Source organism: Mustela nigripes, chromosome 4 (assembly GCF_022355385.1).
Source record: "Mustela nigripes isolate SB6536 chromosome 4, MUSNIG.SB6536, whole genome shotgun sequence".
NCBI classification, from domain to species: Eukaryota; Metazoa; Chordata; class Mammalia; order Carnivora; family Mustelidae; genus Mustela; species Mustela nigripes.
The window spans coordinates 179,164,375-179,308,553 of record NC_081560.1 but is presented as its reverse complement, the minus strand read 5'-3'; the positions used below and the strand labels follow the sequence as shown (position 1 = coordinate 179,308,553).

At 45.9% G+C, this 144,179-nt stretch overlaps 4 long non-coding RNA genes and 1 pseudogene across 9 annotated transcripts; 2 read left to right on the top strand and 3 right to left on the bottom strand.

Moving 5' to 3' along the window:
* Positions 1-62,089: 62,089 nt before the first annotated feature.
* Positions 62,090-73,358, bottom strand: LOC132015416 (uncharacterized). Its single transcript, XR_009403668.1, has 4 exons — positions 73,004-73,358; positions 72,042-72,159; positions 71,250-71,396; positions 62,090-62,950 (listed from the first exon to the last, which is right to left on the bottom strand). It is a non-coding gene; the product is annotated as an uncharacterized LOC132015416 (long non-coding RNA).
* Positions 73,359-75,005: 1,647 nt separating this feature from the next.
* LOC132015415 (uncharacterized) lies at positions 75,006-77,643 on the bottom strand. Its single transcript, XR_009403667.1, has 3 exons — positions 77,343-77,643; positions 76,235-76,390; positions 75,006-75,359 (listed from the first exon to the last, which is right to left on the bottom strand). It is a non-coding gene; the product is annotated as an uncharacterized LOC132015415 (long non-coding RNA).
* Positions 77,644-102,103: 24,460 nt separating this feature from the next.
* Positions 102,104-126,594, bottom strand: LOC132016813 (uncharacterized). 5 transcript variants are annotated; one of them, XR_009404009.1, is made up of 6 exons: positions 126,283-126,594; positions 121,077-121,272; positions 108,154-108,296; positions 106,812-106,961; positions 106,074-106,247; positions 102,104-105,257 (listed from the first exon to the last, which is right to left on the bottom strand). It is a non-coding gene; the product is annotated as an uncharacterized LOC132016813 (long non-coding RNA). The 5 variants fall into 5 exon arrangements; XR_009404011.1 differs by having other exon boundaries at positions 106,074-106,433; positions 106,826-106,961; XR_009404012.1 differs by having other exon boundaries at positions 106,826-106,961.
* LOC132017027 (U6 spliceosomal RNA) lies at positions 105,363-105,459 on the top strand (annotated as a pseudogene).
* Positions 121,595-130,285, top strand: LOC132016812 (uncharacterized). 2 transcript variants are annotated; one of them, XR_009404007.1, is made up of 3 exons: positions 121,666-121,937; positions 129,412-129,567; positions 129,981-130,285. It is a non-coding gene; the product is annotated as an uncharacterized LOC132016812 (long non-coding RNA). The 2 variants fall into 2 exon arrangements; XR_009404006.1 differs by lacking the exon at positions 129,412-129,567 and having other exon boundaries at positions 121,595-121,937.
* Positions 130,286-144,179: the final 13,894 nt, after the last annotated feature.

Below are 144,179 nucleotides of genomic sequence, written 5' to 3'. Positions count from 1 at the left end.
CTCTTCTCCCCTTGCTCGTACCCACAGGAACTGTATAATGCTTACTTCTTGGGAGAGAGTTACTTTCTTTTTTCTTTTCTAAATAAAGCTATATTTTATTTAAAAATGTTTAAACTGATTCTCAGAGATCAATGACTCTGTTTCTTTTACTGCTTTTTTGGGTCCATAGAGAAAACTGTCTGTTTTCTAGTGAAATCCAGATCTTTCCTATGGAGCCTGGATCGATCCAATTACATACTTCCATTCATCAGCTGCTCTCCAAACCATATAACACCTTCAGAGGTTTCTAAACCACCCTCCAATGTCTCTCTCGAATTTTCCCTCCCATTTGAGAAGGCATCGTGCCCACAGCACCCTGGCTGGTCGTTAGAGCAGAGCTCCATGTGGCCTTGCTAGAACCCTAATCCCAGCTGTGGGGTCTGAGGGCACCAAAGGCCTTCTGTCCTAGAAGATCACACCTGCTTTGTAATTTTGTGCCTCACTGGGCCGGTGACCCCCAAAACCCATTTTTGGGGTCAGACAAGTAATTACTGTAAGAGCAGCTCTCAGTAAACCAGCCATATTTTTTACATATGGTGTCCCAACCACTGTGCTTTGTAAGTTTTGCCCTAGTGGAGATGGGACCTTAGTGCTGGGATGTGACACTGACTTCCTATCCCAGGTGAGTCCTCACTAGCGTAGTTGGATTAAGTCCAACTTGGCAGCCCAGTGATGTCCACCCACACTGGGCCAAATGTCTGGGAAGAAAGCCCCAGTGTCTCTTTGTCCCTAGTGATACCCTGTAGTCCTACTTAATAGGACTGTAATAGTCATCAGACTCTCTCACAGCTCTCTTACCTAAGATCTCTGATTTAGCTTCTTACCCAGCTGCTCTGGGCCTCAGCTCTCCCACCTGCTTGGACGGGAAACATGGAGTTCTGCACAGTCTCATCATAGGGTTATTGCAAAGATCAAATGAGATCCCATGGGGGAGAAGCACCAACACCTACATTGGTTACTGAGATTACCTTTTTGCTGAGAAAGATACCCTATCAGCCTTGTATGTGAGCAACTCTCTATTGGAAACTTTTACACTAGAAAAGATAGCAGCTAATTTTAGACTGTTGCTTGAATTCTAATTCTGGATTTCTCGCCCTCGTCTTGCTCTGAAGCTCCAGACCCAAGCATCCAACTACAGGCTGGAAGGGCCCTTGGAGGAAGCCAATGACACCGGCCGTGAAGACTCCTTTTGGAGGAGCAGTGACTGAAGAGGCCACTGGGGGAGCAAGCGTGGGTCACCACAGCTCTGGCCTTCCCCTCCTCCGGATCCAGACGAGGACTGGACCGAGGTTACTTCTCTGAAGATGGTAACCTCTTGCTATTACCACTTGGAGGTCCTAGTCAAATGAGAGTTCTAGGTGATTCCAAAATGAGGGCTATGATCACATTATAGAACAGCGTTTCTTGGTAAATTGTCTGCCACCTACATCAGAATGTCTGGGGTCACTTGATCCTGGAACAGATTCCTAAGTCCACTGACCCACACTCTGAGCGTGGGCCTGGGGATTTGCATTTAATAAGCCTCTTAGATGATTTCTCCATTTTAAAGTTTGAGAGTCACAGCTTTAGTTACCTTTCTCTGCTCATCTGTACTGTTTTCATGATGAACACGGCGGGCATTTCTACTAAACATTTAAGACAGAATGTAAATGGTTTCCCTGGACTTTTGCAGGTTGCAGCATAAATTGTGGGGCTCTCTGAAGATCTTAAAAAATCTAAGGGCTTTGGAAAGGAAGCCCATTATACAAAATGAAGTATTCCTATCTCATCATCCTTCCATTGCCTTTGCACCTAAGAGGACTTGTCCTTGAACGAGCCCATCACATGCACATTCATTCATTCACTTAGTGCTTTGCTGTATCACACAGTGATGAGTAGATGAACAAGACACAATCCTGGTCTCAAAAAAATAAAAAGTTCTATCTAGTAGAGAAGATAGATGGTTACATCAAGAAAGGCAACGCGTTATCCTGAGTACTACCTCAGATTTCCTCTAGGAACATCCCGCCACTGAGCCAACCCATTCTGGCTTCGACATGCAACGGTGGGAGTGGGACTGATTTTTGGCAATAAAGGCTCAAAATAGATTCCATCCATTTGTCTGATTCAACATAATGCTACGAACATGGTCTGTACCTTATCCAAATAGTTGAGTTGAATTATTCAATATTGTGCGTGCCAACCATCTTGGCACCGGGTGCTCCATTTTAAAGAAGGCCCTGTGTTTTGGAAACTTCGATTATGACAACAAAGCAGTGAGAAGACTATGTGAATGGGGTATTGGGCATGTGGCTGGATTAAGAATGGGAAATTAAGAATCTTCTAGGAATTCAGAGAGAACAGGGAAGAGGGAGAAGTAGTGGGTGGCAGAATGAAAGATAGTGGCAGATAAAAGGGAGGGGGGAGTGTAGAGATAGCTAGTGAGAGACATAGACGGTGGTCCCTAAAGGTGGGCCAAGTTGGTGACCCATGGGTGGGTCTCTCTTGCCACCCCTCCCCCATTCCTCATTAAGGTCCATCCCCAGGCTCCAGAAGTAGAGTGGGCCCACGACAATGACAGCATTCCCCACCGAGGAAGTCGGAGTGGGAATGTGCTCATTCTCCCTTCCCTCTCCCTGTGACATCCATCAGAAAGGGGTAGCTTGCGAGCTCTGAGAGAGGGGGGAAAATAAGCAGAAGTAATTTATTCGGGATCTTTGAGAGGATAATAGCCAATTATTTGTTTATAACACTGGTTAAATTTTCATTAGGCAGATTAATGGAATATCATGTACTGTCAACATTGGACTGAGGGGTGGTCTGTAAGAGATAAACGGGCAAACAGGCTCTGTGTCTCTCTGAGTAAATTAGTTTTTGCTTTCCTGTTTTTCATATGAAAATGGGCAAGGTGGTCAAGGTGGTGCATTTTAAAACAGGTCTCGAGATGGGCCAAATTGGTTAAATATGAAAGCAATCCTGGTAATAAATACATTATAATAACTTAGCATCATGGCCATAATTTGGATTTCATGAAAGTCTGGGATAATGTCGATTTTTAACCTGCTCTCTTAATACACATTTCCTCTCCCTGAACTCAAACGCTGGTTGCTGTGAGGTGAAAACACATTACTTTGGGGGCCTGATTTGTCTGTATAATGCGCTCAGTATTACAGCTGGTAAATGCAAGAGACAGCTCAGCTTTCTTGTGAGCTCTGGCATTGTCATCCTGGATGGCAGGAGTGGGTCCCGCGTGCTGCTATCAGGATCAGAATCCCCGGGGCTCATCGAGCAGGGAGAGTTGCTTATCGTTCTGGAAGTAGACTGAGAGGTGTACCTTCAACAATTTGTTTGATGCCATGTCTTCAGTTAGGGTTGAAGCCCTAAATGGGTGGGCTTCTGAATCTTGACACTATTTCATGTAAGAATCAATGGATTAAACTCTAGAATAAAAAAAAAATAAACTATTCTACTAGCAATTTGGAAATCTCTCTCTCTCTCTCTCTCTCTCACACACACACACACATACACACACACACGCTGAAATGGGCCATTTTCTAACAACTGGCAGGTTGCAGCTTTTAAAAAAGTAACTGGCAAGTTAATTGTTTTAGTCTAATAACCCTTGTAAAGACATCCAAGTTCTCAAATACACAATGAAAATAAGACTTTTCATTTGCCCATCCACTCTGGATTTTTAAAAATGTTATTACTTGGAAGAAATGTAATTTGTTGGAATGATAGAATGTAATTTTTTTCTTTAAAAAAAAAGAGGGAGGGAAGGAGAATTATAGGGAAGAGTTGAAAAGAAGGCAGAGCAGAGGGAAAGAAGGCGGGAAGGAAAAAGGGAGCACTGGTTGCAGTGCTGTGGAAAATCAACTAAATGAGACCTGTTGTTCTTTTCATAAAATGCCAAAATATGCAGCAAGTATGTCTCCTAAAATCTCTTTCAAAAAGATAAGGCACTACCGTCAGTTTCTGCAAACCATTTTACTGGTCTGTATACTGACTTCTCTTCAAAACAATTCTAGGCCCCAAAGTAATTCCTAGCAAGAATTGGTTATACAGGTACATTTGTTTTCTAAAAAGAAAATAAACATAGCTTTCCCTACTAAAGACACGTCTGAGAGGCCCAGGTCCGGGGTCCCGTGCCTGGGATAGCCCTTACTGCGCATGACAGCGCGCCTGCGGTGTGGTGGGGGGTGAGGAAGATGGAGGACCCGTCTTCCTGCTCTACTTTCTCTTCGTGCTCGTCTCCTCCATGTCTTCACAACGGTGATGGAAGGGGGACTGGGTGAGCAGTAATCAGGCTGAACAGAGAGCTGAGCTAGTTGGTATGCTTGGGTAACCAGGGGCTTACAGGGAAAGTGGGGGTTCCCAGCCTCCCTTCTGAGTGGTCTAAATCCTTCCTCAGTCAAAGATTCCAAGTCCGGGAACAGCAAATGGGCAGGTGTTGTTGGCACCTGTTCTGAATGGGGAGATACGTGGCTCGAAGGCCACATCTGTCTGCAGACTGTGAAGTGAGGAGGGCCCTTTTATGGTCATTGGCTAGGATAATGAGCCTTCAGAGCTTCTAGGGAGATTCATTTCTTCAATATCCCACATTTGTGTGTTGTATAGGAACCCCCTCGGACACAGAGGCCTCACAGTTGTGCAGACTTTGGCAGAAATATTACAAACTTCACGAGGAGTTCAGTTGGAAGGGAAGGTGGGTAGGAATCCTTTCAAAGTCTCTTGAAATCAGCACAGGACCACTTCCTTTGAAACAGCATCCTGAACCACAGTTCCCAGGGTCTGGGCTGCAAGGTGTCCGTGTAGGAAGGTCATTCTGGTTATCCTCCAATGAAAGCTCTGCTGGCTGGAGGGTCCAGATAGGCCCACTGAATGCAGAGCTTTGTACCGCCTTGACCAGCAATAATGGCAGCCACAGGGAAGAAGGCAAGGTTGGGTTTTCCTAATTTGAAATATGAAAGATATTCTCTGGGCTATTACATCCCTTTAGTGAAGGCAATTCACATTCTTTTAGTGGTTTATCCTGCTTATAATGATCAAATCCTAGAGTCAGAACTTCTAATGCAAACCACTTTTACAGCTGTAATTGGATCTAAGGCAAATGAAACCACCAAGTGGTCTAAGACTCCCTGGCAATGTTCAATCAGGATATGATATCATTTATGAAAGTGATATCTTACTATTGATACTTCTCCCAAGAGCAGCGCAAATTAGAGACATACTTGAGTGATTCTTGGGCCTCGCCAACAGACAGCATGAGAGGAGGCCACTGGTACAGTGGGGATTCACAAAAGTAGCATGATGCACATTTCATTGTGGTCATTTAATGCAAACCCTATGAAAGTCTTCTGCTGGGTCTCAGGGTAAAAGAAGTTCTAACATTTTGGGAACCACATGAAATGTGGTTCTTAAGAAAATTCAAGAACTGATAATGCTAACAACATCTGAAAGCAGACTTTGGGGGACTATGAAATACATGGTCATAAAGTAAAAACACATGAAAATCCCCATTGCTTCTACCCGGACAAGACCCTGCTCTAAGCCCATGTGTGCATACACACACACACACACACACACACACACACACACGCACTCTAAATCCAGGGGTTTGCAGATGCCCACCAATGATGCAGAGCTCTGAGTCCTATGAGGAGATGGCTTCAGTTCCTAAACGCCGATATAAGTAACAGGTATATATCTCAGTCCATAAATTCAAGTAAGCAAAGACATATAATTGCTATATTGACTATATTTTATATATTTAGAAATGTATCTAATGGTTTCTATTTTCAGTGTAATTCTGACTATAGCATACCCTTAATTGACCTTCCCCCTCCCACCCTGGGTTAAGGTACAATTTCAGGATCATATGCAGTTATATGGGAGATGAAGAGCATCTGGTCTACCTGCCATCAGCCCACAAAGGTTACAACTCCTGAGGGAGGAGTCATCCTCCCTCGGTGACTCCTGAAGGCCTGAACTCTTTATTGGTTCTGTACCATACTTGAGATATGGGAAATTTTCCCAAATTGCCTTTGGCCCTCTGCCTAGACACACCCTATGGCTACTTCTCTCTGAGGTCTTGTGGTCAAGAGGTTTTGCTAGTAAGTTGGAGCTTGTCTCCCTTTGGCACAAAAAGAATCCTTGTCTGTTACTTAACCATTAAACCTCAGTTTTTCCATCTGTACAATGAGAAGAATAATAGCTATAGTAAACAATAAATAATAGTGCTTTAATAAATATATTACAGATAGGTTTGAATGGCCATAGATGGAAACAAAAACACCCAGACTCACAAGGCTCCCTGACTCATTGATGCTATGGTGGTCTCATCCTTTTCTATTCAAAGTACATCATTGGTATTTCTAGAAACTATGATGCCTACTTGCTACAAATTCCTGGATGCTGCTTTGGTCTTCCTTCATGACTCTTTATATTTTAGCTTTCCACTGAATTATACTATATATTATAAAATACAAAAAAATACAAGTAAATAATGTAATCAGCATCAAGAACAAGAAACAAGATAACCAACCTCCCAGAAATTCCCCTCATGCTCTCATCCCATCACTACCCACCCTCCAAGGGTAGCCATGATTTTGACTACAAACAACATGGGTTAGTTTCATCTTCTTTATATAAGTGGAATCATATATTATTACCTTTGGGGATCTGGCATCTTTTACTCTATGTTTGTGAGATTTAACCAAATGTTGTGCATAGTTGTATATCACTCAGTGTCACTGGGGTATAGTTGTCCTTTATGTAAATGTACCCCCACTTACTTGTTTTCATTTCAGAGCATTTACAAGTGACAACCTTGAGCTTGGCATCCCCACTTAGATGCGTCTGTAGGATACTTGGGGGCTTGGCCGTCATGATACAGAGGTTTTTGCTAGCCTGGGTAGCTCAAGGTATGTGTTGTGGCCTGACAAGATGGACAAATTTCCTTGACACTTGAAGAATGACAGCATATTATTTCATCAACACGAGTTCTCCTGATGTGTCTCTAAGAATGACTATGCAGTGTCTTGAGTAATCTTGGCTTTTACACAGAACTTCTCTGCATCTTTGGTGAAGCCCCTGGAGCAAGCATAATGATTCATAAAGGACACTGACTTCCATTGTGATGCGTAGGGATGTTTCCTCACACAAAAGGTGTGCCACCTTGTTCACCCTCACAAAACCCTGTGCTTCTTTTAATTCATTTAATGTCTGCTCTTGAGTGTCTACTATGTTAACCACTTAGCCCCTGCACTCAGAGCTCGCTGCTGGATGGTTGAGACACAGGGATAAATTAGCATCTCAATAAATGTGGGACAAGTGCTGGGAGAGGAATGAGCAAGGACAATCTAGGTATTTAGGGTCAGAAAAAGATTCTGGGTAGAAGGGACATTATTCTTCCCATTCCCCATTGTCATCTGTGGCTAAAATAAATTAAGTGGCATGTCCAAAGCCACAGATCTAAGAAGTCTGGAGCAGGAAATAAAACCCAGGTCACCCTACCCCCCAAGTGGTCACTGCTTACCCTTTCTATGTGTGCCACTGAATTCATGGTGAGTCATCTTCTTCCAGCTCATCCCAGTCTATTGACTGAGTCCAGGAATGTGACACAAGGGAGGAAAAGAAGGGAAGGAACAAAACTCCCCTCCCCACTGTGAGGAGGGGAGGGAGCCAATGGAGAGGCTGAAGAAGAGATGGAGCCCTAGGCTTTATAAACTCCTTCCCTTCTCATTAGAAAATCAGAAAGAGGCTGAGAATCTTAAAAGCCTATTATTGGAGCTGATGTTCCACATGGCATTTCAGATGAAACTGCATGAGCAATGATGGTAAATTCCTCTCTGATGTTTAGAATTGGAACTAGTAGAAGGGAAGGACTAGGCTTTGAATTAGATCAGGCTACATGTGTGTACTCTTCATTGTTTTTATTTTCTGGCTGCAGGATTAACAGTGCTCATCAGAAAAATTTCAAGCAATAATTTGGTGTAGAGTCACCCAGATCTTCTCTCCCTCTCATATATATTCATGATACTCATAGATGTGTGTATATAATATAATGGTCAATAAAGCAGAAAACCTGCCCTACATATATCTCAAACCATAGCTTCTGAATCACAGAAAGCATGGAGCTGCTAGTGGTCTCAACCTCCACAGGTGATGACATGGAGATGATAATCTCCAAATTACCTCTAATCCTGTAATGGCTTCCAAACCACATATTATGCCACATGTGACAACCCAATTACTAATACCACCATTTTCATGTATGCAAAGGACAGCTTGCTTTTCAGTCCTGTGATTACATGAATGCACAGCGACAAATTAGCTACCAATTTTGGTGCAGTATGAGGAAACTGCCATTCATAATACTTTCCAAGGAAAACCGTAACCAAACAGCCATAGTGAAAGTCAATTGTCATCCAAGCGAATTTGTCAAATGGTGAAGCAAATGTGTCTCCAAGGCCCTGGCTGTTCTCTGAACTAGGAAAAGTCATCATGGTTCTTCATTTAGTACAGAGACAAATAAGAATCCATAGGCATTGAAATCCCACAGCACAAAACTAGAGAAGTATAGACTATCTGTGCCAAGTGTCCCCAACTCTAATAATTGGAACAAAAAACAATGGGGAAAAATCTCCAATTTATGTCACTTTCAGAACACGGACTCTGTAGTTATTCTTTGATGGTCCTTACAGAGCAGCTAGTTTAGCCAAAACCCAGAGAAGAGAGGTCTTACATGTAACCAAGCAGAGCTCAGCCTCAGCCCATGTCTCTGAAATTATAGCATCACCCAGGAGGCTGCCAAAACAGACTGAGAACCCGTGACCAGGTTTTGAAAAGGAAGGAAAAGAACACGTCCTCTCCTCCAAATCCTCTACCCCATGAGCATCAGAATGGTTCTCAATTTCCCCTGTTCAAATTAATACTCAATGAATGCTCCAACATACTCCTCCTTTAGGCTTCATAATTTTTCAACCACTTCAGTTCTGACCTTTATTATTTCTCACTTTTTGGGGCTTCTCCATGAATTTTCTCCTTTGTCACCCCAGGTAGGGCTGACCACTCCTTCTCCTGTGCCCCAGCTCCACACCAAATATAGCACCTCCCTCATATTGCACGCTAAGGATATGCCTGTCTTCGCTGAAGATGGTCAGTTCTCCAAGACCAGAAACAGTCTTTCACTTGCCTTTATAATCACATAATCCCTGGAATATGTCAATAAACTCAATAAATTCTTGTTGAATGAAATAGATAGGCAGATAGATAAACAAAGGATCTTACCTCACATTCCATTTATATGTCCTGACCTGATTCAAATTCAAGTGGGAACAATTGCCTTTTCATCACCATCTAGCCTAAAACCTTCTTCTTCTGAAAAGAATGTTGTGAGCTTGCTCTAGGATACAGGACCATAACCACTCTAGATTTCCATGTGCTCTTCTCCCTTAGAAAAAATATGGCGGCCCTCTTGCTGCATTGAGGCCCTGTGTTCTTTGCATAGTGGATGTGTAAAAATAGATTTAAACTAGAAATGGATGGCCCCAGATGGATGTGGTTGGGATGTGGAAGAACATCTTGAACTATTTTTCAAACATTTCAGTTTCGGCAAAAACCAAAACATGTTTTGCCAATCACTTTCCCTTAATTTTAAAACCCATGGATTTCAAAGGAAATTTAATCTGAATGTTTCTCCTTCATTTACCTCATCTCTTCAAAATGTTCTCCTGAAAAAGTGAACTGATGTCCTAGAAGTTTAAAGGACCTTTTAAAGTTTGTTGGTTTCTTTTAAACGTCGAGCCACTTCACAATTTGAAAGGGAATCAAAAAGCCCCGAATCTTAGAATAAAAGAAAAAGAAATAGTGCAAGTTGGTTTAAGTTTAGATCTAGGAAGTGGACTCTATGTCTCCCATGCTGAAACAAAGGAAAAAAGGTTAAAATAAAAAATTAAAGGAAATACAATTGTTTAAAAGGTGGATAAAATCTACATAATCAATGGACAAAAATAAAGTTAGAGATTATTACAGATATTGATTCATCTGTAATGGAGATTATCACAGATTCTTGGTTCATTGATTCACTCTGGTTTATTTGTCATAGAGTCCAAGTACACATTGTCAGTATCTCCTTAATCATACTTACAAAGAGCATGCACATGACCATTGCAGAGAAATCATGATGAAGCTTTAAAGGGAAGGAAGTGGCAGAATTGTAGGCACACAACTCCCTCTAAGCTCCTTAAAATATGCCAGTTACAGCCCTCCCCCACCCATTACTCCATAACCAGGTCACTGGTGGCACTTGGATGGGATTTTTGTCAACAATCTGCTTCTGGTGTTTTCACACAGGGGTGGACGCACCCTACAGACATTACCTGATCTCCTTTTATTCCACAAGATCCTTCCCCTTTGTAAGTTACAAGCCAGGAACAGGTTGGGCCCCTGGGTCATGTGTCTAATTCATCGGAGTCACTAGGGGAAATTTAGTGCACAGCAGAAATCCAGTCAACACCCTTGTTCTCAATGGTTAATATACTGTTTGACACCACTGTGGCCAGCAGAAGAATTAGTCCATCTATCCCAGACCACCCACACTACTAATAGCTAATAACTAACACATGGGGAGACCATGGCTAATGATATCCCTGGGTTCAGTGGTTCATTGTGTTTTTCTTTCTTTCTTTTTTTGTTTTGCTCTCTTTATCAGCATTCACTCATTCAATTAATAATCATTGAGTGCCCATTGAATGCCAGGTGCTTTGGTGGGCGTTTTGGAGGAGACACAAAGATGAGGGTACTGCTATCAAGAACACACAGGCTCATAGGATCAACTGTCACATTGATGCTTTCATTCATGTACCGCTGTGGTCAATAAAATACATACTAAGGAGGGTACATTTTAAGTCAGAGAAACCCAAATGGGGAGGCCCACTGTGTCTCCCAAAGGAGTGACTGACTTACTTAGCTTCCCAGAACCAATCAACATTGATATATTCATGCACAGGGAAGTCCTTAGCAGCAGAGATGTATTTAAGGACAAATGAAAAACTGGAGGAAATTCTTGAATACTTTCTGAAAGACCATGTGAGTGATGGGAATATTAAAAAGGCTAATAAGGAAAAACATGAATCATAGACTCCTAAAAAAGTTGACTGAGAATACCTCCAAATGAGAACTGATAATAGCATTCCCCCATCAATCAAAGCGTCTTGTCTTTTTAGACCAGGAATCTTTGACTTCTAAGAGCTTGCCAGTCCTAGTCCTGCCACATTAACTTGCCTCCCAAACAAAGATTCCAAGAACCACACGTTTTTAATTATACAAAGTAAAGGTTGATGAATGATTCATACAACTAATCTAAACTTGGGCCAGGTTAAAATAATACTGTGTAATAACTTATATTTATATAGCTCATAAGAGCACTTTTCTTCAGAGCTAAAAGTAGTTTTCAGATACTATCTCGTCTCTTCTCATAACATCCTTGTGAAACAGACATGGTGAGAGTATCCTCACTTTCCTTCCATGGACAGGGCAACGAAGGGCCAGAAAATCTCACACCCAAGTCCAAGATCACACAAGATGGTAGACGAAAACCCGGGACCATACCTGTACTTAGGAGCAAAGTCATTTTAAAACTCTGGGGAAAAGGGACAGCAGCACTGACAAAGCAGGCTTCTTTCATGATGGCAAGTGATCACATTAATGTGGAGGCTGAGATATTGTTAGCTCTAGGCAACAAGGTTCTCTTTGTCTTGGTCGTTGGGGGGGCATCAGAAGTACTTAGGGATTTGGGGTGCTAAAGACAAGAAATTCTGAGTCAAACCCGTGGCTCCAGGATTCTTCCTGTCAACTAGGAAGCAAAGACGGTGGGAATCAGCATGGCCATGGCAGTGGAAAGCAGTGCCCGACTTTGCATCCTTGTAGTCTGCCACCCTCTTCTCTGTACCTCTGTTCTGGGGCTTTCTCTGAAGTCGTGAAGGAAAGGCATCTTGCTCTCTTCAGGCAGTCTGGAAGTGCCTGCGTAGCTGCCCCCTGAATGGAGTTGCGTGTGGATGTCTGAGCTCCTCATCCCTCAGTCGGGTAACTGAGGAAGGTCCCTAGTGCTTCCCAGAATCTCCTGATGAGATTAAGCTCTAGGCACCTCCCATGGTCACCACACAGATAACACACACTTGAGAGCTACCTTCCCAGCCCGGTCTCATTTCCCAATAGACAATTTGCCCAGAAACTTTGCAGCGGGGTCCGCTTCTGGGGCAACTCAATCTGTGACAATGATTCTAACAAGTTCAATGCCCTGGTAACTCACCTTTGAGCCACATCCGTGGACCAAGCCTCCATTAAAAGCCATGTGAGTCCCTCTTTCAGGCTCTAGGTTTCCCCAGGCTCCCTAAACATCATGGAAGAAGAGGATGTTGTTCAGTCTGGCACTGAACTTGAGCACAGAGGAATAAAAGTAGAGATGTGCTTTGGAAACCCCAAAATCATCCCAGACTGGTTTTTTTTGTTTGTTTAGTTTTGTGTACGTGTGTGTGTGTGTGTGTGTGTGTGTGTGTGTGTGTGGACTGAATCAGGAAGTTAGAAATGGGTATACTTTTGGAATCCATATTTTCATTCTTTAATGTAGTTTAGGTGAGTTTCTTCTTCCACCTAGTATATGGGCAATGGTCCATGTGAGATACCATAATATCTGAAATTCCTGACTGAGGAATGTTGGCCACGTGTGGTACACTTGCATGCAGAAGTCAGTGTGATGAGTATAGTTGCCCTCTAGTGGCATAGTAGTTATTTGCAGAATGTAAATTCATTCATTCATTTGTTTGTTCATTCATTCATTCACTCCATCAGTCAGTCAAGTAATAATCGTGCCCTTGTTTTGTTCCAGACATAGTGCTAAGGGCTGAGGAAATGAACAGCCACTGTCCTTGGCCTCATAGAGCCTGCAGTTTTGTGAAGGAAATAGATAGGAAAGCAAATTAATACTAATAATCAAATAATTGAAAGTAGTAATCAGACCGACCAGGGAAAGCGATGAGATGCCGTGAGAGAAAAGCAGATCATATCTCGTTTTTGAAGTGCAGTGAGAACCAGAGAAAGTCTCTCTGCGGAGTGATATTTCAGCTGAAATCTGAAGGGGGAATAGTCAGGCAAAGTGTGGGGAAGGGCAATTTTGGCAGAGGGACTAGCATATGCCAAGGTCCTGAGGAGGCAAAGAACTTGAAACGTATTTTCACAGGAAGTATATAGCCTAGTGATTAAAATCATGTAGTATAGATTCTGGCAGGCTGGGTCCCCAAAGTCCTGCCTCTGTTATTAACTCTGTGACCCTGGGCAAGAAACCTAACTTCTCTGTGCCTCTTCTGTAATGAGGGGGAGGAAGGTTTCCAGTCATAGTAAGTGTCTTCCTGTGCCAGGCATTCTGTGAGCAAGTGGGCTGATTAGGCATAGAACTGACCAAGTCTTAGGAGATCACTTCCAACATGCTGCATCATTTAAGACTCCATGTTCTTTGGATCCTCACCCCTCAGTGTGGTCTGAAGATCAGCGGGCATCTACATCACCCGGAAGCTTATTAGAAATGCCAAACCTCCAGGTCCCACCATAGTCCTTCTGAATCAGAACCTGCAATCAACAAGGTGTGAGTCCTGCACATTCAAGTTTGAGAAGTGCTGTTTTAGAGGTCTTGAATGCCAAGGACCCTCAAGGTCAAAATAACAACAGGTCCTTGTGGAAAGTGCTACCAGGTGACAGCTCTATCTTATTTTGACTTCAACACTGTCACTTTGGAACCTAAGATCTAAAGAAGAAAAGATTCCCCTCCTCTCGCACAGGGATTGGAAGGCGGGGACAGGAACTTGCCAATGTTCAAATAGGATTGTCCAGTTCTCAAGGGCAAAGTAGGAATGCAGGGAAAGAGAGAAAGGAAAAGGAATATAACTTTTCTTCTTTTATAGCCCCCAGTGTTAACCCCATCTCTCTCTAAAAGTGTCTTTCTAAAGAGTGACTGACGGGCCTCCCTTCCCTCATGTTTGGTCACCACTAAAATAAAAGTTCTCCTACTCTCATCCATCTGAAATTCGTGATTGACATCACCATATTGAAATGTAATCATATGCTTGATTATGTTGCCATGAAACATAAATGATATTTGTCAGAAGATGAACAAAGCTAAAAAGTATAACTTTATTTTTTTTTAAGTAATCAGATTTTTTTTACCTGTGTTTTATAAATAATCCATGACTATGGGATACTTCTAATATTATTTACAACACAGAGAACAAAACACAAAGACTTATAGGCTGCTAGTATTATCTGAACATCAAGCAAGTATTTTTAGCACCATTTCCCTCCTAAATGTACAATTTAGATTTCGTCACATTTGTAATTACTTTGAACATTTCACACACACAGCACAAAAGATTCCAATGTGACATTTCCTTTGATAAACTATTATGTTCATTGTGAATTCTAAATCAAATCTTGTTACCAAATAATACTACACATTAGAGGTTTCCATAGTTTATTTGCAAAATAAATAAATAAGCACACAATAATCTCAAATGAAAACAAATCAAGGATGCATTCCTAATACATTTGCATTATGTTTGATCATTTTTGTGATAAGATTTAGGTACCATTACCAGTGAGAATTGGTTGAAAAATAATTCATCAGTTGGACAGGCCAGTCTCTCCTTTAGTCTTTTAAAACACGTGTTTTAAATAACACCCACTCGATGATGGGTCTCTACCTGTGTTTAAAGGGCACTCACTGGGAGTGATTGACGGATTGCTGTGAGGAACTCTTGGGAAAAGATCCCTCCAACTCATCAGGAAATAAATCCATGTCACCAGAGCAGAAGTAACGGGGGGTTCCAAATTGTTTAAATGTTGAACATACTTGACACGTTTCTCCCCTGACCTCAGGCTAGAGTCTTCTGGGGCAGTCCAAAAGATGTGTGCCCAGGGAAGGGGGGCCCCAAAGAGTGAGAATTCATCTTTTCATTTGAAAATGTGCATCGTTATTATTCAGTGCAGGGGATTGAAGGAAAAGGTGGAAACTTGATTAAAACCTAAGACTTAATCTACACCATATTTTAAGAAGCCTTAAAAAAAGAAAGACACATAGAGACGTTAAGAAACTCTCCCCAAAGTCACACCATTCCCATTCACAGGATTACTTTTCTGTTTCTTCCTGTAGAGTAGTAGCTGTTTTACTGGTCTGCGGTTTCATGTGCCTGTATCTCCTTAAGGAACGATGCATGTCTCGTTCATCTTTGTTCTTTTCACATCTGGCTCTGAGCACTCAGTGGATGTTTGCTGAACGAATGGATAAATGGGCAGATGGAAAGGATGGATGAACAGGAGGAGGAAGGATGGCTAGACTCTGTGCTATCTCTCCAGTTAGATTTGATGGTGATAGAGCAGAGGTGAGAGGAAATGAAGTCAGATATTATTACAGATTGCTCCTTTTTAACTTCATGTAACAGAAAGCCAAATCAAACTAGCCAGAGCAAAACAAATATATATAAGTGTATAAATATATATTTATACATCCATTATTATTTATATTAATTATTAATCTATAGGAAAATCTATATATAAATATATATATTTATATGAAAATCTATATACATTCATTATTATTTATATTATTAATCTATATGAAAAAATATATAAATATATATTTATATGAAAATCTATATATAAAAATATATATTAATATATGTTTATATTTTCATATATATATGAATTACACCAGGTAATTATGAAGACCAAGGAACAAGGAGTATTTCAGGTAGTGCTGGATCAAGGTGTTAGAATAACATCCGTGGGGGTTTGTTTGTTCATTCTTGCTTTCTTGCCTCTGTTTCCTTCCACATTGGCTTCAGGTTTACATAGGCAGCTTCAGGTTTACATAGTCTTTGCAGCACTTACTCTCAAAATGAGAAAGACCATCTTGTTTTTGGTTCCTCTCTTTGGTTCCGCTCTTTGGTTCCTTCCATAACCTATCTCCACTCCTTGCTTCCATCCCGGGCACACACACAGATATACCCAGATCCTTTAGAGGTATGTTATGATCTTTGGAGAAGAATGTGTTATCTCCAGTTTACAGAAATAACAGTTTCGTGGCAATTGAAGTACAGAAAGCCTAAGTAACCTGCCTAAGGTCACACAGCTATTTCCTGGCAAAGCTGGAAGGCAAACCTGGAAGGATCTATAAACAAAGCCAGAGAGAGATCTTTACCTTTCTGCTTGGCTGCTGAACTCATTTCCTAAAAGAAAAAAAAAAAAAGAAGAAGAAGAAGAGGAAGAAGAAGAAGGAGGAGGAGGAGGAGAAGAGGATGATGATCGTACCTACTTCTAGAGTTACTGGGGGCTTTTATGAATGAATACAATCGTGCCTAGCACACAGTAAGCACTCAGTAAGTGCCAGGAGTTCTTATGCTCTCAAGTTTCCTGGGCCCGGAAATGGGGAGGGCTGGAGGAGAAGACAGGAAACCAAGACTTAATTAATCAAGTGTTCTAGTTAGTAGGGTTCTGGCTCATTGATATTAGACTACATTGAGTTGACGAATGTCAAACATTCCTCCATAAGGCTTAATTCGGCACGTGTTTCAGGGAGCTCTTGGCGTTTATGATTTTTTACCCAGAGACCGAGCCTCTGCGAGCAGGCTCCTATAATTGGAGCTGCCTTTTCTAGCCAATCACAACGGAGATTGACCCTGCAGCTGACTGTAATTTTAATTCTGTTTTGGAAATTGTATGAGTTCCATGCAATAGAATTCCAAATGTTTCATTTCGTAGTTAAAAAAACATATACCAGAAAATAAACATGGAGGCTTCTTAGGGGAAACTTCAGACACCAAAGAATGTAAGCATTTGAACTTGGGGCAAATGTTTGGATCTCAAACCGAGATTCCTCCTACAGGCACCACACGTTCTTTCTTCAACCCCGAGGAACTAGCCTGTAGGATCTACACTTGGCCTTTCTGTCTGGTGAGAAACTTACTCTCCAGCCGACCATACATTACCCGGGCAAACAGCACGGTCACAACGAAAGCAAACACCCCCCCCCCACCCCAACCCCCACCTCTGTTTCTCCTTCTAAGAGAATATATTCCTAATGTCACTTCTATAAATGATAGATTAATTCCTGAGATGGAGACATAGGGGTCCCTAGCAAGGCAAGGATTACTAAAAACTTTGGGGCATCTTTTTAAAGAGGGACACAAGCTGTTAACTGACATTAACATGTATTAGCAAAAAGGCCAAAGTAGGTGTCTTGCTTTGCCAATGCAGCACAAAAGAGAGGATTCAAGCATTATGATAACAGGGCCATTCATGTTGCTATAGGCTATAGTTGTGCGTTCACACTTCCATAATAAACCTATTTTCAGGGGCTTATAATTCAACCGTAAAAATCTGCTCCATGCTCAAACTTGGCAGAACAAAATCTCAGACTCTGAGCATAGAATCCCTCCCTTCCTTAAAATATTTTTAAAGATGTGTTTTGGATGGGTTTAAATTTACAAAGTGCCAAAAATATCAGGGATTTGAATAGCTATTTTTCTTCAGTTGATACCGAGAGACAACTAATCCGTCCCTGTGTAAAGGAGGCTCCAGCTTTTTTGATCAGTTTTGCCTGAAAGGTTGTCAAGTTGGAAAGAAGTTAAACGCCAATCTGAAATGAATTAGAGAGCATTAGACAATAATTAAACTGAAATTAGGGCATCATTTATTCATCAAGTCACCACTAAGAAAAGAATCCAATCCTCCTAGATACCTTTAAAATATTTAGATATCTTAAACACCTTTGCAAGGAGGGAGAGAATGATGGGAATGTTTCTGCTCAGAGGGGTTTGCTGATGACAGTGACTGAATTTTAAATGCCTCTGAGCCCTGGGGGCGGGGGGGAGTGGAGGATGAAGCTGCACTCCAAAAGCTGTCTTCCTCTTGGTGTTGACAAGTGGAAGTGATGACTGATCTCAGGCAAACTCCTGTCTCCATAAGACGCCCTTGGTCCCAGAATCCCCAGGGTTTTGTGGGGCGAAATCAGCAGGTGGGCTGACATATTCCTCTAGCATCCCTTTGTGAAGCTCATTGCCATGGACATCTAGGGCTCGTCCCACTGGGGTGATCTGAGGAATCATGCAGAATGTATCTGAGACTTGTCTCCCCAGAGGAGGGAAGGCTGGGCCATCCAGCCATTCAGAGCACTAACTTCCACACACTATCGGACTTCTGGGGCTTTCTAGAAAACCTCGAGGCAGAAAAGATGCACAATGGCCCCGGAAGTGGCACACTGCTCAGGAACCATCCCCCACAGCTATAGCTCAAGTAAGAGGTGGTCCAAGGACATGTGAGAAGAGTGACCAATGTGGTCTGCTAGAGACCCAAGGCCATGCTCCAGGACCACAGACTCTTCTGAAAGTACTTTCTAGACAAAGGAGTCCACTTATTTGTGAGTTGGGGCCACCACTGAATTTCTGGGACATAAGTTGGTGCCAGTGGATATGGTTGGGGAGGAGGGTCCTCATCTCTATCCCTACCCCCGCCATAACATGCAACTTCTAATCTAAATGAATGACTAGAAGATACTAATGACTCTTAATGGGGGAAGAAAATCGCATTTCCTCTGGCTGATATGCTTCCCTCAGACCTGCCCCAATCTCTCCATGGGGCTCAACTGCTTCACTCCCGGTTCTCCCGGGCCTCAAGCCGCCACCACTCCTCACACTGACCCCTGCCAAGGTTGCTCTGTCCCCTGATCTGCACACTCATTTCTCAGCTCAGTCACCTCCTCCTTGAAGTCTTCCTGACATTCCCCTTTTGGAAGACCTGACCTCCCCGACTAGACTCTAGTTAGCACCATTGAGCCCTTCCTTGCACACCCCTGCCCTAGCAACTGCTGCTGTACCAGACCAGAAGCACCTTGAAGGCACGAACTGGGTATTTTTCGGTCTTTCTACCAGTTACCACCTTTCTGGATACTCCATGCAAGTGTGTGAATCAGCAAATACATGAATGTGTCTTTTTCAAACCATCTCTGGTCAGTGTATATCAGCCAGTCTTCTCTGGGGCCATCTAGAAGCTGTGGACTCTCGATCCCTAGAGGCTTTGCTTATTTTCTCAGAGCATCAGTGAGACCTGAGGAAACCCTGCAGTGTTTACCAGCCCCTTCTGAATTCAGATGGAGAAACCGAGGCTCGGGGATGAGACATGACTTGCTTTCAGCCTGCGGCCCGTGAAGGAGCAGGGCTGTTCCCTGTTAATCACTGTCCCCTCTCCCCTTCCCCCAAATGATGATGCTTCATCCCCTAGGAACTCAGGAGCAGAGAAGACTAAGTCAGCTGGAACCCGCTACTCCGAGTGTGGTTCCTGGACCAGCAAACAGGGGCCTCAGCCTGGGGCTGGTTAGAAGTGCAGAGTCTCCGGCCATACCCCAAGGTGTGGACAAGGAGTCGGAATCTGCATTTTACAAGCAGGCCAGGGGCTGTGTGTGCACATAAAGTCTGTGGGGGCTCCCAAGCATTGACCTTGCCCCTGGGTGATTCCCATCACCTGGGGAGCTTTAAAAAATATGGATGTGTGAGTATCATCCCAGCAGTTAAAAATGGTTTTCAAGCTCCCCCAGGGGACTTGAGTGTGCAGCAAAGTTAGGGATCCCCTGGTCTGACCATGACATCCACCAGCCTCTGCCTGAATCGTGCCAATGGCAGAAACCTCACCACCGCTGTGAAAAGCCTCGTCCATCTTTGGACCCTTAGTAGCTGGAAGAATAGAAAAGTCTTCCTTGGAGGTAATCTAACCACCCAGGATTCCCTGCCTGACTTCGTGGTCACTCCCCTTGGTCTGCGGTCACAGAGAGACACTTGGTCACAAAGGGCACACCAGGGTGTGCACATCTGGTTGGTTCTCTACTCACACGATCTGCTTTGCAAGTGTCCTCTTAGACGTGCCTGTTCTCTCTGGTTGGAATTACTATTGTTTTCTAGAAACAGTTTTTTCTAACTTCTCTGTATCTGGAGGAGCACTGTTCTGTAGGAATGAACTAGAATAATGGTGGTGGAGGCGTTTTGTCTTTGCCCTTAAATTTAGTGCCATTGATGGTTTCTTTGCTTTCAAAAAACTATTTAAAGTAGATGGATTTCCTAAGAGAATCTTTAAATACTTTTGTGTAGAACCTTAAATCTTTTCATTATGTCACTTTGCTTCCCTGGTGCCATTAATCATTAATATGATTATAGCTTTATGACTTATCTTGAAAGTAACTCAAAGAAAAGCTTATATCCTGGAAAATACATACAGTGAGATTCAGTTGGAAGTGGAGGTGGGTAAAAATAGCTCGCTCGCTCGCTCGCTCTCTCTCTCTCTGGTCCTTTCTTTGTTGCTTTCTTCATTGGGTGGTTTGCTGGCTGTCTTTCCAGCCTATTTGTCACTCCGACCGCCGAATTGTGTGCACTTCCAGCCGTGTGAACTTAGAAGGAGGAGCCGGGCCTTTCTGGTGAGCTGAGAAGTTCCCTCAGATGATTAACAGATGAGCACTAGAAAGTGTAGCATTTCAAAGCTGCCCAAACGTTGTGGAATATTTTACATTTCGGTGGATTCATCTGTTCAACAGCCATTGTTCGCCTGGTGTGCGCCCCTGCGGGACATGTGCTTTTGGTTTGGTCTTTATTGGGTTTGTTCTTTATTTCCACCCTTGCCTTTACACAGGCACATAGGAAATCAGGACTGAAATCGGATTCAGAAATTGGTGTCTGGTGGGAGTCAAAACAAATATTCCTTTTCTTCTGAGGAAGACAGACACCAGTCTACAAACAGGCTGGGGCGATGGACCATCTCTCTGGCTCTCAAGAGGCATGAGGGAGGTGGGAGGGGTCCCTAGTTAAAGGCCTTCTTCCATACTGCTCCACGAGGGTCCAGAAGGCTCCCGGAACTTTAAACTTCGGTAATATTCACGGGATTGTGAGAAGAACTAAGCTGGTAGGTTTTTTTTTAACTCAGTCCTACATTCAGGGAAAACGTTCCCGGTTTCATCTCCCCAACTCAAAATGTTTGAGGCCATGAGGAAACCTGAGTCTCTAAACACATTCACCTGTGCTGAGGTAGGCATTTGTTTGAATGGCTTCCGTAGAAAAGTCCCCGCTGCTTGTGTATGTGCGTGTGCTCTCGACAAAGACAGCCCTCCGAGGGAGACTGCAGAAGGTCTACCGGGAACAAGGAGGTTATGAAAGACAGGGTGAGAAGAATCCCTGATTATAGTTACAGCAGGAGGAATTAACTAAAATGAATAGCCTAAATATCAGTGTGTGTATGAGAGAGAGAGAGAGATTGGGGGGGGGTGCGATAGAGAGGCTATAGATCAATAAGAAATATCAACCTTTTTTTTTTTTTAAATTTTCATGAGTACTGATGACAGTCCCTCAATTCAATTAACGTCCTGTATTGACGGACTCCCTTGCTGAAGATGAGAAGTTCAGAAAGCTAAAACCCACGCTGACCTTCAAGACCCACTTAGACACACTCCACACACATACAGAATCAGTATAGTTGGCTGCTCGTCAGCTTGCCTGTCAACATTCCCCTTTTCCCATTTTTCATGAGCCCGCCTGCATGTCATGCTGGGTTGGGGTGAAGGTGCTGTGGATTCCAAAGGCAGAGAGAAGGTGTGGGGGGGGAGAGGCATTTGACACGAAACTATGAAGGTTTTCATCAAATACAATGTAGTGCTTGGAATTCCCTCTGTTTATGATGCCAGTGCCCATCTTAGGACTGTCCTCAAACAGGCAAAGACCTTACTGAGTCATAAAATACACCCAGAAAACCCACTGAGCCTTAGTGTACAATGATGATGTTTTACACAGCTGTACGCCCATGTGGCCATCACTCAGGTTAAGACACAAAACATTTTCAGCTCCAAACCATTCCTTCAGGCCTCTTCTTGGTCACTATTCATCCCAGAGGCAAAACAAAAACAAAACAAAACAAAACGATGTCACTACTGTGACATTGACCACAACTATCTACCACTATCAGCTGGCTTTGAAATGACAGGAAGTTAAATATCCTAGAAAGAGGCAACCAAAAATAAATAAATTAATAAATAATAATAAGAGTAATAGAAACTGTTTATTGATCATTTACTATGTGTAAGTACTGCACCAAGTACTTGGCTATCATGGCTGATCTTCATAGCAATCCTATAACGAAGGTATTTTCCCCGTTTTATAGATGAGGACATTCCAGCTTAGAGAAATTATGTGATTTACTCAAGGCCACCCAACGCGTAGGAGGTAGAGTCAAGATTTGAACATGGGTTTATATTTCCAAAGCTTTAGCCCCAAACCACTGTGCTGTGTTATCAAGAAATATCATTCTAGGAGCTCCTGGATAGCTCAGTTGGTTAAGCATCTGACTCTTGATTTCGGCTCAGGTCATGATCTCTGGGTCATGAGATCGAGCCCCGTATCGGGCTCCACTTCTGCTTGAGATTCTCTCTGTTCCTCTCTGCTTCTTCACTTCTAAAAAAGTGTCTAAAAAAAAAAAAAAAGAAGAAGAAGTATCATCCTGGCTGTAGTTCAGAAGGGTACAGGATAATATTCTATGAAGCCACAGGCCTGAAACCGTAAATGCTACTCTAAAATTCTAGGTCAGATATGGATTAGGCTGACCCCTATGAAACTATTAGTATATTATTGATTATCATTATATGACTGGTTTTGATCTATAAAAATGATCATTTCATATGGTTTAGTCTCATTCCTTCGTGGACACCAAATTTTACCAAAATACATAACTCACCTCCTCTAAAACCATAATTAACTTGAATTATTACTATTCGTTCCTTTATTTATTTAACAAATATCTATGTGACCCTCCTCCTCTGGATCAAGCAGTGTGAGAGGCACTGGGACCGCAGAAGCGAACTATTTAAAACGGTTTATAATCTAGCATATCCACTTTTTATAGACAGGTCAAGTGGGGACAAAACCTACCTCCATGAAATCAGAATTTTTTTTCTGAAACAAGATCCTTCTCAATCCCAAGGCTCTCTTGATTTTGATAATGGTCAGGAGCCTCTGTTGACAGAGATTGGGCCTGGGATGTTTACTGTTTTGTACTTGTAAGGTTAGAAAAGTGATTAATACATTCTCTAAAGATTTGTCACCAAAGTTTTTCAACAAAAATACCACATATGGTGAACCTTCTGTTTCTCTAGGGTTTTGTTAAATAGTATAAATAGTAACTCAATATTTTTTCAAAAGGTGTCTGAGTTCTTGATTCGAAGCAATTGGATGGTTTTTTGCATATCATTTGCATATGGTTAATATAATACCCAAATTAATGAAACTCCGTTTTTCCCACCCACCATACATCTTGTACTCATTGCTCTTCCTGTTTCTAGTGTTCTCACTCAGCTTGAGAAGAGCAAATGAATGAATTAGGATTCTTTCAGGAGCATCCAGCTAAGGCTATAGTAGTTCTGCTAGCTGATGGAATGATTTTTTTTTTTTTTTTATCAAGTTTTGTTTTTTAGGACAATTTTAGGTTCACAGCAAAATCAGTGGAAAGTGTAGAGAGGTCCTGTAGGCACCACCACCCAGTCATGCATATTATCCCTGAGGGAGTTTTTTATTTGTAAAGATGTTGGGTCAGGAAAAAGAAAATATGAAAGGATGTATTGAAAATGGAGTTATTTGGATCAAGATCCCAATAAATCCAGACCATAGGAAAAATGTAAGAACACTCTGATTTATTTTATGGAACCAGAAAAAAACCCCCAAATGTTATAAAATAGTACTAAAAGAGAAAACTATAGGCCCAATTCCCTGTGGTTACATATACAAATTGAATCCAGCAATACATTTTAAAATGAATGCATCATGACTAAGTAGGGTTCATTCCAGGAATGGAAAGATGATCTAATATTAGGAAAGCTAACAAAGTATATAGGAGAGAAATAAAGGAAAAATTATGATTACATTAGCTTTTGATAAAATTAACAGCCATTCTGAACAATAAAAAATTTTAGTAAAATAGAAATAATTTATTCCAGACTTATAGAAACCATTAGAAGGGGCAAAATACTGAAATCACTCACACAAATAAACAAACCAGGATGTTCATTATTCTCATTATCATTTGAAATGACTTCAGAAGTTTAGCTATTGTAATAAGACAGGAAAATAAAACAGTTCCTATAAATAATGACAATGAAGAGATAAAGCTATCTTTATGTATACTTGATATGAGTGTATATATAGAAGCCACAAGAGATACTATTAAGAAATGTTTCAAATTAATAAGATAATTTGGGGACCCTGGGTGGCTCAGTTGGTTAAGCATATGGCTCTTGATTTCAATTCAGGCCATGATCTCAGGGTAGTAGGATCAAGCCCCCAGGTTGGGCTCCAGGCTCAGCAGGAAGTGGGGGGGGGTCTGCTTGAGATTCTCTCTCTCCTCTCCCTCTACCTCTCCTCACCATGTCTCCTCTCTCTCAAGTGAATAAAATAAATCTTTAAAAAAATTATAAGATTATTTGCTGTTACTGGATGTAAGACACATCTACAAATATGAATAACTTTAAATTTAGTAAGCGGGGCACCTGGGTGGCTCAGTAAGTTAAGTGTCTGGCGTTTTATCTCAGCTCAGGCCTTGCTCTCAGGGTCATGAGTTCAAGCCCTGCCTTGGGCTCCACACTGGACGTGGAGACTACTTTAAAAAAGAAAAATACTGAGCAATAACTTTAAGAAAAATAAATTTTTCTTAGTCTTAAAGTATTTTTCCTGAGACATTTATTAATTACACAGGCAAAGAAGTAACTTTATAGTAGAGAAACCAAGCAGAAATCAGTTTAATGTCGTGATCAGGGTAAACATCACCAGAGATAAGACATTTGAAATCCCCCCTCCTTTTTTTTTTAAAAAGAATCGTTTTGATGCCTTGAGCTTTTTCTTTTTTTCTTTTAAGTAGGCTCTGCACTGAATCTGAGACTTGAACTAATAACCATGAGATCAAGAATCACGTGCTGTGCTGTCTGAGCCAGCCAGGTGCCTCATCATAGAGAAAGGCTCTCAGGTACCGAGAAGGAAACATAGCCTCATTTTCCTTGTAATCCCACCAAAATGTAAAACCTCAGTCCAACCATGAGAAAATACCAAACAAACCCAAACTTGAGTAACATTTGACAAGATAATTATTAATCATTTTCGCCAATGTCAGAGTCATGAGAGAGGAGGACGGAACGAAGCTAGAGAAAGCGGGAGATTAAGAAGAAACAGCCGTGAACGGTGGCACCTCTTCCTGGATAGGATTGGAAGGGATTGGGCCCTAATGAAAAACAAACAAACAAACAAACAGAAAACTGGTCAGATTCAACCAACATCTTTAGTGAATGGTATCAAACCCATATTAAATTCCTGGTTCTACTAATCCTTCCACAGCTATGTAAGATGTTGGCATTGGGGGAACCTGGGGGACAGATATACAGAAACTATTTTTGCAATTTTTCTCAAAGTCTAAAATTAGTTCAAAATTTGAAAGTTGACAGGATCAAAACTGAGTTTCCTCTCTACTGGCTTTCTTAGTTTGGTTCCCCAATGCATATCTAGAGTTGAGAATTTGAGGGCAAGGATTTTATTGGAGAGGTGTCTTAGCCAGTATGGCTGCCATAATGAAGCCCACCAGACAGGAGGCTTGAACACCAGAGATGTGTTTCTCATGGTTCTGGAGGCTGGAAAGTCGAAGTTCAAGATACTGACTGACATTTTTCCTGGTGAGAACTCTCTTTTGGCTTGTAGATGGTCACCTTCTGGCCATGTCCTGACATGATGGGCAGGCAGAAAGGGAGAGGGCTGGCTCTTTGGTGCCTTCCTGGAAGGGCATAAAACTATCAGATCAGAGTCTCACCCTGATGACCTCATTTAACCTTCCTTACCTCCAAAAAGGCGCTATCTCTGAACACAACCCCATTGGGGGATTAGGCTTTCAACATTGAAATTCCAGGCGAGGGGAGTGGCATGAGTACAGACGCTCTGTGAGCTCTTGAATGGGGATTCTAGCAAAGATGGCGCGGGCAGGAAAGGCAAACCCATACCCAGAATACGTTTCATTCCCAGTAATGACAAACTGCCACCTCCTCCAAGGGGAAAGGGACCCAATAGAATTAACTTATCACCAAATGGCAAGTTTTTCTTCCCCAAGGGGTCCAATAGCATTAATTCATCACCAGATGGCATGTTGTCTTCCCCACCATCCTGAGGGCTCAGCGTCGGTTTCTGACGCTGACCGATCAAGCATTTAGCAGCAGGACTGGCTGCGTCAGCCACGGCAAGAGAGAGTCCGCCGGGAGGTCTCCGTTCATGTTCTGCCAACACGAGCGCGGCCAGGGCAGGGCCCCTGCTGTCCTCCTGGCTGTTTAGGGCTCCTCTGCTGTGGGTCCTTTCTGCTGGGCACTGGGGTAGTCACTGTGTGCTTACTCTGCTTGCTCCTTTGGGTCGTTCCACATGCTGCCCTCCCAGATCTCTTCGCTTCTGATCTTCTCATCTGCGCAGGTACATCCCCAACCAGCCAGGCCATTCACCACTTCCCAGGAGTCTGTGTTTATCCTTATATCAGGTCACTTCTCCCTCTCCAGCAAATGGGCGGCAGGTGAACCCTTAATAGCTATGCCCACTGGGAAGACTTCCCCTGCTGCTATCTTCAGGGTCTCCTGAAACCTCTACCTGAGAAGGGCAGGGCAGATGCACTCCTTGCTAGCTTGCTGCGACCCATCCAGCTGACCCATCTGTGAGCCCTGGACCTGGGTGTTTCCTTTTCCACCAGTCGTCCACAGGGAATGTCCCATGTGGCCCTAGAAGAGAACTAGGGACGAGGTGAGGTAGCTGGGGAGTTCACGTTTCATTGTCTCCTAGAGAATGTTAACTCCTGGCACTTCTAGAAGGATGTCAACCTGGGAGAACTTAAGCAGGAAGACTGTAAGGAAGGCTGTGGGTCAACACTACAGTGACTGCCACACTAGCGGAAACCATTTATAAAATAGAAATGAAAAAAAAAAAAGAAATGAAAAAAAAATCCTATTCACCATATTAACCAGGAGTAAATTTAATAAGAAAGACATAGAGCCTATATAAAGAAAACTCTAACATCTTATTAAGGATTTAAAATAAGTCACCCCCCCAAATGGAGAAACACAAAATGTTCCTGATATAAGGAAGCTTAAGAGCACAAAGACATCACTCCTCAAATTAACTCAAAAATGAAAATGCCATTCAGTCATGCAGCCCAGTGCTTTTCTTTGCAGGGGAGTGGGCACTGAGAATGCCTAAAACTATTTTAAAGGTTATACATAGTAATAATAATCTGAGAATGACCAAGAGAAGTTTGAAACAGAAAACTATTTTGAGGAGTTCCCTTAAGAAATAATGAAACTCATTATACTATGCTATATAACATATATAAAGAGAGAGAGAGAGAGAGAGCATCATGATCTAAACAATACGCCAGAGGAATAAATGATCAAGAGCAAAACAGAGAACCAGAAATAGATGAGAACATAGCACATGTAAAAGGTGACCCTTAGACTCAGTGTGAAGAGGACAGTTCATAGACTGAACAATCCGGGGATAACTGACTGGCTGTGGGAGTGGAGGAGAATACTAGAATTCAGGCTTCACATCGTAAACAAAAATAAATTCCAGGGCACCTGGGTGGCTCATTGGGTTAAGCCGCTGCCTTCGGCTCAGGTCATGATCTCCGGGTCCCGGGATCGAGTCCCGCATCGGGCTCTCTGCTCGGCAGGGAGCCTGCTTCCTCCTCTCTCTCTCTCTGCCTGCCTCTCTGCCTACTTGTGATTTCTCTCTGTCAAATAAATAAATAAAATCTTTTTAAATAAATAAATAAATAAATAAATAAATAAATTCCAAATGAAATGCTCAAAGACGATAAGTTTGGAGAATGTTTAATACTTTCCACCTGAGAAGCAGTGCCCTGAGTTCCATGCTCGGAGGGGAGAGTAAAAGAGCCTCATTGCTATGCGCTTGGATAGGCCACCATCCCTTTCTTGGCAAACTCCAGTGATTGGAATGGTGACGCGAACAGGTACTGGGTCCCAAAGCCCTTTTCCAGGACGAGCCTGTTTCTTTCCTGCGCAATGCACCATTTCATGCCAGTTTCACCACAGCGAGGCTTTCTATGCCTCCGAAAGTCACCTAGCATTTCCATATCTCAATTTCCTTACTCGTAAAAGACTGCGAAGATTCAATGAGACAATGTAACACACTTAAAAGGGTTCCTGGCACACAGCGAGCCCCCAACAAATGTTAGCTGTTATGATTTTTATTATTATTATTATTATCATTAATAGGGTCCTTGTTTTTCCTCTGTCAAGGTATCAAGTAAAACCAACCAGCCATTAGCAGAAAACATCCTCTCCGAACATTCTAGACATCAACTGCTTCTCATCTAATCATTAATGCACAGGCGCGGGGCCCGATAGAAACAGCTGAAGCAGTGGGTCATGACCGCATCCGTTTCCAGTAGCACCTGCTTTCCTGTACTTATTATAGTTATTATTCTGCTTAGCTCCGTGACTTTAACACGTGGCTATTTATTTTCCTTTTTAATTTTTTTCAAAGGCTGTTATCTCGCTCTTTGTGAAAATCCAACCTAACCAGGTCTACTTGTAGCCTATCATTTGCTAATGTATTTTTTTTTCTGTTCAAGAATTTTTCTCTGCTAACTTTGAGAGCTAAGGAAGCTCCCCTAGCTTGACCCTATCAAGCTAGACTCATTCCTGTATCATTCTGTTCTCTTTTAATTAGACTCTCCACCAGTTTTCCCAGTTCCAGGACGAGAGTCCTCAGGGATCTATGAGATCTGAAAAAAGATTTTCCATAAAGTAATCTTAGAAAAGCAGAAGTCCTGAAACACATCTGCGTTTGCCCTATGACTCCAGAGCTTGCCCTAACCGGAGACCAGTGCTGCTGCATCCCAGACTTCCTCTGACCAAATCTGACTTTTCCCTTCCTCAGTTGTTGACGGGGACTCCCATTCTTACACTCGAGATGGTATCTCTTTGGTCTTTTAAACAGATAATGGGCTTTCGGCAGAGGAAGCAAACGTTTATTAAACACCTACTTGTGTGACCAGGCACGATGCTCAGCTCCTTACGTGGGTACAGAGCATTAGCTAAGTGTTTGAACTGCTTCAATGGTTTTCAAATAACTTCATATTTTAAGAGAGTTTTGGATTTGCAAGAAGTTGCAAGAAAGAATTCAGAGTTCCCACGCACTTTTCCTCCCAGCTTCCCCCGATGATAAAATCATACATTACCATAGCGCATGGTCATGGCCAGGAAAGTGACATTGGTATAATACATGAACCCAGGCACCACCCTCGTCACATCTCACTGCATTTCTTGTCACCAATTTGCTTGCATTTTGATCTGGTTCCTCATTAGTCATGAGCAACTCTGGGAGGAACCCGAACCATCTCTCTGCTTTGGCTCACTTACCCATAAAATGGAGACAACAATCGGACCTCCATCACAGGGTTACGGGGAGAATTTGATAACATTAGCTGTCATTATTCATGAATCCTTACAACAACGCTCTGAGATAGACAGTGTGGGAGAGACTGTGCAAACCGGGCTGCCATACCTCTCCTTCCTTTGAGACTTGGATTTCTTCCCATCAAGGGCCTCAGGCCATTCCCCCACCCGTTGGGGGTTTGGCTTTGTGAATGAGCATCACTTCGGCCAACCGAACACAGCAGACGTGGCTAAGTGACAGTTTTGAGCCCGTGTCTCAAAAGCTCTGTGTTCTGTCTCTTTCTCTGAGTACAGCTTCCTCCAAATGGACAAGCCCAGGAAGATCACCTCTGTCACCCCAGTGGCCAAGCCCCAGAGGCAGAGCTGCCTCGCCAACTGTAGACATACAAGGGGCCCACCAGAAACCAGCAGGGCCCTGCCTAAATGCTCATCTCCCAGTGAGCCAAAGAAGTACGTGTTGCAGACCACCGAATCTTCAGGGCCTGTTATGCAGCCACAGATCACTGACACAGCAGGTTCCAGGCAGATACTGATGACGGTCATTATACGTGGTGAGAATTAACGAGATAATGCATGTAACGCATTAGTATGTGGCACATGAGAAATCCTCAATAAATGTTAGCTGTTACTCTCCGCCCCCTTACCGTCCTATTTCACAGATGAGAAAACTGACGTTCGAAACCATTTAGGAAGTTTGCCGATGAACACGTGAGCCTGTTTTCCAACACGGGTCTGGTTCCCAAGCTGTGCACTTTTCCCTCTAAGAAAATGTTTCTGTTTCCTCTGTCCTCATGTTGTCGGGATACGTAATGCTGCACTAATTTACCAGAACTGAAATAGTGATGCATGGCAAATGGTTCTCACTCTTCCCCTTTTCCCCATGAATCTGTGACAGACTTTAAAATTAAAAGCTGATAACATGAAAAACAAGCTGACAGTATGAATGTTGACATAGACGCACATATATACACACACAAAGAAAAATGTTTGACATTTTCGATTATCTATTTAAAATGAAAACACTCAATTTAGCATTGTGAAGGAAATCCCAAGTTTACTTCAAATCTTCATCTATTAAAATACTCTAATAGCAACCGATTTACATCCCCAGGGTAGGAACAAGTGTCCCAGGAATTCTCTACTACCCTCACCTTTGGAACATTCTGGAATGCTGGGCAGAAGTCAGTTTAACATTGCTGAGGAAAAACAAAAAGCCAAAGGAAATAAAATCTCAGTAACTGCTAGTCCTACAACAGCATCATATATGTTTTTTCAGGTGAGGGCCATGGGCTGAGCCCAGGCACCGATGTGTACAAGTACAACATACCGATGTAAACAGAGAGACAGAACTACATCAAAGTCCGTGAGAGAGAAAAAGATGAGAACACTCTACACTGGTGTGTCCCTTCACCAAGAAGCCAGACATAGTGTGAGTGGAATGTTTAGTAAAAGGACACAGGTGACCTGATGGTTTTTATATTGTCACAGACCAAGTGGAAGGAATCATGGCTAGAATGAGCATGCACAACGTTGTGTTCATCTTCTTTTGATAAACCAATAGCGTAACCATGTTTATGGCCACTCTATAAGTTATCACTGTCACTTCCAGAGGAGTGACAGATGTGCCACTGAGCACTCCACATATCCTTGTATCCCAGAGAAGAAACTGGAAAGCAAAAAGTCAGTTTGCCACATGGCCGTGGCAGGGGGGGGTCCTTCAGCCTCAGTGCGAATTAATGGAATTCTTCCCCAGAATGAAAGAGGACGTCATGCCTCAGGGCAGAGACAGCTGGTAGGTCGCCCAGTGTTTACCTTTCCCCTTTCATACTAATAAAACCTCGATTTATTTGGGGTGAGCCATATGCCAAAATGAAAAACAAAACAAAAACAAAATGTACTTCCCAACCTTCCCTTCACGTGAGTGGCCATGTGACAAAGTTTGTGAGAGTGGTATGTAGGCTGCTAAAGTTCTTAGGTGAGGCTTTTGTCACTTTGCTTTCCCCTTCTTCCTTCCTGGAATGCAGCTGTGATAGTTGGAGCTACAGCAGCCAGTTTGCAATTATTTTGTATCTCAGTGTCTTGAATCTTAGTCCAAGCTCACTCACCCTATAGCTGAGTAATGAATGGAACTTTCTTGTGGCTCGACTTCTCATATGTGAACTCAGGATAACAAGCAGTAGCTAGTCATAAATGGGATTGTCCACATAAATGACCTTGCAGAATGATTGGATATAGTGAACATTTTGTCAAAGATAGGTGCATTTTTGTAATACTGCATTTTTGTAATAGCAGTAGTAGGTACAATATTTTTTGGAACAATTATGATAATAAAGAGATTTGAGGGCCAGACTAGAAAATAATGTTGGCGTGAGGAATTTGGCTTTGATCCTACAAAAAGGACATATTGAATAATTTTCAGCAGGAGAGCAACATGATAGCATCTGAGTTATAGAAAAACTCTGGATAAATTCAAGAACTATGCTAGAGATGGAATCAACTCCCTTTGATACCAACTATTATATTTAGAGGCAAAGTATATTAAATGGGGGAAGTATTACTATTTGTTCAGAAATTAACTTGTCTTCAGTATTACAAAAGAAAGGGGTTGAGGGAACCTTGAGTAGGGCTCAAGGATGTTTCCTTGAGTGGATGTTTCCTTGCAGTCTGCTCTGCAACTCCCCAGAACAGAATTTTCTTGCACTGTCAGTGTAAGCTCAGGCACAAATGAAATTTTTAAAAAAATGATTGGATTCTAAGTTACCTCAAGATTCAAAACCATCTTCAAATTCCAGGTGTAGACACCGCCATTGCTTTCGAAACACCACTAGTTGAGTTCTTACAATTACTGAAAGAAAGTATTATTTTTTAAAAGATTTTATTTATTTATTTGACAGAGAGAGAGATCACAAGTAGGCAGAGAGGCAGAGGGGGAAAGCAGGCTCCCCACTGAGCAGAGAGCCAGATGTGGGGCTCGATCCCAGGATCCTAAGATCATGACCTCATCGGAAGGCAGAGGCTTAACCCACTGAGCCACCCAGATGCCCCGAAAGAAAGTATTATTTTGAAGTCATCTTATGAAGTGTGTCGTGTGTGCTTTGCTATAGAAATGTTTTACATAAAGATTATAAGATATCAATAGTCAAACAGATTTAAACTACCTAAACACCTAATTTAAGCTACACGAAAACTACTATCCAGCAGGCATCTTTTTTTTTTTTAACTTATTTTGATATTCCTCATTTAATATTGTCTGTAAAATTGAGTACTGTGAACCAGACCTCCTCTAAGGTCTCTTCCAACCCTGATCCATATGCTTTTCAAAATGTCCTTAAGCAGGTAGATATCATTGGTGTGATAAAATAACTCCCAGAGTACGCTTGCTAAATATCTCCTCATCTAATCCTTAAAACAATCCTCTGAATTAGAAGGCTAGTATGACCCCATGTAAAGGTAAGGACACTGAGGTGTGTCCAGAAAGTCAATTGCCTAAGATCACAGATATAGTAAGGGAAAGATAAAATAAAAAAGGGAAGTGCATTGTAAAGCCTAAGGTACAACTAAACGGATGAGAGAAAATCCCGTGAGTCAGAGGGAGGTGAGAAGAACCCAAGTCCATGCCCCTGAGGCTGGTCGTGGGCATTCAGCCCGGCTGGTTGTCCTGTCCTGAGGGTGGCAACGCCTCGTCAGGAAGTGCTCAAGCCCAGTCTCTGTGGTCCAGTGAAAAAAATCTGAAGTCCTAATGGTAGTACCAGGATTTGGCTACATAATTTTCCTTTCCTCCTCACTCTGCCTCTCTGGCTTCCAACACTGTATGAGTCAAATTCAGGCCTCCTCATTTACCTCAGAATAGCCAACAGAACCACAAAACATCTATGGAAGCCAGGAGAGGGACTGAGGTTTCACCAGGGGGGTGCCTGTGGCTGCTTCAGGAGTAAGGATCCCAGGCAGCCCTGGAGATCGATCCTTGCCATGTCCTTGACACTGCTCCCAGCTTGACCTTGAGAAGGTGGTATCTCCTCCCCAGGAAATCAGGGCTGGTGACCCTCCGCTGGTGCTAGGAGAGGCAGGGGCTCTCTGCTAGGTGCTTGCATCCTTAACAATTAAGGGCTGTAGGCCTTATTACTCAAAGTGTGGTCCGCGGACCAGCAGCGACCACATCACCAAGGAGGTGGTTAGACTTGAAGAACCTTGGGCCCCAATCCAGACCTACTGAACAGCCTCTGCATTCATTTTAACGAGATCCCCAGGGGCGATGTGCACACAGGAAACTTTGAGGAACTCTGCAGTACAAGACAATTTACAAACATGAAAGCAGTTCACACTTTTTAAACAATTCTGATGTCAAAGTAGACCAATTAAATGAGAATTCCAAAGCTCCCCAGGGTACTTTTCAGAGGCAGCCTGGGTTAAGAGCCACTGCTCAGTGTGCCCCGCCCTTCTTTTCTAAGTCGAATCTACACTGATGACTTCTAGATATAGATTGGCAAACAGATAACCATTTCATGGCAGAGAACACACAAATCTTTCATTAAAAGATGAAAATAGGGGGCACCTGGGTGGCTCAGTCTGTTAAATGCCTGCCTTTGGTTCAGGTCACGATCCCAGGGTCCTGGGATCGAGTCCTGCATCGGGCTCCCTACTCAGCAGGGCGTCTGCTCCTCTCTCTCTCTCTCTCCCTCTGTGCTCTCTCTCTCTCATTGTCTCTCAAATAAATAGATAATTTTTTTAAATATTTTATTTATTATTTGACAGAGAGAGAGATCACAAGTAGGCAGAGAGGCAGACAGGGGTGGGGGTGAAGCAGGCTCCCCGCTGAGCAGAAAGCCCAATGCAGGGCTCAATCCCAGGACCCTGAGATCATGACCTGAGCTGAAGGCTATGGCTTAATCTTCTGAGCCACACAGGCGCCCCAATAAATAAAATCTTTAAGTAAATAAATAAATAAAAGAGGAAAATAAGGCAACGGAAGGAGCTTTTCATAGGCAAAACCTCATTTCATTGAAAAGATTGGCTTTTATTCTAACATTTTGTCTTTACTATTATCGTTCTGTCTTTTTAAAAAATATCCTTTCTTTTATAAAATATTAAAAAAAAATAAACATTGTCCATTACACACTAGAAAGCAACTAACCGTCTGGTATCTTGAAGTTTTTTTTTTTTTAATCCGAAAGTCTAAGAATCAGAACTCTAGAAAACTGATTTAAATATTTCCGTGGACACTCACCACCTCTCACTCCCTACTTCCTTAAATTAAAGCCCAAATTACCTCACTCAGTAGAGTACTACATCATGAGTCAGAACTCAGGAAATGATTGCAGCCATGGAAATACACCTCTTGGTAAAAGGCACCCAGGCGTCAAGTCAGGCTAAGGAATGGAGGGTGTCTGTTATGTAACATGTTGACATTTTTTGAACAAATGGCGATGTTAAGATTAATGACTCAAACTGGTCATCTATAAAGGAGTTTCTTGGAAATGCACCGGACAAGTGGCTCTCAAATTGTAGCATGACTCAGAATCATCTGGAAGGTGTGTTAAAATCTGGGTTACTAGTTTCACCCCTGGAGTATTTGATTCAGTAGGTCCGGAGTGGACCCTGAGAAATTTGCACTTCTAAGGCGTTTTCAGGTCAAGTTGCTTGCCCAGGGAACCACACTTTGAGAACCACCGTCTAGCTTGAGAAAAATTGCTAGAGAAAACCTGAGTCACAACGATAAAAAAAAAATGAATAATATGTTAGTTATATACTAATATATATTAACTATTACATAGAGTTACTATCTGGTTTTGTATAAACTAATATATATAAAAACTAAACGTACATATATGTTTATGTAGTCTATACAGCGAGAATGTCATCTGAAGGTGACGATTTGCAGTGATCTTAGAAAATGACTTTTTAAAAGCAGCATCATATGAGCCGAGAATTCCTCGGGGTGGGGGTGGGGGGCGGGAGGGCAGGGCAGGGGGGATGGGGGGAAATCTCTGATGTCCGAGCCGGGTGAATTATTCCAGAGGCAAGGGTCTCGTTCGGGGCCTGAACTTCAGGTCCCACCGTATCTCCCCGCACGTCCCTCCCATTCTCCATTTGGACGTCTGATTTATGGAACAAGTCTAATAAGATGCAATCTTCCCGTCCCTCTGTCCAGCGCTGACAACAGACCCACTAAATGTAGCACAAGTGGAACAAAACCGCACACGGTCCCACTCCGGCGCACACCTGCAACCCACCGGACAGCCCGCCAGCCTCCAAACGGTTCTCAGAAAAATTGGGCTATCTTTCATTAGCTATCTATCATGCGGCCTCCACCGGGCTGCAGGAGATGAGGGCCATTTAATTAGGCCCTGCACCACTCTCTGGTGTGAAAAGGCTCTCCGAAGCTTTGATTCCCCACTGCTACGCAGCAGGAAGTTGTTGGCGATAATTGACATAGGATTTCCTTGTTAACCAGCAGCAGACATGCCGGATTAAAGCGACAGAGATCTCGAGAAGAAAGTGAAAGAGATAAGAAGCTCGGGAAGACTTCTGCTTATTTGGCACTTGAGGACCGGGAGGAAACGGCAATCAGCCACTCGAGTGGCGACTCCCAGAGTGGAAGGGCGTCCCCTTATCAGACCCATTTCAGCTTGGCTGATCAAAGATTGACTCCCCGTAAAATCACATAGGCCTGGGGTTTGTTAGTTTATTAAGCGGCAGGTTTTAGGAATTATCACAGGTTTAAAGATGGATTGCAGTTTATGTGCAGGGGGAGAGGATTATCGGGTTTTCATCTTAACAATTATAAAATATCACAGCTGAAAGCTTGCTTGCAAATGACATAATTTTCCACTCCCGACTAAACAGGTCATTGTGAGGCTGTATGTAAGCGTTCTCCACGAGGGAGGAAATGCAGGCAAATTAACTCCGGGGAGGAACGGGGATGAGGCGCCTCCAGACGCCTTGTTCCACTTGGGAAGCTGGTGCGATCCCACTTTGCCCTGTGCGGTTCCATAGGTAATTATATTTAATTTCTTACTGGGGCCGTTTAGGTCGGCTTGCATTCAAAGAGAGGGACAAGGGATGCAGCCCACTGAGATGGATCTTAAAAAGCCGTCGTGATAAATGACACCGAAATAGATCCACATGAGCTGAGTGAAATGAAATGTCTACTTTGGAGTAGAGACAATTATTGTATATCACTTAATAACTTAACCTTACAAGAGCACATGTGGCATTAATAAAGGGCCGGGAGCTGCAGAAAGCATGTTAGGGGACTTCCTTTTGACAACTCTATACAAGTCGGGGAATAGCACAGTGAGGCAGGTCTGCCCGCCTGCCGGCCTGTGTACTGGACCAAGGATCTGTGCTTCCGATAAAATAACTGATTGCAAGGGCTTGCATCCTGGCTGGTTTTGAAAAACAACATTTATGGTGTTTTGGGGTGGGGGGTTGTTTTCATCACCAAACAAATCTGTGTGGAAGGCAGAAAATTTAGGAAATGCGACAAAATATCAAGAATGAATGAGAATGATCTGCTCCCTTTCCTCCCCCACACACCGATTGGTAAGCGCTGGTAAAGCACTACAGGCTTTGTGGTTACCTATACACAAATGTGTAATATCTCATACAACCTGGATCGCTGCTGTATTTTTTTTTAATGCGTAATTTACTTAACTATAAGCCATGAATATTTTCCTATATTTAGTGTTATTTGAAGGTATGGTTTTGGATGGGGCACAATGTGTAATAATATCGTTGATTCAGATAATCTGCAAAAGTTGGACATTTACATTGCCATCGGCTTTTTGCTATTACTAACAAAGCTGAGATGACCAGCCTTGAACATAAATCTTTGCATGTTTTACTGCTTCCTTCGAAGACTTACAAGTAGAATCTCAGGCTTAAAGAGCAAGGACATTTTTAAGGACGCTGCTACCTACTCGGGTTTGCAGATAGATGTTCAACCCAGTTCGAAAATAATTTGCCCGGTGTTGACGTTAGAAATATTTTGTGTCCCCCATCCTGGACTGAGGGCAGATGACAGCAGCTATGTTATGGAAAGAAGACCCATCATTCTGCCTCATTTGGGTTCTTGCATTCTGATCTGACCTTGTGCCGTGAAGCTCTGTGACAGACTATGACAATAAACAGAGACTCAAGAATGAAGTTAGTGGGGCCACACTCTGAAGATAATCATGTCAGTGTTAACGACTTAAATACGGAACACATCTTTTATCCAAGAAGTTCAAGTTCCTCTAAGAGCCCCAATTCATTATCATTCACAAGCGCAAACGGAATCGGTTGGAAAACAACAACAACAACAACAACAAAAACAAAAACCTTGAAAGAAAACTGAAAGGGAGGCAGGCAGCTGGTTCTGGACCGAGCTTTTTTTTTTTTTTTTTTTTTTTTTTTAACAAAATACCCCTCAGCGCCTGATCTAGTAGAGAGAAGAGGCTTTTTTTCTTTTCTTTTTCATTTTTATTTATTTACTTATTTATTTATTTATTTTTAATGTGCTGCAACAAGGCTGGAGCCAGTCAGCCAGCCAGTGTTTGAGGCTATTTTGAAAAACAAGAAAACAACCATCATCTTTGCTTTCTGTGTCCTTAACACGAGTCTCTTTCAAGTGGGGTTTCGACTGTGAGAGCCTGGTCGTTTCTCAGCCGGAGGATGTTTTAATGCGCAGATAGTCGAGATGGTCTGGGACGTTCTATTATTCCTGAATGAAAGTGGTCTGCATAGACACAAGTTTAAGCTACCATTGGGTTGTTCTCCGTAATTTATTCATGAAGAAGTTGCAAAAAACATGCTCTTTGCTGACCTGTAGCTTTGGAAAACAGATGCGTCTGTAAAAAACGATACTCTTCTCTCTATATATATCTATCCATGAAAGATAATCTTTTCTATGTATTGTCTCTCAAAAGGATACTCTCAATTGACCTACAGTTTTTAACCTATATATTTATCTGTGAAATTATTTTTGGAAAACTCAGTGAAGATATTGTCTATCTGATAGGATGACATTAAGAGCAGTATTTCACTGTGGATTATTTTGAAGCCACCAACATTTCTCTCTCTGGAAGCAAAGACAGGGAACGCTTGCTCACCTCCCAGCCCCACAAACTAAAGCTCACTGCACGGGAATCAGGTCGAGTCCAAGCATGAGGTGCTATGTACCAGAAATTAGCCTGGTTATTTTTGCCTGGGGAAAAATAAACTAGAAGAAATCCATTTTTCCCAAATTTAACTTTCTTCTTTTTATTTTAGGTAACCTTGAATTGTTTTATAAGGCAAAATACAATGAAGCCATTATCCCCATTGTAACTTGCAAGACTGAGGTGTTTGTAAGTTTTGCTGTTACAGCCGTAACCCTAACTTTCAACACTTTGACCCATCTGAGGGGCAGAAGAGTAACAAGCCTCCTTGTCCCTCCATCCTGCTGATGGAACAGACTTAGAAATCATTTCAGCAGCTAGGGCTACTTTGCCCAGAGAAACATCTGTCCGGGGAGGCAGGGAACATCACTAACTGAGATAAAAAGCAGCGAGAACATCACCTTCTCAGTCTGGTCCTGGAGCGTGCTTTGAGAATGATGGTCCCGGGGACCCCTTGTAATTTAGGGTGCCGAAATCGGAGACCAGTGGACCTTGGGGTTATAGTTTTCTCATTACCATCTTGGGAAATTTCCAGCAAAGGTTGGGGAAATAATGCAATGTCCCTGATGCTAGTAATAGAGTCTCACTTATAATTCCAGCTCTCACAGCACCGTGGACTTAACTGAAAAACAAATTTCTAAACTCAAGCTTAGAAAGGCTATCTGTAAAGGAGAGCCACAGAGAAGGTCGGAGAACTCTTGCTGAATGGCAGTGGCCAATTCTACTTTTCAAATGAAGAAGCGTTTGTACGTCTATCTTATACACAGGAGAACCCTAATTTTCAACCTCTTCTAATTTTCCTTGGGGGCCCAGCAAAGCAATATTTGTTTTAAAAAGCCTTTCATCAGGGAGGGACTAAGGGTTGTTTTAATTTTATTAAGTTGCACATCCTTCATCCATGAGAAAAGGGGCGTTCTGTTATGCATTGATACATATATATGATATATATGCATATAATATACACTATAGTGCTATAATCATTTGTTATAATGATAATATATATAGCAAAAGAAGAACAAAGAACTGATGCACATGGGCATTTTACAAAGTGCAATTTCTAAAGAAGATCTCTTGTGTGAAGATCCCTCTGTAAGGTATGTCCCCTGCAGACCAAGCCAAGATCGCTTTCTCCAAGGGGAGCTGATTTCTTAACCACCATGATCAAAGTCACTCACATGTAGCAAGGGCTTCTTGTGTTGTGTCAGGCATGGTTTTAAGCATTTTACGTGCGTGATCTTCGTTTTGGTTTTTTTGTTTTGTTTTGTTTTATTTTCTTTTGTTTTTTTATCTCATTTTGTCCTCTACCACCCTAGGTTTGAAAACAAATTTCCCAAACTGGAAGTCTTCGTTATTCATTTGTTCAGACATAAGCTTTAAATGTCCACCATTTGTCAGGCACTGTGTTGAGTGTCGAGGGGAACCCTGGACCACAGACCCCCAGACAAATGCATCCTGAAGTGCATCATGAGAAGGAGGCAGGGTGCCGAATGGTTAGTGCACGGGGCTTCGGGCTCAGAGGGACCGGATGTGGAATCTTAGCTCCATCACTTAAGGCCGAATATCCAAGAACCAGTGGTGTGACTTCTTGAGCCATGGCTGTCTGATTCAGAAGGGACCAGAATAATCCTGATTTCGTAGCTTGTGGCAAGAATTAAAACATATCCACATAGTAAGTACATGGTAAAGCTGGTATCTCGTATTTACTAAATAAATGGTACTACTTACCACCATTATTATTAGTAGTAGTATTTCTGTTCACCCTGTAACAATTTAGTAAAGTATTAAGGAATTACAAAAAAATGTCCTCTAACATCAACATGGCGTCCTCACAGATTTTGCCAGATCCTCCAGGGGCTCCCAAGGGTCATCTGCTGGTAAGTGATAATAGCTTCTTTAGTCTGTAGAGAAAGCACCTCTGGGCTCTTTCTCCCGAAAGGAATACTTCCCTTCTGAGATTGTGTTCTTGTAAAACATTTATGTTATTTTAAATTGTGGGCATATGCGCATGTGTGCGAAAATGTCCTTTCTTTATAGGATGATGGAGGCCATCTATAACATTTGTAGAGGGATATTTAAGAGTTTATTTGGCCAAATTAATATAACTTGGCAGTTCTATGTAGATCTTCCCCTGCCAATTTTTAAAAATAGTTTTGTTGCTTCATGAAATCTGGAAACCCCTAGATTACACAAACTATTTTTTAAGCAAAAGCAAAAGTCAATTTTCTGCCTAGAAAAATTGCAGGGTTTTAAAAAATATTTGTTTTCTTTTCTTTTCTTTTCTTTTTTTTTTTTTTGTAGCAAATGAGGATTTTTTGGTGCCTTTTTTGGTGGCAATGGGCTTTTGAATCAAAGACTCATTTTTCTAAGTGATGCATCTGCTTTTAATGTCTTAAATGTTAGGCTAGAACAGACATATCTTTCTGATCTGGGTTTTCTTAAATAGCCAGAAGTCTTCATGGTAAAGACAGCAAACATCTAATAGAGAAATTACTCTCAGAAAGCCCAGGCTGCACGATGTGGTCTCCTTGACAGCCTATAAATGGACCATATTGATGAAGTGAACAGGACCCTCTCTGGTCATTTTCAACTAGAAACTAATAACCCCCGTCATGATATCAGGCATACAACCTCGGTTAAAACTAGGTTCATCAAATAAATCACTCAGGAATTTTTCTATTTCTTTCTCTGGACACATCGCACATCTGCTCAATGAAAGGAGGAAAGAAGCAATATTTCTTTGATCAGGATTTTTTTTTTTTAATATCCTTGTATCTGTCCCTTGGGATGCTATCTTTTCAAGTGGGTGAAGATAGTACATCGCTTTCTAATGAATGTAGAGAATTTATGAATTGAAGCTATAAAACCAAATATGAGGGATTTTAGTTTATCTCAATCTATATTTTACATTGTCACGAGAAAATAGACCGGACCACAAAGCTGTATTGTGCCCAGTTCACTAAATCTCCTGATCTCTCGTGACCTTTTCAATGTGTTCCATTTGTGGCCACATGTGGGCGGGGGGCATACAAACAGATGATCACTTTGTATGTTTCCCCAATATGTCTAAATACAACTAACACTTTTCATACCCTCTGGCCATGGACGGTAAAGAGCTTGGCTAAAGCGTCAGACATCAGCCACAGCTCATCTTGTCATGTTAACATCTTACTGACTCTGTTAATACTTTCTAGGTATTTGGATGAATTTTGAAATTTGTAAAATGGACATGGTTGGCATCCTATGTCCCAAGGATCTTAAAAGCCCTGAGTCAGCTCCTTGTGTCTTAAGGAATTATGGATATTATTATTATCATTATTATGTCTTTTTCTTCTTGTAGGATAGAAAGTAGTAGAAGTTGTTGGAAAGGAAATCTACATTTTCCTGAATGTGGGAGAGAAAGTGGGTGAAAAGGCAGACCCTCTAGTTTGCTGGCCCCTTTGGCTGGTATTGAAAGGAAACTGATTGGGTAGAGAGAATGCAGGACTGGGTTCCAGTGACCCTACACTCAGATCTCTGCTTTGCCACCTGCCACCTGGGTGATAGGAAGAGTATGGAAACCCTGAGTCCTCCTGGATGAATCTGGGATAATGTATCTTGTAGAATCATGTGAAGAATAAAATGAGTTAAGGTTTAAGAGACACTTGGCATCTGCCCTGCTACAGGGTAGGTGCTCAATTAACTCAAATTCCCTGTCTTTTCCAGAGTTCAAAGGAACTCAGTTTTGCAAGCTGTATGACCCTGGACAAGTCACTTAACCTCTCTGACCCTCTGCTTCTCCCTCTGTATGACAGACTATTATAAAATGTCCTGTAGGGTGGTCATGAGTCAGATGATGGGTAGAAGCCTCTAGAACAGGACCCGAGTTACAGTAAATGTTATTTACTGTTATTTATGTTATTTATGACTACTACTTTTACAGTTCTTCCTGCTGTTTCTATTTTAAACACCATAGTTTTCCTCCTCTCGCTTCTTTTTCTTGGGCTTCCATTTCTTCAGCTGCAGAATGAAGGGCTTGGGCCAAATACTACTTCCATCCCTTCTAACTGTGATGCTCTGATGTGTGCAATGACACTGGTAGGAGCCTTTTACCATCTATGAGTGCTTAGTTAACCTGAGATGGAAGTTCTATGGTCTGCATTTCCTACCCATGTTTTCCCCTCAAAAAAAGAGCTGTCCTCTTTGAGGACTTGCTATGGGACCCTCCTGCTTTATTTTTTTTAATAATTTTTTTTTTGGTTTGGAATAATTGTAGATTTACAGAAAAGTTGCAAAGAGAGAACAAAACTCCTGTGTACCCATCAGCAGGGGGGCAGTTCCAGTGACTGTTCATCCTGCGAAGACACCAACATTGATATATTACTATTAGCTCAACTCCAGACTTCATTTGGAATTATTTTTCCCTTTAATGTCCCCTTTTTTTTTTTCCATTACAGAAAATCAGTGACCATGTCTCAATCTTTTCCTTGTTTTTCATAACCTTGACATTTTTGAGAAGTACTGGCCAGGTATTTTATAGAATATCTCTCCATTTGGGTTTGTCTGATAGGTTTCTCACCATTAGACTATGGGTTTTGGGAGAAGAACTCTACAGACGGAAGCGTACACCCCATCGCATCATTTGATAATCACATGACGTCATGAGTGACGGGCGACCTTTCATGGAGTAGGCCGCTGTATGGATCCCCCACAGTGTACCCATTTCACCAGTTGAGGGATGTGTGAGGTGTTTTCAGCGTTGGTAATTATGAAGAAATCCTCTATAAACATTCCCCTAAGGTTTTTGTGTAAACATAAGCTTTTCTTTCACTTGAATAAATATCTAGGAGTGCGATCATTGAGCCTTATGACAAGCATATGTTTAATTTAAGAAGAAACTTCCAAACTGTTTTCCAGAATGGCTGTATCATTTTTAGAGCTCACTGGCAGTATCTGAAAGCTTTGTTTCTCCCTATCTCTGCAAACACTTGGTGTTGTCAAGGTTGTTGTTTTTGTTTTTTGTTATTTTAAATTTTAACCACTCAAATAAGTGTGCTATGATTTTTAAATTATAGCATTAATGTTCATCATCCTCTAATGACTGATTGTGAACATCTTTTGTAAACTTATTTGCCCTGCGTATCTTCTTTGGTGACGTTTTATTCAAATATTTTGCCCATTTTTTGAAAACTATTGTTTTTCTTCACTTATTATCTTGTTGGGAATTCCTTGTGTGAATTCTGGATACAAGTCTTTTATGAGATGTAGGATTTGCAAATATTTTTTCCTAATCTGTGTTGTTGTTTTTAATTTTCCTAATTGTCTTCTGAAGAGCTGAAGTTCTAAATTTTGATGAGGTCAAATGTATCCATTTTTTTTTTTTCTTTCATGGATCCTGCTTTTGGTGTGGAAATATTTGAAATATTTTCTAGCCAATGTCACAAAGATGTTCTTATGATTTCTTCTACAGGTCTCGGATACATTTTATATTTAGATCTACGATTCATTTTGAGTCAATTTATACATAGAGGATGATATGTGGATTGAAGTGAACTTTTAGTAAATGGATATTGAATTCCCCGGCGCCACTCATTGAAGAGACCATCCTCTCTCCATTGAATTGCTTTTACACCTTTCTCAGAAATCAATTGACCCTCCATGCGTGGGTGTCTCCCTGCATTCTCTATCCTTTCCATTGATCTCTCTCTCTGTCTGTTCTCTCTCTTTGTTTTTGTTTTGCTTTGCCTTTGTGCCCAACTCCCTGATCTCTAGACAAGAGGGTTTCCACTGGGAAGCCAGAATCCCCACGGCAGCCTCCCCCTGTCACTGTTGGTCAGAGAGGAAGTGAGTCCTAGGTTGATTTACACTGAGCAATCTTGTCACTGAAGTTCCACAAACACATTGATTTTAAAATAAATAAATGAAATAGTGTTTTTGAGGAGGTAATTCCATGCTGGAAAAGGCTCCCCAGTACATGGGGCCCAGAGTGTCCATTCTATCTACCCTCTCTGGCCCTCTGAACACCCCAAAAGTAGAGCCCACACATTCCCCTTCCACTAAAACATATGTGTCAAGACAGGAGGGTTCATAGTGACACCCGTACTCTTCCTTCTGTAAGCATCAAGAGCAAGCTTTGATCAGGAGTTTGCAAAATGGGATACTGCAAAAAGTGCCCCCAAGGACTTCAATAAAGGGGTCAAGGATTCAAAAGGGAATCATTATTGAATTCAGAAAATTATGCCCTTTAAATTTAAAACTTGTGACCGGTCGTGAAGAGTCTCTTCTGGTTTGTGAAAATAAATAAATAAATAAATGATTTAAAATAGATAAGCAAATAAATGAATAAGTAAATACTGTGACCAACATAAACTCTTTTGAATCAATCTGGCTGGACTATGTATTCATTATATATTGAGCTTTTTAAAGTATTCATGGATGTGGTCATTTTCCTCCACTACAAAGGTACTGTTCTACAACTTAGCAAAAACATCATATTCGTGTTTTTTTCCTGCAAGGCACCTGCACCAGATAACTTCAAGTAGGCAATTAAGAATATAACCTCAGACCACAAAATCCAGTGTGTGGTGAAGAGCTTTTGCCCAAACGAGCTCCTTCCAAGAGTGAAATCTCACCTTATCCAAAGAAATAACAGCTTTTTAAAATAAACATTCAAACCCCTCCGATTTGGACTGATGATAAAGGAAGATACTTTTTATCTGCTTGTCTTTAAAGAAGCCGCATTACAACATCTCTGCCTCGCATGGATTTGGCGAGACAGTGAGCCCTGAGCATGTTTTCTGAAATTTAAGCATTTTTAGTAAGAACCTGATATGACCCGGCTGAGCTAAAAGACACCTGTTAGGCCTGTCCCCCAACACCAGAATGACAAAGGAGGTCTGCCAAACACAGAGGGCCTTGAATTAGTCCAACAGAACACACCTTTGTAGGGGCCCTCCGGGATTCTGGCTTAATGAATAAAAAGGAGTGATTTATAATTGGCCCAGCAATTGTGCCAGAATGGATGTTTCTAAAGTGATTGAAATTTGCTGCTGGGAAAAACTATTTTCTGTAGACAAAGGGAAAAGGGGTGGGAAACAGCTGTTTCTTAAGAACCTACTATGTGTTTGGCTTGTTGCTTTCATGACCACATCTCAGCCTCACAGAACCGCCCAGAGGTAGGTAGCAAATTCCAAATGGGTAGGTCTCAAAATGAGGTTTGCTCTCTTTTTTATTTCTCCTAGAAAAATGCTGGTATTCCCTTGAAATTATACCTGCCTCCTAGGGTCATTCTAACCCATAGTGTGTGCTATTTAAATGTTTAATTAACAGGCACACCCAGGAGTGTAAGCACTGTGAGTCTCCGCGCGAGCTACGTAGCCCATCTGTCTGGGGTCCTCCTCCCCGGACTCCTAGCCCTCTGATGGATGAGATCGGATGTTTTTATGATACTGTCACTGAGGTCTGATCCAATGGCCTTACCGTCCAGCAAATTTACCAAGTAAGCCCTGAAGAGCCAGAGAGAGAGAGAGAGACTGGCACAATTGTTCTGCCTGTTCACGGGCATCCACATCACCTTCCCAGCTGACTTTAGAACCCCTGCCGGGACCAGCCCCCTTACCCCCACTCAGCGCGAAATACACACCCCCTGTCGTAGCCTCCAAGGCTCTTGGTAAGCCTTGTCTCTTCCTGCCTCTGCTCCTGGCCCTCACACTCCTGTCCCCTCTCCCTAGGTCTCCCCAGCACGGGGACCACCTCCCCGACCCTGTTCCTGGGCACAGCCCTCTCGTCCCACCGCACTTGGTCCTTTCTATCCTTCAGCTCTTGGCTTCAACGTCACTCTCGCCCAGAGTGCTTCCGCGGCTCAGGCAGGTGCCTCTCCCATTAGATTGTGTTTCACACCTGCTGTCTCCCTGGCAGCATGCCGTCCGAGACTTCTGTTGGTATACTTGGTTGCTTTTCTTTTTTGTTTGTGTCCCCACTAGATAGAACCCTCTGTGGAGGTAGGATCGGCTCATCATGCCCTTTAATCCCCAGGATATTCTCATTTCCTAGGGCACCTGGCGAAGCCCACACCCAAAAAAACATTGGCTGAGTGGGTGGAAAGGGGGTCGGGCCCGCTGACGGTGCTGAGCCCCGGGAGACGGTCCAGCCCGAGCACGGCTCTGCTCTCCCTGGGACTCGCATCCCTGCTCTCTGCCGGTGTCATGGCAAATCATTCCAAGTTGGCCCATGTTGTCGTCTTGCGTCACTGCAGGCTCTGGCCACCAGGACCCCCTGGTTGGCACAGGAGCCCAGGTATAGCCCCCATTGACACCGATGTCTGGCTTTCTGATCTGGGGAGCTCTGTGTGCGGCCACAGGCTCTTGGGTCTTCCCATCCTCTCCCCATAATCAGACGGCTGGCTGCGGGCTTAGCCATGGGGGAGGCGCTGGGCCCTATCGCCAGGTTGCCAAGGGGGGATGTTGCAGTGGCCTTTGGAAACAGACACTCCAGGCCAGAAACGGGAACGGTGGCTTCCAGGAGGAAAGGGAAGGAGGAGGAAGAGGAGGGGAAGGAGGAGGTAGGCGAAGAAGTCAGGAGCTCCCACACCGAGAGCTTCCTATGTGCAGCGCGCCATGCCAGCAAAGGACGGACATATATCTCATTTGTGCTTCTCCATCCTCTGTGAGTTGAGAGGACACCAAGGCAGATGGAAGTGACAAAGGTGCCTGAAGTTACGCAGCCACTAAGTGGCAGAGCTGAGATCAGATTTATTTAAGAAAATGCCTTTTTTTAACTCAAATACTCTTGGCCTAGACGCTGGCATTCTTTGGCCTACCACGCACCATTCCTCTGAGCTCTGCTCCCTTACGCTCTGCCTCTCTCAGAGCACCAGCTGCCCTGTGACTCTGGAAGGGAGCGAGAGAGAAGGCGAAATGGTGCTGGTGGGGCAAGGCGGAGGGGGAGGCTGTCTGGGTTCTTCTCTCAGTGACTGGACCTCTGGGCTCCTGCAGGGGCACTGGGTGCCGAAGGGACAATGGTGAATGACGACGATGATGACAGCAACTTGATTTAGTGACTATCCACTGTGAGCCAAGTCCTAGAAGTAAGGGCTCCTATTGTATAGGGCCCACTTTACAGATGCAGAAACTGAGGCACAGAGACTCACACAGATAGGAAGCTAGGAAGGCTTAGGGACTGGTTTATCAACCCACAGCAGGAGCCCCTAATCACTGCCCCACAGTGTTTTGGGGGGAGTGGTCTGAAGGAAGAACTGGGACACTTATAATTATTGTTGTTGTCCAAATGTCACCTTAGTTTCGACATGGAGCCTCCAAGGCATGGCATCCAGGAGCCAATAATCCCAGGCCACCCCTGGATCCCATCCAGCTACTGGAACAACCTTTCCCTAACCTGCTTTAGGAACCAACTCAACAGCCATCTGCTCCTACAAGCTTTCCCAGAGGCTCTCCTCCCCCTTGGAATGAGCCCCTCTCTCCTTGCGGCCCACAGCTGGTGGAGACATGGCCCATTCTGCTCGTGCTCCGCTGTCACCTCCTACCCCAGCCCATAGTCTGGCTGAGGGCAGAGAGTAGGTTGTCTTCACTTCGATGTTCCCTGCTCACTCCCTGGCTCCCAGCAGGTGCAAAGAAAGAACCTCCGTGAGGACTGAACTAAAGAACGGATTTAGACATGGAACCCACTGCAGAGTCAGCAGCTACTACCTGGCTGCCAGGCAGGGCAAAGCTAATGGTGATGGCATCTGAGCAGGGGTGGGCAGGCCAACACGGTCTGTCTCCTTGCTCTGTAGGCTGTTTGTTTCTTCCCCAGGGCCACATGGAATGGACTTTCTGTCTGACCAAGCTAGACTTGGATTGCACTCTGCCCCTTCTTGGCTAATTGGCCTTGGGCAGATCATTTGATTTCTGCTTCTCAGTTTCCTTGTCTGGGAAAATAGGTAGAGTGAAGCGATACTTACAGGTGTGGTGAGGATTGAGTAAGGCGGCGTTCAGGACCAAGAGGAGCTCTGGCCCTGTAGGCCTTAGCTGTTGGTGTGATTTGCATATAAAGCCACACCAAGGACCTGGTCCCAGGAAAACCCCATGGGTGGGGCAGCCACCCGCTGTGAGGAAACTTGACCCAGTCTACAGAGTCTCCGTGCTGCGTGGCCCACAATGATAGCTGCCACTCCTCCTGGCTTATAAGGTCTGTATTGTTCAGGCTTTGCCTCCCAGACCAGGAGGGAGGGCTGCCCACCTCTGCAGCAGCCCTCCAGCCAGGCAGAGGCGGCTGCCAGCTCCGCGCTACATGAGTCGGATGAGGGGGTGGCCACCAAGTGACTCACCTATGGGACAAGCCCTGGGGAGTTCCCGAGACTGAATTCCCAAGGCTGACCCTTTTGGGATCAGGCGCTGAGATCTGGGCTTCATGGTGACCAGACTGAGGGTGCGACGGGGGTAGAACTTTGTTCCTGGGTTACTTTGATCGCCACGGCCAGTAAATCTTTCATGCCCTGGCTGGGAGGGTGATCTGGCTGCGACATCCATCACCCCACTGATCACCATGGTTGATTCAGCCAATCTGGCTGGCCAGGCGGGGGTCCCCTTCCTCCCTCACTGCTCCAGGTACATCCCTCCTGAAGCTGCACAATCGGTCGAAGAGGACGACCTTCTCCAATAGAGGAGAGGACCGTTCTTCGGTCAAGGGTAGAAGGGTAGCCGCGCCCCATCCAGAGTCTCCAAATAAGCTCTCAAGGTCCATCTGTAGGAGAATGGAGGGCAGTCAAGCTTCTAAGACTCCAGACACATCCAAAGGGAGGCACTGCATGGGGCCAATTGCCTATGAGTAAATAAATAAATAAACAGTTGCTCCTGTCCTGAGTCTCTCTATCAACTTCTACTATCTGCCTGGGGACAAGGGACCACCAGGCAAAGGTGGGAAGGAGACAGGTCAAGAACGAGAGACATGGCAACAGATAGGAAGGATTTTGCTAATGGGGTGGGGAAGAGGGAGGTGTTAGCGATGCTCTGGGGGGAGGGTGCTCTGAGGTCCCTTTCTGGCCCCGCTTTGATGAACAGCCGGTTCCTGCTCAGGGAGCAAGAAGGAGCACCGAGCCTTGAGCATTCCAGCCTCCTGAGCACAGGGTTTTGCTTGGGTTAAGGGCGAGGGATCTGGAATCAGACGCACCCAGGATGGAATCCCTGCTGCCCACTTACTGCTTCTGGAATGCCGGCCATGTGCCTCGGCCTCTCTGAGCGTCGGTGCTGTCACTAACAGAATGAGGATGACGGTGGCACCTACCACACCCCTACCTGAGACGCGTGCCTGTAACATGCCGGCATGAGACCAAGGCTCAAGAAATGTAAACTATTTTGATCCGAAGTAACAAGCTGGCCCCTTATATCTCTAAACAGATCAAGCAGGCTCAAGCAGTGACCCCACGGGGCCAGCTGAGGCCCGGGCAGAGAATTGCAGCCCAAAGAGCAGACAGCAGATCCCTGCACCTTCCAGGGACGTGGGAGAGAATGGCTGATGGAGGCCAGATTTAAAATGGGGAGACAGGAAGGGGGAAGAGAGGGAGCTCCAGGAAGAAAATTGTGGTGAGTTGGGGGCAGTGCACCGTGCAGAGACGGAAGTGGACAGATGAAGTGTGATAAGAAGATTATGGGCTGCTGAGAGCCGGCGCGGCGGGGAGAGGGAGGCAGTGTTGTAGGAGAGGTAGGAACGTTGCGGCGATAGCCAGGCAGATCAAAGGTAATGAAGTGCCAAGGCGAGAGGTGACGTGTAGGGGGCAAGAAAAAGAAATCAGAGCTGTGCTGATGGGGACGGGCCAAAGAAGGGGCCAGAGAAGCAGGACAGAAGGTCCTGCCAAGATCCTGCACATGCGTGTGTGTGCACACGTGAACACACACCCAAGCCCATGTGTCAGTGTTCATGCGCGTGCAGTTATACTCATCTCAAGAACCCCGAGTGCATAATTTCAGGTGTACAAGAGCTGCATGTGCTACCATCTATAACAAATATCCGTGTCCAGAACATCGGCAATGACATCGTTACTAACCACTCCTGGGCGAGCCACTCGGCCGCAAGCCTTCAATTTACTTGCCGATCTCGCTTCAACTTCAGTAACAATCCCTTGGAGCTGGCACTATTGTTTTCGCTGTTTTAGAGATAGGAATCAGGCTCAGAGAGGTTAAGTTACTTGCTCCAGGTCACACAGCTGGAAGTGGCAATGCCAGATTGTAGCATTTAGCCCCAGGTTACAAGCATGTAGCCAGGAGTCCGCATTCTCTAGTTGGTATTTCCTAAAATACTTCCTTGGCCGGAAAGTAGATAGAGCTGGTAGAACACAGAGGCCACCAGGTTGGCAAGGATTTGCTGGTTAAGACCAGCGTTCTGCACATTCCTGAGGAGTCCTACAGTCTGAAAAAGCCGATCAGGCCCACATTTCACACTGACATTTGCAAACCATTCAGTGGAAAAGAGCAGCAGTCATGCCCAAGGCTGCTTTCCTATCGTGAAGACGGAAGGGATGTCAGTTTGCAAACAGCCATCTCCCTGCCCTGGCAGCTACTGGCCACGTACGTTTTTCCAAAGGTAGTCACTACACTTGGGAAGTACGAGAAAAAAAAAAAAAAAAAAAAAAAACAAATTTAATGATGTAATGCTTCTTTTTCTGAAAGGGCATCAGGGGAAGTCCCCTCTAGGATTTACTCTATTCTGAGGGCTGTACGAAGAGCTCTCCTAAGCCCAGTGTTAGGCAGCAGGACATTATCTAAAGCAACCTTGGAAAATCACAGCTTCTCTGTCCTGATTCAAATTCTCACTGCACCTGTTGCTGGTAGGTTTTGTTTTCAAAATCTCTACCTTCTGTCTCTGTTGGTTTCTGACATTTTGGCCAAGGGCAGGAAGCCCCGTTTGTCTGGGGTGGGATGAGGCGTGGATGAGTCGTATCCCAAAACCACACTAATCGCTTCACGGACGTTTGTCCCCCACGGCCCATGTCCGCTGTGCCGTGGCCCTCCAGGAAACAGCTCCTCCCGCCCTCGTTGCCATTTTACAGATGAAGGGCTGAGTCACAGCCGTCACATCTTCTCCCCTGGGCCCACAGTCATCCTCAGAGGTGAGACGGCAGGGGAGGTGACCTGGGAGGTTTTCGGGGCAGAGAATTTGTGATACACTGATCACGGGTTTTAGGGTATGGGCTTGGGAATAGGGATGATAAAGACAACAAAGACACAGGACCATTGACAGGGTTCTATGAGATGGCCTACGTCAAGGGGCCCATCCCAGAGCCCTGCACTGGTCCAACAGTCAGCAAATGGTGCGCAATGACTAGTGTCGTAATTCACCTCCTGATGGTGGTTTTGGTGTATCTTTCGCGGACTTGTACATTAAACCCATGTGCTAATAGTATTGATGGCAGGCTGGTATTTTGATTTTATTATGCTGTTATGTTTAAGGGATTGGAAGTGCAAAGGTGAACGGGTCACAGGGTATTCCTTTAAAAGAGTCAGTTCTGATCAAAGAATAAGGCTGCCAAATAGCTGCGAAAAAAAAGCCACGAGAGCATTATAGATCGGAACTAGAGTCCATGGGAGGGAAGGACTACTTCTACCCTAGGCAGTTAGGGAAGGCTTCCTGGAAGAGGTGGTCCTTGACCAGAAAGAATAAACAGCATTGATGAGAAAGGAGACTATAGCCAGAGAAGGAATTCCAGGAGTCGGACTGAGATGACCAAAGGCACAGAGGTAGGGATACGGCAGTTATCCAGGGAAGCCTGTGGATTCCGCCCATGAGTCACTGTTGACAGAATTTCATCTGTTCAGCCTTTTCCTTCGGGTGTTTCTCGGTGCTGGTTTCTGGTACACCTGCATTAGTCAGGACAAGCTAATTACTACCTAACCAATAGCCTCTGAAATCTCGTAGCTGAATACATTTAAGTTTTATGTCTTGCTCCTGTCACTCTGTTGGGGAGGGGCTATGCCTCGCACAGTTTTACAGGGAGCAAGTCTCCTTCTCTCTGGTAGTGTCACTGTCCCTTAGGACCCAGAGTTCTCTGCTGGACTGAATCTGGCTAACTAATGAATGGAAAGGTTATGTGGAGCCCTCCCAGCAAGTTTCAGGGACCGGGCTCGGAAGTGACCACCTCACTTCCACTAACATTCCCTCAGCCAGAACTCAGTCTCCTGGACCACCTAGCCGCAAAGGAGTCTGGGAAATAGAGCCCCCCTGTGTCCCCAGAAGCAAAATAAAACTGCTTTGGTGAAGCCAAACATAATATTGTCACTAGCATGATTTCCTAGATCTATATCTGGGAATCACAAACATCAAGTTCGCTTTAGGATTCTTTTGAGTTTACACAGTGACTTTGTTGCTTGTTTCAGTCTGCTGCCAAGAGAACCCTGAAGTGTCTTGCACACCATCTATGTACAGGTCCCATGTAAGCTTGCTACGTAGCACGCATCACTTAATCTCAGGGGAGGCAAACAGGACAGGTGTTAATCCCCTCATTTAGCTACAGAGGAAGTTGAGGCAGAAGTTACTCCTGGCCTTGGGGTTATTTCTTCCCATCCATCTGACCCAAGCTGTTCCAAGGAAGAAATGGAACTATGGAAGGGTCCCATTCTCTCTGTGTTCTCTGCTTTTACAACAATGGTTCTCAAATGCAGACGTAGTCCCCCCCCCCCCAAGAGACATTTTGGGTTACAACTGGGGGTGAAGGGGAATGCTTCTGGCATCTGGTGGGTAAGGATGGTGGGTAAGTGATGCTTCTAGCCATCCTTCAAGGCACAGGACAGCCCCCGCCCCGCTCCCACCCCCAGCAAGGACTGATCGGGCTTAAGCTTTCAGTCACGCTGTTGTTGGGAAGTCCTGCTTTCAAGATGGCTCAGAGAGAGACAAAGTACCAGGGACTTCAAAACATTTCACATTCCCTCCCATTTTCAAAGAAGAGCAAAGACCAAAAAAGACCAGCGGTTGAAATGCTGCCAGAAGATGGTGCGGGAACCGTTTCCAGAGCGTGTGACTGTCAGAGTACGAGCAGGGCCAGGCTGTTGTGGCGAAAGCAGTCAGCAGCTGCCGCCAAAACTCTGTCAGACAGCCCCATCTCAGGATTATAATGCCTCTTGCCAAACCAAACATGTTAGTAAGCAAGTCAGACCTCCTCGCCAATGTGTGTCCATAACCACAAGTGGTGCTCAAAACATGTCATTTAGTGCACAGTTAAAAGGTTGCCTAGTACATTCGAAATACTGTAAGATGTCCAGAAAGGAGCCTGGGGAGAAATGACAAATGGTTCAATGTGGTCGTTTCGGAAGGATGACGTGGAGTTATTTAGGCTGCGGAGAGTGTTTTTTGAATTTTCCAAAATTTCTAAAAAGAGTCCGTATTTTTTTAAACTTTTTATTTTATTTTATTTTTAAGATTTTATTTATTTTATTTGACAGACAGAGATCACAAGTAGGCAGAGAGGCAGGCAGAGAGAAAGAGAGAGAGGAGGAAGCAGGCTCCCCGCTAAGCAGAGAGCCCGATGATGCGGGGCTTGATCCCAGGACCCTGAGATCATGACCTGAGCCGAAGGCAGCGGCGTAACCCACTGAGCCACCCAGGCGCCCCTAAACTTTTTATTTTAATGGCACTTCAGACTCACAGCAAAGTGGCAAGAATACCGCAAGAGACTTCCAGAAGCCCTGTACACAGATTCACCCAAGGATTCCGCTGGACCCCCTCTGCTCTCGCATTCCCAGCAACCCCCTCATGTTCGTCCATTTGAGCGGAAGTTGGGGCCATCAGATCGCTTTACCCCCGAATACGTGAACGACGTGCTTAGCAAACTCGGGAAATTCATGCGTAGTTCCCTTTAATCTGCAACAGCTCCTTAGCCTTTTCTGTGTTTCTTGACCTTGACATATTTGAAGATCATATGCCGGTTATTTTTTGCAGAATATCCCTCAGTTGGGTTTGTCTGATATTCTGTCAAAAGGAAACACATTGAAAAGGAAGTGGCGGAGAACCTGGGGGGCCCAGCCTATTGAGCGTCTGCCTTCGACTCATGATCCCAGGCATGATACCATACCTTCAGGTCATGATCCCAGGGTCCCAGGATCAAGCCCCGAGTCAGGCCCTCTGCTCAGTGGGGAGCCTGCTTCTCCCTCTCCCTCTGCGTGTCGCTCTGCCTGCTTGTGCTCTCTCTCTCTCTGTCAAATAAATTAAAAAAAAACCTGAAAGGAAGGAAGAAAGGAAGGGAGGGGAGAGAGGAAGGAAAGGAAGAGTCTTGGTACATGAATACAGCCCCCCTCCCCACTGTCCTCACTCCCTATGTCCCCAAGAGCAAGAACAATGGCTGGTCTTACTGATCTTGACATTCTTTGGATTCTTAGTATTAATCTTTTTACACTTCCTTCATTTTGCCAAACATTTCTGGAGTGCCTATGATCCTGTGCTCCCTTTTCCTATTTTTGTCTCATCTCCCCACTTATCAGAACTTTCTAGAGCACAGGCTTGGTCTGTGCCCCCAAGTGAGGTGGGCAATGAATGCTTGATGAATTAAATTCCACTTTCCTGCCTCCTCCTAGGAGATCTGTGAGCCATCCAGGGTGCTCTTCCCTCAGTGATGGCCGTGTGGCTCTTCTTTCCTACCTCGACATTAGTGCCGATGACACCAAGCAAAAGGGTGTGTTCGTCTCTGAACTTGTTTCTGGGCTGCTTGATGAAAGGAATCACAGTGTGCCCATCTCCAGCTCCCAGGAGCCTAGCCCAATGCATGAAGTCAGTGCTTATCCGTGTTTCCAGAAGAAGTGGCATTTACGTCCCCACCCGGTACGGATGGATGGTGACTTCTCACTTTGAGAGAATTGACTAAGAGTGTTCATTCTATTTAACTAATGATCCTTAGATAGATTATACTTATAAAGAAGCTGAGAGGCTCCCAAACACAACAGGAGCTCATGGTAGCTGTACACACACACACACACACACACACACACACACACACACCTACACACAGAGTTCGTCTGGGGGGATTTGGAGTTACTACTCAGGTCAGAGCATATCGCTCGAATCAAAATGGCCCAGTGCGCCCCAGACTGGCTCCTTCTGCGCTGCAGGTGTCTGGGAAATGGAGCATCGCGTTGTGTTGTCAGGGCAAAGTCCCTGGAGAGTGGAGCAGCTCCCGGCGGCCGCCAGCGCTCCGAGGCTCGTGTCTTCATTTCGTAACTACCAGTTGTCCTGGTAACTTTCTTTGCTTTGAACTCCAGAACCATGAAAAGTAAATGGGAATGAACCACTCTAAATTAAATATGAGAAACAATTACATTTTGACAGTTTAATTGCTTTCTTTCTCCCAGCCGAAGTTCCTAAACAAGATTCTGCACTTATCGAGTACGCCAATTGTATTCTTAGATTCTTTTGCAATTGAGAAAGTATCCCTAAAAGAGATAAAATAATTGGTGGCCTAAACGGTTATTTCTTGAGGGAACTATATTAAGGAGTGGATGCCCAGCCATCACATTCATTGTAATTAGCTTTTAAACACTGCAGACAGATGGAGGCTCCTGCTGGAAACCGCAGTCCTATTCTTCTCTCAAATCAGTTGCTGGACTGAGTGTCCAGAAATGCCTTGGCTGGCACGGATTGAGTGGGTTCATTCCTCTGTGGTCTGAGTGCCCCGAGGTGGTCTCTAGACACGACTTCCTCGATGTAATCACCCGGGCAGGGGAGTTACCAACCCTCTGTGGGAGATGCCTTCAGCATCAGAGTCTACGGATGCATTTGGAAGATGATATGGCCGCTGTTAAAATCCCAAAAGTTGATTCAAAGTACACAGTGGGGTGGAAGAGGGATACATAGTTAAACTCTAAGGCAGTTTATAAGATACCGAAAGTACAATCTCAGTACCATCAAGATGCACGTATACTGAAGACAGGTGGAAAGGATCCCATGGACATGTTAACTGCTGGATGGTGCAATGAATGGTGAGCTTTACTTCCTTAATCTTTTCTTGTATAACCAGCAAAACTGAGGCATGACACAAATATCTACAAGAGAGGGTTGAAATAGCAGAGGGTTGAGACCAAATTCAGAATGACAATCCTAAGAGCATCTGGGTTTGACAGCACCTGTCATGGCTGAGCCATACTTGCTCCAAAACCCATACGTTGAAGTCCTAACGTTTAGTGTCTCAGAATGTGACTCTCTTGGGAAATAGGGTCTATAAGTTAAAATCAGGTCTCTACTGAGGACCCTTGGCCATTATAACATCTGTCCTTATGGGAAGAGGACATTAGAACACAGAGGGAGGAGAGTGCGAGGACACATGGAGAAGACGCCCCCCTGCCAGCCAATGAGAGAGGCCCTAGAAGAAACCAACCCTACCGTCACCTTAATCTTCGACTTCCAGCCTCCAGAACTGTGAGAAAATAAATTCATGCAGCTGAAGCTCAGAGACTGTGGTACTTTGCTCTGGGGGGTCCAAGCAGACTAGTCCAGCATCATTCAGTGACATAATTCACCGGGCTCAGGATGACTCTATGGAAGTGTGACCCACGCAGGGGACACAGGCCCTGCCTTCAGAAAGGCCCTGCACCGGTATCAGCCCTCTCCTGCCGCTGTCCTAAAATTCTTAATTTTTAAGCAAGCAGCTCCACATTTTCATTTCGCTACTGAGCCCATCCATGAGTGAGCCCATCCTGACTAGACCCATTAATCCACACATGTCTTCATTCTTCCACACAGCCAGGCTGAGGGCTTCCTCATGGACTAAGCATTTACTGAGCAACTGCCGTGTGCGGGCATTTCACTTGGAGACAAGAGAAGAATGAAGCTCCAATCTTGTCCTTTAGAAACCTGATCTGAAGAGGAGGAAGACTTGGGGACAAACAGCTCAGTGCCCATAAGTGGAGGAGGCAAAGGGTTATGGGAGGACCAAGGGAGGTGCATCCCCCGTCCAGGGGGTTTCACACCAGCTTCCGTCCCCTCTACCACCCCACACCCATTCTAGAGGCAAGAAAATTGAGGCTGGCCTCCACAAGCTCAGCCAGCCAGTCTGAGGCTGGCTTAGAGTCTGTGACTCTGGCCCTGGAGCTCTCTTCCATGAGGCCTGCTCCAGCCAGAGCACACCTGCCGAGCGAACATTGAGCAGGTGCGTGGTTGATTCACACCTGAGGATTGGCAAGGCTGCAGGTACTCTGTGAAGTAATTTTAAAAGCTCGTGTTTTCAGCATGGGCTTGTGAATCCCAGGCGTTAGACAGAGCCTGTGCGGACAGAGCAGACCACAGCAGAGAGAGCCTAAAGCCTGGGGCCGAGACTCCAAAAAGGGAATGAGAGTTCACCCTAAATGAAATCATTTGAGAAGACATAGTGTCGGGGTCAGGGAGCCCCCTTTTGGGGCAGTAAGAATGCCCGCTCTCTCAGAGTGTCTGCTAAATCATGTCTTTTCCACTGTTGACAAAACACTTGGTACAAGGAAGCTCCATGTTCAGAAACCATAAATGTTGGGCGAAGGTGTGCGTGATCAGCAAATAGAAGGCAGACAGTTTTAGTTCCAGGAGAAGTCACGGCCCCGTTAACGGTGATCCCCATCCGTGTCCTCCTCTGAAGGATTTTGTTCAACGTCTGAGAACACCTTCCTCATTGGCTCAATTTCTGCCACTCTCATGATCCCAACCTTGAAGACACCCATTATTTAAGTATGATTAAGAAACAGGCACGGTGAGTTCTTTTCCGAACTTTCAAGCACGGGGAACTTTGTCATCTGTTAAAGCCGGGGTGAAAAGCTGTCTGCTTTCACCTGCACCAACCAGTCCCCAAACCGGCCCGGCCCCGCCTGCCCCGTACCCCGCTGGCCAGGTCAGCACTGTTTCTGCTCAGATATCAGCCTCTCCGGGCCTGTTAGCCTGAGTCCCCCACAGGCCAGCGAGACAGGTACCAGACTCCATTATAACGTCTCTTAGCACTCCCTGCACTTTCACGCCGCGCCTGTGGGATACCTGGCTGTGCGAAGGGGGGCTGCAAATGGGATTCGAGAAGGAACGTCACCTTGACGGCCCCTCCAGCGGTGCGAAGGAGAAGGCAGGTCTCGCTTAAGCAACTGGCCTGGCCCCGTGATTTTTTCCAAGGCCTCTCGCCAGGCCTGTCGCACCTGACCAAGTTCCACTCTGATGGATGAACCCACACTCTCCTAGTCAGGGCTGCCCCCAGGGGCCCCTCCGCACAGGCCACTGGGGAAACTGAGTCATCCTGACCAGGTTCCAAGCACCTCTCTGCACAAGCCAGGCTGTGTCGCCTTCTTTCAGCTCTTGTTTTTGGGTCATGGCAGTGACAAGTCGGTGTGTGCGTGTGTGTGTGTGTGTGTGTGTGTGTGTGCGTGCGTGTGCGAGAGTGTGTGTGTGTGTGTTCTGACAGGTCCCCCCAGAAGAAGAACATGGCAGTTGAGGAGAGGAGGCTGGGGGTCCCAGAGACAACCAGTGGATCAAGGCATCTGGGCCAGGCAGGCAGAAAATTATCTCAATAGTTTATAAAATGGGGGGAAAAAAAACCTTTCAGAAGTGATCTGAGTCATCTGCCTGGCCTGTCCAAGTTCAGCAGAGTTGACAACTCGGAGTTCTGCTCAGTGCTTTTTGGACTTTGCCCGAAACCCCTCCAACTGTCCCGAGCAGGAGAGAATGGGCCCTCTGCTAATTACCCCAGAGGCCAGCTTTCTGCTCCTTTGAAGAGCTCGCTTTGATGTGATGCAATGTCGCTGCCAGGCCTCCCTGTGCCCAGATTAAGCACATAATGAGCAATTATCAGCTGGGCTCTCGGAGCGGCTGAGGCAGCCGGGTGGAAACGCAGCCCGCGCCCGCGCCGACTGCTCCAGCCGCCACGGCTCCCTCCGGGGCCGGAGTAATTCACTTACCCACTTCCCTCCACACTTTCGCCCTCCGTGGCGGCAGCCTTCCCATCTGTAAAATGGAGCTCCCGGGACCTCAGGGAACTCTGCTCGGAGCATCCCAATCGGCTGGCCATGCCTTGCTCTAGCAACTGCCCAGGGTGCTGGAAAAATCCTCAGAGACACCATCTGGGCTGTGTCTAGCAAGAGCCCGAGAGGGTGCGCGCTGCAGTCAAAGGCATCAATATAGACTGTGTGATCTGGGGCAAGGGACTGATCTTGGAATGCAGTTCCCTCTTCTGGAATGTCAGGGCACAAGGAGAACCCACCTGCAGACCGGCAGCAGTAAAGGGAGCACTGGGCGCCCCTCAGAACGGGCTTGCTGCCTGTACCACATCTAGGGTCACACACTACAGATCAGGAGGGTCCTGATAACACAGCCAGGCTGACCTGCACATCTGTCTGCCCAAAAGCCCAGCAGAGAAATTGGAGTCCAGTTTGAAAGAAATAGTAAGGAAACAGTGACAGTTTGGTGGCATCTGAGTCCCACCCCCTTCAGGAGGTCTCTAAGAGCAAGACCCAGGTTTGGGGATATTTTTCTGGTTTTTTGCACCATGACACTGAGTTCTATCCTGACAGGCTTTTCTGCTGCACAGGAGCGGGGGCAGGGGGGGAGCCTACCAGAGGGAAGAGCCTTCTCTTATCACGGAGATCGCAGGCTCTTCAGCAAAAAGGGTCCTTCTCAGAATCTCCTCACTGTTTCTAAAACTGCTCATGTTTTGCCATCAGATATCTGGCTTGAGAAATGGAGCTCCATGAAGAGGAGACACAGGCCTGCCCTTCCAGATAGTTCTCTTAACCTGTCACCAGGTTAATCTGCAGAAATCCATCGTCTATAAGAAACCCCCCAACCACCTCTCCTGGTGGCCACGTGGTCTTCTTTGAACTCCCACAGTCCCTTCTCTGGGCCCCTTCCCTTGCAGACAGTTCCATGGGGGCAGATTAAGGAGGCTGTGAGCTTGCTGAAGCAGAGACCAGCCTCTCTTCTCTAGCCCTCATAAGTACCGAGCAGGAGGCCTTCTTTCTGTCCCTCTTTCCCTCCTTCCTTCTTTTAAAATTTAAGTCAATAGCCTGAGATGATTTCCTGAGAGCAGAATTTATGGACAGGGGTTGAGGGTAAGCACAGGCCTCTGGGAGAGGAGACTGCTAGAGGGTAACACTGAAGAGAGGTCACCTCACAGTTTTGTATAAAGCCAGCCTGCGCCATCTTGGCAAGTTCTGGAAAGTTCTGTTGGCTTCCACCCGAGGAATTCCATCCTCACTTTAGCCCTCTTTTTGAGCCTCAGTCGAAGCAACCCGTCTCCTGTTCCTGTTTCTTCACACTTGATGCTCTTCTTCTTTACCCTGAACTACTTATTCCCAACTCCAGTCCTTCAGAACTCAGCTTCCCCATTCAGAGAAGCCACCTCTGGCTGCCCGGTCCACACAGAGCCCCCTCTTCAGCTCTGGTTGTACCTCTCTCCTTTTCCTTCATGGGCCTTCAGCCGGTTTTTCCAGACTTACTTGTGGGAATATCTGATTAATACTTATCTCTGATACCCACTAACCTTCGTCACGTTTCTCCAAGGCAGTGACTTACCATTTGGCCACCACTGTTCTCCAGACGCTTGGGACACAGGAGGTTCTCAAGAAAGAGCTGGTAAATGAGTCAGCATGATTGTTTGGGGTCAAGTTATCAACGCAAGCCTGAAGCCCAGGACGCGTGACATAAACCGCAAGGGTCTGGTGTCCGCTGCTCAGCGGAGGGCCCCCCAGACCACGTGAGTCTCCACAGCACCGCACCTTTTCCTCCCAGGGGACCCAGGTCTGCTTGAACAACAGCCAAAGCTACCAAACGTTCCCTTCCACTAAAACGCCCTCTTCCCAACAGGGCCCGTTTGTGACGTCTGCCTCCCTCGGGAGCAGCCTGCCCACCCACCCCGAGGTGGCCGACCCCCCAGAGCGGCCTTCCCTCCACTAAAGGCGCCGTCGCCTCAGGGAAGGCTAGAGAGAAAGGGCAGAGGCAGGGGGGAGGGAGGAGGGGGCCGCCAACAGGCAGTTTTCACATCTCAGCATCTGAAATGATTGCCTTTCTCTCCTCTCGCCGTGGGTGGGGAGGTGCGTGATGAGCCGGTGACTTCGGGCTGGGCCTGGCGGGGGGGGGACGAGGCCCACAGTTGTCAGGAGCAACTTAGCAAGTCCTTCCACACCCCTCACAACTGGGCTCCGATCGATGCACCGCCCTCCGCGGGATTTACAAGGCCTGCACGGCCGCGCCGGCCTGTGCCAGGGGCTGCGAGGGGCAGTGGGCCGGCTGCCAGGCCGGGGAACCGGCGAGAGAATCGGCCTAAGAGCGCGGCGGGAGGAGGAGGACGGAGCAAACCCAGGCCGGCCCTGCGAGGGGCGGCAGAGGAGAGCGGCCGAGGAGGGGCCCCACCAGCGCCCCCCAGAGGCCAGAGGGAGAAGCCACGGGCCTCCCGGAAAACCACATCCATGGGTGCCAGGGGCGCGGTTGGCACACAGAAGGCTCTTGGGACCGTTTCCTCTAGTGTGAGACGCAACAGAGAAACGCTGAGTTTGGGGCCGAACAGAGCGTTTGCACATCCAAACGTGGTCACGTGTTGACCAAATGACTTTGGACGAGTCCTTAATCTCTTTCAGCTTTATCTAGTTTCATCTTCCTTGTGGGTGAAAGACCTCCCTGATAGGGTCCTTGCGATGGTTACAGGTGGGGTTATGGGTGCCGACCACATGTGACCGCCTCTCGCCACGCAGTGAAGAGGATGTACGCCTCGGACAGCAAAGTGGGTCTCAAATCGGGGAGGGGTGTCTCTCTCTCAGCCTAAGATCCATGCCAGTGTCTGGAACCTACACTGATTTATCTGAGATTCACATGGCCTGCGCGCTGTCTCCTTACTGTGTTAGCTTGGGTTCAAACATTACAGTAAATGATTGGGATGAGAACAGACCGAGTTTTGAAAAGCGCTTCGTGGTTGGCAATGTTTTCATGCACAGTCTCACGTGACAGACAAGGGGTCTTGTTGGAATGAAAAACACAAAACAGGTGACAGCGAGCACACAGGTGTTCTAGTGACCACACCTGTCCAGGAGTGCGCCCCTGGCGGGGGTGTCAGCCGTGGACATGCACTTGCTCTCCGAAACACTGGTGTGGCCATGACTAAAGTGTTTTCTTTAAAGAAGAGGGAATTCCTGGACGCCTGAGTGGCACAGTTCGTGGAACGTCTGACCCTTGGTTTCGGCTCAGGTTGTGATCTCACAGTGGTGGGATCCAAGGCCCCTGTCGGGTCCCATGCTCGGTGTGGAGTCGGCTTGAGATTCTCTCTCCCTCTGTCCCTGTTCTTCTCTCTGCCTCTCTCGAAAATAAATAAATACATCATTTAAAAAAAAAAAAAGAGGAAGGCACCTGGGTGCCTCAGTGGGTTAAGCCTCTGCCTTGGGCTCAGGTCATGATCTCAGGGTCGTGGGATCAAGCCCCGCATAGGGCGCTCTGCTCAGCAGGGAGCCTGTTCCTCACCACCCCCACACACCACTGCCTGCCTCTCTGCCTAATTGTAATCTCTCTCTGTGTCAAATAAATAAATACAATCTTTTAAATAAATAAATAAATAAATAAAAAGAAGTTCTATAGTGATTACTGGTCCCCTAAAACTCCATAGTGAAGCCTATCGACTTGAGCTATTGTCACTGCTTTCTGAGTTGTACCTGCCTCTTTCAGAAGGATTAGGCATGACTTATCAAAGAAAAGAATGACTACAAGCATACATATATTTGTATACATACATATATACACACACATATGTAAGTGTACACATATATATACATATATACGTAAGTATATACTTACATATGTGTGTGTGTGTATATATATCCCTACACTAACAAACATACATACATATAGAGTTGCTAATAGAATAAAAAAAAATGGATGTAGAAATCAGGGTTAACGGGAAGTAGAAATGGTCAAATTAGGTTAATCTAAGGGTTAGGCCATAACACCTGGAGCCGCTACAGATAGGGAAATTCTGATGTTAAATTATCAAGGATGGCGAACTGGGCTTTATTTACACTCCGACAAAGACATTTTTTCATTTCACCCCCAGATCCCATGCGCAGAGCTGCCCAGACACACTTGTAGACATCAATATCACAGATCCCTCGTGGGGCGTTGTCTCTCCTCGGATCACTGTTTTACACTGAATTGGTTTCCTGGCATGAAACCCACTCTATACTGAGGGGCAGTACCTGCCTCATTTTTCACCTGGGGATTTCCTAGCCCAGCTCTGAGGCAGCTCCCCGGTCTGGGAAAGCAATCTGCCTCAGCCAAGGAACAAGACTGAGCTCTGCATCTTTGGAAATTTGGGGCAAGCAGAAGAGACATTTGCTCAGTGAAACAGAGTTGTCCGGAAGTTCTTAATTGTCGCCTGGGTGGCTCTGTCGGTTAAGTGTCTGACTTGAGCTCAGGTCATGATCTCAGGGTCCCGTGTCTGGTCCTGCTCCCTGCTCGGCGGGGAATCTGCTTCTCCCTCTTCCTCTGCCCCTCTCCTCTCTCTCTCAAATAAATAAAAAATCTTAAAAAAAAAAAAAAAGAAAAGAAAAGAAAGAAAAAGAAAAAGAAGATCCTAACTCTACTCTGTGCTTACAGTCTTGACTTCTTGCATCCACATGGACTGCTATAGCATTTACGGAGAAACCAGTGCCTCTCATTGACAAGCCACATGGGGCATTTTTTTTTTCTTTGTAATGTGGGAAGGTGACTTATTATGCCAATAGATTCTTTTTTAAGAAATGTTACTTATTTATTTTAGAGAGAGAGAAAGAGAGTGAGCAGCAGGGGTGAGGGCAGAGGGAGAGAATTTTAAGCAGGATCTACCCACAGCATGGAGCCTCACATGGGGCTCGATCCCAAGACTCCTCGATCCTGACCTGAGTCCCAAATCAAGAGCTGGACACTTAACCGATGGGGCCATCCGGCACCCTTATGCCAACAGATTCCTAAAGACAAGTTCACTGCCAGGAATGATGGGAAACGACATTGTACAGTTTCAGCACTTAATAACAAATCCAAAGGCAGCCGCCTCGTTCTGAATTCAGTGGTGTGGAGAGTGGTTTGCACCGCACCTCCGGCACTTACTGGCCACAGGAACTCGGGCAGACCTCTCTGAGCCTAGATTTTCTCACTTGTAAAATGGGGTAATAATAATGCCCACGTAATGGAGCTACGTGAGATTAAATGAGGGGAGAATCAAGTATGTGGCCGGGTGTAGCGCTCCGGAAGCACGAGCTGATTATTATTCATATTGTTAATTTTATGACGATGATGATGGCGATGACAGCATTCTAAAGCAATGGTTCTCAGTCCGGGATGATGTTGCCTCCTGGGGGACGTTTTCAATGTTGGGAGACAGTTTTGGTTGTCCTAACTGGGAGGGAGGGTGTTCCCAGCATCTAGAGCGTGGAGGCCAGGATGTTGCTGAGTATCCGACAGTGCAGGGGAAAGCACCCCCTTCAAATGACCCCACCCCAAGGTCAATAACGCTGGGGTTGAGAAACCCCACTCTAAAGTATAATGTCTTGTTCAGAATTACGTTCTTGGTTTTTAGGAAGTTAATTCATCAGCTAGAGAAATCACAGCCTAAGAAAAATAAATAAATAAGCCCTTTGGCAATGTGCTAACTGGCTATGTAATTTACAAAGTTTGCTCAAGCCTCAGTGTTGCCATCTCTAAAATGACCCATTTGTACTAGTCGAGTTCTAAGTGTCCTTCTGGCTCTGACCCATTCCATGATTCTGATTTTCCATAATCTTTTGTGCATGAAGGAAGTAAGAGCCGGGCAGAACCCTGCTTGCTACATTCTGGTAAATAAAAGCACAATAGAATTCCTTTGGGAAATAAATCATCTTTTCATATAAAATCTTCTGAAGACCATTTCGAGAAGAGTAATAGATCTGCCAGTCCAACACCTGGAGGGTGAGTAATAATTTACTTAGCCCACTGACTTGGAGGCAGGTCCTGTTCTTGATAAATGGCCCAATTAAGCATCTGTTAATCACAGCATTATCTCATAGGAAGGTAGAATACCTACTTCTCTCAAGCAGTTTCTCAGTGAGATAACATCACACATTCCCTAAGCCACAAAGGGCATTTAAGAGCTCAGGGAGGTGTGGGGGGAGCAGTGCCCCTCTCCGGGCTTCGGCCCCAGCGGTTGCTGGGAATATCCCCCCAAGTCCCATCCTGGCCCTTCCCCCATCAACCTTCCTATAACCTCAGCTCCTGAACTCTCCTGTTCGTCTGAGGCCTTGATAATAAAGCAACATCTGCAAAACCTACAAGAACTTTACTGCAGTTAATTGAGTAATTGAAGCAAGATGCGGGGAGAGGTGATCTATGGAGCTAGGTTGAGGTCTGGGAAGGGAGACAACGGATTTATTGCAAAGGCCGTGGGCGGCCTTGGGTCCAGGCCCTGGTTCACGGGAAGTTTGAGGTCATGTGGGATTAAAATATCTTTAAAAACAAATGGAATAATTTGACTGAAATATCAGGAACGCTGTGCCAGTTTATGCCAGGAGACCAGGTGTGATTTATTTGCCTTGCGCCCAACACATTTTTTGGATATCTGCCCCATTCGTCTAAATTTATAGATTATTGAGCAAATAGATATTGCTTGTCGGTGTCCGTCTGTCTGTCTCACCCTGATTGTTACATGAAGGTTGGCTTTTATAGTTCAAGATAAGTAAAGATATGCCTTTAAGAGACTGGCGCTCTGGGAACTATCCAGGCGGGTAATCAGGGATTAAGATATTTACAATCAAGCTGTTTATTTGCTCAAAAGAGGTTGATTAGAGCTAATATGCAATTGGCGGTATTATCTTCTTGTTACCTGAATACATCCAGAAATCTTTACATTTAACCACAATTCACCACCTTGAAGTCACTGGGTTTGGTATAACATATTTGCTAGCCCTGCAAATGCCCGATAGATGCATTGTGGATACATACAATCACCCATGTGAGGGTCTGGCCTCGGATCAGCCTGGCCACTAGCCTGAGCCCACGCCCCCAGCACGCGGGAGGATTGGCTTTTTGGAAGGTTATTGCTCCTTTTGTAGTTTCTCTGCTGCTTTATTAAATCCCAAATTCCTTGCAAAACTGTACAATTTTAATAACTCAAATCCGTGTGGATCATAAAGCTGTCTAAATACACCTAGCGCCCTGGGTACCAGACAGATCTGCGGGCGATGATGTCACTGGACCTGATTAACCGGAACAGGTCACCCGACAAGATTTTATTACAAGTGTCATTTAGATTTCTGACAGCTTTACAAGGCTTAATGGCTTTTTATTAAATACATTGTGTTCAAGGAAGCTGACAGTTGGGGATGCCTTGTAAATACAATGCACTGGAATTTCCTTAGAAGCTGCGTGAGAGAAAGCAGAAGGAGCAAGGGACATCCCTCCCTGTCCCCAGTCTCATTGCACAGGAGGCCCAGGGTTCATTGTCTCCTGAGGCTAAAGACAAATGACCCCCTGACGCCACCCCCACCCCCGCTGGCTCTTCCAAACCCAGATGTTTTCATCTGAAGCTCTCCAGAGAATCAAATTCCTTAGCCCAGAAGGGAGCCCACTCCTGCTGCCCGCCCCCCAATCCTTCCCTGAAGCCCGGCTTCCTCCTAGGCATCCGTGAGGCTGGTCTTCCCCCCACCCGCGACATTCCCACTCTTCAGGAGCAGTTAGAAAGTTCTGCTTGTTCCTCCCCAGCAGTGCTGGATCCCCTTGGCGGGGAGAAGGGAGGAAGAACGGAAGGACTTAGCATCCTGCGACTCCCACGTGCTGGGCACTGGGCTTGGTGCCCTTGGCAAACTTCCCCATCCAATCCGACAACCACCTCGCTGAGCAGGTGCTTTTACCCTTTTAACAAGGGAGGAAACGCTAGTCCAAAAGGATCAATCAGAAGAGGGGGAAGACAAAGGAGTGCGAAGTATTTCTTACGTGCCTCGCTTTGGTATGCTCTGGGTTATTTCTTACCTACCATCGGAAGGAGGTACTATTTCCCGGCTTTTAACACAAAGAAGCTGATGCTCACAGGACTCCCTCAACCCCCATCACTCAGCCCAGATGAGGGCACAGTGACTATTAGAGTGAGACCTGCCCCACTCACTGGTCGTTCTCTGTCTGGAGGCAGTGCCAAGCACTTTGCCAGCACAGGTTCATTGATTTAAGGATAAATTGTTGACATCATCCCTATGGCACAGGGGGCCTGAGGCCTGGGGAGTTTCAGTCACTGGCCCAAGCTCATGCAGTCCATCAGGCACAGAATCAGGATCCAAACCCAGGCCAGTGGGGTCCAGAGCCTGTGTTCTCAGTGCCTGCGCCCTGACGAGTCCTGCCTCCCCCGGCTTACAGCCGGTCAGGAAAGCAGGCGAACTCTGCATCCACGTGTTAGGTGCTGTTTCCAAAACCCTTCAACCAGGCACCTCATCAGATCCTCACAACAGCACTCACAAGGGAGGAAATGAGTAGTGAGACCCCCATCTTACAGACTAGGTGGCTGAGGCCTGAAGAGGTGTGTCTACATTTAACCAGAAACACAAACTGCACGAAGTTTGTATTGATCAGTCGGCAAAAATATCAGAAGTGCTTTGCAGGAGTCTAACTCTAGTTCCCCCAGGAGCAGTGGTTCAGTATTTACTAATTCATTGCTGTGGCAAACTTCTAGAACATTACCATGAATAACAAAGATCGACCATACATCTCAAGCTTCTCCTAGGAGTTCAGCCCTCTGCTTGTGTTGCTCTTGGGGGCAGAAGGACAAACGCTGTCCTTTGCTCTCAGGACTCGTCATCACCACAGTGAGAGATGCCCAAAGACTGAGAGTATCTGAACCAGCCCGGGACCCAGGACCGAACTGGTGTGCGCACACGCAGAATGTCTGGGGCGGTGCTGGCCGTGGAGTGAGGACGAAAGCCATGGATGTCACTGTCCCTCTTTTCGTAGCCCCAGCTACCAAAAGTAAAAAGAAACCAGTAAACTTCATTTTAGTAATGTTTTCTTTAACCCAATCTATGTAAAATATAATCATTTCAACCCATCGTTAATGTAAAAATATTCATGAAATGTTCTGCGTTCTCTTTTTTGCTCTGTCTTTGGAATCCAGTGTGCGTTTGGCACTCACAACACATGTCAGTTCGGAGCAGCCCCCTTTCAAGTGGTCAGTAGCCCCGGGGGACTAGTGGCTGCTGCTGGGACATCATGATTCTAAAGGGCAGGATGTGCCATCGCCAGTAACACCCAGAAAACCGGATCTGTGCACGCTGGGCATTCAGCAAACTCCTTCTATGAGGGTTTGAAGGCAGGAGAGACGTGGTTGGGCATACAGGTCTCCAAGAGGGGATGTGGAGCAGGTCACTTGATCTAACCAAGCTTTGGGTGACTAGAAAAGGGGTGATGATAACACTCCCTAACCTCCCTAGAGGGGAATAAAGTGAGACAGCACCATACTGTGAGACCTTGGTAAACGATAGGTATGATTAGTCCTCTATTTCGGTTCCTGGGGTGGTGAACCCAGCAGCCTGTGTTCAGCCAAGTCCCACAGAGGCCCAGAAGGCTACAGACCCATGGTCGTACTGGACCCGAAGTCTCACCTATTTAATAGTGCACAGGAAGGTGGGGACACATGTCTGATGTTCCAGACCAGAGCAGCCAAACCGGAAACTCAGTAATATTCCAGGAGCCACCCCTAGAGAGAATCAGGGATTATTCCCATTTAATCAGGGGGTGGAGAGGGCCTCTGAGGGTCTCTAGAGACTCTTCTGCTTGATAGCCATGCCACTCCAGCCAGGTTTCATCTTTCCTGAGCCAGGCTTTGCTCAAAGTAGGGAAGAGGAGCCCAGGGGGCAAACGGATTTTCTTCTGTCCCTATCGCCCCACAGCCTCTGGGACGGGAGCAAGGCTATCGGGGTCTCTCTCTGTAATTTGCTCACTGTTTCTGCTCTTGGGGACTCGGGAGTCTAATTTTACATGAGCATGGGGTTTTTCAACTCCAACTGTGCATGGACTCCATTGAAAGGAAAACATAATTCATACGTTCTGGAGAATTCATCTCAGACCCCAATTGGAGATGCGACAAATTGAAAGGCTTATTGTATAGCAAAGCGTATTATCATTGCAACAAAGGAGATGTGTTTAGATATCTGGTATGAGAATTATTTTTATGCTTTTGAAAGAAAAAGTGATTTTTCAAGTTTGTATGGGACTTAGAGCTTCCTGAGACTATGTTTTTAAAGTTCTTTTTGTTTTGTTTTGTTTTTTAAGATTTTTTTATTTATTTGTTTGACAGAGATCACAGGTAGGCTGAGAGAGAGAGAGAGAGAGAGAGGAGGAAGCAGGTTCCCTGCTGAGCAGAGAGTCCAATGTGGGGCTCGATCCCAGGACCCTGGGACCATGACCTGAGCCGAAGGCAGAGGCTTTAACCCACTGAGCCACCCAGGCGCCCTGAGATGATGTTCTTAGACTGCATTTGGAGAGACCCTGAACTGGGGAGAGCTGCCGTGTGGAGGTCATCAGGGAAAGGCCAGGGCAGCCTGGAGGGATGGCCCAAGCCACTGTGTCTCATCCATCATGTCACCTCTCAGCCTCAGGGGATGAACACCTGGCTCGGCCGCCCATGCCCACCCCCAGCCTCTGGGTGGCAACTCAGAGCTAATTCCCGCAGCACGAAAAGCAGCCCCCTCACTTGGCAAGCCAGCACCTGTCTTCTTGCGTCTGGGGGCAGGTTCGCGTTTTCACGTTTGTTTCCTTTTTCCTCCAGATAAAAATCTCCACGGTGGTAGGTTAACTTTCAAACAGGAATTTTGGAAATATCCTGTGTACTAAAGCTAGCGAGCGGCAGGCACCACGTTTATGAAAACCGGAGTCCATTTTAAATGGTGCCGATTTGCTTATGACACATTTTTTTTTAAAGATTTTATTTATTTATTTGACAGACAGAGATCACAAGCAGGCAGAGAGGCAGGCAGAGAGAGAGAGAGAGAGAGAGGGAAGCAGGCTCCCTGCGGAGCAGAGAGCCCGATGCGGGGCTCGATCCCAGGACCCTGAGATCATGACCTGAGCCGAAGGCAGCAGCCCAACCCACTGAGCCACCCAGGCGCCCCTGCTTATGACACATTTTTACACAGCTTCTAAAATGCGTCCCATCTGCCCTGACTCTCCTTAGTGGGAGGCCCCCACAGCCACGTGGAAAAAGCATGGCGTGGGAGGAGTCGGGAGCAAGGGAGCCCCCAGCTCTGCTGTGGAGACTCCAGACATCACTTTGAATCCGTAAGCCTCCGTGTTCTGCTTAGCAAATCTCGGAGCACATCAGCAACCCCAGAGGTGGAGGGGTGAGTGAAATGACCAGGAGCTTTGTCCCTGGCTCGATTACCACCTACCAAAGACCCAGCGCAGAATAGAGGCTCAGTGATCCCCTCACGCTCCTAGACATCAGAAGGGAGTCCTCTCCCCTTCTGGCCATCTTGGGGCCAAGCTATCTGTCGGATAATGCATCGCCCAAAAGGATGCTGAATGTCAACTTTTCAGAGCTGGGAGCAGATTGCTCTGATGAGTACAAGCTAAAGGATAGGGAGTACACTCCCCATTTGTCTCTGGTCGGTGCTTACCATAAGCTCTGTACTGGGGCAGCCCACTGTCCCCATGGCCGCGGGGATCCCTGGAGAGACACAGTGACACAGGAAATGGGCCGCATCGAGGCTGTCCACTCCTAGCATCTCAATGGGCTCCTTCCATTCACCTTACATTTCCAGTCTCTGCAGGAGAAGGGGTGAGGGGGTGGGCTGGGCGAGGCAAACCGCTCCCCTTCTCTCCCAGGCTTTATCCGCAGGCGGCACTACATTCTGTGCCTTAGAAAAAGTAGATATGTGGATTTATATTTTTTTCAAATTTTGTCTCAAATTTTTTTTTCAAATTTTCAGATTTGATTTATTTATTTGACAGAGAGAGAGAGAGCACAAGTAGGGGGAACAGCAGGCAGAAGAAGAGGGAGAAGCAGACCCCCCGCTGAGCAGGGAGCCCCACGTGGGATTCAATCCCAGGACTGTGAGATCATGATCTGAGCCGAGGGCAGATGCCTAAGGACTGAGCCATCCAGGTACTCCAGGTACGTGGATGGAGTCATGTGGGCAGCCCTATCAGAATGGAGGACAGGCATGCAGAAACCAGGAACACGCTGCCCCAGCTGAGGAATGTGCCTTCCTGTTCCACAGCCTGGTAAAGAGCGGGGTCAGGGAAGATTCGGAGAGCCGGACCCTGACCACGGAGGGCACCAAACTTCCCAGGGGGGGCACTTCCCTGGGAGCCCGCATGCCTGCTCATGTCGCTGAAGGCCACTGAAGAGCCCAATGACCTTCCAGCCTCATCCCCCAACTCCATGTCCCATCCACAGCTGGACTTACCTGTCACGCTTTGATAATTCTCGACTCTTCCCCGAATCAGCCATGAGACCGGCACTAATGATTTCCTCTGTCTGATCTTCAGTTTTCCCATCAGGGAAAATGAACTCAAGGATGCCTACTTCTCGGAGATGGGGGAATTTAATAAGCTAACAAGTGAAAGCATGCAACACAGCCAGCACATAGTAAGTGTTGGATTAACTTTTTAAAATAATGATTTGTTAGGTAATGTTCACATTTAACACCTTACTTGAAGGAAAAAGCCTAGATCTCACCACGTAGTGCATACCTCTGTCTATCTCACCACACCCTATAAGGAAAAAAATATAGTCTCCAACACTCAGAGACATATTGATGCTTGACAGGAGTTCCATGCCACCCAGGGCTGCCCTCCATGGCTTCCTTGTTGTGTGTTGAGCCTGCACAACTGTCCATGGCTGCCCAGGGCCATCTCTGACCTGATACGTGTCTAGAGTCCAAGGGAAGTCCTTCCCTCAGTTTTCAGTCCTGAAAGCTATCCAACCCCGACAGGTAAAGTAAATCTTTCTAGACCTGAAAAAGGAGCACCCACTCCCTCACGTGTCCTCTCGCCTTCTCTTCCTGGTGACTGTACTTTTCTGAATTTCCACCTCTGAGCCGAAGCTCTGTGGGTTCAGGCTCAGATGCCAAGAGGGTCCTGACTTTTGTGGTTTGGGGAAGTCCTATCATGTCCCAGAGCCAGGCCTCCTGGCAGGATCTCCTTCCTTCTCCCCGGCAACACATAGGCTTTGCTTAGCCCGAAATGCACCCTCAGCAGCGCTGCCCACTAATGTCAGACTGGTCTCCCTGCTTCCGTTCCTTCGCCCCCTCCCCGCTACGTTTTCCACACTTGGCCTTCTACAATATGAATCCACTCACACTACCTGCCCCTTCTTAAAGCCAACAAAGGGCTTCCATAACCCTCGGATGAATTCTGAACTCCTTACCAGGCTTCAGAAGGTTCTTCTGAGCTTGACTTGGCTTTTCTGCACATCACCGCACTAATTCCTACCCCAGCTTCAGTTCTCAGCCTATACGTCACCTCCTCTGGGAAGTCTTCCCTGAAGCACCTCCTCAAAGCTCCCACAGCTGCCTACTCCTCCTTTGTCCAAACAGGTATCAGACCTCATGTGCTGAAATTAGCTGTGCACTTGTCTCTGAGAGGCTGAACTAACTTATTCCTCTCTGCTTCCCAGTGCCCCGTACAATGCTGAAAACTGTGCAGAATTCACGAGCTCATAGATTCGGGATGACTAATTCTGGAGACGCTCCCCGAAGCTCTCTTGCATTGGGTCAAAAGCTCAGAGCTCCCCCAGGCCTGTGGCCCAGCAGAGGCCTGTGGTTTTACTGCTAATGGAAATTGGGCTGGCAGATCAAAGGCAATGACTCCTACAGCCCAGACTGCCAGCAGCCAGCACTGTCGAAATATCAGTGGAATTGGTAATTCAAAATTAAGTGGGTTAATGATTGACACAGATTTGTAAAACCCGGCCCACCACCTCGCCTCTTGCACACAGGGCCTCTCCTATTCTGGGTTGTCTGGGAGCTCTGGCTTCCCAAACAGGAGTTCATTTAGTCCTAGCCCTGCCCCTCCCCCACCCCACCCGGCTTTAAAGGGCCCCTGTTCTCAAAAAACGCTACACCATTCCTGTGAGGTGTCTTAGAAAAGGCTTAGCACCTGAGATCCCCTTTCAGAAATAAAAACTCACAAATTTGAGCCAAGGGAGAAAAGCCTGGTACAACTTTGCACCTGTAACCCATGAGTCACTTGATTAGGAAAATACTCAAAATCAAGTTCATGATTCTTGGTGTGGGGTACAGGAAAGTGGGGGGCAGGTGGAGAGCGAGAAATGCCTTCAGCTGCAGCAGCTTTCAAATCCCAACCGTGATCTAAAATCTGCGGGGCTGGCCACATTTTAGAAAATGTCTTTTTGCCTTCCGGTCCTTTATTGAGCTAATCCAAGGGCAGCACGTATATATACGTGAACAACCACAGGAGGATTTCAAGGCCGCCCCACCACGGGGCAGGCAGGGCTTGGTTCAGAAGCTGGGGAGGAGAAAGGGGGCCTGGCTGAGGGAGGGTGGGGGTCGACATATCAGCTGAGGGAGACCCTGCCAGGAGCAACCCTCGGCAAAGCCTCTGGTGGACGTGAACTTGTGAAGGCTCTGACGATAGATGGAGAACTGGTAAGAGAAAAAAGTCCTTTGTGAACACGCCCAACCCTGCTGGGGGCCTTGAACACTGGGCAGAGTTCAAGTCCAGATGAAGCACATACTGCCTGGTCCGGTCTAGCCTCACTTCCTGGCGTGCTCATCAGCATGATTCCCAGAAGGGGGACGCGGGCTAAGGACCCCCTAGGCACTCGAGAGAAATGGATGAAAAGTGGGGATGACCGCCCCTTTCCTTCAGGTGGGGTGAGGACCCAGTGAGATCCTTAACCTACAGCAGCTGCCAAGTGCCCGGCGCCACGCCCGCCGCCAGCTCTCCTGAGAGACAAGCGCATTGGTTCTCAATGACTGTGACCCACAGGGTCAGCCGGGGTCACTCTAGGAATGCTTTTTTTTTTTTTTTTTTGCTGTTTGTTTGTTTTAGGCCTTCCTGGAAAAGGGGAGGAAGAGCTGGGAAGAGAGGGGGGAAGGTGCTTTGTCACATGGGGTCTCAGACCAAGGGGACAAGAGGACAGGCAGACACGGCTCCCTCCCAGAGCTCTGCCTGCCCACAGGCTTCCTGCCAGGGCTCGGAAGGAGGGGACACGGGAGGGCCGGGGGCCCAGGAAGGCCAGAGGACCGAAGGCCACCTCCATCCTCCCCCTCACGTCATTTTGCCCAACTTCCCTTCAAGTTTGTTATAAGCAAGAGATCCTGGGTTGCATATTAATAAAACAATGGAATTTTTATTTCTTCTTCTCATAAATTACATAATTCAAACCTTAAAACACCTTTAATGAACAGTGACTGGGCATGTGACACTTAATAAAACTGGGCTCAGGTCAGTTTCTGCTTGACAGGCTACCAGCCGACAATGTGCCTTACGAGTAAATGATTAAGAGGCAGGGATCTTTCCTGGGCTCTACTATTAAACACTTCAAAGGTTTCCAAAGTCAGATAAAATGAAAAGCAAATGTGTTTCACTGCCTCTCAAATGCCTCAAATGTTTTAGCAGGTGCAAGCAATGAAACCTTCCATGGTGACAGCATTTCAGGGTCTGCAAAGTGCACCCGACTGAAGTCTGGGAATTCTGGACTGGCTTCATAAAAATTCATGATTCCCAATGAGGAGAGATGTTCGGTCTTCAGAGCCCATCTACATATGTGGCACAGAAGGAAAATAATCTCAGGGTCTTCCAGATCATGGGTCAGCTTAACCCTTTCTGTTCCAAGAGAGACCCCAGCCTGATCCCCAGCTAGAGGAGTCCCTCCTGCCCCAGTCGAATGGGAGCAAATCTTTGGATTGGCCTAGACTTTCCAAAGGCACATGAATGGTCAGCTTAAACCCAGGTCCTCATTTTCTGGGCATGAGTACCTTTCTACGTGATCTAAGAATGCATCCCAGACTATGAGAGCCAGCGGACGTCATACAGTGGGATTCTGCACAAGTTATTTCACCTCTCACTAGCCTCATTTCCTCATCTGTGAGACGGGGACTATTGTAGCACTCTCCTCCGGGGGTCCGTGCAAAGATTAAATGGGTTAACCTCATAGAAGCGCTTAGATCCCATAGCGGAATTCAATGCATGTTCACGATTCTTATTGTCCCATTAGGAAAAATGAATACGAAAAGTTAGCATTCTACAGCTTGGCGATTTGAGCTTTTCATTTAAAATTTGCTGTAACTCAGCTTTATAAGTCATAGTAATCTCTCACATAGACTTATAATATTTTATAGTTTACAAAGGACGTTCTGAGACGTTACCTCACTCCAACTTTTCAACAGTAAAGCCATGAAGGCAGGGATGCTCTTCCGTGGACCCAGGATGGGTTTCCAGCCCCACCGTGGCTTTCTTTCACAGAGCCGGACGCATCGCTCAGACCTGAGTCTGTGAAATGGGTGCAGAGAGGTTCCCTCCGAATCCTAGTGAGGGTCACTCTCCAGAATCAGAGCCTTCATGATCTGCTGAGTGATCAGAGCTCTTGGCTCCTTTCTTAGCCTACCTTTTTCTTATTTATGAAGGAACTCACATGCACTGGACGTATTATCTCCCCCATCTTGCCAGCCGTTGTTCAGGAGACCTCAACTTTCACTCTTCCCCTTTCGTAATGAGGAGGCCCAGGAAATGGCGTTCCAAGAGTCAATGAGGGAGAACCCCTTCCTTCTTTCCTCGGGGAATAGCTGAGCTGTGATTGTTATCAGAGAACAACATTCTCCTGATTTCCCGGCAATACAAAATTAGTCTCCTCCCCCTCCCCATACTCAATGCTCATCTCTGAAAGACGTTGTAGGTTCTGGGTAGGTGACATTGGGCCACCTCTCGTAGCCCCTGCACCATGTGGTGGGTAATTCAGATGCCCGCTGTCGTAAGCATCTCACTAACCAGCACCCCCAGCCCCTCCTAACCTCCCCCCGCCAGCCGGCACACAGTAGAGTTTCCCTTCGACAAAATCAGGGTCAGTGTTCTGACTCACACGTCTCTCCTCTCCTTTCCCAACAGAGAGCCTGCTGTAGCCAGCTCAGCCGCTCTCCGCTGTTCTCAGCACACAACACCCATTCACTACGCATCCACTCCTGTCTCACCACCCTATTTCGGGACATAATTTTAAGATGCCTGTAAAGACTTAATGACCAGGATGTCCTTCATAGTATTATTTTTAATAGTGACAAATACAAAACATCTCAAGTGTTCAGCATTAATAAAATTTGGAGAAGCCATATGCTAAAGAACTAGGCAGTTATTTTAAATGAGGTCGATAGTGACGTAAAAAGAAATCCGTGTGTCAGGCTAAGTTACAAATAAGTACGTTGTAATGCTGTATGTCTAGAACTATTCCTTGTTTGCTGGAAGTACAAATTTTTATACAAATACTAAAAGAGAAGTATATCTATTTCTAAGAGCCTCTGAAAATACACATAAGTTGGTTAACAATGTTTACTACTCAGTAATATATCTCAAATTTAGCTATTTTTTCAATTTTTATTCTCAGTACTGCGATTTCAGATTTAATATTTTGTTCACTTTTGCTTTTTTGGGTCCATCTGTATTTTCCAATTTCTCTCTGTGAGACATGATTTCTTTTGTTACATATCTTTAAACGTTATTTTTAATTAGAAAAAATACTTAGAGTTTCATACCTGAGAGTGGCTTTGGAATTCCTCCAGTCTACTGGCCTTAGTTTCCGGGGGGGTAAACGGAGGCCTAGAGAAGTGAGTTACCTCCATGAAGGTCCTCAAGCTATTTGGTGGCAGAGCCAGGACCGGAGACCAGGTCCCCTAACTCATTCCAGTTCTTTCCAAGAAGTCCTGTGATGCCTCTGAGATTTTGGTAAGTATGGAGGGACCATTCCCATAAAGCCGGCTGCACAGAGCCACCTTCCCTCCCAGCGAGACCAAGCACTCCTCAATGGGTTTAAAGGCAAACCTGCCTCATGCTGGGTCTGTCTCCACCCTCTACCCCAGGTATGGAACCAAATCAATGGCACATATCCGTATAGGTGCCAGGACTGGGGGTAAAGGTTACGCCAGATTTCAACACATTATTCTTGTCCAAGCTTCTACTGCGTACACAGGGCAAGTGTGGGACACGGCCCTGCCCGCAGCCTGCCCCACCCCTCCGCTCTTCCTGGCCCAGCTACACGGTTACTGAACAATGTGGCCACATGAATGGGTGGAGATCGCATCAGCCTGTTTCAAGCAAAGATTGTTCCCCCCTCCGCCTCCCTAAGCATTTATGGTTTTCCTTCTCATCCATCATGACTCATTCATTTGTTGATGCTAAAATGGAAGGTGGTTGTTCCGTCCAATTGCTGTAATTTTCCCATCAAGGGAAAGAAAGAACCGATGTTCCAAGCAGGGACTTTAAGGGAGGCCGATTATCCCAGTGAGACCGCAGCAGCAGGTGGGCAGCTGGAAGGCTGGGGTGCAGCTAACTTCTGCCAAGGCCTCCGAATGCAAGTTCAAGCCAGTTGCTAACAGCGTTCACCCCTCCCCGGGCGTGGTACTCACACCTTCACCTCCTCACAGGCCTCCCCTCTGCACCTGACCTGCAGGGCTTCTTTTGCAGTGGAGGAGAGTAAAACGTGTGCAGAGAAGCCTGGTAGATTCTCAAGGTCACAGGCTAATAAGAAGCCCCTACCCCCTACTCCAGTATTTTTTTCCCCCTGTATTAGCCTCAGGGAGCATTTGAATAGTTGTGGGACTCCTTGCTCTGACTATCTACAGGAGGCGGAAGGAACACTCTGACCCATTTAGGAATGAGGGCAGAAAAATTAAATCACTGAAAATGTCCCAACATCAGAAGCTCTGAGCTTGGAGCTTGGACCACATGCATCCCTTGTCTTCCTTCTCTTATATTTTCCCTTTTTAGGCTTAAATGATCCCAAAGTCTCAGAATTTCCACTCCTGGGAATCTATCCCATGGAAATAAAAGCACAATTATCTGAAGATATGGATCTACATATAAATGCAGAAAGATGTTTTGCACAGCATTTTTTTCTTGTCGCCAAGAATAAAAATCAAAAATCAAATGAATTCTCATCAGCAGGAGAATGGCCAAACAAATAAGGGTTCATGCCCGCTATGGGGGAATGAGGGCTTTGTTGTCAGATTTGGGGGGTGGATTTCCATGAGACAGGGTGGGGGAGAAAAACAGGAGGCAGGGAGGCGCATATGCATGTATACATGCATGTACATATACGTACATACTTTGTACATGTGTTTATGTTTATATGTCTGTGTATGATTCTCTGAGCTTTGAGAAAGGTAGAGAAGAACACGAAACAGGTTGCAGGCACGAGGTGGCGGTGGGAGAATTGAGGGGAGAAGCAAGCGGTAAAGAAAGCCTGCCCTGAAAATCAGTGTCTGTAATAAGACCTGCCACGCAAGTCACCTGTGTGTGTGCAGACGGACTCCGCCAGACACAGAGATCGAGGCAGATTCAAATTAGCTGACTTGGAAAGCCATCAAGCATTCAAAGCAAGATGCGTTGGGAAAACCTTTAAAGTAGGATTCTAGTTCCATGAAAACAACAAATAGAACTCCTAGGGGTGTTCACACGTGTTTGGGGACAGGTGTGTGAGAGGGACAACAGTGTGGAAGGCCTCACGCCCACGATCACTGGCTCCTGGCCCAGGGTAGGGTAGGAGCTGGCTGAAATGGCTTTTCATTACGCAGCTTGGTCTTGTCTCACTTAATGCTTCAAAAAACCATCTTTCTTTTTGTATTCTGAAAAGTATCCAACTGACATTGCCTTTAATGCTCCACTGTGCCTATATTCTGATGGCCGTCCTTGAAACGGGGAGGGATTCCATGACCCTAACTAGTGATTGGAGCCGATGATGGCTGTCCTTGAATGTAGGGAAGGCTTGGGACAGGCCCTGCCTAGGGATCGGGGTCTGGGCAGCTGGGACCCACCTCAGGACACCTGGGTCAAGGACCACAGTGTCTCCTCTCCGATGGACAGTGACACCTGGACATAGCGCAGGTGAAAATATGTTCCTCACCCAGATCCAGGGAAGGCGATATGGTTCTGGGTTCCTTTGATGGCGAGACAGAGCTGCGTGGCCCATCCTAGACCCAGGCCCCCTGGAATCATGCTGTCACCTGCGCCAGCCTCAAGACAGTAGAAGGCTCAGTCCAACGCACCAGTTCCTGAGGAGGCAGAGTTGGGGTCCTGAGGAAGTGACTTGGCTCATGCTGTGAGGACTTGGGTCTCTACCTGCCAGCCTGCTTTATTATAATCATGCTATATTCTTGTGCAGGTGAGAAAGCGAATGAAGTACAGGCTGACGTGAATGTTAGTTCCTGCAAAGGTTACTGGGGAGCAAAAAGCATGAGGTAGAATTTCTCCAGACTCGATCCAACAGGGATGGGAATGGAGGAAGGTGGAAGTCGGCCATCGGATGTCCGTAAGCGTTGTCCCAAGAGGAAGGTGTGAGGCCTTCACAGACTACTGTGGAGATCAGCCAGGGTCATAAACTCGAGGCCAAGACTTGGAGCTCTGCTCAGGCCCAGGAGTGAACATGGCTGCCCGTCCACCCAGAACTACCTCCCCCTTCTTTTTTTTTTTTTTTTAAGATTTTATTATTTATTTGACAGACAGATCACAAGTAGGCAGAGAGGCAGGCAGAGAGAGAGGAGGAAGCAGAGAGCCCGATGTGGGGCTCGATCCCAGGACCCTGGGATCATGACCTGAGCCGAAGGCAGAGGCTTAACCCACTGAGCCACCCAGGCGCCCCCACCCCCTTCTTTTTTACAAAGTTTTCTCCGTGGCACATACCACCATCCAACACGCTCTATGTTTTATTTACTCGTGGTCAGGTTTCCGTTACCAAACTGTGAGGACTCTGTGGGAGCAGCTTCTTGTCTGTTTTGTTGGCTGCCATATTCTCATGACCTAGAATAGTACACACGGAGCTGCCCGACAGTTACTGAATGTGTAAACAGATACACAGTGAATAAGTGAAGACCAGAAATTCAATGAAAATCTGAAAATATAAGTGTTTAACAATGGAGGCAAGGAAGTAAATAGAGTGGGGTGTATCCATTTGAAGGGATATTGTAGAGCCATCATAAAAGGCTTTGGCTCATGGAATGTGCCCAAAACATTCACAGAAATTACCCCTGAGGAGGAGTGAATGGGAGGTGTGGTACCTGTACTTTCTCCTGTCAGGTCATTCTGAAATACTGCTTTGCTTTGTATTTCATTTCTTAACAGAAGAAGAAAAACACACCACATAATATAGAAAAGGTGTTTAAGGTTTTTCTAATAACATGACAAGATGAATGTGAAGCAGGGTTAAATTTTAAAAAAACAAATTAAGGTACAAACTTTTACATAGAACAATTCTATGTGCCCAGAGAAGAAAGGAGAAAACTCTTACAATGATTATCTCCATTTTTTTCTTCTGTGTTACATTTTTCTTTTCTTCCAAATTACCTGCAATAAATATATAGTCAGCAAATAAATAAATAAATAAATAACAACTTTATTTAAAAATATAAATTAAAAATAAGTAAAAATAAAAATTTAATGCAGCTATCTGTACTCGACTATGAGAAATGTGATTATGTAGAAATAGAAAATGAGGAACAGTAAAAGTTTAATGCTTTGTTTTGTTTTGTTTTTTAATTGGCAGATCACATGGAGTCTGTGGGCTGCGGTGAAGGTGGGACCTGTTGTGTAGAAGACAGACATGGCTGATCGGTTCTTCAGGGTTTTCAGGATGGGACAGATTCTACAACCTCCATCCCAGGATCACGGCTGTGATAAAGTACCCTGACTTCAGGTCAGCCGTCCTCAGATCTAACTTAATTCTCTCCTGCTTCAAAAGACAAAGCAAAACAAAACCAAACAGCCATGAATCTCCACAGTAATAAGAAATCTGGTGATGTTCTTACAAAAGCCGTCCGCAGATTAGAAAGTGGGGAGTCGGCAAGCCGCTCCTGGCTCTCCACACCCTGGCCCCACCGGCCTTTCCCCCCAACCCCTCAAAATGCAAAATACTCCTGGCTCCTTGAATCTTGCTTTTCAACACTTCCACATGATTTCTGCCTCCCTCTGGCCTCTTTCCAGGATCTCAGCGTCATTCCCCAAACAGGTGCCTGAAACAGAGCTCAGGAACGGACTTGGCCGCAGTTAAAATGGCTGAGCAGTTTACTTCATGGGCCTGGCGAAGCCCCCTCCCATTGATTTGCCCCCGTCACTGACTTAAAAGAGAACACAGTGCATTTGCCAGCAGGACTGCTGGCGACTTCTCCAGGGAACCGGGCATTGGGTGACTGCCTTGGTGTCCCTCCTTAGCGGGGCCTCACAACTCGGATTCCTGGGTCCCTTTGTCTTTTGAGGTTTGGGATGGATGCATTCACATTGTCCCTTTCTCTTTGTGCCGCTTGCCACAGTCATCAGTCACTAACGGCCCCCAGGAGAACAGCGGCCACTAAGCTGGTGGGCAGTTTTAAGCAGCCTCTCCCTGTGGGACAGACACTCTGAGCACCTGTACCACCTGGATGGGAGGACGGACACTGACACCAACAAGGCGACCAGACGGCATTTCTGTGAATGGGCAGGTGGACGCCATCCAAAGGCAGAGCCGCTGATTTCGGTATGGTCAGACTGAACCACATGCACGCGCACGCGCACACACACACACACACACAATCCACACGCGCACACACAACCCAGCTTATTGCTGCATTCAAAAGCAGATCTGAGACACCTTTACGGAGTTAACAGACTGTGAGAGGTTTTTATATAACATTAATTTGTAAGAGTTTCAAGATGTTAACAAATGATCAATTAGACTGCTTCATAATTGATTTAAAAACTCATTAGGTACACAGTGTGGCTTTCTTATTAGCTTTTACTCTAGCTTCCACTTGAGGTTTGTTGCACTTAAGTGAGTCCAGGAACAGGAATTCCCCCTGGCTGCTGGGGTTTGAGCCTCACCCTGGACTCCTGCCCTTTCCTTCAAGGCTTTGAGCCAGAATGCTGACCCTGGGACGAGGTTTACTTGCCTTCCGTGCCGGTGTGGAGGGGGAGTAAAGAGGGGCTTCAGAAGGCTCAGGGAGTCCTCTAGTGCCACCCAGGCCTGCCTCATCTTCCCCAGAGTGTCCCTTAGGAGCAGTTGGGCAAAAGCGACAGTGAGGCACCCACACCCTGAAGTCCATGTCTCCCCTAGATTGGTAGAGGGCTGTCCTAGCTTCCAGCCCACCTCAAAATATTCCCATGTCAACACCTTTCCTTTCACTCATCTACCCATCCATCCATCATCCACCCACCCATCCATCCATCCATCCATCCATCCATCCATCTATCCGTCCGTCCATCCATCCATCCATCCATCTATCCGTCCGTCCATCCATCCATCTACCCATGCATTTATTCAACCAGTATTCACTGAATACCTACTAAATGCCAGACACTTTGCTGGATACTAGAAATTGCACTCCTTATTTCTCTCTTTTCACTGGATTGTTTCTCAAAACAAGGACAGAAGCAGAAGCACAGGAGTCTCAGTAGAAAGTGGGCTGCCAGTGGTTACCCGTGATTTCCTGTTCATTGAAAGGAAATTCTGGGAGGCAAGTCTGTAGGCTTCCCTGAGGTCTTGATGGTGAAGCTTCCGTAGTCCATCACTCTCTCCTCCCTCTCCCATGTTCCTTTATTTTTCTTCATGGCACAATCGTTGACATGTTCTACATTTACCTGATTTCTTTTTTATCATCTCTCCCCCTACCAAAATGTAAGTGTCAGACATGCAGAGATTTTGTTTTGCTCGCTGTGACTTCTCATGGTCAAATCAGTGTCTGGCACATGGCTGAAACTCAAAAATATTTGGTTTGGGTGGATGGATGGGTGGATGATGGATGGATGGATGGATGATGAATGCATGATGAATGGAGAAACAGGTGGATGAAAACAGATATGGTTCCTGCCTTTGTGGAGTTTGTAGTTTTGTGAAGAACACAATGAATTTAATGGTCAGGAACAAAATCAATGTAAAATTGCAATTGTGTCAAATGCCGGAAAGAATAAAGAATCTAACAAAAGTTTCTGGCCTGATTTCAAGGTGCGGGGCCCTCACTCTGAGGAAGCACTCCCCCTTCCTCAGAATAACTGCCCAGATATGATGGACCGTGGTGGGAGTACGAAACAAGATTGAAAACAGAATTTTAGCCAAATGGGGCTAGCTGGGGGGAGGGTTTTTTCGAGACTTAAACAGAACTTTTGAGGACCTAGAAATCAATTGAGTATCTCATCTTCTCCTGGTGCCTTTTAGTGCCCCCTAAGAGACAGAGAAGAGCCCTCAACATGATGTCAGTTTCCTTGGTTCAAATTCTTGCTTTGCTAATTCCCACCTGTGTGACCTTGTGATACTTCACCCCTACAGCCCCAGTTTTGCTATAAGGAATGGAACTGGTTGTGAAAGTACTTTCTAACACAAGCCAATAAGAACTTTATAAATATTTACTGGGTTTTTGTTTGTTCATTTGTTTGATTTTTATGATTCGGGGTCAACAATTCTCACAGAAGAGGAAAATGGACAGTTCCGGTGGTGCCAATTGTCTATTCATTTAAGAAAAGCAACTATTGTTGATCCTCCATGTGCTAGACACAGTGAGGCTACAAAGATGAATCTGATGTGAGTTCTGCCTCCAGGTGTACAATAACAGAGTAAGGGAGATTTGTGAGCAGCCATGGGCAGACTAAACAGCTCAACCTGGGGACAGAAGGAGTTCAGAGGGGAGCTCATAGGAGGGCAAGAGTACATTAGCAGAGGGACTCTCAGAGGGCTTCTTGGAGAAGGTGAATCAGAACCCACTAACCTTAGTCCCTGAAGCAGCACCTTTCCTAGATTTTCACAGTCTGTACTTGGAGCTGCATTCTCTGCATTTGTGACCTTGTTCCCAGGCTCTTCTCAAAACACAAACCGAGGGGAGAGGTGGTAACGCAGCAGACAGGGATGGTGGCAGCTGTTTTCAGTGTCCTGTGTCGTGCTCCTTCCAACTCTGTCTGATTCCATCTCTGATTGTCCCAGAAGTGGTGGACAGTTCTGTGCATGCTAGCAGAGTCCTACCTCCAGGGCTTTCTTGGTGTTTTCCTCATTTCTGCTTTAGAATCTTCTTCGAAGTCAAGGGGGTCCTATTGCGCACCCCTGCAGGTGCAGCGTGAACGTGGAGGACAGGAAGCACCACTGGGCCAGCCTTTAAGCAACAGAAGATGAGACCTGGGACTAAGTTCTCCAGAGTCCTATCCTGTGGCCCCCAAGTTATAGAAGACAGGCTCCAAGGTTCAGGAAGTTGAGCCCTCATTGCCCTATGGCAACGACCTCATTACGAGCCTTCATACTGATCTTTCTCTCCACTATTTCACTTTCCCTAAACTCTTGCTTGTGCCTCTTAGGAAGCACTCAATAACTGTTTTAATCATCATGGTTATCCTACTGGAATTTGTACAGAGTGTTGTAATTTGTGCAATGTTGCTGTAACCAGAGCGCACCAAAATCTCAGTGGCTAAGCACAGCAAACGTGTGTTTCTAGATCATATCTCATGTCTATCTGGATTAGCAGGGGGTCTGTTCCGTATTCCCCTCCTTTGGGCACCCAAAGCAATAGAGCCTTCACTTGGGAACATACCAGCCTGTAGCAGGTAGAAAGAAAAAGTGGGAAGTCAAGCACTCCGCCTTAGAAGCTCTGTCAGGAAGTGATCCACGTCACTTCTCTCCACATCCCCACTGACCAAAGCAAGTTCACGCCCCACTTGCACAGGGATGGAAAGACAACCCAAATTCGTGCTTAGAAGGAGACAAAGAGGACTGTTGATGAACAGCCCTACGTGCTACCGCGCTATTCTCCTTGCAAATAGCTCTGTGCCCAGTGCTTGGCTAGCAACCCTGGAGGCTGGGAGTTAGGGGGCCCGGTGGAGTAGGAGACGGTGCATACAGGAGAGGACCCAGGCTCTGTGCTGGTTGATTAAATGTGGCCACTGCTAAGTTTGAGTCCAAAGGTCAACCAGAAAGCCTAAGGAATATTGCCAATGAATGGAGTTCATGATCTTGGTTAATTTTTTCATCAGACTTGAATTTCTCCCTCTGGGAAAAAATGTAGAGGTGGAAAAGGGTACAGGGTTTCTGGAAGGCAAAGTCCCGGGATGGGACTCTTTAGGGTTTGCCCCACAGCCCCGCCTTATGATTTTATCTTCACTGCCCAATTCTGTCAGTGTTGCTTCCTTGCCTCTTTGCCAAGACTGACAAGTCCAGCTCACCCTGCCGCTGGCTTTAAGGATCTGAAGAAGACCACATAAGAAGGGCTTCTGGTAACCGTGCCCTTGAGGGATCAACACCCCACTCTCCCCCAACCCCCCACACCTCCTACCCCCACACCCCTATGCCCCACATCATTCTCCCCCCCACCCCCCGGCAATGGAGAAGAAATGCAAAGTCAGCCCTAGGCGCTGCAAATGGAAGAGAGGTGCTGTCCTTATTCTGGAGACAAAGCTGAACCTGAGCCTTACAGTTCGTCCTCGGTCACCAGAACAAATTTCTGGCTGACAACAGAACTCAACTCAAACTGGCTTGTGGTGGGAATACAAGGGAGATTTTATCTTATGTCACTGAAAAATCCCCGAGTAAGGCTGGATCCAGCTTCTGTAGAGCCTGCCTCTCCCCCTTTCCCCGTTTGGTCTTCAACAGAAAGGCCTTCTGCCTGCGCACAGCCCCCCCCACCTCCCAGCCCCTCCTCTAGGTCCTAGACCACTGCAAGGGGCACACAGCTGTAAGGACCTATTTTATGTTTTTATTTTAGCTAGAGGCTTCCATTGAGGTTAAACGATAACTTTGTTGTTTAACCCTTAAACAGTCCCTGCTCCCCTTCCCCCAGGGGACTTAAAAGCAAGTCCGGTGAGCCAGCTCTGGGTAACAAAGCCCAAGTACAAGGGTGGGTCAGGCCAGGTGGAGGTATTCAATCAGTGGGGGTGGCATACTGTCTCCGAGCTACCAAGGAGTATGGGCCCCACCCTTTGGGCACCTTTTGGGCACCAATTCTGAACTAGGTGATAGGCTGGTTCAAATGTCTACTAGGATAAATTGTAATTCAATTAATCACCTAGCATCACTGTGGAGTTTCCTGTGTGTGTTACAATCTCATTGGCCACCTGTGTGTGGCCAGGCCCAACCCCATGGCCTATGCTCTATACAAGTTAGTCTAGAAAGCAGGGAGGGGTCGTCCTCTGTAAGGGGGCATCCCAGACCTTCCTCTGTAAGGGGGCATCCCAGACCGGTCTGTTTGACAGTCGGTCTGATTCTTGATGCTTAGCATGAAATAAAGCTTTGCTTGACCTTCGCTTTGTATCAGTCTCGCTCCTTTAATCACGGACCCATTATTGGGGGACCCATTTTTGACCTAACACAGCTTTCAGAGCCCTATGGACCCAGCCCCAGGATTTTGCTCGGACTCGTTCTGATTGGGCCTCACTGAGGCCAGGTGCATGGGACTCTCTGATTGGCCAGTTCTGGTCATACGGTTGCTGGAGCTTGGGTGTTGGAACCAACTCCCCCCCCCAACACGGCACAAACTAAAAGCCAAGGAGCGAGGCTCCTACACCAAGCACACTCCAGGCTGTTCCTGTGAGAATGGGAGCCGGCTGCTCAGCTGGACAAAGCGAATGCTCACCACGGAGAACCGCTATTGTTATTCTCCTCTTAAAAATGAGAAAACTCAAGTCCAGAGAGTTTAAATACCTTCCCTCAAATCACACAGAGATTTGGGAGAAATAGCGGGCATTGTTTAACCATTATGCTCCAAAGAGTAAGTACCCTTGACGCCGGTCACCTCCCGCTGTGTCCTGAAACCCACCATGTCTGCCTGCATTTTGGGAGACAGGTTCTAAGAAGGATGTTTGTAATTCAGGAGGCTTTCGTCTCAGCAGCCACACCATCTGCCCCGTGGGCTAAAGAAAGCCCCACATCCTTCTCCATGAATAGAGTTCAGAGTCATCCTCCCTTCAAGGCTCCCCCCCTTTTTTTTGCTTTTTACTTTTAGTGGGTTGGAATGGAAACATTGTAACTATTAGTTTCAAGGCAAAATTGTAATTGCTCCTAGATCCACTCACTGGTTTCAAGAGCGCTTTAACCTTTAACTTTCTCAGTATAAAAGGAGGCACGCTGCACCGTGAATCTAACAAGACCGTCATTTATCCCTGGCAGAGTTCATTAGTCAATCGTAACAGTTTAATTATTAGCATTTTAATGCATGAACATTTAACTAGACAGAACAACAAGCTTTGGCATACAGAACAAGACTTCTTAAATGGAGCTGAATTAACCCACACAATTGTTTGTGTTGTGTGTTATTAAAACGAGATGATTAAAATTCAAGAAACAAATAGTTCCATATATTTAGCCAACAAACCAGCATTTTGCTTCACGGTATCGAGAGCATGCTTTCTTTTTCAGCTTGAATTTTGGATTTTAAAATCTTTGGTATATTTTTCCTGTTCCAAATTATAAGCTAACAAGATATAAAGAAAATTCACTCCAGTCCATAGATAATGATGGGTGGCTTTAATAACAGAACCGACACCCAGGGAGGAAGCCTAGGAATGGTCTTGAGTAGCCCAAGCTGAGAGTCCTTCTCTTAGGTGTCCATGGGCAAAATTTCAGATGCATGGAAGAATCACCTAGAGGGTTCTTTAAACTTCACCTCCATGGGGCGCCTGGGTGGCTCAGTGGGTTAAGCCACTGCCTTCGGCTCAGGTCATGATCTCAGAGTCCTGGAATCGAGTTCCGCGTCGGGCTCTCTGCTCAGCAGAGAGCCTGCTTTCCTCTCTCTCTCTGCCTGCCTCTCCATCTACTTGTGATTTCTCTCTGTCAAATAAAATAAATAAAATCTTAAAAAAAAAAAAAAAAAAAAACTTCACCTCCAGAGAATGTGACGTTCTAATGATACAGAGTGGTTTCTTGAGTTTTTTGTTTGTTTCAACTTCCCAGGTCATTCTAACATGCAGTCAGACTTAGGAAGCAGTCTCTACCTCTGTGAGACAAGATGGGTCCCTCAACCACATTTGTCTAATAAGGATGAGTCTTGCCAGTGCTCACAACAGCTCTATTCACAATAACCAAAAAGTTAAAACAATGCAAATGTCCCATCAGCAAGTGAATGTGTAAACAAAACGTGACTCATGCATACAATGGAATATTATTCAGCTTTAAAAAGGAATGAAATTCTACACATTCTGAAGCACAGATGAAAAACTGGAAGACATCATACTCCTTGAAAAAAGCCAGACACAGAAGGAGAAGTTTGATTCTACTTCCATGAGGTCCCTAAAATAGTCAAATTCAGAGAGACAGAATATAGGTCAGAGGTCAGAGGTTACCAGGGTCTGGGGGGAGGGGACAATGAGGACTTAGTGTCTGATGCATATAGAGCTTTTGTTTGGGAGGATGAAAAAGGTGTGCAGATGGATAGTGGTGATGGTTATTCAATGTTGTAAATATATTTAATGCCACTGAATTTTATAGTTAAAATGGTAAAAATGGTAAAATTTATTTTATGTATGTTTTACTACAATAAAAAATGAAAAAAGGGAATAAAGTGTACTATATTCATATTTCAGAATCAATGTGTGCCATCAAATCAGATTGTGGATAGAAGCCTTTTGTAAGCTTAAAATGGTGTACACATTTAAAGTGGTAGTAATAGTCTTTAATTATTTGTTTTAATCATATTGTTTTAATAAGAGGCTACAATATAAACAGCTGAGAAGGTTAATTAATAATGTCAAACCTAAACGAGTATAATTAATGTCACTCAGCAAAGGCCTTCACTAGACTCAAAACATATTTTCTCCTGGGGGTAATCATGGCCTGATTTTTCTAAACAGTTTCTCCTGTGACTGGGAAGCCAGATCTCATGGAGAAAATTGGAAAAGATGGAAAGTCTTGCATTTTTCATCTGAGGCTGGATATTCATAGCTCAATCTCTCATGGTGTCGGGGGCACCCACATTCTGGCTTCTTAGAAGAGGAGGTCGGCGAGCCCAGAATGGTCTCTCGTATGACAGACAGAGAAATGTGCCAAGGGCATCAAACAACAATCCTAAGAGCCAGCACTGATTGACTTTTTCCTCAATGCCAGGCTTCTGATGAAAATAATGGTTGGGGCGGGTGGAAGGATGAGCGGGCAGAGAGAAGCGGTGGGAGAACTCCTCCCGTGGCCAGGCAAAACCAAACTCAAAATCCCCAAAGAACTTTCTATCACTTCTTTACTTCTGACTCAAGCCATATAATCTGACCCAGAGAGTCTGGATCGGTGGGGATATGGGCCTGACTCCTGGACTATGAAGATGTCACTTTGCCCCTCAGTAAATGGGGAGAATCCCCCTTGTTCCTCCCTCTCCTGCCAGAATCTCCTTAAAAAGTGACTTTGGTTCTGGAATGACACCCAGACTGATAGGCAGTAGAGATTCTAACAAGCCCACCTTCTGACATGGGTACTCATTTTGGCTCAGAAGTCTCCTACAGCACAAGGAACCAAGCCCCACCTAGATCTTAATTTTATCTTGGTGATGTCCCCCATCTCCCATGTGTGATTGGGCAATAGAACTTCTGGAAGGGTCTTCAAGGTAAACTATTTGCAAAATGAACTCAATAGGCAGAATCAGGGGTTAAGCATCACAGAGAGTGATTTTTTTCCCCGTTTTCCATTTACCAACTTTCTCAGCAATATTTGTCTAAGGAATAACGGTAGGAAGGGTTACTCCTTCCACTAATCCTGACAACACTGACCGGCTATTCTTAATACTGACTGTATTGTGGGCCACAGAGTCTTCTCCAGGATACCCTTGGCCCATTAGTTATTAAAGTTGGATCATGAGTTTCCTGCCCATGACTGGAGTTAACATTTTTCATGACCAGTATTTGCAAAGATCAAAACCCACATTGCCAGTCTCAAAATTCCATCAGCTCTCAATGGGCTGCATTAACGGAGAAGAAGTTGGTGCAGATGTTCCCTCTGTTGTCAATTCTGGAATGTGCCTTCATTCTCCTCCTAGAGCACATGTGATTTCTAAACTCCATGAAAAGAAGATTTTCAGTTGAAAACATTTCTTCTTTACAGGAAGTTCCCAGGTCCCAAGTATGCTGGCTTCCTATGTTTTGTCGGGACTACATCCTGGGAACAAGAAGGGTTTGTAAAGAGTTCACCGTTCTGTCTTTAGGACCTTGGGGAATGACTGGCAATATGTATGTACTTAGTAAAGATGTATTTAATAACAGAACCCATCTTAGCTCTCATTTCTGAGCATCTCTATAAGGATGCGCAGATGGAGTGAAGAAGTTAGAAAAGGAAAATCCTGATGTGCAGAAAGGGAGCCACTCTGGGGAATTGGAGAAAATACTGTCCTGAGAATCTGGTACTGCAAGAAGCAGAAGAAGTTTCAGTAATGATCTAGTTGTATTCTCAACACTATATTAGAGCAGCTGATAATTTAAAAATATCAGAAATCAGGAAATTCTATAAAATGATGAGAGGCACAATTGCTGAATTGAAAGAAACAAATAGCAGCTTGAATACTTTTTAAATTTTTAAGTCAATGAAATACAAAATAAGGTCAAGAAATTTTCTCAGAATAGAGAGGTGAGCATTTTAAAAGGAAATAGTTTAAAAAAAAAACAATTCAAGAGATTCAATTATCATTTATCAGGAACGTCAATGGAGATAGGCAAAAAGATGGAAGATACAATAATCTAACAATTGAAGAAAATTTTATAAAACTTAAACAAAAGAATAATGTCTTTAGATCCACAGTGCTGCCTGAAAGTCAGACAATATTAATTAAAATAACCACTATGTAGAAATAGTCCAGAAATCATGTTTTAGTCATACATAAAGGAAATTCTATAATCCTACCTGAGAAAGGAAAACCTGTCTGGCCTCAGCAACACAAAGCAAAAAGATTATATACCATTAGCCATTGAGGTTTTTGTTTTCTTTTTGGAAAAAAAAAAAAACGTAAGAAATAATGTATAAAATTTAAAGTGCACAAGTTATGAGTATATGGCTCAATGAATTCTCAAAGGAAAGCCCCCACATGGTCAGCACCTAGTCAAGAACCAGAACATGACTATCAGCTCAGAACTCTTCTTGTGCCCTAACAACCACTTCATACCCCAAAGAGTAACCACTATCCTTACTTTTAACATCTTAGGTTTGTTTAGCCTCTCTTAGAACTTTATATAGATGGAATCATTCCATGGTCAGTCTTCCATGTCTGGCTTATTTTGTTGAATGTTATGTTTTTACATATAGTTGTTCTTCCATCCTCATTGCCATGAAGGATTTCATTGTATGACCAGACAGCAATTTATCCATTCTCCTGCGGGTCGACATTTCAGTAATAAACATGATTTGTCTTTTGATGAACATGTATATGCATTTCTGCTGGGTATACCTACAAGTGGAATTGCTGCATCATACGTAGGTTACACTTACTGGATATGGTCAAACCATTTTTTCTAAAGTGACTACCAGTTTCTATTCCTCTCAGCAGCATGTAAGGGTTCCAGTCGCTCCACACCCTTCCAACACTTGATATGTCTGCCTTTAAATTTAGTCATTCTGTCAAGTTTGTAGTGGTATCACATTGTGGCTTTAATTTGCATTTCCCTGTTGACTAATGAAGTTGAAAACCTTTTTATAAGCGTATGGGTCATTGAATAACCTCTTTTTGAAGTGTCTGTTCAAGTCTTTTGCCCATAATACTCCTTGCCTTAATTACTATTGTTTGATAATAAGTCTTGAAATCTAGTAATGTAAATCCTTCATTTTTGTTATTTCTTAAGATTGCCTTAGCTTTTCTTGGCTCTTAAATATCCAAGTAACTTTAGAATCAGCTCATTGACTCCACAGAAAATAAAGGCTTTCTAGAATTTGTTTGAGATAGCACTTAATCTATAGATGGATTTTGGGAGAATCAATATCTTTATAATGTAGAGCTTTCCAATCAAGGAACATAGTATATCCTTCCATTTACTAGGTCTTCTTTAATTTCTTCAATAATGTGTTTTAGCTTTACTTGCATACCCTTTGTTAGATTCACTTCTAGGTATATGATGTTTTTTGAATGTGGCATTACCATAAGGATAGATAAATAGATCAGTGGAGGTTTGATTCTATTCTGGAGTGTTAAACATGTTTTATATCTTAATCTGAGTATTTACACAGATGTGCACAACTGTCAAAACTAATCTAACTATATTCTTCATTAATATACTTCATCCATTTTCCCTGTTTGTTTTACCACAACAAAGCAGTATGAAATATATATATATATATATATATATATATATATATATATATATATATGGTAAGGCAGATAATTCAAAATAGAAAAAAATGATAATAATAAAGAATATAAATTACAATAAGTATGATGACTTTTTGACAAATTAGCATCAAATTTTCCTCTTTTGGCGATATTACCAGTATAATAACCATAAAGGTACAAGAAGACTGATACTTTTATATACTACAAGAGGAAGTAAAAATTGTTATAAACTTACTGGAAGGCAGCTAGGGAAAATGTTTAAAAATGTGCATGCAAGTCCACTAGAAACTTCACTTTCAGAAATATATTTTAAAGAATATATCATACTTTTACTTAACGAATATGTCATAGCATAAATTTAGCTATTAGGATGTTTACTATAAAATTGTCTATAATAATAAAATACTGAAATCTATCTAATAATAGGGAATTAATAAGATAAATTATGATATAGAACAATGAAATATCAACCACTAAAATTTATGACATAGAAGAAAAGTTAATGATACAGGAAAGTATTCTCAATGCACTATTTGGCAAAATAAAGTAGTCTACAACAGTGATCATTGAAGAAGTTCCAAATTTGAGTTTTTAAATTCAAATTTATATATCTCATCACAAGAAAAAAATTGTAAGTGTGTGAGCTGATGATGTTAATTAAACTTAGAGTGGTGATCATTTCACAATATATGCATATGTCGTATCATACTGAAGACCTTCAACTTATACAATGAATCAATTATATCTAAACAAAACTGGAAGAAAAAATATGTAATAATAAGAAATATATAAATATAATAAAATATATAATATAATAAAATATGTAATAATATATAATACATAGGTGTGTGTGTGTATATATATATAAAGAGAGAGAAAGAGCACAAGGGTATAGAACTAAATGTCAGCAGGGACTTTCTGTGTATTGTGATCATGGGTGATATTTTCATTTCTTCTTATGCTTTCACTTTTTCTAAATGTTTAACAATGCACATGTATCACTCTTTTTCTAGTAAAAAGAGTATTTTAAGAAATTGTAAAAGAAAGATGGTAGGCACAGCCCTATCTAATACATTTAAGAATGTCAATGAATAAAACTGTTCTCTTGCCAAGAAACAGAAATTGACAAAAGAAAAAAATACAGATTTATATGTATTATGGAGAAAAACACACTAGAGTTTCATTGGGATTGTGGGCAACTTCTTCTTAACGTCCATCTTCAGTTTTCATGCTTCTTCCAATAAATATATTTTCATATTATAATCTGATAAAAAGCCATGAGAACCCAGGGAAAAACAGGGGAACAGCAGGAGCTCCCCGTGCGGTTGGAGGACTGGCCTTTGTGTTGACGGCAGACACTTTGCAGAGCTCTGGACACAAATACACAATCACCATCTTTACTCAGACTCCGTCCCAGTGCCTACACACGGTCCCTGCAGATTTCGCACACGCTCTCTCAAACTTCACGGCCCACAAAGGTAGACGTTACTCTTCAGATTTTCACAGGTGAGGAAACTCAGCCCCAAAAGGATGGTCACTTACTCAAAGTGGCCGGAGACGTATAAAGGGGAAGGAGAGATTTGAACCCCTTTTTGACCCACTTTCAAAGTCTATGCTGCTTACGCTACATGAAAACTTTCTTATTGTCATATCACAGTAAGACCACCAAAATGTTGTTATAAACTCTAAAGCCACAGTGCACAAGGGCCTCCTTCAAGATAAATACAATCTGTTTGGAATGCACCAGCTTTATTGAAAAATATTACTGAAATCAAAGCATTTTGCACTACTTTATTCATTATTTTTATGGTACTCCAGGATTTTTGTGGGATTTGTTTTTCATTTCACTTCTGTAAGCCTGCCAATGCTTTAAAGCAATATTTCAATTGAAGGCGGGGGGTGGGTGGGGGGGAACCAGTTTTCCCAGACAAAAACCTCAACAGTGTTTTCCATCCTTCCTACGGTTTGGGGAAATCCTCCCCTCCTCCCTTCCCCATCCCTCTCCCCAAGTCCCATGAAGTGCAAATTTAATACTCAAGCTACTGTTTAAACAGCCTTGAATGCTTAAAAAAAATGAAATCGGCAGTTGCAAAGTTTTGAAATGTCCACATTGCCAGCCTTTCCACCGAGGATGACTCAGATCACTCTGATACAAGGACAACCAAAAAATACGCTCTGTGGGTCCTTGAAGTCAGACATTCAGTTGCCCTAAGAGATGGAGGATTGAGGGAGGGGTCTTCCAGGACTTGAGAAGCCAAACCAGACCCCTGATGTGAAAACAAACGGCTTCACTTGTCTGTTCATTTCACAGATGCTAGTGTTTTCACCAGGTACTCCTGGCCCCCGAGGGGCTTACAACGCAGGTCTGGTTTATGGCAGGTAAATTTAGGCACTGAAGTTTATTTTCTGCAGACATCGAGCACTCCTGTAATGATGTGGCTCTGGAAAGCCCCCCTGGAACTCTAGGAAAGCCTGGCAGGGGAGGGGAGTGTGTGGGGAGGGAGGCTTTGGAAGGGATCAGAGCCCAGGGTGAGGATACTTTGCCCACAAACCCACCCCTCACCTCACCTGACGCAAGCACCTGACGCAGCTTGACTAGGATCTGTTTCATGTACTTGGATTCCCCATCAGTTTTATTTTGTTTGTTTGTTTTAAGATTTTATTTATTTCTTTGACAGACAGAGATCACAAGTAGGCAGAGAGGCAAGCAGAGAGAGAGGTGAAGCAGGCTCCCCACTGAGCAGAGAGCCCTATGTGGGGCTCGATCCCAGGATCCTGAGATCACGACCCTAGCAGAAGGCAAAGGCTCAACCCACTGAGCCACCTAGGTGCTACCCCCCTCATCAGTTTTATTTTGGATGAAAGACAATGTGTTTTGTTGTGTTTTGTTTTGTTTTTAAAGCAAGTTTGAGAAGAATCCCTGCTTTACTGCCCTGAAACATGCAGAAAAAGAACAGGGGGCTTCTCTGTGCCTCAGAACACTGAAAGAATCAAACCCTTTTCCTTCAATCACAAATGCCCAGATTGAACCTCCTCTTTGAAGAGTTGAGGGAACTTTGGACCAGAGCAAGGGAGAGAGAAGCTCAGGGTCACAGAGATGTCTCAGCAAATGTTACAGCAAAAATGAGTCAGAGTGACTTGTCCATCTGAGAAAACTTAGCCCCAGGCTTTTAGTCAGCAAACCACATTGCCAAAATGCACCTTTTAAACTCACGTCCTGCTTCTTTTCAAAACCAGAAATACATAGGAGTAACAACCTGAGAGCGAATATTATTATTAAATGTGGAAATTAATTTTGAGCTTCCTACCACTCCAGGTGAAAAGAGAAATCCACAGTGTTGCATCGTTCTTATACATAAGGAAACATTGATTCTTTTTAATGGGAAATGATTTTATGAAAAAAGGTGTCCTTATTTAAACTTACAGAGAGAAAGAGTTGTCCTCTTTTTTGAATCGAATAAACCAGTAAGTCCTGAGATACTACCTTTCCTACCTAGAGAGACTTTTTTGGTAAGTTTGTGGGTTAATATGTGAATTCACCCATTGGCCACTTCCACAGATATTATAAATTAAATCATTGGTTTTGTAAATTGAGATCATAAAACTTCTAGTTTTCTTTTTCTCGTTCTTCAGGGTTACATCCTTTTCCCCCCCTAAACTTTGCATTCTGTGTGGCTTGTATCTGTAAGCAAGGAATAAAAATTCCGTAGAAAGAAGAGCATAGAAAAAAAGAATAAAATTGTTTGCAATCTGGGGGGCACTGAGCACTCCGTACGCCATCCCACAAGCTTGTCTAACACTACAGATTCCTACTTCATGTCACTTACTTCCTGTACTCAGCGAAACCCACCCTGGACCTCTCTTTACCATACCACAACTCTTTAAAATGGCTCCTGGAATCAAAATACAGAAAAGTCACGGACTAACAGGGCTCAGAAGTTTGCCCTGGTGATAGGGATCTTCCTTCAAATTCTCCAGCCACCTACTATACGTAAGCCAGGCACTGATCAAGGTACTCCATGTCCCCAAACAGTAAGGATCACTCCTCTGCCTTTGGTGACCTCACTCCTGTGGCCAGAGACAGCCAGCGGTCAACACACAAAAAAGACAAAAAAGAACAACAAGCAAACAAGAAAATCACAGACTGTGTCACAAGCTGGGAAGGAAAGAAACTAGGAGCAGGGATAGAAGGTAATTGGAAATAGGAGGAATGGGCATGGGGCTTTCCACTGGGGATCATCGAGGCTTCTCCGAGAGGTGACAGTTAAGCTGAACCCAGAAGATGAGAAGCAGTTGGGGAGCCAAAGGCCAGGCAGAACCGTGGGAGCCTGGATCTGAACCAGGCAGTTCAGGAGGCCTTGGGTCCCGTCTTGCTGAGTTGCTCTGACAACCCCATAAGGTCAGTATCTTCTTCCATCTCATAGGCATGAACACTGGGGCTCAGAGAGGTGGAGTGATTTGAGCTACACCACACAGCCAACAGCAGAGGAGCAAGATTTTAATCCAACAACATCTGGCCCAAATCTCTGCTCTTAGCATTGGCTTCATTTGTTTTGGCTCACTGATCCATCGGCGACCACCACCGACAACTCAACATATACGGGGTCAGTTGATGAACGAGCTAGTTGTCTATTCATTTTTTTTATTTAAATTCAATTACCCAACTTACAGTGCATCATTAGTTGCAGATGTAGTGTTCAATGATTAATCAGTTTCATATAACCCAGCGCCCATCACACCCTGTGCCCTCCTTAATGCCCATCACCCAGGAATCCCACGCTCCTACACACCTTTCCTCCAGCAACCTTCAGTTTCCTAGAGTTAAGAGTCTCTTGTGGTTTTTCTCCCTCTCTGAAGGTCTGTCCATTTGTACTCACACTCAGCCTCATTCCAAAGAGGGTTTGAACCCCCAGATTCTCTGTACTTGCTGCCCTTCTGTACTCTCCTTCAAATAGAGCCTCCTGCTCCAGCTGGATGGGTGGCACAGAAATGCCATGGCAATGACTTCTCAGGGTTCATGTTCAGACTTTTACAGAAACTCACAGACAAGGAACCTTCTGACCCTCTGTCGGTGTTCCCCTTGGATGCTGCTGTTCAGTGTTCCAAAGGTCCTATGGATACCTAGAAACTCGACCTTCCCTTTCTCAGGCCAAACACCAAGCAAAAAAGCAAAGAATCTTCCCACCTTCTCTATGCAGCAATCATCCCCTAGAGAATCGGGGTGGGGGGGCTTGCGTGCTCTGCTCCTCTGCCCGTCTCTGCTGTCATCATTATGAACATGGACAGATGTCACCATGGAAGCATCCCTTCGTGCTCTCCCTTGCTCTGACTTGAGCTACAGGGGTGGTGAAAGCAGCCTGACGTGGAAGAAAAGTCTCCTTCTAACCCCATGGCTCATTCCCAAGCCTGCTGGTTGATGAAACCCATTGCAATGACTTCGATGAAGTACAGGAAAAATGGGTCACTCCCCAAATGACCACATCTGCCAGAAATAGGCATGTTACATCATTGCCACACAGGACCTGACTCTTAACTCAACCAGGTGTGCAATTTTGGGTTTTTTCTAGTAATCTTCCAGCTGAAAAAAGAAGCTGCCCCTTCAGGAGCCCTCATTAGCTCAGAATAACGGTTACATGTGTTCAGCCTTCCCAGCCACTGGGAACTATTCTTGGCCTTTTACCACATTAAGCCCATAATTCTCCCTGCAGCTTGGCCCGGGTGGGGGGCAGGTGGTGTCATCATCACTATCTTCCAGATCAGGACACCAAGGCATCTCTTGCATCACTTGTGTGACATCTCAACTAGAAAGGGGTAGGGACTGGATTCAAGCTGCTTCCCCCCGCTCTGCCGGTCGCAGGCAATGAAACAGCTTTTCCAAGTCATACGTGGTTTTCAGCCTGTTACTCTCACGCCCAAGTCAGAACCTCGTATCCAGCTGTCATCACGGACAGGAAAGGCGTAAATGTTGGGGGTGACCTTAGCAGGCTCTTCTCGGATTCTGGTTTCACTCTGAAGCATGCAAAAACCATGCATGACAAAAAATACATATTTTTTAAGAGAGGAAGCTGGATGTAGGTAGGCAAGCTTGGAGACAAGATTAGAAGTCTTCGGTTCGAGGGTCTGAATTAGCAGCTGCCTGGGACAGGTCAACGCCCGACTCTGGTGGCCCTGTCATTTGCAGGGTGACAGGCCTCCCTCCTTTGGACCCTCATGTGAATTCGAGCCAGAGCCACCAGATGACCTTCCAGGAAATGGTGCTGTCTTGTGGGCTTTCCCAGGGCCTCTGCCGCCCGGGTTCCTAAAACCCAGCTCCGAGAGGGACCTTCTTCCCGCCCCACCCCCACAGCCATTTTTATACTGGGTGGTGATGTGTCCATCCGGTGAGGAGCTCTGGGCTGAAGATGAAGTGGGCTTTATCTTTAACTGCCTCCAGAACAGGTCCCAAGAAATCATATTTTTGAGGTAGAAACCCATGACCCCCGTGGTGGCACAACAGTCCGTGTCCTGCTAGTTAGGAAAGAACGAGAGGGAGAGAACATACAAACTCCCACCTCGCCCTCGGCCCCGACCCAGGGAAACAGGAGGCTGGAGACCCCCGGAGCTCTCTCTCCCTGCTCACTGCCCCCACCACTAGGAGGAGATGGGCCACACATGTGCTCCAGGGCACGCACAGGACGCACACAAGGACATGGGGGGCCATCAGCTTAGAGCCCTGGTGAGAAGCCAATCTCCTGGGGCTTCCCGTTCCCAAGGGACCAGAGCGATAATGTGGCTCTGCCCTATAGAAATAAAATAGGAGGGGGGGTCTGGGTGGCTCAGTGGGTTAAGCCTCTGCCTTTGGCTCGGGTCATGATCTCAGGGTCCTGGGATGGAGCCCCATATCAGGCTCTCTGCTCAGCAGGGAGCCTGCTTCCTCCTCTCTCTCTGCCTGCCTCTCTGCCTACTTGTGATCTCTGTCAAATAAATAAATAAAATCTTAAAAAAAAAAAAAGAAAGAAAGAAAATAGGAGCCCCCTGTGTCACTTTAAATTGCCCAATATCCCTATACAACAAAATAAGTAAAAAGAAACAGGTGAAATTAATTGAACAGATTACTTAAGCTCATCAATCCAAAATATTATCACCTCAGCATGTAGTAAGAATTATTGAGATATTTCACATTCTTTTTTTACATACTAAGTTTTTACGTATTTTGCACTCATAGTACATCTGAATTTGGACAAAGCCACATTTCAAATGCTCAAGGTGAGTGGCCAGGAGCCGCCCTCTAGGACAGCAGGGGTCCAGCTCATTGCTCTGTCTGGATTATCGATGACCTTCTGCAGCAGTTCCCCAAGGAACTAACCAGCTCCCTGCCACCCCAGTGTGGTCAGTGGCAACACCAGCATTCCCCGGGACTCCTTAGAAATCCAGAATCTCAGGCTTCCCCCACGATGTATTTAAATCAGAATCGAACTTGAACACTCTCCCTAGCTGATTGTCACACCAGAAACTCTGAGAGCCTCTTGCCTTCTCTAAAGGACTTCCACTAGCAGGGGACTCCCTTGCCCATTCCCAAGGAAGCTCAGACCACCTTCAACTGGTTCCAGTTATTAGAAAAGCACTCATCCTTCCTTCCATTACTGAGCATTCTCGATGACCCAGGCACTGTGCTAAGTGTGTCACACCAATGATCTCATTTAAGCCCAGCACCGCCCTATGATATGGGGGCTAATTTTGGCTCCTTTTTTATAGCTGAATAAATGGAGGTCCCACAAACCTAGATGACTCACCCCAGATCGTGTGACTAGCCAGCCGCCTGTCTCAAGGCATGTTTTCTTAGCCACTTACTACATACACCAGGGGAGGCCTGAACCTTCTGCCTGCTGGTTTCTCCTACATACTACCCAGAGCCAATTTGGAGCCTAGGAAACTTTCCCATCTTCATAGTAAAGGAAAGTGTTTTGCAGACTCAGTAGAGATGGTCTTCAGTACCACAACTTAATATTTTTGTGGGTTTCTTTTATTACTGATTTCATTTCTTTTCATTTCATATTTCATTTATTGCTTGAACAAAAGCTGCCTGCTCAGCATTTCCTTCCCTCATCAAGGTTCAAGACAAGTTTAGAAATTGGCAACTAAGCAAATAGGCAGAAATTAATAAAAGTCAGATGATGTCATTAGATAGCTCAAAGGTTCCTGGTTTCCAATTAAATAAGGTAGGTGGTTAGAGCAATTATGTAAGGTACACATATTACGTGAGGGACCCCAATTATGTGAGGTTCACGTGTAGGTACTATGCTGAGGACGATACTGAACTTGCACAAAATGTCACGAGACACAAGCAGGAAGGCTGGGTGATCAGATGGGGAAAGGAGAATGCAGACGGTCAGAGAACACAGCGACTATGGGACTATGGGGCACAGACAACTTCACTTGGGAGGGTTCCAGGGGATCCCAGAAAGTGACAGTCCTCCCGAGCAGTGGGTAGTAACCAGAGGGCCTTCATCATAATCTGTGTGATAGTGTCAAACATACCAAGAAGCCACAAACAGAAAAAACATACAGTAGCTTCAAACACGAATCCTGATTGAGAGTCCTAACAGCAGACCATCTGAATTACAGCCCATGATTTATGATCTAGAACCTTCTGAATGGATATTTCTACATGGCTTCAGGCCCTGGTTGATTGGAAGATGGTTAATGATTGCCCAGCACAATCCAGAGACTACAGTCAGTGGTCAAACACACCCCACACACCACCACAGGCCCCCTCGGAAGCAGTCCACTCTCCAAGGTCACTGTCGTTCTTTTTGTTCATCAAACACCTCGCACCAATGTGAGGTGTCTTCCTGCAGTACATGGGTCAGGGTCTTCAGAATAAATAAGATTCCCAGCAGCAAGAAACTGTATTTGGTTAACGTGCAACAGATTCTCTGGGACAGAACCAATCTTTGTCACCACGGTAACCTCAGAGCCCAGGACAATGCTCAGCTCCCCAGGGCAGTCAGTATAAAACTATCAACTGACCGTCCTTGGAGACCTCACTCCTGTGTTCTAAAACTCTTCATTGCTACAAGTAGTAATCACAGCCATTAATATTTATTGGAGGTTTATTTTGTCCCAAACACCATGCTTAACACTCGACTGATATTAGCCAAACATCAAACACCCCTCCAGCATGAGGAGATCACGACCATTATTTGTATTTTCCATACAAGGAAACAAAGGCACCAGAAGGTTCAGGAACATGTCCAATACCCTCTGCCAGTAGGTGGCAGGACTGGGATTTGAACTCAGATCCACCAGCTTCCTTGTCTGGAAACATCTCGCTATAATGTTTCATTTTCCTGCTGGGCATACAGAAACACACAGTAACTCCAAATGCTCCTTCTTGGGCAGGAGGGAAAGGATGGGCATTCCACAGCAGGGACAGCTCCCTTTGAAATGCCCTCGGCAGCTTCTTTCAAGGGCTTACACATTCGCTCATTCTGAAGGCTGAAAGTCATTCTGGGGCTAGGACCCTGGGCCAGGCACCGGAGATAGAAGGATGAATAGTTTCTGGTTCCCACTCTCCATGGGTCACAGGCTGGTCTCAGCGGTCAGAGGAAGGGTCCAGAATGTTGACAAAGTGGAGCACTGAGATAAACTTCTACTGGACATGGCCAAGGCATCAGCAAGCTAGGCGCTGAGCAGGGTGTAGAGACACTGTATACCCTGCCCTCCAGTGGATCCCCACCTTTCTGCCCCCAAACAGACCAGGAACTGAGCAGTCCACACTTGTGCCTAACTGCAGGGTCAAGATCAAATGTGTTAGAGGCGTGCGGAGCGGGTGAGATGATTGTGAGTTGAGGTCATTGCCATTCTCAGGGAGATGAAAGAAAAACCAGCCCTGACAGATGCCTTGAGTGTCCCTGTCATTTCTAAGTATTTCCCTGGAGATGGTTATTTGGAAGAAATGGGATGGTAATTCTTGCTGTGGCCACATCTGTACAGCAGTCCTAGGCTGAGTACACCCCAGGACTGCCTCTGAGCTTCCATGGCTCCACTTTGGTTAGAAAACCTCAGAAGAAGGTCATCTCAGGGAAGGGTGCACAGGGTTGGATGTGGTTAGTAACTACAGATTGCAGAGGTGCAGGAAGGTCAGGTAAGTTTCTTGAACTGGGCTTTGACCTTGAATAACACATATGAACTTCTTTAACACTCCAAAGGGTAACTTCTAGCACAAATAGCCTAGAGATCTTTCTCCAGAAGGGCCACAGGGGCAGGCCCACTACACAGAGCCCTGACCACGGCTCAGGGGAGCCCTTCCATCTTTCACTGGACTAATTTTCCAAAGTGCTTTGTAATTAATGCCTCCCAGAAGAGAGCCCCTCCTTGTCACCGAGAAGAGAAAAATAAAAGCATTCCTGCAACAGGTTTGTACCTTGGGCAGAGCAGACTGATTTGTAGTCAGCTCAAATAACGGACCATGATGTGAGTGATAATAGAAGCCAGTAGGTTACAGGACAGCCCATCACAGGCCCCTCAAGCATGTCCATCACCTATGAAGTGCAGAAGTACAGCTGACACAGAGTCTGCAGAAGATGTTAGTGCTCTGAATAGAACAATTTATTTTCCCCTTTGTGGAATTTTTGCAAGAAGATAGCTGGTTTACTCTCCATAGCACCTGCAAGTACAATCTGTTTCTACACCGTGCATTATTTACTCACTCACCAAACATCTATTGAGCCCCTCCTAAATGCAAAACACTTGGGTAGATGCTGGAGAAAAAAGACAAAGTCCTTGCCCTCATGGAGCTTACATTCTTGTGAGGGAGACAGACACAAATAAAATAATAAGATAGAGCTGTTAAATATCTCAAGACTTATGATTGACTTTGTGCAAAAATAGAAACAAGAAGTGACTAATATTAAGAAAATTTGTATTTGGGGTTCAAGATCAAGAAAGACCTTTCTGCAAAGGGAACCTTTGTACCACATTCAGAAAGGAGTCAGCCTTATAAAGGACAGAGACGCTCTTTGGGGTATTAACAATAGCTTGTGCAAATGTCCTGGGGCAGGATAGAACACAGCTGAACTGGAAAAGCTGAGGGAGAAGCATGGGGTGTACTATAATGAGTGGGAGAGAAGAGTATGGAGGAGTGTGCAGGAGCCAAGCCAGACACCCCATGCTCTGAAGGTGGCCTCTCTTCTCTACTCTTCTGCCTAGTTTCACTTAGCAACTCAACACAACAGACCAGTGCCTGACTCCTCCCACTCTCCCCCATTCAGCACCCCAGGACTACTATCTTATGGCTTAAATAGAAAAACCAACACACTCTGGCCACTCTCTGCTTTGTTCCGGCAGCTTCCGCAGTGATGAAGAAGCAGGCTCCATGAAAAGAGTGTGGGTGATGTCTTCCCAGCGTGCACGTTCTTCCCACCCCATCGAACCAGCCTGGGGTGGCTGCACTCGGTATGCTGCCACGGTCGTTGATAATAATTGTTGCATTAATTGGTGCTGTCCGGACCAGACAGAACGTAAAAGATCCCACTGTGTCCAATAATTAATGTTTTTCCCTCACTGCAACGCCATTAATAAGGGGCTCTTCCAAGAAACGAGTAATTGGCTGGTTGGGCGTCATTAGGGTATTTATAGATAAGCTTTGGTCTGAAGACATAGAGGAAAGCTGATTATGTTTATTTAGACTCTATTATCTATCGCTAATGTGTTATCCTGCGTTCCGATCATCTCCATTCTCTGGGTCCTAATGATACAGGGCACACTCACAATGTGATTTCAGTGACCTGCAACATGGCTTTATCTCCGCTGCAAGGGACAGAGGGGGACAGAGGGGGTGGCTGTTCACAGGTTCCGCTTGCTCCCACTCATCCGCTGTGAACCTTCTCTTGCCGCTGAGAAATTTAGAGCAAGGCTCTTGGAAGTACTAGAAAGACAGTTTCTCCTAATTAAACCTCAGAGGAGTGGAAGTTTCTTGGGTCTGTGATTATCTGAAGGGTTTTTGAAAATGTAAATCTGGTTGGGGAAGCATGGCTTTGAAAAATAGAGGGAGGGAGCCTGGTTTTGAGATGCTCTCTCCGCGGTGACAGGCAATGAAGTCTCAAGGCTGGTAAAACCCGGCCAAAACAGACATCTTAGCAGATAAGCACAGGTGCCTCCAAGCGCTCTCCGGCCCCCAGGAATGTGGACAAGGTGGCCTCTGGGGCTGCCTTTTCTCCCAGAAGACTTTGATCCATTTGTCCTTTGCTAGAATTTTTAGAAAAGATTTCTTAGGTTGTTTTTATAAAGTAGGTATGTGCCTGTGAATATACTTGATGTCATTGGACTGTACAGTTAAAAATGATTAAAACAGTGCAGCACAAGCACTAACATTGGAATGATACAGAGAAGAGTAGCATGGTCTCTGTGTAAGAATAACATGCAAATTCATGAAGCTTTCCATATTTTTGAGTTTCTTTACGTTTACAGGGAAAAGAATTGAATTTATTCTCTTCAAAACTAGATTTTTCACAAATAATCAAGTTAAACTTCCAAAAATGATTAAAATAGTAAATTTTATCATATATATATAAAATCATAACAAAAATTAATAGGAGAATGAATAGGATAATATCATTTATAAGCAGAAATTGAAAGCATAAGGAAGAACTAGGCTTTTAACTTTGTAGCTATAATGTATCTAACATTAATTTTGGAAACCAAATACTTCAAAATGTTCTATTCTGCACATGAAACTGCCCTCACATTAATATTCAAAAATCCTTACATTAACAAAAAAAAACTCAATACAATTATTTTGTCCATTGGCTGAGCTGGAATTTATGGGTTGGAAGATTGAACTCAAACTTTATTCATTTTTACCACTTCCTGTTAAACTTGTTCTGCAGACAACTCTCTCTCTACTTCTGGCTGTAATCTCACATGGGTTCTATAGCTTTCCATGCCTCTTATAAAATAAAGAACCCAGACCTATCTAATAACAACAACAAAAAAAGTATACCTCGATGTGTATGTGCTTCTTCATGATAGACACATATGATGAGCTCTATACCTCATACTCACATGTCTCAAGTCATGGTGAGAGTCTAGAGACCTGAGTTCAAGTTCAGGTTTGCCTGTGTCACAGGGCGTGTAAGGGGTAAAAGTATGCATGATGTCATGTAGCTCAGTTTCTGCACCTGTGAGATGGGGGTGCTTCAAGTGCACACGGGGTCTTTGAAGGATGAAGGATGGCATCTATCGAGACAGGGGCAGAGAAGGGGCCCTGTGAATATCCATCTCTCCCCCATCTGACCTTGTAGACACGAAAGCATCTGACGTGTACAGTCCTCCCCATCCCGTCCATGCTGTCTTCTCTGTGAAGAATGCACTTAGGAACACGGACCTGCCTCTGGTCTTGAAATAAGCTCCCAGAGAGCTGACCTGTGCATGAACGTGTGATGTAACTTTGCAAATTAAGTGTGTAATGCTTTTAGAAAAACGATGCCCTTTCCTCCCTTGCTCCCCCCCGCCTCCCACGGGGACCCGGTAATTTGCGGGCACATCTGTTGCAGGTGTTGGGGAATACTCTTGGAGATATTCTTAGATCCTGGCCTGGGGTCTAAAGGTTGAGAAGCCAGCTCCTGGCATGGGAGTAACGGGAGTGAGGGGGAAGGCCTGGGAGCAGGACCCGGCCTGGGCAGGTGGCCAAGGTTAGTGGGTGGATTGGCCAGCAGGGAAACCCGAAAGGACCAGGACAGGCTCTCAGGGGCAGGAAAGGGAGGCAGGGACCAAACCCAAACACATATACACCATGCTTACCAGATACCACTTACCACCTGGCCCAGACAAGCCACTGAACCCCTCTTGGCCAGAGCGATCTCACTTGTAAGGAGAGGCGCAGACCTGCTAAGCTCTCAGGCTGAGGTTGCTCTGGCTGGTAGCTCCTTAATTTACAGATTGTACCACGAGCTGGGGGGAGTAAGTACGGGATCAAAGAGAAGAAGAGGAGGTATAATCAGTATCCTTGCCTCCAAGAACCCACCACTCTTCTTACAATCTTGCCAGGGCTCCTCAATTTTCTTAGCATGAAATCCAAACTCGGATTCAAGACCCACACAGAACAGTGGGGTCCAGCCCTGGTGCTCTCTCATTAGACAATATCTGATAATGCTTCTCTGCTACCCTGAGGCAAAATTCAGAGGTAGTATGGTTTTTCTCTACACTAAAACATTGCTTGGTGTTTTAATCAACATAATGCCTTAACTGTAATATAAAGGTGGAAAGAGAAGGAGTAATTTGTAATAAAATAATACACATTTCAATATGCAAATTCTCCGGCATGACTTCACTCATCAACACAAGGATGTGCCTTTGTGTGGAAAGTCAGAGTGAATGCCATAGCTACAAACACACGTGACAACAGGTGTATTGTTCGGAAGACTCAAATACCAAAAGGGACGTTGCCATGAGTGACGTGATTTTCCCCACATGGCGAACACCACTTGATGATGTTCCAAACAAAGCACAGTGCAATCTTTCCTTAATTTATATGGTAGATCCATTCCTAGATAATTCAATATATACATGATCCTGTGCCAAAGTTATGTTCAGTTTATATGAACAGGAGAGTTAGGTCCAGGTTAAGATCATGAGAAATTGGCTTTCCACTTTCATGAACACCCATTAGGACACCCCGAAGTCACGCAGGACCCAGGACAGTCCTTTGGTGGGTCAGACTGTTCCATGTACCATTTGAAGTCTTCCATCCTTGGTGCCTGCTGACTGAGTTTATGGCACGCCCCCCACAAATATCCCAAACAAGCTCAAGAGGGCAAGAAGGCACCCTTGGGAATCACTGATCTAGCCCTGCCTACACCTCCAATGCTGGTTTTGTCCTACTCTCTCCTTGTCCACTGCATTCCCGGCCACACAAGCTTCCGTCCGTTCCTACAACACATCAAAGGCCTTTAGCACATGTTCTTCCCTCCCCCGGGAATGTTCTATCCTAGCAACTCACAGAGCAGCCTCCTCAGCCTTCGTGTCTCAGCTCACGTAACATTTCCACGAGAGCAGCTTTCCCAGCTGCCCTATCTGCAGTAACACATGCAACCCCAGGCCTGCCGGGCTCAGCCATAGTACCCTGTCCTTGCCTCTCACATACCATGCTGGAATGATCTTTTTCTAGGTTGTCTTTCTCATTAGCACTGGCAGCAGCAAATCTTTCTGTAAAGGTCCGGAGAGCAAATATCTTGGGCTTGGCAGGCCATGTGGTCTCTGTCACTGAACTCCATTCCGTCCCTGAAACTCAAAAAGCAGCCAAACACATGTGAACATGTGTCCACATGTGAACAAATGGAGATGTCTGTGTACCAATAAAACTTTATTTACAAAAACAGATGGCAGTTGGGCTCAGTCCAGCTGAGGGGCTAGGGTTTGCCAGCTCCAACACTAGACTATAAGCTCCTTATCTGTTCACTTTCCTCTTGAATTCCTTGGGTCCAGCACAGAGTGGGGCCAATGATAAGAGCTGAATGAGTACATGTTGAAGAAATGTGTTTGTTGTCTGGCTAGAATGAGGAACCACAAGAAAACACAAAAAGACCTTCCAATTGTTAGCAGCTAGGAAGGCATTCACACTTTGGTCACACATCCAGTGCTGTAAGAGTCTTGATAAGAAAGGGCAGGAGAATGCAGGGAGGGCTTCCTGGAGGAAGTGACCTTGAACAGCAGCTGAAGCAAGGATGGCATTTGAACCATGGTAGTAGTCATGGCACTCACTTATTCAATCATTAATTCATTTCCTCATTTGAGAGACTTGTGATGAATGTCATATCAGGTCAAATAACACAAAGAAGACTTTGATCCTCTTGCCAGAGTAATCTAGAGATTCTCGGAACTCTGTGGTCCACTCACACTTCGAGGTACCTGATGTGTAGGAGACACCAAGGTCACATCCGAGCATGGCTCAATAATGCCATAACTGGATTGGCCTCCCACCAACCAGCCACAGCGTCCAACCCACTGTGCTTGTGAAATCAGGTGCACCTGTCCTCAGCATCCCCCCAGACCCTCACCCTCCAACCCCACCCAATTGCAGGGCCTCAGCTCGAGGCCCTCCCTCACCCTGACCGCAGCCTGCTCGTGGGCCCTTCATCACCCAGAGGCATAATCAGATGCTCTTCCCAGGAAGGGGTGCCCTAATGATAGGTCTGCAGACAGATGCCTGGGCTGACTTTGAGCAGCAGTACTCCTGGGCCATCAGAACACCATGACACACCCACTAGGCAGTTCCAAGTAATTGGGGAGGGATATTTCAGCAAGAGGATGGGTACCCTGAGACCATGAGTGACAGGTTTTTGGTCTTTTAAGGAGTTATTCAAAATTATTTTCCAAAAAAAAAAGGATCAAGATTATGCTCACTCTTCCCTCTTGGTTTTCTTCCCTCCAAAGCCCAAGGCCTTGAACCTCCTAAAAACCTCATCACTGCTTTTCCTGCCCTCTTTGCCTTGGCTTCTCAGAAACTCAGAGCCAAGGGTATAGCACACAACCTTCCAGGCCCTCCCAGGGATGTGCTGCGTAGTATGTCTTCAGGTGAATGGATTTTGCTGCCATATTTCTCTCTCCCTGGGACTTCTCGTCGGCTCTTGAAATTGTGAGAGACAAACCTCTGCAGGGCAACTCAAGTTCTCTCAGAGGTGAGCCAAGTGTCTTTCTTTTGCATTAAAAAAAAATTGCAGAATGTTCTCCCTATCTCCCCACCCCTCCAACCCTGAACCCATTTTATTAATATTGAGCTTTATAATTTTTGAAGTGTAGTTTAATTTAAACCCAGGTTATTGTGAACATTTCATAAGTAACACAGTCATTTTCTACCTGCTAATGAAGGGTAAAAATAAACCTAGTTCTCAACACAGTATTGATATCATGTCATAAAAACAAATAAGAGAAAACACTCTATATAGGAGCTTGAGGCCATGATCATCTTCTTGTCTTCATTTCCTCAGATCTGTGCCCTTGTGGTGACCCTAACTTCAAGGTGAAGGCCACAGCCCGGAAGCTACTAAAGGTCACAAGTGAAAAAAATCCCCAAAGGGCTGCACTTTGAGAAGGGACCAAGGGCCAGTCTTTGGGACCAGAGAGCCCCTCATGCATTCCTTTGTTGGCTCATTCAATAAATCAAGTGCCTTTCCGGTCAAACACACTGCTAAGCGGAGGGAACCGACGGACAAGAGAAAGAAGGTTGAGCCGCAGTGGGTCAAAGCCTCTGCCTTTGGCTCAGGTCGTGATCCCAGGATTCTGGGATCGAGCCCCACATGGGGCTCTCTGCTCAGCATGGAGCCTTCTTCCCTTCCTCTCTGCCTACCTGTGATCTCTGTCAAATAAGTAAATAAAATCTTAAAAAAAAAAAAAAAAAGGTTGAGCCAAGAATCCCCTTCTTCTAAAACAAAGCAGTGGCCTTGGGCAAGGGGACACTGCTGGGATTTGGGACTCCCAGGAAACCATCGGCCAGTCCCTTCAGTTATAAGGGTCCTGTCCCTTCCAGACTTTGCTGAAGACCCCAAGCCCCCAGCCCAGACCACACTGGAGGCTCTAGGCCCTTTACTATGCCATCTAAAGGACCGTGTTGGGAATGGAATCCCCAATGATCTTTCATTAGCCAATGAGCTAAAGCTCTCTCTGCTTCTGTCTCGAGATAACGCCATCCAGGCCCTGCCTCGGAAGAGAGACAAACCCACTTGACAAACACCAAGGGCTGCTCGCCCCATCCACGAGTGGGAGACGCTTTCAAACCCTTCAGAAAATAGTCGCCCATGCCAGCAAGCCGGGGGCACCCCTCTGGGGTCCGCTGGCGACATCTGAACACCAGGATCCCACAGTGACAAGCATGGAAGGCACAAAACTCTACCTCGTCACCTTTTTAATGAGTACAATCCTCTGGCTGCTGCCGGGCCCTCGGAGACCTGCTATTAATGAGCGCTTAGAATAGCCTGCGCCTGTCTTATCCCTGTACGGTGGCCTGGAGAGACACTTCAATTTCCATTTTACATCTGCGGCCATGTTCAAGTGGCTCCTTCAGGGCAGGAAAACACTTGGCAAATTCTGCCTTTAAAGAGACACGTTCAAAGAGAGCATTCGCTCCCCACAGCCACATTCTATACGTGAACGCTTTTCAATTTGCAAAGCATATATTTAGATTATGTATATGGAAACCTGGTAGGCAGCAGGTCTCAGCGCACACTCGCCCCCCCGCCCCCCGCCCCTCCGGTCTGGTGCTGGGATTCGGGGGCTCCACTCACGGATCACAGAGAGGGGGACAAGGGCAGCCTCTGTTTTGTGTCTCTTCTGGAAACTTGGTCCTAGCCAGCCCACACTGTGGCTCCTAATGTCGCCAGCACACTCTGTCCACAGGGTTGTGCACCAGTGGGGATCCGGGAAGGGGGTCGACCCCAGGGCGTGAGCCACCTGCAGTCCAGAAAGGAGGTGTGACTGCCTGGAGCCCACAGGGGGGCTGGAAGGATGGGGCTGGGCTCCTGCAGGGGTCTTTCCAAGGCTATGGCCGGGTCTTAAGTAAAGGAGAGAGGAGGAGGAAATGAAGACCAGAGGGAACTCCGGACCACGACATGCACCTGGAGGTCTCAGCGATGCCCCGTCGTCGCAGGAGCCACTGCCTGCAAGGGGGGTGAAGGTGAAACTGGGAATGCATCCAGCGTTGGGGGCTGGGGTGATGCAAAGCACCACCTTGGGCTCTTGCATTCACCAGCTGTCTTAGTTCTGCCCCTGTCACAGAAATACCACAGCTTGGGGTGGGGGGGGGGCTTACACAGCAGACATCTGGGTAGTCTGGGGGGCTCAGTGGGCTAAGCGTCTGACTTCAGCTCAAGTCATGATCTCAGGGTCCTGGGATCAAGCCCCCCCACCCCGCATCGGGCTGTCTGCTCAGCGGACAGCCTGCTTCTCCCTCTCCCTCTGCCTGCTGCTCCCCCTGCTTGTTTTCTCTCTCTCTCTCTCTCTCATGAATAAATAAAGTCTAAAAAAAATAAAATAGCAGACATCTCTTTCTATCAGTTCTGGGGCCTGAAATCTGAGGTCAGGGTGCCGGTATGGTGAAGGACTGTGGAGAGCTGCCTTCTAGCTGTATCCCCATATGGCAGGGACAGAGCTCTGCACCCTTTACCTACTTCCAAGGGCACCCACACCGTCATGGGAGCTGCACCCTCATGGCCTTATCCAAACCTAACTATCCGTGAAATGCGCACCTCCAAACACCACCACATTGGGGATTAGGGCTGCAACATACAAACTGGGGCGGGAGGAGGGGGAACAAACGTTCAGTCCATAGCACACTGTGTGATCTTGGGCAAATGGCTTACCCTCTCTGAGCCTTCACTTTTCATCTGTAAGATGGGGCCACCAGGCCCCTGGCTGTGGGTCTGGGGATGCTGTGACCTGCACATGGCCAGTGTCTGGCACACAGGCAGAGAGGACACAGTGGTATCTGTGTTTACTTCTATAACCCCATGATCATCAGAATCCTCCAGAGGGAGAAGTCCGTTCTCCAAGCAACCTAAGAAGACCCACCAGATAAATGTGTCATGAAGAGAAGAAATCCTGAGAAATAAAACTAATCCATACTTTGAAGGGACAATGTGGGATGAAAGCCGATGACAGTGTGAATTACTGCCAATTTCATCATTGTTGCCATCTTCAGAACAAAAAGCCCCAGAAAACACAGTGGTTCCAATCCTAAGCCTGCGGCATCCCCAGGCATTTCCAATGATCTCCAAGTGTGTTCTAGAATGCTCACCAAAGATAACTCAAGTTTTCACTCATTCAAGATGCCACCTTTCTCCGTCATCAGCACATTGGCAAGTGGGAGCGGAGCACAACATCATGGTGCAGCAGCGTCCACCTGCCCCTTCCCTAGCTCCCTCATTCACGAGCACCTAGAGTCTGGAGGTGGTGATGTGCCCAGTTACAGAATGTGCTTCCCAGCCTCTCTTACAGCTGGATGTGGTCACATGACCAAGTTCAGGCAACAGAAGCAAGAGAAACACATAAAAGGAATTCTGAAAGATCTCTGAAAGGGAGAAAAGACACTTTGAGAAAGACCCTTTCCTTTCCCTCTCCTTGCTTCCTGCTGCCTGGAATGTGGGTGTGATGGCTGGAGCGGCAGCAGGCATTTTGAAATACTGAGGACAGAAACCAAATGCAGGCAGTGACAGAGCATGGGGAGAGACAGAGCCTGAGCCCCAGAGGATCACGAAGCTACCACACCAGCCTACCCAGGACTTCTCACACATCAGAGGGGAAACTATGCATTTCAGTCATTGTTATAGGAGTTCTCTGTTAAGTACAGCTGAACCTAATCCTAATATATATACTTAGTTACTAGAGGCTGGTAAGTGTGTGAAAGAGGAGCTCTGGGTCCCTGGTTACCAATATGCCCTGGCAGTAGACACAGGTGGGATATGGGGAGGAAGGGGACAGAACATCATGTGCAGGATGAGGGTCCAACAGCACCTCCTGGCTAGTGCCTACCACATTTGGCTAGTGCTGGACCCCAGGTGAGGGATCCATTTCTCCCTGTGACCCCTTCTGTAGCCCTCTAGCTTGAGCCAGAGTCTAATAGTGGGCAGAATATTGCTAGAGCAAACAGCTCTGGTTTTCTCTGGTGCTGCCAGAGCAAACAGCTCAAGTCAAAATGAACTCTGGTTCAAGCCCTAGCTCTGACTCACCAGCGATGTCACTCTGGTGAAGTCACTTCACCCCCGGGCCTCAGTTTCCTCCTCTGAAAAATGGGAGTCACAGTAACACCCACCTTAAAGGGTTATGAAGAAAATGTAAACCCAGTGCCTGGAATTCAGGCTTCAGAAATGATAGCTGTTACTATTAGAGATGAGTTATGAATTGACATTATTTTCAGAGAGAGGTTTTGGGGAAAAGGCACATCCTCTCTCTGGAAAGGCAGGAGGGAGCAAGGCTCTGGCCCAGTGGCAGTGGTCCATTCTTCCCAGGTAGGGGGAAATCAGCTCGTATGCCACCAAGTTTACTCCCAACTGTCTGCGAACCAGAAAGAAGACAGAACCGGGAAGGAGGAGACCCAGCTTCCATCCCTGGTGTCACCACTAACTAGCCGGGTGACTTCAGGCGAGTCCCTGTCTCTTTCTGAGCCTCAGTGTCAACCCCCATGAAAGGAAGATGCCAGCTTCCAAGTCTGAGACCGCCCCCCCCCCACCCCAGCATCAAAGGGCAGCAATCCCACAGTGCAGAGAGACTGGAGAACCAGGACCAGAACAGTCAATCCACTGACTTGGCCCCAGAGTCCTCACTCCTACCATCCATTCTTGGATATTCTTTCCAACTGTATTCCGATCCTTTTGAAGGCCTGATTCATGCAGAAGCATTCTTGCTGCAGACACTAAGGCTAGATCTAAGGACAGGGGTAAGAAGAGATCTGAGACAGTAGTTTGTCTACCTTTATGCACACCTCATTAAAAAAAAAAAAATCAGGTGCACAAACCCAATAAATCGGAAGGTTCTCAGTTTGTAGAGAGAATCATCTAGAAATGCAAACAGTTTTGCTCATCTGAGTCTTGCTCATAGGAGTCTGCACAGATGCTGGGAAGGAAATCATACTGCATGTTAGCTACCAAGTTTGAGGTCTTAACCACATGGTTCACATAACTATCACTAATGCAGTCCTTTCCAGAAGAATCCCCTCAGGGAAGCACTCCAGTCCTCATTTTGCCAGCAAGGTAGAGGGACAGTGAAGTTGTATGTTTGTTGCTCCAATTAAGGTCATACTAACAATCAGTGGTTGAGCTGGGATACTAATCTTGAGCTCATCTAGGCTGTCACCGTCACACCATCACATCCTAAAGAGAAACAGCACAGATGGGAGGATACCCAGCAACGGAACAGGATTCTGTCCTAAAGTCAGCTGGCAGTGGCTGCCTGTGTGACCTTGGGGCCATCCCAGAAGCTCTCTTTGCTGGTGTTTTCTCATATAAAGGTAGGCACTGGAGAGATCAGAGGGAGCCCCACTCCGCAGGATCTCCTAGTCACCGGGATGCCCTGCCACGCTCCATAGTCAATGAACACCAGGACTGCCAAGCGGCAGGCATGCGGCCCTGGAACAATGCCCTGCTTGGGAACGTCCAGATGGGAGGTACAGATGGCCGGCGACCTTGACTTCACATGTCTTCCCTTCCCTGCCCACCCCTGATAACACCAGAACCCTGTGGGTCCCTCCTGGGTTTCCTAACCCAAGCAGATGTGCTTACAAACCTAAACACGTAACTCGGAATATTTGGGAAAACTGGAGATCGCTCCAAATGTCCACCCAACTCCCATGCTAGAGACTCCATTTACCCAGCAATGTCGTTGGGAGGTGGGAAACCCTGGCTTGCATTCAGGTTTACCTACGGTGCCAAAGGATGCAACTAAAGGGTGTGACTGCCCCGTGGCATCCCCTGAGACTCTTGCAATATAGAGACGGTGTCGCCGTAAAGAATTTAACAGGCCGGCAACTGACACCCGAACTCTTTTGGATTCACCCATGAATCAGATACCCACATGTTGCCAAAAGCATTTATTGTCTCATAATTTGATTTACTTTTTTCCAGGCTGCTCCCAGTGCCTGCAAGTAGGGGCAAAATGGCTGATGTCTCCAGATGCCACGGAGGCTAATAAAGCTTGCTGTGCTCCCAGCATGCTCTCTGCTGTCAGAAACCGGCAATTAACTTAATAGGGTTCTTGAAATGGAGTCGATCCGGGAAACGTGGCATGTGTTGACACTCTCCCGCTGATCCAAGCAGCCTCCCACCATTGACTTGCAGGGTCTGTTTGCTATTTGAATTATTTAGGAGCTTGTTATGTGAATTAAAAAGCAGCACTTTGCAGCATTAAGTCTAATATTTTATGATCTTCAATTGATTAGGTGGGCTTTCAGGATTACATGGAAAGGTTAAGATAAAACACGCCTCAGACAGGCAGCTCTCACCAGCCTGCTTTGCTCTTCAAAAACCTCAGTGAAAACCCAAAAGGAGCCTGCCTCCCTTTTCCCTTCCAAATGAGTCCTCTGGAACCTGTGTTTGGACCATCAAAGAGCTTTTCCACCCTGAGGACACCAGGTGCCCTGGGTTCTCAGCACCAAAGGAGGCTGGTCCCCCATTTCTCTACCTTTCATCTATGTCTTTCTTGGCACAAAGATGCCGCTGACGATGTGGTGCCCAGAGGGCTGCATCCCAAGCCCGGGCCTGCAAAAGGAAAGTCCTGCCGTGGGCTCCCAGCCACTCAATTGGACCTGGATAGGGCACCACTGCCCATGGCACACCTGCCCTTGGCCAAGGGTGTGTCTAACACACCTTCCTCCAACCGTGAGTGCCAATTCCTGCTTTCTTTGCCCTGCCAGCTGTCACCACCCTCTCCCCTGGCCCATGACCATAGTTTTCCACTGGGCTTCCCCCGTCACCCCCATTCCAATCCACCCTACATTCCGCAGCCAAACCTAGTTCCAGCCACAACACTCCCCCTTTCAGAAACATTCAGTGCCTCCCCGTTGCCATTTGTTAAGTATATACGCATCGACCTCAGCCCAGACTCTCTTTCTAGCCTCATCTTCTATTGCCCCCCATATCAGCCAGCCAGACTGAGCTACTTATTATTCTTTAAAACACTTTTTTGCTTCTCAACTCTCAAGCTTCACGCATGCCATTCACTGGGTGTGTTACACCTCCCTTCTTCAACTACTGAAACTCTCCTAGTCCTTGTGATGAGAAGAGAAAATAAGTAGATGATCTAGAGCTTCATTCCAAGCACTTTAAATGTTATTTAATGCTTGTAATCCTGTAAGGTGGGGACCTTTGTTATTTCCGTTTTATAGACAGCGGAACGGAGGTTCAGGGAAGCTAGCTAATTCGCCCACAGTCATTCAGCGAGCTGGGATTTAAATCCAGGTAGACAAAGATCATCTCAACCCCACTTCCTTGGTAAAGCCATCCCTGCTGTTATGTGGGTGCACTTTTTCCTCCAAGGTTTGCAGCGTCCACTTTCCCCTGCGCTGATTTCTTCAAGCAGCAGGTTCAGGTACACAGCTCTCTTCTCCACCGGCATGTCAATTCCTTGGCAAAGTCGGGGCCTCTTTTGTATCACTGCAGGGCTTAAGACCCAAGTTTGCACACAGTAGGTGCAGACTCAAGCAGGCTGTCAACCTAATCGCAGGGTGGCTCCCCACCCCAAGTCCCAGCCCCTGGAAGAGTATTTACTGGTCCCTCTTGCACATTCTAAGAGGGGGAAGGAGGCATTGCCAGGTGCCAAGGGAATGACAGTGCCAAAGCTCCGAAGAGTGACTTGAATTTGAATGCAGGCACCCCCTCTTTTAGACACACGACCTTGGGGAAAAGAGCAAATTAGCCTCACTGAGCTGGGTGTTCTCACCTCTAAATGGAAATAATGGTAGTCCCCACTCCATCAGGAAATTCTCAAAGTCAAATGCAATAATGCATCAAAAGCACTTCGGTAGCACATAGTAGGGGCTTAGAAAAAGTCTGCTGTCATGGCCATTGGATCGACCCCCATAGAGTCTCTGAAGCACCCCCAGCAGCTCTGGGCCCTGGGCTAGGCATCTCCACACCTCCAGATCCTTACCTGGAACACGGGCTTTCAAGCTCGCCTGATAGGATTATGGGAAGGATTTAGTGAAATAATAGGTGGATCTGGAACAGAACAAACACTCAGTACATGATTATTATTATCTTATATTTAATTACTAGAACCTTCAGCCAAGCTGAGAGTATTTACTTTTCTACAACGCCATAAAGATGGTCCTTGACCCCCGGAATCAACAACCTTGTGCAAAACACATGATGTCTGTCTCAGCCCAGCTCTGCAGCAGGCTGTGAGGAGGAACGGGATCGAAGCCATCCAGTCCCGGCCTCCAGGGAGCACTCACCGGAACAGGGGAGGCAGGACCAGGAGAGCTGATCTTCTCCAGGGCAGGAGCCCTGGAGGGCCCGGAGCAGAATCCCAGGGACTCAGCCGGGAGCAGCTGCTGCCTGGTCCTGTGACCTGTACCCATCAGATCTGTCGATTGTACCACGAGGATGAGAGCAAGCACTTTGGCAGCTGCAGCATGGCGGAGAGCGTCTGTATGGTTAGTGATGTTTTCATAGGCGACCTTTTCCTGGAGAGACTAGGCTGTCACTAAAGTCCCTCAAGCCTTCAGGATCTCTCTGCTGCAGGGAGGCCCTGAAGCCGGAAAGGCATTCCCAAGGCTGTTTCACCACCACATTCTGTGGTTCTTATTCCTTAAGGCAGTCCAGGTCCTCACCTAGGGCCAGGAAGTCTCTCAAATCTGTGCAAAATCTTACATGAATGTATGCAGGTGTTTATACTAGGTAGAGGTTCTAGAAGATTCTGTATATGTCAGGAGAGACTAATTGCTCACTGCAATAAAAACTCCTAAGTCTCAATGGCTCAATGCAACATGTTACAGTCCAAGCAGGCTGATAAGGCATAGGGGCAAAGAGCAGGGCTCTGCTGGCCCGGGTGCCACCATCTCCAACATGTGGCCTCCACGGTCACCATGAACAGTGACATCACTTTGGCAGGTGGCGGAGAAAATGAGCATGAACTATCTTACTTTAGGGGCCAGGCTTGGAAACAGCATATGTTACCCCCACTCACATTCCACTGGCCAGAATTCAGTCACGTGGGGCCCCTGACTGCTTTGAAGGCTGGGAAATGTAGTCTTCCTAGGTACCAAGGTGGGAAGGAAAACCGGTTTGGAGAAGGTATCTCAGAGCCTTTCAAAAAGGACTTGTATGGGGGGGTTGGGGGGGGGGGAGGCAGAGTATAAAGAAGATGAATAAATACTATTTGCTCTATGTACATTATTCATTTACTCCTCACTACTAGTAGTAGTTTTTTAAATTTTATATCCATTTTATAGATAAGGAAAATGAAGTTCAGAAGAGTAAGACACTTATAAAGGATCACACGGTAGTGAATGGTGAAACCCAGAATACACCACATGCTCCTTTCTTATCAACATACAGTGTAAAAGACACTCCATTCTATGACTCTGTGCGTTACATGTTCTGAGTGGGAAAGCAGATGTAGATGGAGAAGATCATTTTGAGCTTGTATTTTAGAGTCAGCTAACATTTATGGACTGCTGATTCTGTGCCAGACATCCTTTAAAATGCTTTTCCATGTACTGCAAAGTTAACTTCTCCCACTGACCTTGTCAGCTTCATCTCGCTATTAGCTCAGCTTTCTGGATGGAGAAAAATGGAGGCACAGAGAAGTGACACAATTTTCCCAACTCCCTACAGCTGGTAAGTGGGGGAGCAGGGACCCCATCCCTCACTGTTACGCCAGTCCCATAGGTCTGCACCCCCCCCCGCCACGAACCCATGTGTGCACCCACTCAGCGTGCAGTCGCTCTAAGCCACCCCATAAGATCAAGGCAAATGGAGAATGTGTATCCTTCATCCTCGGGCCCTGTCTTTCCTCTCTCCCACCACAGCCATAGCCTGACAGTAGGAATCCTCCCACGGACATGTGGACACACCAGCAGAGTCACCAGGCACCTGTTGTCTGGAAACACCATGACAGAGCCTATCAGCCCATGTAGAGGGGATTCTGTAACCCCATGGGTGGCCGCTGTCCCCTTTCCAACCCCTTTCAATCTGCCTGATGGTTTCATGAAGGTAGAGTGTTTACTCTCTCCAATGACTGCCTCATTTAGGCCAAAATAAATTTAGTTAATGGGGCCAGAAGCCCATCTAGGGTGAACATGGAGGGGAACCAAGGCATCAACATATCTCCTCATACCACCCTGGCCCCCTGAGGGATTGTTTCGCCCAGGGTGAAGGCCTAGGGTTGGGATAACATGTCCTCACTTGGCGCCTTGTACAAGGCCAAGATGTCGACCTCAGGCTCTTGCACAAAAGCAACAGGCTGGTGGGCGGGTGTGTGGAGGGGATACAGAATCAGCCCTTAGGCACTCAACAGAGGCACTGTGTTAACAGAACCCCAAGACCGAGAAGGGGTGAAGGCTTTAAAGCACCACGGCTGAGGTGGGGGGACCTTCAGACAAAGTAGAGCTAAAGCCAAACATTCAGAACCAGAAGGGATGAGGGCAGCCCCCCCACCAAGCCAGCCCCGCACCAAGACCTGTGGAACTGTAGCCCTGGCAGGACCAGAGTCAGCTGGACTTGTTCAACCAGCTCCTCCATTTATTAACCCGTTGTTTTGGCTTCATATCTTAGCCTGTCAAATGGGTATAAGGTCTGTCTCTCCTCACAGGGCTGTTGGAAGGCCTGGGGGCTTGAGCACAGGAAGCATCAAGCACAGAGTCTGGCATGAGGCCAAAGTCAAGGGTTGGCCCAGAGGCCTTTGAATACAGTCCTCTTAGAAACAAACAAACAAAAAGTAACAGACTTAATTGTCTACTCATCTGTATCACCAAACATCTCATTGCAGTCATTTGTTTTGCAATTAAAATAATCACCCCTTCATTTTCCCTGGGCAGCATGGCAAGATCAATGAGGTAGGACTGTCCCTTTGTCCCCTGCCCCACTGTGCCCAGCGTGGGCCAGCGCCCATAGAACCCAAGACTTCCGAGGTCAGCAGCTCGCACCTTACTGCAGTCGTCCCCAGATGTGATCTTCATTAATCCTCACAGGGGCCCTGGGAGGGTTTCAGTTAGAGAGTAGCAGCTCCAGGACTTCACGGCAGATCCTCCGGCTCCAAACATGGTGTTTATGACACCTGCAAAGGGGCTCGGCGCCCTCCTGGCTGCCTGAGGATGGCCAGCCAGGCGCCAGGGTAAGAGCATGGGCCCTGGAGCGAGGCTCTGTGCATACCCAATCCAGCCCTGCCATTAACTATCCCTGAGACCTCTGGCAAGCTGCTGGACCTCTCCGTGCCTTATCTATAAAATGGAGCTGATGTCACTTCCTCCTCTTAGAGTGCTGCCATATGTATAAAATAACGAAAACGGGGCCTGGGGTAGACAGTAAGGCCTGAGGCATCACGACGGATACCCTACATGGAGAACCACACCCGCCCACCTACCTTCTCTGTTTGCTTCTGAGGCTCCGTGCCCCTGGAGGGCCACGGCTGTGTCTCATCCACCCTGGAGACAGAGACAGAGGGTGAGTGCAGCGCGGTGGTAAGGAGCGCACGCTCTGGTTCTAAGTCCTGACCCTGTTGCTCCTCGGCTGTGTAACCTTGGTGAACTCCATGTGTGCGTGCTCCGGGCCGCTTCCTTCTGCAAAGGAGGGGATAATAATAGAATCTGGTTCATAGAGCTATAACACCGTAAGTGATGGAACACATACGAAGCACCTAGAACAGTTCCAGGCCCAAGAAAAGGGCTAAACAAGTACAGGCTATTATTGTACCCATGTCCTCGGCGTCTGTCACTGTTCTCAGTCCAAAGGTGCTAAGCAACTGGTTTTGGATGCATGAAGGAGTTGAGTGTTTGTGCTTCTTGGTCTCTGGATCGCCAGAGGTCCTCAAATTCTTTCCCAAAGACATGACCCTGGGATGGGGTTTGGCCACCAAGTATGGTGACCGTGTCCGAGATACTCATTGTTTATAATGACCTCACCAAGTAAATAGTGTGAGATGGAAGCCAGACCAGACTTTCCAGAAATACTCTGTCTCTGGCTCCAGCTTGGGCACGGAGACACAGTGACCCTAGCTAGTTGACTCATCTCTGCAGTATGAGCTGAGCTGCTAAGGCCGCCCCACCCAGCCTCTCTTGGCCCTCACTGGCTCCTTCCCGAGGTCTGGCAAGCCCGGCAGGAGCCAGTCTACTGGAAGCAGCTGGCTCCAGGGCGGAGGAAAAGCAGGTGTGAATCTGTGATTAATGCCGAAGAGGACCCATCAAAGGAGCAGAAAAGATCTGGCTGGAGAGACTGAGAACAGAAGGTCAGTGCTGAGTGAGGTGGTCACTGTGGGGGTTTGGGGGGGCGGGTGACAGCGAAGGGCAGGTAGCCTGAGATGGTGGGCACTGCTGCTCTGTCGGGTGGAGGTCTGCAGAGTTCCTGGGCAATTATGGAAGAAATCAGGACTGGGAAGAAAATCCAGAAGGCCCCTCCATCAGAACTCCCAAGATCAGGTAGCCATGGGGAGAGCTCAGAATAGATCCGTTCCACCCTCCTGGTCAAAACTAGTGAGTGTCGAAAGACGGTGACCCCTGAGAAAAGTCTCTAAATGACACCCTTTTGAAAACCTCAATCTCTTTCAAAAAATTATCTTTTTTAATTAAAAAAATAGAATTTCCATGCTGACAATTTCACTTGTTAAACAACAGAATGAGGCACTTAGGCGTGACGGGGTTCAACCACTTTGATGTACAGGTCAGAAGACGTGACTCCATCCATCCATCTAAGGCTTTTACTGAGAACCTACTCCAGAGCAGGCCCCAATCCAGGTGCTGGGACCCGCAGAGAGCAAGACCAATGAAGCCCCACCCCCCACCCCAACCCCCCCACCCCCAGTTCACAGAACTTTGATTTGGGGGAGGAGATAGACAATAAACACAAAGCAAATAGAGAAAAACATTCCGATCAGGATAAACGTTAGGAAGAAAACAAAGAACTTTGTAGCAGGGATGGGTGGTATGGCAGAGCTAGGGGGTCATGAAGATCTTTCCGAGATGACAGCTAAGCTGAAGCCTAAAACAGAAACCAGGCCAAGAACAAGAGAAGAGCTCTGCCTGGAAAGGGCCAAAGGCCCCGGGGCCGGGACGCATTTAGGGAGATCCAAGAAAAGGGAGCAGGTGTAGGTGGCTGAGGTGGGGTGAGACTTGTTAACGGGTGTAGGCACCCCACTTTGTGCCCAACGCCCCCACCCACCCAACCCCCCACCCCCCGCACGGACTGGCAGTTCTTTAAGTGCCCATGAGGACCCTTGAAGGTAGGGGCTCCAGCATCAACTCCATTTCCGTTGTGGAGCCTGAGGCCAGAGAGGTGAAGTAACCTGCCCCGAGTGACCCACTGAGGACAGGCAGGCAGGACTCCACCTCTGACGAACCCAGAGTTCACTGGAGCAGACCCCAGGCAGGAGCGAGAGGACACAGCCCCTGCGGGCCTCCGCAAGAAGTTCGCACTTTGTTCAAGTACAAGGGAAGTGACCAGTTCACACAGTATGTCAGCCGTCAGTTCAATGACTCCTGGCGCCTAGCGCCGGGGGCCCAGCAGCATCCCAAAGCCCTCTCCTGCGCCCCAGACTGGCTGCGGTGAGCCTCTCCAAGCGATCCCCACCAACGCCCCTCCCACCACCACCCCACACACACCCCCGGGCTCCCCCAGGGTCTCCCTTCCAACCCTGGCGCCGCGGGTCTGGGGGCGAGAACTGGCGCTCTGCTCTCGGGGCCCCTCGGACGGTAGGCGCGCCCGAAGCCCTCCAGCGCCGCGCCCAGACGGGGGCTCGCCCATCGGCCTCGCGGCACCTTCGCTCGACCACGCCGCCTCCTCCCGGAGCCCTCCGGGAGCCTCTCCCGGAGGCAGGCACGGCCAGGCCACCGGGAACCCTTTCTGCCCTCAACACGGCCGAGCACGTCCCGCTCCGTAGGCCTGCTCCGGGGGCCGACGGAGCCCAGGGTGGCCACGCGGGGAGCGCTCCGGCCCGTAGCGCGCAGCCGCGACCTCCTGCGGGCACCTCGGGGGCCTGGGGCGGCCCGGGGCTCCGTGACCCCCGCGCCGCCGCCGCCGCCGCCGCCGCCGCCGAGCCACCGAACGTTCCTTGCCCGAACCTCCGCAGCCGCGACCGGAGGATTGCCAGCCTCGTGGTGGCGCGGCCTGATTGGCAGGTCCCCCCTTGGCAGGGGTGGGGACCGGGGAGGGCTGTTGTGCACAATTGCTGTTTTTACTCCTGCCATCATTAATTCAACTGCTGACAGAGAAAGGAGGGTCCGCCGCGGCTTTGTGTCACGCACTCACTGTAATTTACTTGAAAAGAATTAAATCACAATTACCTGCCATTCGTTTTGCATAAAACAAGCTGTAAGGAGCTCGCCATCGCTGAGCGCTTGGAAGGACAACAGCCCCATTGTTGCCATATTAGAACAATATTTCTCAATTCGAAACTTAAAACATTCGAATTAGCAGCTTTGTTTGACTACGGTGGCCCGCGGATAGACAAGGCTGACGCCCCACCTGGGACTCCAGACGTTCCAGTTAACAAGCATAATTTTCATTCATTTGAGTCTAGACCGATCTTTTAAAATCGGTGCATTTACTGAGCAAACGTACCTCCCAAACGTTGGAAAGGAAAATGTAACCTTTAATCTGTTACGTAGCCCAGTTGATAAATTATCTAAATGCCATGAAAATTCCTCCTGCCGGAGCTAAAATCAGTGCAAACTGTAATTAATTCACTTGAGATTTGTTTAAATGTCCAAAGAAATCACACTGCTTCTCAAATACAGTTACTTCTGTTCTCATTTCTTCCCTTTCAGATATGGTCATCAGGTAAACATGACTGATTAGCTTTTAAACCAACATTTTTCAAGTGTATTTAAAATACTCAATTCTGCAAAATTACATCACCGTGAACCTGTGTGTTCAGCAAATTTGAAGGCAGGCTGGGTTTTAACAACTTCTGTAAAAGTAAACTGCTGCTTTGAGTGAACCGTAGTTTCCATTAACATTAATAGTTTTTCAGTAACAAAATGTAACTGTTCAATCAAGCTTGAATATTAAAAGGAACCAGTTACTAATTGTAAGAACTCTGGAACCATCAGGAAAAACAGCAAATACAAAAATACAATTGGTAACAGGGAGAGTTGTGGGCAGAGAGAGTAATGTATTACAGCAACTTTCTGCATATGAAAATAAAGAGAAGTGACAGAAAACACGGTTGAAATTAGAAAAGATGGAAGACCAGAAAGGTAGAATTTTTAAAATCTGAATGGTAAAAAAACAAACTGAATTGCAGATTTAGTGCAGAGAATAATTAAAATGTGAAATAAGAAAACTTACAACCTAGAAAAGTAAGTCAATAAAGGAGTAAAAATGCATTTGCTTTTGCTAACACTGAATTTTTCTAATTTTTAAAAAGTACAATTTTGTGATTAAAATGTTATTAGTATTTTAAGAGTTTTTTTTTTTAGAGTGAAAGTTGCAAGTTGATTTTTTTTTAAGTGGGTGGCTCTCTCCTTTAAAGAAAACATAGTTTATTGTCTCTTTCCTTTTATTGTTTTAATGAATGTGAAAATCACAATGTTTACTTTGATTTTTAATGGCTTAAAAATTTTTTTAAGTAATTTTTCCTTTTGTGTGTGTGAGTGTGTGTCATAGAAAGAGAGGGAGAGAAGAACCGTTTGGCTTCAGCAGAAAACAAATTACAAGTGGATCAAACCAAGGACTCAACTCTATTTTCATGACTGGGTTTTTGAAGAATAATCCATAGAGATGGGGGAGGAAAGGATTCATCAGGCAAATGAAACAAAGTCCCTGATCTATATTCTTAGTCTGATATCACCTCCTGGAATATCGGCAACATTTTAAGTTCCAGCCTAAGCCATGAATTCCTTCAGAACAAATCAAATGTCTTTAAAGAATATTTCTGTTTGAAAAGGAATTAAGCTCTCCTGAAAGAATTTTAAAGGTTGTGATATTCACAGTCTGATAAAGCAGCACCTTTAATGAAATTCTAATTAGCAATTTCATGCACTTTGCTATTAGTCATATCAGATTAGTGCACATTTTCACAGCCTTCCTTTAATTAAGTGCACTTATTCCAAGTTTCAAACACTTTCCTTATAAGATGAAAACTGTGCTGAAATGTTATTTAGTAAACAGAGGAAGTGTGAAAGTGTAGGTGTGCGTGTGTACAGGGGCGGACATTTTTAACTGTCTACAAATTTTTTTTTTTACATTTATAGAGTTGGTGAGCTCAGGTTTTCATTCCTTTTTTTTCTTGTATTCTCAATGTTTCCTTGGGATTTCTAAGGGATCTATTCAAATCCTTAGTCTAAGGGCACATCGTGTGTATTTTTGCTTAAAACATATATTCTGGGTGTGTTTATATGTGGGAGGATTTTTTTTTTTTTGCTTAAAACATCTTTTCTGTATGTATACATGTGTGTATATGTAGTATACATGTATAATATATATATGTATATACACATATATGGTGGGGGAGAGAGAGAGAATCAGAAAGAGAGGGAGAGAGAGAGGGAAACTACACAACAGACCATATTTCGTTTTTCGAATCTGAAAAGCAATGAAAAAGTATTTGCCCATATAACATCCCCCACCCCTGTCACCTTTTGCGGGCACCTCTTTTCCTTTGAAAACAGCAATAGGATTTCATTCGACCTTCTAAATTTCATTCTGAAGCTCCAGAAAGGAGAAGGCAGCTAGCTTCGTGAGCCAGATCCACGGGTCCCGGATACTCTCCTTCATGTCAGACCCCACTCCTCCACCGTGAGAGCTCAGCAGTCCAGCCAGTCTTTTCCAGGCAAAGCAGGACCTAGTCCAGGGGCTCAAACCCTACAAACCCCTGAGACCCACACCCCCGCTTCCCCCCACACCTACCCACCCACCCCAGCCTGCTGGAGGGTTGCTCCAATTCAGGGAGATTTGTATTGTCTGGGAATCAACCTGATCTTATCTGTAGCCTTTTGTCAAGCGGAAATTTTTGTTGCCTGTTTTGCTCAGAGGTTGAAACTTGTAATATATTAACTAATTGCTTGCATCTCTAACACATGTTCTCTTGTTGGTGTCATTCATTTATACTGTAACATTTTTGACATTTTTAGATCGTCTCTTGGGACTCCTGGGCCTCTTAGCAGTTCCCTCCATGAAGAGTGTTTGCCTAATGATTACTGACTGACATCTCAATAACGAGCAATGTACGAGTTGGGCGCATCTATTGAAGAGTTCGGGCGTGTGTGTGTGTCTGTGTGTGTGTACGCGTGTGTGTGTGTCTGTGTGTTTTAATTCATGGTCCACTTTGTCAAGTCATGTGTGAGCCATAATTTAAGCTAATAATTACCAGACATGAATTCAATGAAACATTGGTGTCTACACTTAAAAAAAAAAATAGTCCTGAATTTTAATGCATTCAGAAAACGTTTGCCTAGGGCCAGGCTGGGTCCAACACGCATATGGAAGCACTTTAAAAGTGATAAATGATTTGGAATCTACCCTGTCTACTGGTGTGCTTCTCAGGAAAGAAAATTAGAGCTAACAGGTGTTAGATAGGGAATGCTGGGGCATTTTAATAGAATTGTCAAAATGTTGGTACCAGATGTTGACATTAATGCACACAACTCGGAACGTAATGCCGGGCCGCCATTTAAATGATTATTTGTTTAAATTTCAAGTCGCCAGCAGGAAATCCTTACTTTGTTCAGCACCTTTCTCTACCCACCATCCCCCTGCTCTTTCCCCTACGATTTGCATCAAAGTGCAGTGGCTGCTGAGCTCACATATGCATGCTTTAAATAATCCATGCCTGTCAAATTTCATTTTTTCTTTTCAGATCATACTCATCACATCCCCATCCTCGCCAGCCTTGAAGTCTGCCTCAATGTATTCGTTTATGAGAAAAAAATGATTTAAATACTGCCAGTTACAGGCTAATTAATCTTTGAACTCCTCGGCAACTTCAAATGTATATAGCAAGTAATCTGCATGAACTTGTAATTACTATGTATTTATACGATCTTTTCCATGTAATCACCAAGTCGTTACATGGTTATGTGAGCCTTGTAAATCATGGTGATAGCAGAAAACGAACCTTGCCTGTGCCACCGCAGAAAGCCCATGCAGGAGCCGCTAGTATCCACCGCAGTCCGTTAATCGAAGGATCCAGAAAGACTCTGTGATTTAAAGGATACTAGAATGCTCCCCAGCAATAGACTCCCAACTTAAAGGAATATCAGGGGATTGAGAGACTGGTGAGGTGGGCAGATAGCAGCCTTTTTCTTCCAGCTTTTGTACAAAGACTGTGATTGGTTTGGGCCATTTATCCCTGCAGAAGTTAAAAGGCAATTAGAAAAAAACAAAAAAATGTCTAGGCAAAATCCACCATTGGTTGTGCAAGCAGCATTCTGCTGTGACTTGGGGAAGGTCCTGAAATAATTTCCAGTGTGAGTTTCCAGAGCAAACCCTGAGGCGGACTTGGGTTGTCATCTTTTTTGAACCAAATTAAAGTGGAAGCAAAACCTCCAGTTTTTCCAGACCAGGGCTTCTGTCCCAACTCTTCAAAAGTCACCTCCTTTGTAAACAAACTGTGTGTGTGTGTGTGTGTGTGTGTGTGTACACATATGTATTTGCGTGTCCGTGTGCCTGTGTGTGAGAGCTAATGTTAATATCTTCAAAAGCCATATTGGAGCCTGTTCGAAAAGCAACCCCGCATGTGGGAAGGCCCTTCTCTCCTCCTCGGGAGGTCCCCTCCTCTCTCCTCCACTGGACAGCTGAGGTCGGGTTTTCCTTGGCACAAGAAAGGGTGAGGCAGAATACAGAACCTTGACCTTCCAGGGAGTCCCGAGGGGCCACACAGAACCGAGCAAGGGGGACCAAGAGGTGAAAAGCGTGGCGGATTCTGAATTTCTGCGGTCATGAGCTTCCCTCTTTGCTCAGCCCTACTTGGGAATAAGGAGGGACAAAGTAAGCAACAGGCCTAGAGGCTCTACCAGCACCGGCTGCTCAGCAGACCCTCGCCCAGACCCTCGCCTGGGGCTCCTGACACCGCGCCAGGGAACATCCCCACCCACTCAGACTTGATGGCCTCGGGGCTCAGAGTCCTCAAAGCCCTTTCTCTTCAGACACTCACCCACCTAGAACCGCACTGTTCGACATGGTAACCATGGTCATGAGTGGCCATATAAGTAATTAATTAAAAGGAAAGATTCAGTCTCTTGTTGCACTAGCTGCATGTCAAGTGTCCCAAATGTGACCAGTGACTACCATTCTGGAGAGTGCAGATATAGACTATGTCCAAGATCATTCGTCTAGAATGCTACATAATTCTCTGTTCTGCCCTAATAGTTCTCTGCCCAGAGACAGTGGCATATAACAGGGTCAAAGTACAAAGCCAGAGAGGTTTCTCTGAGCCTTGCCTCCTCAGCAAGACCCCTCTTCACTGTACCCGGCCTTTTGTGCAGGGCCAAGGTCAGGCCGAGGGCCCAGCATGTCACCCAGAACTCAGTGGGCATTGGCCATGAAGAACAGAAGCCCTGGGCCGCACAGAGCCCTGGGATATGCCTGAGGCCACAGAGGCCTTCAGTGGCTAGAGGCCAGTCCTGCCAGCCAAACTGGTATTGGCATTATGGAGATGTCCATCTTTGCCGGTATGAACCCAGGATGCCACTCTGTCTTCTGGGGTAAGAGATTCCAGGCTCCTTAGTGAGGAAGAAATTCTAATTATTCATTATTTTTCAACATAGATGCTGATACTGGCTGCTTGACTGCTACGATATGCTCCTCATGATTGTGGCTGTTTTTCCAGAGCCACCATGTGCCAGGCCCCTTGCATCTGGAATCCTCACAGTAACCCTATGAGGCAGAAACTGTGGTCCCATCTTACAGATGGGAAAACTAAGGTGAAGACGTACTCACTGACTCCGCCAAAGCATAGGGCTCATGAACAGTGGATCGGGATCCTAAACCTCACTCCTTTCACCATCCCCCACAACCCGCACTCTTCAGCCTCATATGAGCTGCCTCTACGCCCCACAGGCAGCCAGGAGGCTAAGTGGAGTTCCTGGCCTCCCAGATCCTCAGCAGGGCTCAGTGTCAGCCTGTGATCCCTTGCCTGCCTCACTCCCTTAGCGGCTGCTGTTGGACCAGCCCTCACCACCTGCAGCAGTTCATAAGCTAGCCCCCATTTTCCGCCCTTCCCTATATCCATTCTTCCTTTGTGATGGGACTTAGCAGCCCCTTTCCTCAAGAGCTGGGATGTATTTTGCAAAGTGTGTTTCTGAATCTCAGCAGGTCTCATGACTTACTTTCGCAGGGAGAATGTGGCAGAAGCAATGACGAGCGTACCCTGCCGAGCAGACCTCAAGACGTTGCGTCCTCTCGAATCCTGCCACCAGCACCTAAATGAGCCCCGGCTAGCCTGATGGATGATGGGAGATAAATGGCCCAGTTGTCCCCCCTGCCTGGCGAATAGCCAGCCAGTGTCCAGAAGAAAAGCCACTTCATGGACCTACAGCACACCAAGACGCATGAGCGTGTGTACTTAGGGAAGAGCAGCCCAGCTGAGCCCAACCAAATTTGCTGACCCACAGAATCACAAATAAATGCTGCTTAAGTCACCATATTTGGAAATGGCCGGTTTCATAGCAGGCGGTAACTACAACACACCCTCTAAGCTGGATGGTTTTACTTATGATCCGTGATCTACTCACATTGTGCTCTCCAGTTCCTCAATGGACAGGTTATCTTGTAGGGCTACCTAAGGACTTCTACTAGAGACCCGGAAACCCATCACCCTGGCCAATTTCCATGAGCTCCTCCTGTCCCCCTCTCCCCGAGCATCTGAAAATCTCTTTGCTTGCTGAGTAACTGACAAATGACAATTTTTATTTAGCTCTAACTCGGTGGCCATTGGACATGAGACTCCTTCCCACTTTTGGTTCTGACTTTGGACCAAACCACAAAACCCCCTACATATTCACCAAGACACTTGCCTCTATTTTCTTTCCTTTCGTAGCCAGGAACCCAGAGGCGCGTGCTGGTCCCTCCCAGATCCGTCAGCACCCGGCAGGGCTGAGTGAGACGCACCCTGCTTATTTTCCATTTTCCCGTTGGATCCATGGATTCTGGGCCTCCCCAAACCCGGAAGTGGAGCTCACATTGGAAACGCTGTAGGGCCTCGTGTCTGGAGCCACGCTGCAAACACCCAGCACATTCCAGGAAGCCGGAAGTGAGATTCCGGAAGCTGGGTCATGGGCGCTTGGCAAGAGCGCCCTAGTGGAAAGGTAACACAAGCGGTCCCCTACCGCATTGCTGACAATATCCATGGGGAGGCAACGTGTGGAAGGTGACTGATAGACTGAGGGGTTACGAATGGGAGCTGGCGAAGGGCTTCTCCCCTGTAGCTGGGTGTCCTTCAGTGCCGAACCTCTCTGAGACTTCTCTGTTCCTCAGCTTGGCCTGGATAACAACTTTCCAGGCCTCTCGGGCTTTTTGTATGTATCAGTTAGAATGTTCGATCAATATGCTGTCCCTCCGTCGTGCAAACTGTCAAGCACTGATGGTCCAAATCAGGCTTCTCAAAGTGTGGTCCACGGACCTGCGGTATCAGCATCACGGCCAACTAGTTAGAATGCAAATTCTCCGGCCCTAACCCTCTGGAATCGGAATCTCTGAAGGCAGGACCCATACATCTCCTCCGGCAATCCTTAGCCTGGTGAAGTTTGAGAACTACCACCTTAAGTAATGCCAGTTCTGCAGGAGAGCCCCAGGTGACCACCGAGATCCCAAGAGAGATATGGAGCATGGCCTTACGCTCTGGAGGTGTCTCAAAGTGTCTGCTAAATTGTGTGAGCCCTACAAATGGCTCATATGAGCCCAGCAACCTTCCTAAGAGATGGAGATCACATTGTCACCATGGAGACAGGACTAGGAAAAAGGAAGGAAGGAAGGAAGGAAAGAGGAAGGAAAGAAGGGGGGGGGGAGGAAGACAGGTGGGCAGACTTTCTCTAGTAGTAGCCCTTAGGACAGCTAGAAACAGCTGGAATTCGAGACCATGGTCATAGTCCCCAAGACCTGAGTGGTCCAGGCTATCCTGCCTCGTAGGGGCCATTTCTATGTCAGCGATCACGCCGCCCTCTATACGCTACAGGTCACTCACTGGTTCTTGCTTTCCCAGAGCCCAGCTGTGGCCTCAAACTTCTTCGAACACAGTGCTCCATGCTGCCCCTACTTCCTTGCCAGACCTGACTTAGACCCTCCCCTTTTGCCCGAGACATGAGCAAACTGAGGCCCAGGTCACAGCTCTCCCGTGGCATCCTGTGTGGCCACAGCCCACAGTGCCTCACAGAGCTCACTCTTTCAGGCCCTTTGCAACTACCCGTCACCTGGGATCGAACTGCCTCATACCACTGGGCCTGCTGAGAAGGAAAAAGGGGAGAAACATCACAACATTGGGTGAAGCCAGCCTGAGCCGTCTGAGGAAGGTAGCTTCAGCTATAACCTAATGAGTAGAGATCGCCCATTTCTCAGATGAGCAAACGGGGGTGCGGAGAGGTTAACTGGCTCGGGAGGGTGGCGAAGAGGAACCTAACCGGCATTTCCTGATGCTACTTGGCCCTTGGATATTGGATTTGAAGCTTAGTTTGCTTTTGACCTAAGGGCTCGCACTTGCTGCTGGCCTGAAATTCTCACACTGGGGATTTGTTCCAATGGACCTGGAGAACCGTCTGGTCCTCTAGAGTCCTATCTGTGCCCAATTTGCAAATGTGGCCAGAGCTTGGCAGTGAGCTGAGAATAAGGCCATCCCACCGGTTTAACCATACATGTGTGGCTGCCATTACTTAGTCAAAACTGTACTGTACATTGATTTGCTTTTTTCTTAGTCACTTTAAGACATCCATTTTAAAAGAACCCTTCACTTTAGTACTGGAAATGGAAAACCAAACTCCCTCACTGTAACTCATTAAAGCAAATATATAACCTTCAAAATATAAAAATATTCCTCGGTGTTAAGACCTCCCGTCAGCTCCACACCCCCAGCATGGAGAAAACGCTCCCACACATGGGAAGCTTGAAGCTGGGAGAGAAGGGAAAGAAATTCTCATTTCTGTGGTGAGGCTGCATGGCGTCTTTCGATGGAGTCCCAGGGTCCCGGTCTTGACTAAGCCCCTTCTATTGCAAGCCTCAATATCCTCGGCTCTAAAATGAGACTAAGCGTGATCAATTTTCCCCCCAGGATGTTTGGAAGGTTCATTAATTGGGACTGTGGCTGTTTGTGGGCTTTATAAATAGTGACACAACAAAAATTGAACGTTAGAGATTTTTTTTTTATCATTTTGTTTTAGTTCCTCGTGCTAAGTGTACTCATTAATCTCCATTCTGATTTTCCCCATCCCTTTATCCAACCCTCTCCAGTAACTATCAGTTTGTTCTCTATAGTTGAGTCTGTTTCTTGGTTTATCTCTCTCTCTCCTTTTTTTCCCCATTGCTAGTCTGTTTTGTTTCTTAAATTCCACAGATGAGTGAAATCATGTGGTATTTGTCTTTCTGACTGACTTATTTCACTTAGATTTTTCAAGATTCTTTTTCCCCATTCTCCCCATAGTGGAGATGCCAGTCCTGAGCAGATGAAGGTTGCACAAGGGAGGTTGTTGTTGGAGGAAAGTTTGTAACATTGGTCATGGCAACATGTAAACATAAAACAGAAACAAACCATCAAGACCAGGGAGAGTAAAAGAGTAGTATGCAGGTCTCACGGGATCACATAGTTGCCCTAATTTGGCTTCAGATTTAACACTGAGCCTCCCAGTGGCAAAAGGGAAAAGGGGAACATGGTGATGAAGGAGGAAAGCAAAGAAGCATTTTCTCTTCTTGGAAAATACAGAGCTCTTCCTAGTCTTGAATTAAAAACTTCATTTTTCACACAAGGTTTAATACAAGGACACTAGGTGACAGGGAAAATAGCCCTATCCCAGGGCAGTACATCCCACCTCAGCAGCCCCTTGCAGATCTCAGTGCCACTTCTGAACCTGAAGACACATCTTGCTGGCTTTCAGGTTCTGTTTCATGATGTAACCATCTCTGCACTGTGCACCCTGGGAAGAATGCTAAACTGTGAGCCTAAGAACCCCCGGTCCAGTCCTGGTTCGTGGGACCCCACCCAAGACAGCTAACTCTAGCTAGCCCAGACTTCTCCATCTGGTGGTGCGGTACTGAAAATCACTGTAGTCACATGGGGATGGCATCAGAAATGCTCACAAGGGAAAACTGAAGGGAAAAGGGCCGGAGGCAGTCTTGTAGCTGGGGTAAGATTTCCCCTGTAGTACGGACGTATAAAAAGGCAGAGTGGTTCGGCACATAGGACAGGTGGTGGAGCCAGCCAGTCCGTCTCGGTTCAAGCCCTACCAACCACTGCCACTGTCTGTGTGGCCTCGGGCAGCTCAAAACCTCTGTGCCTCTGTTTTCTTTTCTGCAGTGAAGATAATAGCAGTCCCTACCAGCTACAGTTTTAAGGAACAAATAAACTAATAGGTACCAAGCACATACAATGGCACTGGCACACTGAGTATTCAGTGTGTGTGTGTGTGTGTGTCTGGGAGTGTGTGTGTGTGGCCAAGGACAAGAATCCAAAAGGAAAAAAAAATCAAAAACAGTAAACATCATCTGATATTTTTGTTGATTTTGTTTTTCTTCTATATGCTTTTCTTTACTTTTCAAATGATTTTCTTTATTCTACTTTTCTGCTCAGGGGTGTGGGATGTTTTACATTTGACTTTTATCACCTGCAAAGTCAGGATGACAAGCTCCGTTCGGCATACCTCCCAGGGACACCGCAAGGTTTCAAGCAGACACTGTGTGTGTAGGGTTTCTAAACTGTGAAGGGCTGTACCTGGCTAAGGGCGGGTTACCTGGTTAAGACGACTTGGGTTCCTTCTCCATGGGTGAGTCCTGTGGCTGTGTCTCCCTCACACTCCGGGCCAGGATCTGGGCTGGGGGCTTCCTCCCTCATTCAGGTGAGTCCTCTCTGAACCCCTCCCCCAAAGTTCCCTTGAGCACAAAAACCTAGGTTCCCCCTGTAGCCATCAGAGCTTCTCTATTGCCTCAGATTAACAGCCGGTTAGTCCTTTATCATCCTCTTCCTGGTGGGAAGAATATCTTTCCTACCCACTCCCACCCATACGCCCCCCCCCCCCCCCCCCCATTTCCAACCAGCCCTTTAATGTTTTCCCTTAAATTCAGGTGTTTCTTTAAAAAAAAAAAAAAAAAAAAAAAAGTGTGCAGGGGTCTCCTTCCTCGGGCATTTATCCCACCACTCGGGGGATATCTGCAGCCAGACTTCTCCAGCTTCCTGATCCAAATTCATATCTAGAAGTGAAATGTTAAAATAACCAATAGGCCCTTTTGGGATTTTCCACTTTTTTTTTTTTTTTTTAGTTTTTTTTTTTCCCCCTTAAAGCCAATTTGGCATCTTAAGCGAGATACCACTGTATATTTATGGGAGTTTAATAACTTCTTCCATTAATAACATGGACAAACTAATTTACCCAAACGTGTCTGTTTTAAACTCTGGGAACAAAGGGGAGGAGGAGGAAAATCAATCTTTCCTTTGTACTTGAGCCACTGACCCGTTAAAGCTTTGAAGATCATTTCTTTAAGAAATTGTGAGGAGTTATTTAACTACAAACAGCAGCTACCTTCCCATTCCAGCTGCGTAATCAAGCATAATAAATTAGAACTTTAAAAAAGTTGACTCCATTTTTTTGGGGGGGGGGTAACCGAAAATCCTTAATAGCACTTTGACAAATCAGCTTTGTGGCAGACACCGGCCAGCCCGCCTCGCCCTGGAGGCCGGTTAAGCCAAGCCGAAACTGTCTGGAGACATTCCTGATCGGAGGCTGCAGAGAGAAACCCAGGTTTTACCTTTGAAGCCGCTCGATAAGGCTCCTGGGGCGGCAGGAGGGGCTCAGGACCCGCCACCCCGAGCCGGCCGCCAATTTCCGGCCTCCACCCCGACACCCACCGGACCCAGCGCCACTGGGGGAGCAAGAGCAGCTCAGGCTGGGCCCCTGGAGCGGCGCAGAACCTCACCCCCACCCGCCACCCCCCACCGAATCTGGGCAGCATTCCTCCATGCAGACCTGATCCACTCTGATAAAAATCAGCCTCCATGGGTCTTGAAAGAGTCAAAGGCCCTTCTTAATCAAATGATCAACTGTTCATTTTGAAAGCTTGACTGGTTCAATTAAGATCACAGGCAGGAGACGGCCGGTCATATTACCCTTCTTTCCAGCTGGTCTGGCCAGTTGCCGTCCCCAAGACCTACCTTTGACCAGCCTACCCCTGGGCCCGCCCAGAATGCTCCACCGCCACCACCACCACCCCGCCACAAGGTCTGACCACCCTTCTGGGCCCTCTTCTGCGCCCACCTCCTCCCAGAAGCCTACCCTGGCCCTACCAGCTGGCCGTGACCTTTCCCCTCCCCTGAAACCTCATAGGCATCTTGTGGGTCCCTTTGCTCACGGTGTTACTGACATCTGCCTTTGCCTCGGGCAAGCCAGGGGACTGTCAGCTCCCTGAAGAGCCTCTCAACCGTGGAACAGGGCCTCCGTGAGTCCGTCCTGATCCCGGACTGAAGATGGCCCTTTCTAACCCCGCTGTGGGCTTGCGAACAAGCAGTCCTGGATGACAAAGGGTTGGTTGGTTTCCAAACGTTTACTTGTGAATCAGTTGTTTGGAATTTCGAAGTAGGCTTTCATTTTTTTCCAGAATAACAATGTTCTCAAACGAGGCGAGAATGTTCCGGAGGGGCCTGGCCCCAGGCTAGCCTACGAAGTCCTATTTTGTCTAGAACCTAACCACAGGGCTATTCAACAGGCAGATGCCAGTTAACGGCATTAATCCACCGTGAGCTAAATAACTTTTCATGGGCTAGCCTCGGAACTTGACCCCATTATCCACTAAAGGGAAATGCTTTGGTGAGAAGCACACTCACCTCACCACCGCGCCCCCCCCCCCCCCCCCGTCCCACGCCCCGCCACGGCAGCTGGCAGAGTGCAAGACGAGGCAAGGCTAGGAATCCCCTCTCTCCCAGCCTTGAGATGTGTTCTCTCCAAACACTGTTTCAGCCGAGAGATAGAGAGCAGAGACCCCCATAGGCTCTCACGTCACCCTCACTGGCTCTCCGATCTTCCCCGCTTCTGTCCCTGGCGCGGGGCCACAGCGAGCAGAGACTCCTTGCATACTCCGGGCCTCAGAGCGCAAGGTCAGATGACGCCAGGACCTCCCGGCCTCTGACCCTGCCCTGCTATCTCCTTGGGGCCCCCAGCCACCCTGAATTTTTTTATGTTTTGAATCAGCAACCCTTCACGGATAGCGCTTTTTCTATCTTCCCACGAGTTAATCTGCCCTTTAATTGCTCCTTCCTGTAGGGTTTGTGCACTTAACAGACAGTATGACATACATGTCTCTTCTGATCAAGGAACCCCGGTATTAGGTTTATGTCCGTTGTTTTTTTTTGTTTTGTTTTTAGAAATGTCTCCACCGCAAATCTCAAGCGCACTCTCTCTTCAGTTCATGTGACCCCAGAACACCTTCTAAACTAACATATTAACCCCAGGGAGGGTGAGTAGGGAAGGAACGTCAAAAGAGGCCTGTGTCATAGGACTGGCATGAAATTCAAAGGGCAGAAGCCTAAAAAGGGAAGATTTGCCAGCTGCCTTACCTTTTCACTACAGCACTTTGCAGACGCTGTGTTAGAACCCATTTAAAGCATTCAAGCATATAATCAAATTTCAGTAATGAGTTATTAATTAAGCAGGGGCAACCAATTCTCTGCTAACTGCCTCATAAACAATCGACAGGAGATTTGTGAATTTTGACTTCCTGACACTATTAAACAAATCAATATTAGGTTTCAGACACAGCAATTCAGACAGTTTTCTCTGTTATTTGGCAGCCTTCTGCCTGGAATACTAATGAAAGCATTAAGAGCCGGAGATTTTGCATGTGTTCCATCAAAAAGATCCTTATCTGTGGGGAATTGGGGCCTGATTTGCATGGAAGAAGTCTTTGCTTTTGTAGGTACAATTTTTCTCAATATGTCACTCATTAGTATTTATAAAAGCGCTGGGCAGTGGAACGTCCACCAGGCTTCAGAGCAAGCAGCCGGAGCCCTACTGGAGATAGCTCGGAACAAAGCAATTCATTTATTTATATATTTCGCAGACTGGTTAATTTATAGCTAACCCAAGCCATGGAAAACTTGGGTCTAAGAATCCAGCCAAGCTTCTTACTCAGCCTTTATTTTTTAAAAAGAGCTGTGTTCCAGTGCGGCAACGGCTCACCGAGTGAGAGAGAAAAGAGTTTTGCAAAATCGGGGCAACCTCTAAGTGGCAAAATGTGGTCATCTAGAACATTCCCCTTTGACCTCCTCTCTCTCTCTTTCTTTCATTTACTTCCACGACGTTCCCTCGATAGCAGTGCTCTTAAAAATATCCTGTGGAGACAATGACAGATTCAATTCCGTTTACCTAAGAAAGAAATGTAGAGCCGGCAGTAGCAACGTTAGGGATCTCTGTCCTTCCTCCACGTACCCCAGACCTAGCGTGGGGGATCAGCTCAAGGGGCCACTACAGCAGGCAATCCATTCACTCTGGGCCTCCTGGATTAGGAGGGCAGAAAGGTGCCAATTAGGAGTCAATGCGAAGATTTACAGATGGGGACTAACACAGTGACAAGGACCCTTTCCAGACTTGCAGAGGTGGAAGGTCTCCTGCTTATCATATATTTATTTAAATTCCTTGAAGCTAAAACAAAAACAAAAGCAAAACCCTCTTGTGATTGTTTCTGTGCATATATACACATACCTATGTCAAGATGATTTGATATTCCAAGATTCAATTCATATACATTTCAGAGGTGTAGCAACTAACTGTGTTAGATCTCTCTATTTACAGAAACAGGTAAAAGGAAGACAAAAAGAGGCATCCCTCATGACCTGGGTATTTACTATGCATTGGGCCCACTCCCATACCTTGTCTCACTTAATTCTTACTGCAAAGTAAAGTAAGCCACGTACACTTTCCGTCCTTGTCCAGGGTCACCCAGGATGTGGCACAGTTGGGATCTGGAGGCTGGTCGACAGCATACCCCATTCTCTCTCTCTGCCCTGGCTTGTCATGAGATATCTCGTAATATTTCCTTGTCACACAGAATCCCTTTTAATCTTGTCCAAATATCATACTTCGGTTTTTCACTGAAAACCAGCAATTAAAACAATATGAAAGATTGACTATACGTATGGTCTGCTGTTTGGGGACATGGAAACCTTCTTCACACTTTTGTAGAATTATAACTTGGGCTTTCATTTTGTTGGTTTTTTTTATTACTTGGTTTTTAAATTTTAAAATATCCATGTTACTACTTGGTTTTTAAATTTTAAAATATCTATGTCATATTTGCAGTCAACGTCTCCTAGTGCTCCAGAACTTAGTTTGAAATTACTACAGATTACCAAAATCATTTATATAAAAAAATCAAGAGAAAGTTCAGAAGTTATCTCTATTCCTCATCCATCTTTTTCTTCTCCTTGAAAAGGCCACCTGGAGACATATTATGTATTTAAAATTAAGTTCACTCAGAGAGCTGGCCCTATGACAATGAACAACTTGAACATTAAGGTTGACATTGACAATACCTTATTCCTGGTTGATAGTATGTCAGCCTTTGAATATGATTTCTGGACAACAGAATCAGCTCTAGTTAGTTTAAGCAGAAAGGGATTTATTTAGGAGGATTAAGTAGTCCACAGAACCTCCAGGAGGGCTAGAGAACCAAAACTGGATACTATGAGAAATAACTGCAGCCAAGCTACCACTTTGCTAGAAGAACAACCACACACCATGAGATGGCTGTGCTGTCAAACCCACTGATCAGAACCTACCATACTGAGCAATGAACTTCGTACACTCCACTATAGCCAGCTCCAAACCCAGATGCCTACCCTCCACTCAACGGCGCATCTGATCTTCTTGGGTATGGCCATCAACTTCTATTGCTCTCTTCACTTCCAGATCCGGGTAGCACACCCACTTGGCAGAATTCAGATCCCATGCAGATTCCTAGCTGCAAGGGACTCTGGGAAATGTAGTTTTATTTTTAGCTCTACAGCATCTATAATACAAAGAGAAGCTAGATGGGAGTTGGGATGAATAGTAAGTGAGTGAATCTACAAAATCGGTCCTGGTTTTTCTTTTATAAAAATGAACCCATAGACTGTAAGGCTCACAATGTACCTACAGTGTACAGGTGCTCATCGATAACACATCTATAACAATCTAATTGAATTTCCACAAAAATCCCCTCCACTAGGTACTTAACTATGTTATCTGCAGTGGAGAAAACTGACGCTTGGAGGTGTTAAGAAACTTTCTCGACCGGTAGGGAGAGTGAACAGCACAGTTGGCCTTATTCTAGGCCAGCTGAAGAGCTGCTACAGGGAAAACATAGAAGCTCAGCCACTGATGAGCTCTGTGCCCTTCAGTCGTGCCCTTCGGTTTTTATTTGACTTCCCTAAGCCTCAGCTTACTCATCTGAAGAATGGAAATCATTACTACTTCCTAGGCAGAGCGGCAAGGATCAAATAAGATCGTATAGGTACAGCCTCCACCTTCAGAATCAGAATAGAATGTGCCTATATTAAGTGTTAAATCAATACATGTATGAACAAAAAAAAAATTTTTTTTTTAAGGGAAAATTGTCCTAACTTTTCACTCCCTGACAACCATCCTTCTCTTGCTGAGTAGCATTTGATCTGCTTGATAATCAGCCTAACACAGGAAGGTCGCATGCCCAATAGCTCAGCGCTCAAACAGGATTATGTGCCCAGGAAAGGGAATCTTTTATAGCCGCAGAGGCTCGCTTTAAAACCAGGAGGGCCGCGAACACTCAGGCTTAATTAAACTGATTTCTTGAAGAATCCGGTATGACAGGGACCAGCACTGTTAATTGTTAACCTGGGAGCCGTCCTAGGCTTTCCCTGGGGAGAGGGAGAAAGGGGCATTTTAAGTCCTGTCGGTGAGGTCATCCAGTGGATCTCCCTTAATGTTTCTGCGATGAGGTTAAGTCAAATTGGGAATTCCTTTTTAATTAGCTTTGGCTGATGGATCGTGCTCCTTTAAATACGGTCCTATAAAGACTGGGTCACGTAGGGACAGACTTCTATTTGGGTTACACTAACTTTTAAAAATGTAGCCATCAAGGCTGTGGTGTTGCCTCATTTAAAGGTTCAGAACTTATGGGTTTGGGGCCCTCAGAGAGTGGAGCATAGGCAAAAATCTTGCAAGAAATCTCTGCCTTTGATATTTAGCAAAGCATACAGATTGAATACAGAATATGCCTCAAATGCACATATATGCTCGACAATTTTTCTTCTTTTTATTGGAAAATTTTTAATTAAACAAGTAATACGTCTAATTCTTATTGCAAAATGTTCAGAATTAGAGACCCCCTAACCATTCATTTCATTTAAAAAGAATAAAATAGGGGCACCTGGGTGGCTCAGTGGGTTAAAGCCTCTGCCTTCGGCTCAGGTCATGATCTTAGGGTCCTCGGATCGAGCCCCGCATCAAGCTCTCTGCTCAGCTGGGAGCCTGCTTCCTCCTCTCTCTCTGCCTGCTTCTCTGCCTACTTGTGATCTCTGTCTGTTAAATAAATAAATAAAAATCTTTAAAATACAAATAAATAAATAAAAGAATAAAATAACACTGTGTACCTACTTGCCCCAGACACTGTTCCGAGTACTTTACATGAATTAACTTATATTCCCCTCCGGACAGTCCCGGAGATTGCTGCTTGTATTTTACAAACATTTTACAAATGAAAAAGCCAAGGCACAGGGAAGCGAAGAACAGGCCTGAGGTTACACAGCTAGCCCGTTGTAAGACTGAGACCTGAACCCAGGCTGCGTTTGTTCCTAACCACCAAAACATGCCTTCATGGTATGCAATGGGTATTCCAAGAGGTTGAAACCCAAACAGGGCTAAGTGTGTACGATTTTCAGTAAGGGAGGTCCCTGGATGAGAGGACGATATAGGGCAGGCGTGATGTAGGAAGGGAACAGAGTAGAATTAGGAGGAATTCTGGGAGGACCATCGGACCACAGAGCAAGTGTGACCCCAAGGATGGAAAGGAAAGAAGGGTAGGTGGGGGAAGGCTAGACAGCCACGGAGGAGTCCCAGAACAAAGTTGGCCAATGAAGGAGTCCTGTCTCTTCCAGGAACAGGTTTATTCTTCCCACACCAGATCATTGCAGGCAAGCAGCCCACGGGGAGCAGGACCTGGACTCAAACACAGGGGTGGATTTGAAAATGCAACAGCGGGGATCCTCAGTCAAGTCTGACTCATTTGCTCGATTCACGGTGTATCTGGGAAACTTTCTCCCTCCGTACCTACTGATCTGCTAACTCCATTTAATAGTTGCATGGTATTCCACTGTATAAACATTCCATTTTTTGTGTAATCATCCCCTCCACTGATGGACATTTAACTTATACCCAGTGTTTTGCTCTGCCATACAGTGTGTTAACGTCCATTTCATCTTGTTTTCTAGAGGAGTCACCAAGAAGTGAGGCGGTTAAACTAGTATGGGTATGTACACTTGCATTTTAAGAACCCCCCTCCAAACTAGCTGCATTGATTTCTACTCCTACGAACAGAAAACAGATAACAGTAACCATTTCCTCACACCCCAGACAACATGAGATAACATCGAACTTTTAATTTTGCCTATCTGATGAGTGAAATGATTCTCATTGTTGTTTTAATTTGCATTTCCCTGATTACTAGTGAGATTGATCATCTTTTCATATACGTGTTGGCCATTCGTATTTTCTCTGCGAATTGTCTATTTTATCTGCGATGTTATTAATTTACACAGGTGTGATAAATAAAATACAGAAATATTTCCAAATATTATTAAATCGGGAGTATCATCATTTTTGATCATTTTGGTTTTTTTAATTAACAGGTACTAAAAATATTTTGTATTTTTTTATGTTCAGTGGGTCCTTGTGTGCAAAAAGGTTTAGAACAGTGGATTTTTGTGGACCCTGGGCTCCCGGGGGCCCATGACCTTTTGCAGAAGGTGGAGGGGGTTGAACCCCAGATGCCTAGGAGTGCCAGGCCCACCACTACCAAGCTTTCACAGACCCTGCCAATGTCAGCCCTGCACAGAGCGGGTCCCAGACACCCAGCCAGCCCCAAGGTTGCCTGGATGGGTCTCCCCATGTGATGTAGAAGGAAAGATTTTCCGCCTACTACATTTTCAGTCTGGTGTCCCGCTATAAAGTCAGGTGACAATGACTTGAACACTAGCTCTGCTCTTTACTCTTTGTGTAAGCTCAGGCTAATCATGGAACCTCTCTGAGCCTCAACTTTCTCATCCATAACACCCAGAGAAATATGCCCTTCCTAAAGTGGTAGAGAGATCCAAGTGCAAGGGCAGCCCACCTGCTCCAGAGAGAAGCCCATCAGACACCCAATGAATGGTTACCATGACGACCGTAGTATATGTTACTGTGGCCAATCACCATAAAGAAAAGAAGGGGGTCAAAACATCACCCAGGTTCCTTTGAATTAGGGAGAAGGAGTCTCCAGTCTTACCCTTACCCAAGAACCCCTAGCTGTGGGTCTTCCCACAATGCACTTCTTCAGCCCCTTCTGAAGAAACACCCAAAGCAGAGCCTGGGACTGCCACTTGGTGGTGCCCCCCGTCCCAGAAGCCTGTCACTCTCCTGGCACCCTGGCCAGGTGTCATTTGGCACTGATTTCTTCATCTCTTGTTACCTGTCTTAATCTTGTGACGCCAATTAACTTTAATGAAAGTTACATGGGAAAATTGTGGGGTGTAGACGCACAAATATGTCTTTAGCAGGGAAACAAGGACAGCCTCAGAACTGTGGTGATTTCCAGGTGGAAAGAAATGTGGAGCTTTCTGTCTCCTCCGGGTAAAAGAGGATTTGCGAAACCCAAGGAAAATAACTCTTGAAGCTGAGGTTTGAACTGTGCCAAGTTTGTGACACAGAGGAAGTTGCTCCCAGAAAGGAAGTTCTGATTGAGACTGACAGCTTTGCTGCCACTCCCGGGGGGACGGGCCGGCATTTCTCTCGGACAGGTAAGCAGGCCCCACCCACCCACCACATGAGCCTTAGCGGGTCTAGGGACACACCTGACTGCGGGTGATGGATTTCCCCCACTTTTATTTAATTACCCTAATTCCTCACATCTGTAGAGACTTTCAGAGTTTACAGCACACCCATTATCTTGCTTTGGCTTCATAACCACCCCTTAGAGTAAGAATTGTTTGGGTCTCCATTTTTGTGCATGGACGAAAACAAAACTCAGAAAGGTGAGGTGATTTCCCCAGTGACGAAATTTCCAGAACACAGATACTCCACCGCAGCGTGCAGCCTTCCCCATGAACACACGGGTCTGGCTGGCTTTCCCCCTCACTGTC